Raw genomic sequence first — 116,435 nt, 5'->3', positions numbered from 1 at the left:
GAATATAAAGGGGATATAGCCCGAATAAAAATATTCTTGGAAATAGATGAGATAGATCCTGATAAGATTTCTCAAGAGAGCAAATATAAGGAAAATCGGATTTTTTCCACAACCCCATCCTCTCTTTCGCACCAGGCCACCTCTTTGGTGAGGGGCAGTCTCTTTGGCTATGGCGATTGGCAAGTGGGGCCGCCTCTCCGAAGGCGCCATGTTGGGGTCTTCGATAGCGAAGCCGAGTATCTCCATGACCTCATTATTTAATCAATAGTTTGAAGTGATATGAAATTATGTCCCTTATTCTTTAATTGCTTAAACATTTCCAACATTCGAAAAGTGTCTCGACATATTATAAAGAACTCGAAGTTGATCATCGATTTTCAAGAAAGCTCTCTTAGACAACATGCATGATGCATCTTAAACTTGTGAAAAGCAATTGAATAATTTCATTGTTTAGCACTTGTTTACTCACTCAACAAGACCACAAGAAAGGCCAGTTGGGTCATTCTCAAAGGATTCGACTCCAAATCAAGACCCCTGATTCTACTAGGTATGCACGATCGATGTTGTGTCCGAATTTAGATGGCGCAAATTCTGCTCAACAATAACTCACTTATCAAAATCATCACCGAATAATGTCTAAAGCATTCTGATATTTCAGCATAATAGAGTCGGTTTTAGCTGTGCCTTGCTTTGCTTATTTAACTTTAAATCCACAGTTCACCAAACAGTAGATCAAATATGACAAAATTCTTGAATTTCTAATTCTATCATATCCTGTTCGGACGACCAAACACAATCATATGCTATTCGTTTTAAATAATATGGGATATCCAAACCTTTGACTTGATTAATCCATGCCGGTAAAAACTACCCATCCATCCGCATTCATGATCTGCCGCATCTAAATCAAGCATTTTATCACGTATCAAGATCTTGGGGTTGACTCATTATTTCAACTTACTATTTAGAGACCATCGAACAAAACTACTTTATTGACAGAATACCCACTCTTTAACCACATTTGGTAGGTTGTTAATTCAATTTTTAAATGACCACTTACAATCTGTCGCATCAGCCTGCACCTCCATTTCTTGCATGATTAGCATCACACGAGAAGTAGTAGAGCTGCTTATGGTCCAAGCAAATTCGTACAAGGTTATGATGGGCTGTTGGAGTGCCCATCTGCCAGGGGACTAGAAGCCCATGGGCTTCATGAACCAACAAAGCCTAACCTCTAAAATATTGACAGACTTCAATGGTCGTTGAGACAAGTCCAGAGAGCTTCACATGGCCCATGGGATATTGCAATACACCAGGAGTTTGGTAATCCCATCACGAATCAATGTAGCTTTGGTAATCATCGGGAGACAAAGAGGCTGTCGTGACCGATTGCGATTAATCGGGCATTTCGAAAGGTACAAGTCAATAATGGTTGTCATAGATTGGGAAATTGCGATCTCACTCATTGTCGGACCAAAGGGGGTCTTGTCGCTTTAGACTGTCGCAGATCAATTGATTCAACGATCGATACCTAGTCCGCCTCTTTCGCTTTCCATTGAAATGGCAACCTTCTCTTCTATTTTTCTCGTCTTCTTGTCATCTTTCACGTGGTGTGACTGTGTCCACAAACATCGAAGCATATGGACGAAAGTTAGAAAGAGGACAGATAAGATAGAAAAGGGAACAACTTGGGATCACGGGCCAGTTCATAAGAAACCTTTTCTAATGACTCTTTGGCTACGTTTGATGGTCCAGATTTCTAGGACTGGATAGGATAGAATAAGAAATTCAAGGATTTTGTAAGATCCTATTTACTGTTTGGTAAATTACGGATTTAAAGTTGAGTAAGCAGAAGCAAGGTGCGACTAACATCGATTCTATTTCGCAAAAATATCAAGATGTTTTATAAATTATTTAGTGATGAGATATGATGAATGAGTTATTGTTGAGCAAAGATTTGTGTCATCTAATTTTGGGCACAACATCGACGAAGCACACCCTCCGGAATACGAGGTCTTGATTTGGAGTCGAATCATTTGAGAATAACCCGCTAGCCTTGCTTGTTATCTTGTCGAGTGAGTAAATAAGTGCCAAACAATCTAATTATTTTACATCTTTCCACAAGTTGAAGATGCACTAATGCAAGTCGTCAAAGAGAGTTACCTTAAAGGTCGATAATCAACCTCGAATTCTTCATAATATGTCGAGAATCCTTTCAAATCTTGAAAAGGTTCAAGCGATTAAAGTACGAGCGACGTGATATCATATCATGCAAAACACTCGATTAAAAAAATAAGGTTGTGCATATACCCGACTTTGCGGCCGAAGACCTTAGCCTAATGCCACCGGAGAGGTGGCCACACTTAATAGTCGACGGCGGCTCGGCGCGGCAGAGAGGTAGCCTAATGCAAAGGAGAGGCGATGGTTATGGGAAAAGCTTGGTTTTCCTTATGTTTGCTCTCTTCGGAAATCATATCCTAGTCTATGCCACCCATTCCCCTAGGATATTTTTATCTTGGCTATATCACCCTTATCCTATCATAGATAACAACCAAATACAGAATAGGATATCCTATCCCGACTTATATCCCGACATTCAAATACAGCTTTTTTGTTTCTTGACACTATTTATTCTGGGCAGGAAAGATCTAGCTCAGGTTGGACTTTTTTTTTTTAATAAGCTTAATGGGTTAAAACATGAAAGTAAGTGATTCTTGGTGCTTTGACGATTGACCAATATGAAGGTTCTTTACTTGGCCTAAATGATTGGAAGAAATTTCAGGAACTTGGGCTTGGCAATGTCGGGTCTCTTTTTAGGCCCGACCCAGATCAATAGGGCTCGATGGTTGACCATGATTAATTAGCAATTGCAATAAGCTAGTAGATAAATGTTATAGTATGCAAACCTATGATTGGAATCTCTATTGAAAGTAAAGATGAAAGCACATGCTAAAATTTGGATAAATCAAGCTCATTAATGCTTCTTGCCTCTCATGATGACCTACATAAATGCCTGATACAAAATTTATCACTTATTTGTTCAAATCTCAAAGCTAAAATGCTTTAATTAAGTATCCACAATCGGTTAAATTAGAAGTTTTAACTTGCTTATTGCAATTTCTAACTTCTAATTCGATATAAGTCATCCAACCGACCAATATCTTCATTCAAATTCAAATTTTCTATCATGACTACGTAACCTAATATGATAAAAACAAGTACGCTTACAAATAAAAATCAGTGGGCAATGATGCAGTTATGCATTATCTTACATTTGAATCAAACTTTTTTATGTTTACCAATATATGCAAGCGATTACATTGAAAATAAGCCCCGTTAGTGAGTAGCATAATCTAAAATACTTTTTTAAGTTTAAATTTGATGCGAGATAAAATCTTGATTTACTCGCTCTTTATCCATTTTTTAGCCTTTTTTTTTTTTTTCAAATTTACAAGTCAATAAGAGATAAAATCGTCATATAATTATTCTTTTATTATCTTCTGAAATTTAAGTCCAATAAAAATAGAATATAGCATATGACAAATTATTAAGGACAAAAAAATTTTGTCGAATGTACGCCACGTGGAGGTGTTGTGTCGCATGTTGCCGCATGGCAAACACAGAGATTAAGTGAAGTGCTACGTTTGGAAGCACCGGAGCGAGCATTTTCTCAACTTCGGCATTAACTATGTATAATAGATGTGAAGGAAAGATGTTGGCCCAAAAAGTCCTAAATCTATTGCGGTTTGGCCAATTCAACCATAAACCTTTTAATTTTAGCAATTGAGTCCTAAATGTTTTGACACTTTATCAATTGAGTCTATCCAATCAATTTTAATAAAAAATTATTGATTTAGACATTGGTGATGCCACATAGGACTGTCGATCTTGATGTAGACAATTTTTCATAATTATTCTTAAAAATAAGTCTTTTTAACTTTTTTTTTTTTTTTCTTTCTTTTTCTTTTTTTATCAAGTATATGCTGAGGGTCATCGGTCGACCCTTGCAAGGTCTAGGTGAGGGCTGCGACCCTCGCCCGCGGCCGATTAGGATCGGCTGGCCCTTGCCTGTGACTAGCAAGGGTCGACCGACCATGGCTTGTGATGGGCGAGGGCTGGCTATCAACCCTCGGGGCTTGCAAAAAAAGGAAAAAAATAAAGAAAAAGAAGAAATAAACACATAAATATTTTTAAAAAATGATAAAAACTGTCCATATCGGCGCCCACCATCCCATGTAGGTGGTTCGACGTCCACGTTAATGATTTTCGGCAAATTTTTAAATACTTAGGATTCAATAGGCATAATTTGAAATTTTAGTACTGAATTGGCCAAGTTATAGTATGTTTATGACTTTTTAAGCAATTTTCCTTAATGACCCACCTCTACCAACTATGGTTGAAAGCTCTAGAAAGATTTCAACCCACATATGCATTAGAAGCAGGCAGTAGTTGGTTATGAAACAAATTATAGTTATGGAAATGTAAATCACCTCAAAGGTTGATGACCAACAAGATTGCTATGTCCCCAAATTACAAAATTACTGCAAAGGTGACTGTTATGGTCAAATTGAACCGACTCGAGGAGGCATATTCTCTTCCTATAACTCTACTAAAAACTTTTATAGTTAAAGTTTGGTATCTGCATGAACCCAATTAAGTTGGATTTTTCGAGCTCAAGCTTGCTTCCCATAAAACGCCTGTAAAGTCAAGGACACCCTAACTTGATTAGGTTCCGCTCAAAGATAATACACACACATATTGTACTGTTGATTTTAACTTGAAGTCACGATTTTTTCCAAGAAATTAGCATGGCATATTAGAAGTCTTCCAATTTCACCATGGCATATCGACCACTCAATTAGGTTTGCAAGTACTCAAGGCTAACGTTCTGAGCCTATATATACAATTTCTTGAACTCAAAAAGAACCTGACCGAGTGCACTAATCTCTCTCTCTCTCTCGCTCATTGCCTCGTCACCGACCGCCAGTCGCCATTACTGCACCATGGCAGCGGAACCCCTCCGTTGGCTGAGGCGACTCCCCCCCAATTGAATAGTATCCATCGACTCTTCTAAGTTGAAAACATCTCGTGGTCACACACAGTATGTACTACAAAATTCTTTCACGAGTTTCATCAATGGCTATATCCGAGTGCACGGGGAAGTTGAGAAGAGCGTGAGTACGTAATGATTATTTTCCCCATGATTTAGTTTGACTGGCCTCTTCTAACCAACATGTGAAGGCACTGAGTCAAAATTGAGCCGCCATGGCTCGATAATCAATCCAAATTATACAAGACATGCCTAGCTGAGAAAGTTTTAGTAATCTAGTTGCTTCACAAAGCACTATTTCATGCTCATGTCAAGCCATAACTCAAGGGTACTATTCAAACACTCTCCTATGTCAAGCGCTATTTCATGCTCATGTCAAGCCCTAATCAAGTGTGGCGGTTGACAAGTCAAATTTGATCCGGCACAAAAAACGCCAAAAGCATATGTCATTTGTTGTTGAATCAAGGGAGTTGGACCCCCTGACTACCTATGCAATATTAATATGGCATGAGAGAATCACATGCTCGCTCTCTCTCTCTCTCTCTCTCTCTCTCTCTCTCTCTCTCTCTCTCTCTCTCTCTCTCTCTCTCTCTCTCTCTCTCTCTCTCTCTCTCTCTCTCTCTCTCTCTCTCTCTCTCTCTCTCTCTCATGTTTCACTAGAGATTCCTCAATTGTATGTGTTTGGCCTTTCTTGTTATGGTTTCTATGTTCTCATATTTCGATAGGAAGGCATGAGGTACCTCTTTTCAATGAGGAAGAGGGGCGAGAGGCAGCGGCCCCGGGACGTCAGTGGGCTCTATAGTATTTGAGAGTTGTAAAAAAGAGAAGTGAGTGGGCTTTATAGTAATTGAGAGTTGTAAAAAAGAGAAGTGGTATGTACTAATTATAGTTATCAGAAAATTTAACATAAAAGTTAAACTGATAAATGAAAGAAGATCACATAAGTATATGATATTATTGGACCACACACATTTGCGAAAGGGATGACACTGGCTCTGATGCCATGTTAAAAAGTCCAACCCCAAAAATTTAAGGCGATAAGTAGAGGTAGACCACATAAATATAAAGAGCATTTAAGACTCATTTTCAATCAATGTGGGATAAAACTTCAACAATAATGGAATCATCTGATATATGTAACTTTAATTTACTTCGTGTCTCGATTTTTCTTTGTCGCCTTTACTCTATATTTTCTTGTGTTTTTGCATCCCGACAGCACTCACCACCAAAACTCTCTCTCTTTCTCTCTCTACATTTTCTCCATTTGTTTATTTTTGACCTTTCTTGCTATGCTTTCTATGTTCTCAGGCAAATGCATGGCTGAAAACATCGGTCAAACATCACCATAGTTATATCACACACACCAGCAAAAGAAATGCGAAGAGCGGGCTAAAGGGAATACACGGGGTCGTCTCTTATAGCGCTGCAAGATTCATAATTCCTAGAAAACCCTAAGTCCTCTGATTGAAAATCTGTGGTAATACTAGACGATGGTTCCTTGCATTTTTTTTTTCTAAAGGAAATGTGGCTTTCACAAATACCTCTTACATGCAATAACCTCGAAATAAGGGAAAAGGGAATTTTTTTTAAAACAAAACAAGAAAACAAATCGATTGAACGGTGGACTTGGGTCTGACTTCTAAGTCTTTTATAAGATTGTTTTTCTAATATGATGTGACGACATAGTATGAGGTACTAGTATGAGTGAGCGAGGTTCGAGTGGGCAATTTCAATCCTAAAATCGGGAACCGCCCACTAAGAGCCTGTTCCAACAAAATTGAAATCGAAAATTGCCCATCGGTTCCATGAATCCACCCGGGAAACCGAACCTGTCCCACCAAGCAAACGAAGGCGATCAAGAGCAAGAGAGGGAGGCGATGAACAGTTGGAGGCGCAATTGTGAGTCAATGGGAGTTGAGGCCGTGAGTCGATGAGAGTCGAGGCTATAAGTCGAGAAACGGAGATGGAGAGATCAAGGTGAGATTGAGACATTAAGAATCAGAAACGAGAGAGAGTAGAGATCAAGTGAGAGTGAAAGTGAGAGTCCGAGATGAGATGAGGGAGTTTCAAATAAGGGATAAATTTTTTTTTTACTTTTTTTAACTTAAAACATATGTATTATATATTACTGGTCCGGTCCAGGTAGACAATTCCACACTTGGAACCAGTAACAATACCGATTCCGAGCCGGTTCGGTTCGATTTCAAGCGGTCCAGGTAGTTTTCGGTTCCTTTGCACACCGCTGCAAGGTAGAAGTGATTTTTGTTTATTATTATTATTATTATTATTATTATACAAGTGATGGTGTTGGGGAAGAAGGAAAGGGTATGCGCATTTGCCGGCATATACAATGGTATGGACGCCTGGTTTGTGGCAATTATTAAAAAGAGAATGCAAATGGGCTCTCGGGCTCTTGGTTTTTTAGTACACCAAGTGTGCATCGGGATCATTTGAGGACCGTTCCCTCCTTCCGGAACGGTGGGGTCTCGAATCTTTTTTGATCCGTTATCATTAGGATCGCCATCAATCAAACCCTCGACACCAAGAACCGTCGGCCCGACACCCAACTTTGGAGCGCAAAGGGCAGAGAAATTGCTCTTGGCAAATTCACTCCCCGCGCGCGCAGGATCAATCGTGGGAAAAAGCACGTCCTGTTCATGTTTTTTCAAGACATGTTTATCAAGGTGTGGGCCTCATATATAGTGCAAATTATTTTCTTGCCAAAAAAACAAAAGTGTGTGGTCGGCTGAATATGTTATCATGCGATAACCATTGTCAAAAGGCAATGTGATCACACTTTCCACCCCATACTTTTTCCCAACTTTCCACTTGGTGGAGATAGAAGTTGTTCCATGGTTCTTTTTTCGCTTGGTTGATTCATCTATGTTCTGGCTTAATAAAGGCTAAGTGCCTTCTGTGTAGTGATCTTTTCTGGATCATGTGCCCTGAGTCATGGCTTTATATATATTTATTGTCTTTCTAATTTGTGCATAAGAGAATGTGTTAAAGTATCTTATAGTATCGTCGTTGGAGTTTTTTCTTTTCTTTTTTATCAAATCGTCATTGGAGTTTCAATGACTCTTTTATATTTATGTGAGGTTTTTATTGGGATACGCATGTGAGTTATGTTGGACAAAGTCCCACATCAAGAAGTGGTGTGATATGAAGTAGTTAATATATCATAATTCGTCTATAATTCATTAGCTTAAGCTTCTAAGTGAAGATGAGTCTAACTAAATATGTTGACGAGCTCAAATTTGGGTTCTCTCTTGGCAATCTCTTTGGGTGAAGCTATATGGTATCAAAGCTGATGACTTAGGGAAAGTCTCACATCGGATAAATGGTATCTACTTGACCCATAACTCATTAGCTTAAAGAAAGTCTCTACTTGACCCATAGCTCATTAGCTTAAGTTTTTAAGATGGACACATATGTTGACGGGTTCGGACTTAAGCTCTCTAATGAACATATTGGATTTATTTCCCTTGAAAAAAATGTTTATATCTAGAAATTTCTCTTTCTCTTATTAATTAATTCAGAACATTACTAAAAGTCCGGAGAGAGGCTGACTATGAAAAAGCCTAAAGCTTTGGATTGTATAGTAAGAGGCATTTTGTGACAACACTCAGCATTGCTTTTTCTTTTATTTTTTTCATTAGAGGTATCTGAATCTTTCTATTTAATCCGCATTGATGTTCACAAAAAATGCCGTCCGCATACATCAGATATCTTGATCTAAAGCTCCGTTTATTTTGAAAAAAAATAAATAATTTAAAAAAATATTTTTCATAAAATAATCGTTTATATCATTTATAAACATAAATGAACGGAAAACATTTTTATCGTTCCCAAAAATTCTTAAGCACAAATTTTATTGATAATGAAAATATTTTTTATTGATTAATTATTTCAAGCCAAGTGATATTTAAAAAATATTTTTTAAAATTATTTATTTTTCTCGAAATAAAAGAAACTTACCGCACTACACAATCATCCTCTTGGGCTTTCTAGCACTGCTGGTTCTATCACATTGACTAAAACAATAACAAGTTCACTCGTCACTAAATCTCCACACGTGTAGGGTTGGCAAATGCAACACCGACTCGTTTAGGTAGCATCTACCTAAGGGAAAAATTACCTAATATGTCCTAAATATATTATATGGATGTCAATTCAGTCCTAAATTTTTTTTTTTCATTTTAGTCCTATATTTTTGCACTAAATTCTAATACAATCATCCCGGTCAATTTTCGCCAAAAATCGTTGATGTAGCGGTCGAGTCATCATCGGCTATCCTACATGGTACACCGTCACATCAATGATTTCCAACAAAAACTAATCGGAATGAGAATATTGGAATTTCGCACAAAGATTTAAGACTATGAAAAAATTAGTAGATATTATTCTCCAGCCAAATAAAACGATTACAGTGGATATTGTTCCCATAATTACGAAAGAAATTCTTAAGGACTTTGCTTGGGTGATAGTACAGTCACTCAAGGGTGCAACTTGAACTGTTCAAGCCGGACGTAGACTTTTAACTAACAAGCATATCGCACGAATATGTAATGCGTACTTATCATACGTGGACTTTTAACCGACAAACATATAACGCAATGTGTGGTGTGTACATGACGGACGTGGACTTTTGGCTGATGAGCATATCACTCGAATTTGTGGTAGGTATATGTCATACGTGGACTTTTGGCCGACAAGTATATCACGTGAATATATAATGCGCATGGGTGAGATACTCTCACAGACTATCATCTTAACTTTTCTCAATTCTTAATAACTAAAAAAAATAGAAACGTAATATTCTTGTATACTTTATCTTTTAATTTTAGCTTACAATAAAAAAAAGGAAAAAAAAAAGAAATCAAGAGTGAAAATGATGAAATTGGATCAGCCACAAGAGATTTGTGGTCATTAGTTGACCGTCTCACTGCCTGACTTTGGAGGATGGTTAGCTAAGCAATTTCCTTAGTTAAACAAGTTGAATCTGTGGGAAGTGCGACCCCCGTTCAAGTATGTATTTTTTGACATATTTTCACACGCTTATTTAAGATAGTTTACCTTTTAAAAGTGCTAAACACGCCGTACCATGTAATTTATTCAATAAAGCATAGTATCTGAGTTTTAAAAATACGACATGTACGAGAATTAATAGACGTTTCTTATTCGGATTACACTTAAATTCGACATAACAATATATTGTTGGTTTCATTAAAATTGTGGTTCCAAGTTGCTTTCAGGATAGGATTTTGAGTTATCTTTTGCCTGGCCAACATATAAATAAAGAATCGGCAAGTTGGGGGCAAAAGTCCTAAATTTGTCGATTCAGTTCTAAACCTTTTTATTTTTTATCGATTGAGTCATATTAACCAAAAATCGCCGACGTGGACGTCGGCCATCCTATGTGGCATCGCGGGAGCTAATGTGGACAAATTTTAATAATATTTTAATAATTTTATAAAAAAAAATCGATTTTCTTTTCTTTTCTTTTCGGGGTTAGAGGCCAACAACTCCCTCGGATCGGGCGAGACAGGGTCACCGGCCCTTGCCCGGGGATTGGCGGGTCGAACGACCCTCGTTCGACCTTGGGCGAGGGCCTAGAAGCCCTCGCGGCCACAACCCCTGCAGGCCCTAATCCGCCGGGGGCCAGCCTATAATCTAGAAAAGGAAAGAATAAAAAAAATTAAAATTTTTTAGTAAAATTATTTAAAATTGCCCACATCGGCACTCACAGTACCACGTAAGACGGCCGTTGTTCACATTAGCGATTTTCGGCCAATAAGACCGAATCGGTAAAAGGTGAAAAGGTTTATGGCTGAATCGATAAACTTAAGAGATTTAAAATTGGATTGATAAAAAGTGTGAAAGATTTACGACTTTTTTGACAATTTACCCGCAGGCTGTGGCATGCATTTGCACGGCTAATCCCAAGTGTCGGTGCATCTCATTCCTATTTGCTTTTCGTCATCTGTCAATCATCTATGATTTTCCTTTGTGAAGATCAATAATTACTGCATTAATTCAATGAAAAAGAAAATGGCACAAATCATTCTAACTTTTTTTTTTCCGAATTTTCTTCTACATTTCGAATTTGCATATTATTTGAAATATATTTTGAACCCGACTTTTTGAAAAACCTACCGCCTAGACAAGTTGGAGCACAAGAAATTACAGAAAATAAAGGATGCAATTTCTTGTTTAAAACTCTAGTCCATAAGTGTAGCATTTTCCCATTGACCGTCAAGTATTAGTTTAGTATTAAACGGCGCAATATGAGAAATTAGATAATTAAGATGTTATCATATGAAACCTAACTTTTTTTATCAACATCAATCAAAATTAAATACTCACCAAAGTAAATCTCGAGAACTTAGATCTCTCGTAATCTTAAGGGGTAGATGAGCCGATTCAAATCCCTATAAATGGAGACGACCCGTAGCCAACTTTACTCGTCTCCATATGAGAAAAATAATCAGTTTTGTGTGTGTGTGTGAGTGTTTCTTATGTGAGGATTGAAGCGAACAACCGACTGATTAAATAAACACACGAATATTTCGAGCGAATATGTTCCTAATCAAATTTCGTTGCGTTCAAAGACACGTCCCTAACGATAGCCATTACCATCAAAATCAAAGTCTGTGACCACGGACATAGCTATGCTCATGCTCGACCCATTTCCTATCGATCGCTCTCGCTCGTTGCACATCGGCCGTCGGTGCTCACAATCTCTGCCCATACCAAGCCTGACACGTCCCTAACGGGAGCCATCACCATCAAAGTCTGTGACCACGGACATAGTTGTGCTCGTGCTCAACCCATTTCCTATCGATCGCTCTCGCTCGTTGCACGTCGGCCGTCGGTGCTCACAATGTCCGCCCATACCAAGCCTTCGGCCTTGAGCTTGGGCCCTTCATTGAGCCTTTTTGGCTCACTACCCCACTTGTCAAGGCTGGCTTATTGAAAAACAAAAACAAAAACAAACAAAAAGGAAGAGAAAGAAGAAAAAAGTAATTTTCAGGATTTAATCCTCCCAGGGATTCTATCGATCTTCTATATCCGTATGAAATGACACACTTGAACGATGAGGAAGAAAGTTTTTGCATTTTATTAGGGGTGAGCACGGTCTGGTGAGAGCCTAGAGGTTCCTACCCTAAAATTAGGAACCACCCACTAAGGATCGATTTCAAAAAATTAGAAATGGGAACTACCCGTTGATTCCGATCCAATTCCCGGGCGGGTCCATGGAACCATTCCATTCAACTGTTATTTTTTCATGAAATATAACAAATTCTTAAAATTCTTATAGGATACCCGAAAGGAGAAGGAAGGCTGGAATGCCAACATTTCAATTATTTGACGTAATGAATTCGTTCGTGTACGAGCAAGAGCGAGAGAGGGGATGATGAACGGCCGAATGTGTGGCCGCGAGTTGATGGGAGTCAAGACTGTGAGTCGAGAGAAGAAGAAGGAGAAAACGACAGAGACAAGAGACCGATGTGAGAGTGAGACACTAAGAGTCCGAGACGAGAGAGAGAGTAGAGACCTAGACGAGAGTGAGAGTTTGAGATGAAATGAGCGAGTTTCAAATTAGGGATTTAGAATTATTCATTTTTCCTTAAAAAAATTATAAATTACGTAAATTATTGGTCTAGTCCGGGTGGATGGGTGGGAAAACTAAGAATCAAACCGACACCCACCGATTGTAATTATTGGAACCGGGAACCGGACCAATTCTTTTAGAAACCACAGTCCACTTCGGTTACGGGCGGTTCTCGATTCTTTTGCACACCTCTATACATTATGATATGTTGTCCTAACATCGGTTTGAGTGTATTGTTTTCATTAAGTTAGAGATTGGAGAGGCCCAAACCCCGAAGTATATGTAAGAGAAAGAACTAAAAGTACATGACCTATTAAAATATTTTATATATCACAAAAAATCTTAAACTGATATATCCATGATACATGTACCCAAAACTAATTTTCATGTCACGAAAAATTTTCAAATCGGTACACCGGTACTATATTTTTCCCAAACTACTTTGATTAATTTTCTCAACGCAAAATTTTTTCAAATGGTATATTCGTGTCACATTTATCACTAAGTTTCATGTCATAAAAAATCTCAAATTGATGTATTCGTAAGAAATCTACCAAAATATGAGGGTGAAATTGGGGCAAAAATAGAGATTTAATAGATTTTGGGAACGTGAAGGAGCTCTTAGGGCAACATTAGCTGATTTAGGCTCCTGCCAAGCCCTTTCTAAGGTGGATAGATTGTCAAATAGAAAAGATAACTCTTCACAAGGACCGGGCCGATATCTCTGGATTCTCTAAAGTTGCCAAGAGCCACCATGTCCCGATTCAAGAATTTTCCAAACTCAATTGACTTTCCCAAAACAACGTCGTTTAAGAGACACATTTACGTTGAATTTTCATGTCGGATCCACAACACATGCCAATCATCAGAGTTGCGTTCGCCACGCGTGTGTTCATGTCAGGAATTTGACGAGATATTGGATGAAAGCTCGCCAGTGTATCAATTTGGAATGTTCTGTAGACAATGAGTTAAATCAATTATAAACATTTAAGATTACACTAGGGTATTAAACCGTACATATGTATGTATGTATGTATGTTTAGGACTGAGATGCGACATAGCCTGGACTCTATTGGCCACATCTTCCAAAATGTGAATCCCGTTGGAAACCATGTTCTTTTTCTTTTTATCTTCTTTTGCCCTTTTAGCTGGCCAGAACATCCGTTTTGAAATTTGATTGGAAAAGTCAATTTTCAACGAAGCCGGACGAGGGTTTTGTCAAATCTGATAATTCCAAAGGAGTGATGGAAAGCTTCGTTCCGATCTCTGCTGTCGGGGGGACTGAACAAAAACAAAGTCCTGAAAGACACATATTGCCTATTTGGCATGTGATGGCCCCACCAATATGGGTGGGGGCCCACATCACGCAAGAACAGCTCGATGGATTTTCTTTAAAAAAAAAATAAAAAAGCCACAAAAAATTCTAAATTCACGTGCGTGCGACAACTTTATTTTAAATTATTTTTTGTGGCATCAAAAATCTTAAATTTATATTCACGGTGCTATAAAAAAAATTAGAGTAAATATGACATACGGATATAAGTTTGAAATTTTTGGTGCCATAAAGAGTGTTTAGAATAAATGTGTCCGACGAATATAGTTTAGGATTTTTTATATTTTTTCCCTCTTCTTAATAATGTGGAGAGATGCATTTATGCATAATTTCGTTTTTAGTTTGGAATATAAGAAACTACATTGAAAATCAGCCAGGATAGCGTAAAGTAGTAAAATTTAAGATATTACACGTAGTTTATCCTCTCTCTTTTTTTTTTTTCAGGTTAAACAAGCAAGAGAGAAAATCCGCATATAGACTCTCTTTGCATATTTTCTAAAGATTAAATCCAGCAAGAGATGGGAAATTGAAGGATGACAAGCCATTGAGATAAGAGCATATCGGTGCAAAACCGTGCCACGTGGCAGAAGCGCCGCGTGGTCAGCACCGGAGCGAACATTCTCTCGGCTCCAACTTTAACCATATGTGCAGCAAATGCGAAGGCGGAGTTCTTTGGAGGATGACCCGCCTCTACCAAGACTCGTTGCAACTCTAGTAAGATTTCAATTCATTTAGGCATTAAAAGAGGGGGGTATCATCAATTTTTCCGGGTGCACCCTCAAGTGCAAATGACGCCCCCGGTGCACACCAGGGTGCATAGCCGAGCGTAGAATCGGCGCGCACCTCATATCTCGTGTCATTTTCCTTCCAATTACTGCCTGATATCTCTCCCTCAACTTCGATCCTCAGCAGTGTCAGTCGCGTCGGCAGTCATGGGAGTCTACTGTGGCCTTACACAGCTCGGGGCCACCAAGTGCAACGGTTGACAAGTCAATTCAATCCTGCGCCAAAAAAGCCAAAAACAAATGTCCCCGTTGTGGAATGAGAGAACTTGGAGCCCGTGACTCTACATTTGCAGCTCTCTCTCTCTCTCTCTCTCTCTATTATATGTGTTTGAACTTTCTTGTTATGATTTCTATGTTTTTCAGGTAAAAACATCCATCAAAGCATAAGTCAAAGTTCGACAAAGTTGTATTGCACACACCAGCAAAAGTTGAGAAATTACCCAAAAAATAAAATTCTTAAATCTATTGTAATTGTATCAATTCTATTTTAAACTTTTTATAATTGTGTTAATTCAGTCATAAACTTTTTAGAATTATATCAATTCAATCCATCCGATTAACTTTGGCCGATTGGTGTTGACGTAGACGTCGGTTGGCGTTGAGGTGATTTATTTATTTATTTTATTTTTTTTTGTGCCTTTGTCCAGCTGATTGCCGGATTGGCGAGGTCAACCTAGCCAACCACTAACGAGGCCAAGCCTCACCGGTCCTCACCTCTGGCCAATTGCCGAGCTAACGATCGGCTTGAGGAAGAAAGAGAAGAAAAAAGAAAGAAAGAAAAGAACAAAGGAAAAAAAATAAAATTTTGAATAAATATTAAAATACTACTAAAAATTGTCATGTCGGCCCTGATAGGTTAAAGTGGGCTGGATGAACCGAATTAATACAATTGCAAAAGGTTTATGACTAAAATGACACAATTGCAATAGATTTATGATTTTTTTTTGTAATTTTCCCACAAAACTCTATGTGTGTGTGTGACAACTTTAATAGAGACCCCTCGATTGCAAGATTCATAAGTCTTAAAAAAACCCTAAATCCTCCGATTTGAAGGAATTTCGAGTTAATATTGACTATGTCTCTTTGTATAATTTTTACACAAAAGAAGGGGTGGTTGTGATTTCAGTATTTAACTAATTATTCAAGTTAATGGTGGCTGGGAAAAAGAAAGGTATGCGCATTTGCTAGTCCACACAAAGCCTGATTCTGGGCAAATTATTAGAAGAGAATGCAAGTGGCTTCTTACTCATCCATCCACCCACCAAAGAAAATGAAAATGGTCAGAGGGAATCCCGGTTGATTATTCAGACAAGGGCCGTCTGAAATACCGTAATTGGTACACCAATCACGGCCACATCCTCCATCCTTCCTAGACATTTTAAGCCAACCTCATGCACGCGAGCCTAGTACGTCCCAATCCTTAGATCATGTGGATAGCTCGTGAGACCGACTAACAACAAGGGTTCGGATGCATTGAGCACAGCTGGACCGGGACCATTTAATAATCTTTCCCCCCTTCCGAAGTGGCGGGGTCTCAAATCTTTTTCTCCATTATCATTGCGATATCCGTCAATCAAACCCTCGATGACCCAGAATCATCGTCCGACACACAACTTTGGAGCGCAAAAGGCAGAGAAATTGCTCTAGCCCATCTTTCGGCAAATTCACCACGTCCTGTTCATGCTTTTTACAGACAATTTATCAAGGTGTGGGCCTCAATATGTCATCAATTAGGCAATATATATGAATCAAACACATGCAATAAACATAGATAAAAGGCAATGTGAAGACACTTTTTTTCCGCTTTTGATGAAATGAGGATGGACCCCCCTGGCCTTCCACACCATACTTTCTCCAACTTCCCATTTGGCATTTGGTGGAGATGGAAGTTGTGCCGGAGTAACTTTTTTGATTGGCTGATTTCTCCGTGTTTTTTCGCTTAGAAAAGGCCAAGTGTCTTTTTGTGTAGTGATCTTTCCTTGATCTTATGTGCCATCGGTCATGGCTCTATATATGTGTTGAAAAGTACTCGCCTTGTTTTTGGGGCTTTGATGACTTTATACTTACGGTCTCCATTCAGTTATTAGTTTAAATATTCGATCTGGATATTCTTATATGGCATCAAAATCAAATTCTATCCCAAATTTATTTTGTGAGTGAGGCTCCTCATTCATCAATACCACGCAATGTTGTCAATATGATATGTACATAAGACATGTATTAAAGTAGTCATTGAAGTTTCAACGACTTTTATTTACACGTGGTCTCTCTTAATTTATCAATTTACATTCTCTAATTTCTTTGATTGCTATTTCTTGGGTGTGGTATATAAATTTTTCTCCATCACAAAAGGTGTCTATGTACAAAGTTCTCTTTCTCTTATTAATTAATAGGGAACATTGCAAGAAATCTAGAAAGAGAGGTTGACTATGAAAAGTGATAACTGTGGATTAAATAATAAGAGGCTATTTTGTGGCGACACCTAGCATAGCTTGTTATTTTTTGGGGATAAGTACATTAGAAATCCTAAACTTATCGTAAAAGTGCAAGTGAGTCATTAAACCTTCAAAAAACGCAATCAAGTCTTAAAACTTACCAAATTGAAGCAATGAAGGTCTTCTCTTAACTTTGTCAATTCGATTAACATAATCACCAAATCTTTCTTGAATTATATTTAAAACAAAGGGTAAATTTCTATTTTAGAAAAAATCAAACTAAATGAAAAGAGCAACATCGCACTCGCTAGTGGAGTGGTGCCGCCGCCTATTGTGTAAAAGGGCCTATGAGAGTCGCCTCGGCCTCGCCGGCCTTGGGCGAGGGTTGCCGGTCCTCATCCGTGTTCGCCGACAACCCTTCGCTAAATCTAGTAGACATGCCCGCGGGGCCGGCAAGCCTAGGGAGGCGTTGCGACCTTCGCTAGCCCTTTTTAGCGATGGGTAGCGACGACAGCCAACTAATGAGAGCCCTATGGCTCTTTTTTTAGCCTGGGCTCTTTTCAATATAAAATTTTAGCCTTTTTTATTTTTTAATCTAATTTAAGTTCTGACAAAAAAAAAATCTAATTTAAGTCAGATTTGGGTAAGAAAATTAGGATTCGGACAAAAACGACTTTATTTTGGCCCTATACTTCATGCTTCGAGTGATCGCCATGTAGAAAAGAAAATGTAATTAAAAATGCCTTATCAAGATTTTTCGTTAGCACGGAATTAACGGGATGACTCGGATGCACCAATTTGATAAGTTCTACTATTTGATTGCACTTTTTGAAGATTTTAAAGAATCAATCGCACTTTCGTAACAAGTTTTAGGATTTTTGATGCACTTATCCCTTCTTCTTTTTTAATATAATAACCGGGTGTCCGAATCGTTCCATTTAATCCTTACTCAGATTGACCCTTTTCAACCCATTATAGAAATTCTGAGACACATTTAATCAAACAAATCATATCCATTAGAAGTACTACACATTCAAATACATCTAGACTATTAGGATTAGGCTTATAAACACAATGAAATAGATAGTAAAAGCGAGAAAAAAAAATCACACAACATTTATCATTGTTCATCTTTAAACGAGATACACATTCAGCAGATAATTCCACTATAATTAACACTATCTACCTCCCCGTTACCACTATTGAGTATAATGACAAGAGATTATATAGAAAGAACTATTCATGGGTCCAATCCCAAACTACCAATAAAATACGCACTCAAATTATAAAACCCTTTAGAGTCTCGGGGCACTGCTCCTTGCAACCCCCATTGAGGCAGGACACCCCTTGCCTTCCTATCAATAGAAAGTATGAACCACACCCCAATATAGACACGTTAATAAACTTTTAAACATATTTTACACTCTTATTTAAGAAAGTTGACATTTTCAAAAGCGTTAAACAAATCGGGTCATGTAATTTAATAAAAATATAACGGGAGTTTTAAATATATGACAAGATAATTGGGAAAATTGTCAAAATAGTCTTAAACCTATTACACTTTTGTCAACTCAATCTTAAACATTTTAATTTTTCCAATCAGCCTAAAATCTTTTGCAATTGCACCAATTCAATCCCGAATCTTTTGCATTTATACCATCCAATCCTAAACCATTTGTATTTATATCAATTCAGTCCATGCAATCAATATTGGCCGGCCGACACCGACGTGGTTAAATTTTTTTTATAATATTTTAATATCTTATAAATTATTTTTTAATTTCTTTTTTCCTTTTTTTTTTCTTTACCTCTCTTCTTCCTCCAGTCAGTCACTGGCAAGGTCAACCTCACCATCCTCGGGCGAAACTTGTCCCCGCCACCCACTAGTGGGGGCAAGCCTCACCATCCCCGGGTGAGGTCGGGCCTCGCCATGGCTAGGCAAGCCTCTCCATCGCCGGGCGAGGTCGACCTCGCCCAAGCCGCTATCGCTAGTTGCCTCATGGGCGAGCTTCGTCCGAGGACAACGATGACGACCTCGCCGGTCCTAGCCAGGGACCGGGCCGGAGGAAGAAGAAAGAAAAAGAAAATAAAAAAATCGAAAAAATATTAAAATATTATTAAAAATTATTCACGTCGGCGTCAACCGACCAATGCAGATCGGATTGACTAGATTGACACAAATGCAAAAAGTTTTAGGGATAAATTGGCACAAATAAAAAAGTTTAAAATGTAGCAAAAGTACAATATGTTTATGACTTTTTTTGACGATTTTTCTCAAAATAATTACTAAGCATGTTGAATTCGGATTATACCTAAATTTTTTGTAATAATATTTATGTTTGTTTTTAATAAAAATGTGGTTCCAAGTCGCTATCAAAATAGCATGGGAATTATCATTTGCCTTGTCAATCCAAATAGAGTTTTTTGCCAGGTGTATCGTGGCTTCTCCCGAGTGTCGGTGCATGCCATCGTGGAACTACACAAGTGGACCTCATTCCTTTTTGTTCTTTATCATATGTCGATCATGGGGGATTTTCCGGTAAATATCAAATATTGGCGCATTACGATGATTAATACACAGGAAATTATATAAATCAGTCTAACTTTTTATTAAACGTATATTACATCCGGCATTATGCATGTATTTTTAAATATGGTTAATACCACGAAAAACTCCAAACCGGTACACCTATAACGAATTTATAATATTTTGACCACCAAAAATCCCAAACTCTCAAATTATGACCACCAAAAATCTAAACTGGTACATATGTGATAAATTTATCCTAAACTAATTTTTTTACCACAAAAAATCTCAAATTGGTGCACCTATGACGAATTTACCCTATGTTAGATTGGGTTAATACCACGAAAAATTTCAAATTAATACACGTGTGACAAACATAGGGTAAAGACCCCAAATTGGTACATCGTGAACTGCCACATATCATCCAACTCAGCATTTTGACGGTTAGATTTAACGAAAAATAACGGAGGATAAATTTGTTTTAGGTGTACCGGTTTATGGTAAATTTATCACAAGTATAATAGTCTAGGGTTTTTTAGTTCAAAAAAAATAATTTGGGGCAAATTTGTCACGAGCGTATCGGTTTAGGATTTTTCGTGGTATCAACCCTTTTAATTAATAAATTGCAAGCAAATTTTCCGAAAACTTACGTTCGCACGAGTTGGAGTCTAAGAAATTACAGAAATAAAGAATGCAAATGTGAGTTTTTTTATGTTTAAAACTCTAGTCCGAGGAATAGGACTTTGCAATGAAATGTCAAGTACAAGTTTTGAAATTAAACAGTGCCAAAAAAGAATTAACCGACTAATTAAATAATTGAAGACAATGTTTGTAAATCATGGATGCTCCACTTAAGCTAAAAGGCTTCGACTTATACCAAATACTTCGGCTGAGTCTAACGGAGCTCAGGTGCGGCGGTCTTCCATTGCGGATAGAGATGGAGTAAAGACGGAAATAGAAACTTGGCCAACTTTCTCATAAGACCTCGACGTCGCGATGCACGACGTGGACAGAGAACAGCGGAAATCAGCCCCATGTCCCGCTTCCTAAGTAAGTCGTATTCGCCCAAAAATGTGACTCGGAAAATTTCCAACGTGGTAGATTCATTTCTCAAGATTACCTATCAACGAACAGCGAGAGAAACGAAGGGCATGACCCAATTCTTCGTTTTATGCGAGGATAGAAACGGACAGATCATGTTAACGCATGAATATCTCAAGTGAATGAAAGTACATGACCCAGATAATTTTCTCCTCGTGCTCAGCCTATCCCTTTCGATTGCTCTCGCTTGTCGCATGTCGGTTGTCGGTACTCGTAGCATTGCCCCCCACCAAGCCTTTTGGCCATGAGCTCGGGGAATTAATTGGATATCCCCTACAAGAACATGTAGAACTGTCATGGCCCTTCTAATTGGCCAGACATGGGGTTTGAAATCGACTGGAAAAAGAGCATCTTTCGATCGTGGCAAGAATTAGGGTTTCGTCAAGTAGATGAGTCCAAAGGGAGCGATGGAAAGGTTCGTTCTGATCTCTCCCAGTCGGAGACTCTGAACAAGACGAAGTCCTGAAAGACATGGACTGTTTGGCATGTGAAAAGGAACAGTAAGCTGTGATGTCCCCACCAACGTGGACGCCCCAGCCCTATATCGCACGACAGCAGCTATACCACCCACGTACTTTTTGGACATAAGACAGACTCCTCAGATCAAGCCCCAGCTCGTGAAAGTTGGATTGTGATTCATATTCCTGCCGATCCAAAAGCACAAGAACTTTCTCGGCTCTTAAGATTTTCTTGTGTCGTTTGTATATAATCCTTTTCTCTTAAAATTGAGAATAAAATAGGGGCTAATTCTCTAAAAGAGTACTAACTTTAGGTCAAATGATGAGTCTGGCCCGAATTTTTTGTTCTCTCATAAAAAAATCACAAATATTGACTTGAGTCCCAAATCTGGCCCTTGATAATTTGGAACCATTACTTGTCCAACATGGCAATTCCGCGTCATCAATAAATCCACGTGACTTGTTGACATGGATCTAAGGCACTATTGATCGTCTTCTTAGCATGTAATCCAAAGTTGTTCATCTGCTTCACCTCGATTACAGCTTGATGAAATCCGAAGTTGTTCACCGACTCCTTCTTTTCACTCGCAAGCCTCCGCTGTCTCATTGGAATCTGAACCTGCGTATTACACCAATGGCGAGATCCACCTTTTTTAAAAAAAAAAATAAGCCCAAGCCCTCCCGAAAGCTTCGAAATAGTAAGTCAAGTTTTCTCCATTTATTTTGTCTTTTCACTTTTGTCACCGTTCATCATCGTTGAGGCCACGGCATCATCGGCCCTTAGCCATAGTTTCCTTAAATAAATATCTTCGAAAAAAACCTTGGCTTATTGTTTCGTGCTAAGAAGACATGAATAGTACCAAAAAATCCACGTCAGCAAGTTATGTGGATTTATTGACCACGTGAAATTGCCATGTTAGACAACTAATGACTTTAAATTAAGGGGGGCTAGATTTAGGACTCGATTTAAAGTTGATGATTTTTTAAGAGACAAAAAAAGTTTGGGCCAGAATCATCATTAGACCTAAAGTTAATACTTTTTAGGGAATTAGCCGAATAAAATAGAGGTAAGAAGTGTCAATTATAGTAGAATCATCTGCTTGGATGTGGCCCTAGTTTAAAGGTGGACCGTGATAAATCTTTGCGTCTCGATTTTTCTTTTGTCTTTACTCTCTTTATCAACATGTTTGTGCGCCTAACCCTAACAGTTCATGTTCTTGGCAGAACCTTCTTGCCAACAAGGGCCATTAGGATTTTTTTTCCTCGATAAGGTTGGTTAATTTGGAGATGGGCATAAGTGAAGTCGAGAACTAATCGACGGGAGATCACTCGACGAGGAGAGCTGCTCGCCGGAGAGTCTCTAGCAGAGCCCGGCACGCCTGTCTCGAAAAAGGGTCCGACCCTTGGGACCGCGGAGTTATAGCCGTGAGCAACCTCGGTCTCGTTCTTCTTCGATGTGAAATTACTTCTCCTTGACTCAAGCATCGATACGTGTACGTTCTCGGAGTAAATTTTAGACAGGGGCAAGGTATCGTCCTTCTCATAAGTAAAGCTAACCATGAAAAAGACAGGAGTCGAGGGAAGCTTATTGGATGGACAAGGGACGAGCTAGGATTTTTTTTTTTTTTAGTGCGAACAAGGAAAGTTTTGCTGTAAAAATAGAAGTTGCAAGCATTGCAAAGGCCAAAAAAAAAAAAAAATAGGGATCAATAGGACATCGGACGTTGAACGAGGCAATTCCCATCGGTCGAACGTCAACCATACATTCGCAATACCCGAACAGTGTCCCGAGCCCCAAAAACCATCTTCGGATATTTCAACAACTTTACTTCGCCAATCCGATGCCCCGGGTCACAGACCCGTGCCTTTAAGCCATGGCCCCTGGCCTAATGTCTCGAGTTCGCGATATTAACAAGAGTTGTACAATGTGCACGTGTTGCATTTTGCGAATGTCTCAATTTCAATTGTGTTAGGCGCTTATTCGCCTTCTTTAATTCGGGTTGAAAAGATACAAATGCCCGAGACCAAAACAATTCCCAAACGAAATAGAAGATGCTAAGGCGACAATCCGACAAGATTGTCGGTTATTTCTGACCATACGATCTTTCAATTAATGAGTATTTTTTATGCAAAATACGTGATAATGATGTGTGGGTCTACGTTTGAAATTGTACAGTTTCTGACGATATTATCAAGAAAGTATTTTTCATAATTACCCATGGTATAGATGTTGTGTCTATACGACGAAAATGGGGGGCATTCGTGTATTTTTCTTCTTCTTTTTTTGGGTCGAACGTTCGTGTGCTTTCAATTTCCGTCTCTCCTCGTCGGCTGTTAAAAAAAGAAGTACTGTTCGCGTTTTATTACCGGAAAAGAGCGAGAAAATGCGATCGATTTCTCGTGGACGATAATGACCTGCGGCCAGCTCTGAAATTACCGAATTCGCCCAAGGCATGGGAGGTGGGGGGGGGGCCCACCCCCGCTCGGTCAGATCAGATTCCCGACTCCCCCCACCCATGTGCCCGGTGTCAAAGATGGGACGGGATCGCGTGCGCTCGCCCACACGTCCCGTACGGTGCACACGAGGGTGAGAGAGAGAAAGAGAGAGAGAGAGATGACAGCTTTTCACCATTCCCATTGGATTCGACTCTCTCTCTCTCTCTCCTCCTGGTCAAATTTCTGTTCCATCACTGATGGGTACGGATAAAAATAGCTTTTATTTCACGAATTAATAATGTCACGACAAATCTAAATCAATATATTTATAATAAATTTAATTAAAATTAATTTTTTATCTATAAAAAAATCTCAAACTAATAGACATATAAATTTATCTTTTGTTAATTCCCGTTAAATTGAGTTTATACCAACAAAAATTTCAAATCGGTATCCTTATGACAAAGAAAGGATAAAGATCTCAAATTGATACGTATTTCAATTGCCTTGTGTCTTCTAACTCAACAATTTGAAGATAAAACTTAATGGAGAGTTAAATTTATCGTCAATATATCTAGTTGGGGATTTTCATAATATTAACCATTTCTTTTAAGTACTTATCGCATTCCTCGTGAGAATTTACGATAAACATGTTTTCGTTTGTAAAAATTATAAAACTAAACACATTAGTTAAATGCGAAGTTGTCTTTCACTTTTCTTTTCAAGTAAATGAAGTCATTTCTTATATGTGTTCGATATATTTAAAACGACGTGAAAGTCATATGAAAAGCTTTTCGGGGAGATTACCTCTCGTCATCCTCTCTCTCCATTACCCCACGACGGATCAACAAAAACAAAAAAATCAAATACAACGCATCCACGTGTAAAAATTAAGAGTACTTATATAACTCGTTATGTATTTGAAACGATATTGGTTATTAATTTATAGGATTTGAGGCTTTATTTGAAAATATTCAATGACTACAAAGCGCCGCGTTAACTGTTGACGTGGCGTGCGTTTTTTACTTATGTCAAAAAATAAAATGACATATGTTTGTTAAGTTAGAATTAAACGTTTATGAAAGAAACATTATTGACATTTCATGTTGATATGTTCGAATTTCCATCCACCAAATTCGCAGAAAAAGATGATATGATGCATGCTCACAAGGGGTTACTGTTTTCCTCTTTTTCCGTTTTTTGGGTTTAAATGAAAATGGCAGGGGGACTGTGGGGCCAGGCAAGGTTGTTGTACGGACGGTTGTGATGTAACGCCACGAGCAAAGACGCAAGCGTCGCCGTCGGTTTCATCATCGACGGTTGTTCACCTGAGCCGCGAAAGAATGACCGGCGGGTGAGGTTAGTGAGCTTCCCAACCGGCTAATTTGGTGGGCCCATCCCCTCCTCCCTTCTTCGGCCATTACGAGGTGGTCGTTTTAAACGCGCGCGTGAAAATCTCCATGTCTTGCCCTCTTTGACTCGCGGGCGTGACCAAATTTACGGCGTTGCCATTGCAATTAAAACACTTCCAGTTGCTTTAATTCCTTCTTTGGTGTGGTCCTTCCAGTTACATCTTGCCCTCGAATTTTTGGGATCGTGGCAATTTGCTTCTTGACGTTTCGATTTTTACAATTTGCCACCCAACGTTTTAAATCAGTTACAGCGTGCCCTCTTTCGTTATCTTCGGCCAACTTTGTCTCGTATATTTGACCGCATGACCGCCCGTGATTAGTTATGAAAGGCAGATCGATCATTTATCATCCATGTATGCGAGGAAAATTGATCAATGGTTGATTCATATTTACCGGACTTGAATCTCGTGGACTCGATGGATCACAATCGTCGACGTCATGCGATCCGCATGCAGGGCTCGAGTAGGATTCACAAGATCAACAGTCGTGATTCAATGGGCCTAGTGAATCCGGATCGAGGCAAAGAGAGATCCCCAAAAGTGAAACGTCCATCGAAGATGGATAAGCAGATTGCGATTTTTCGATCCGGAATGAATAAGACATTAAATAGAAAATGGACCATTTGGCTTTCTCTGTGGCCGGATCTAACCATTTCAAGTTGCTGAGGGACAATTATTAGGGAGACATGCAGTGGCGGCGCAATAAAGAGAGCTTTAAGGACCGATAATAGTTAATTGACCAATTAAACTCTATTTTAGAGACCTATATGCGGGCAATAAAAAGCAAGTATAATGCGAGCTATCATTTTTATGTAATTTTTTTTCAAATCATTTATTTTTTGTGCAACAAAAAGAATCTTGATAATATTTCTATTTCATCCTAAAAGATAGATGCTTCTCAGTCATACCTTAAAAATGACCGTATGAACCGCTGGGTTGATGCCCTAGCGGCCACCGTTCTGTTTCGGAATGGGAAGGTCGGGGCATCGATCCGCACCTCCGGGGACGTGGGAGGCTTTGGGGTGCATTTACAAATAGATGCTCGTTTACTGTACCAAAAGAATAAAAGTGACAAGAAAAAAAGACGTGTGTGACGTTGGATTCCCATCCTCGAATTTGTACCAAATATGATCGGTAATGTTGAGTTTGGCAATTGCGATCAAGTCGATGAGCTGCCTCGAATCGAGAAGATTTTTGTTATATAGAAGGAAAAGAAAGGTGCTTTTTCTCTATTTTTTGGGATACGATCATGGGTTCTCGGAAAAAGAATAAAAAAGATCATAAACCTATTATATTAGTATTATTGGTGCCAATTTAATCATAAATCTTTTGCATTTGTACCAATCGAGTCCCTCTAGCTAATTTTGACAGGAAATCACTAACGTGGACACCGGTTGTTCCACGTGGCATGACCGGTGCTGACGTAGATATTTTTCTTATATTTATATTTTTTCTATTTCTTTCATGTAATTTCTTTTTTTTTTGTTGAGGGTTAGCTACCCTAGTCAGCACTGTGCAAGGACTCGCGGACCCTCGCTGTGGCTGGCGAGATAGTGACTCCCCTCGCCAGCCCTCGATAAAAATAATGTACAGAAAAGAAAAAGAAGAAAAAAACAAAAAAAATCATTAAAAATCATAAAAAAAAATATTTTAAAAAATGTCAACGTCAAAGCTAGCCGTGCCACGTAGGACAATCGGCGTCCACATTAATGATTTTCGACTAAAATTGATGGGATGTATTTAATTGGCACAAATACAAAAGATTTATGACCGAATTGACACTAATAAAAGGTTTAAAACTGAATTGGTATCAATCTAATAGGTTTAAGACTTTTTTTGTTGATACTTTTGCCCGGGTTCTCGATTCGCATTGGCTTTTCGTGGTGGTCAAAAAATAGATCATTGAATCAAAGATAAGTAATCATTCCCACATATGTACATTTGAATTTTTTTTTTTTTTTTTTACATATTTACATGGCCACATATGAATGCTGTTCTCCTCCTGCTAAGGTCAGTGCCCCGTCGGAAGCAGCATGATGGGATCCACTGCCGGTAATAAGTAACTAAAAATTTAAATTTTTTTTTTTACCGGATGATGTAAGCAAATGCAATTATTTTACTGCCTTCGGAAATTGTGAGCTTCCAGGAGTTCGGACCGTAGGAAAGCGCGAATTTTGACCGTTGTCTTTTCGATTTTTTATAATGTTAATATAATAATGGTTTGATTCTGAAATTTGTCAGCCACTAACCCCTTTTTTTCAATAGACAAAATGTCAGAAAACCCAAGAATAAAAAAAAAGGAAATTAGAAAAAAAAAAATGAAGCTTAGAAAACTGCATAATGAGATCAAAACAGAAGAATCTTTGCCTTAGGATAACATGATAAAAAAGAACATTATCGTCGATGAGACTCCACTCTTGTCTGCGTGGTTTAAGAGATTCTCTCCCGATGGATTGATTCCCGACTTTTGCTCTACCTCTTTGCGGTGCGGCGAGAGTCGAATATTGCGCGCTCATGATACTAGCTAGCATTTCCATCGTCAATTCCTTTACTAGCAGCGTCACATGCCTAATTAGCCTCTCTGAATTGATTACCATGCTGAAAAAAAAAAATACGAAATCGGTTTTCATTTTTTGATTTTATTTGTTTTTTAATTTGTGATGTTGGTGGGGAATTTCCGTGGGGTTTCCTTCATTTGATGGGGAGAAGTAATTATACATAGAGAGAACAAGAAGCCCCCACCGAACTCTCCATGGAAATCAACTATTCAATGATGAGTTGCCCCTCAGGGTCAATCGATTTCAATTTTTCAACTGCCACAAAAAAAAAAAAATTGCAAAAAAAAAAAAAAGTTGGAATGGAAAGGACTTCCTTGTCGCTTGAACTTTCGATCTGATTTGATCTGCCGGTAATTTACTAGAAAAGCAAAACCATGTTGTATTGCATTTGTGTAAGAGCAAAGGATCTATTCTCTCTTCTTCTTCTTCTTTTTTTCTCGTTCTAAGATCCGCAAAGAAGAAATGTTTTCCGACCAAAAACAAAGAAGAAGAAGAAAGATCAGAGGCAAGATCGATTTCACTCTGTTAATTAAAAAGTTGCGCTTTAATTTGGCCTTTTTAAATCTCCAAAGATTTAAAATGTTTAGTCTCAAAAGAGTGGTCAAATGTCAAAATTTGTTCGGAGTGGTATTATTTTTCGTTCGTGTTGAAAAAAAGTATTGCAATCTATGCACTTTGTGTTTTCTAATATATATATATATATATATATGTATGGTTATGTTGATATGCGAATTCGCTTTTAATTATTCGGAACTTTCTTAAGTTTTGAATAATTTGTCAACTTCTACGAAAAAGTCTTTAAGCAATTAGACTCAAAGACAAAAAAGAAAGTCTTTAAGCAAAAATAGAACGCGCCCTTTAAAAGTATTGAAAGATGAAAAGTTAAAAAGTAAAGGGGGGTTTGAAAATTAGATTAATTTTTTTTTTGGAAGAAATTAGATTAAATTAGAGAGTAGTAAAACTTCGGGTCAATTTTGAACTGGGGGGGAGGGTAAAATGGGAAAAGAAGCGAAATGTCATCTGGGGTTTCTCAAAAGGCGGACACTAGGGAGGGCGACCTCCTAAACGACACGAACGACGACGCTGGGCTGGTCTGCTGACTCTCTCTCTCTCTCTCTCTCTCTCTGTGTACGGCGCAACGACGAGCGAGTCACTGAGTGAGGAGGGTGACTCGCTTCCCCCACCCACCCACGTCCATGTCCATATGCCCGTGCCCGTGGTACAAAAAGCGCACTCCATCCAAAGCGACGCTGGGCCGCCTGCTATATTTCCTCTTTCCTTTTCTACCCTTCTTGGCTTGGTCTCACAGAACAGTGCGAAAAGGAGGAAATTCCGACACCCCCGCGATGGTAGAGAGAGAGAGAGAGAGGTGGTGGGCAGATTTATTAATTAATGGAAAAGCAGGGAGAGAAAGAAGGATGAGAACATGACAAGAAAAAAGTGAGCTTTACCACATAGAAAGAGAGAGAAAGCTAGAATTTTTAGAGAGAGAGAGAGGGGTGGGGGAGGAAGTGGGCAAAAATATTTATTGGAAATTTGTGGAGGCAGGGCCTTACCCCACTGAGAGAAATCTGGCTCGAGGCCTGTGGTAAGGGGGGTGCGCAGGATAAGCAGAGAGAGAGAGAGAGAGAGAGAGTAGTCAAGTTCATTGTGTCTTGCCTTGTGATGTTGTGCGACATTGAGCTCCATGCTACACCGAGCTCTTTAGTGTAGTTTTTGTCTCTTGGTGATTCTAGGGTGCTTCTTTTTCTGCGGTTTTTTGTTTTCCGAGGAAAGGTTTGATTCAAGGAAAATGGGCAAGCGAAGAAGAGCTTTGGCAGTGATTGTGTGCTTGTGGAGCTTGATCTCTCTGTCCGGAGCTGCCCGGTTGAGTTCTGGTTCGAAGCAGGCTTTTGAGGTTCAGAAGCACTTGAAGCGCTTGAACAAACCTGCTGTGCAAAGCATTCAGGTTTCCACTTCTTGTTTCTCTGCTTCATCTTTCCTTTTTTTCTTTTCCACTTCTAAAGTCTTCTTTCAAGTTCATGCTTTTAACTGCTTTTGAATGTTTGGTGGCTGAGGAAAAAAATGGTGGAAAGTGAGACAAAGTAAGGGAAATCGCAGCTCTTTGTTTTTTCGTTGCACAAGTTCAGTGGCTTCATGTTTTCTGAAAAATGAAATTCGAATGATTGGAAAAGAAATGCTTTTTCTTTGATTTTAAGGAGGTTTTGAGTGAGGATGAACACTTACCTCCTATTTCTTTGGTCTGACAAAAATCATGACATCCTTATTTAAAAGAGATTGTCCATTTCTTTGAGATTGCCTAGTTAAAGTTGATTGCAAACTAAGAATGAAGCAAATGGGTGCTTGCTTCATCTTATATCTAAAAAGCTTTTCTGGGTCAGTCGGGATCTTGGTGCTGGAGCTCCAAGAATATCCTGACTCCCGAGTCTTCTGAATGTGGAAGCACAAACTCGAAATGATGTCTGTCTGGCCTTCTTAGAAGCTTGAATGAGCTTGATGAAGTAATAATGTACTCGTATTCTCTAGATAGGACTGAACTGCAACAATTTAGCTCCCTGGTACCAGCTTTTAAAACTGTGATAAATGCTTCCGTTTCAAAACTGTCCTCCAATGGACGTGCTTTTCCGGAGGTTTCATGATTTTGATCTGATGTGTTCCGTAATGTGCTTCAGAGCCCAGATGGGGATGTTATAGACTGTGTCCGCATATCTGATCAACCAGCCTTTGATCACCCTTACCTCAAAGACCACAAAATCCAGGTGCATTTACATGTTCTTGCAGATTCTCTATTTTTTTTGTCTGTTCATATCTTCTTTATTTATCTGTTTCCTAATTTTACCATCACCCTCTTCTGATCTGTCTTTCTGGGTTCTGTTTGCCTCACCAGATGAGACCTAATTATCACCCAGAAGGCCTGTTTGATGAGAACAAAGTGGCCACAAGCACCAAAGAAAGAGCAAACCCCATTAATCAGCTGTGGCATGTGAATGGGAAATGCCCTGAAAACACAATACCCATAAGGAGGACCAAGGAAGATGATGTCCTGAGAGCAAGCTCTGTTAAGAGATATGGAAGGAAGAAGCACAGAAGCATCCCACAACCCAGGTCCGCTGACCCTAATCTCATCAATGAGAGTGGTCATCAGGTAAAGGATTTGTTCTCTCTCTCTCTCTCTCTCTCTCTGGAAATGAAAATGAAGCAGCTTTTCAACCTTTTTTCTTTTCTTGCCTTTTGACGTGGATTCTGTGTCATTGATCTTGTTATTTCATCTCGTTCTGTTTCTCTGCTTCTCTTTGGATCATTCAGCATGCAATAGCTTATGTTGAGGGAGACAAATACTATGGAGCCAAAGCAACCATAAATGTTTGGGAACCTAAAATTCAACTGTCCAATGAGTTCAGCTTATCTCAGCTCTGGCTATTGGGAGGTTCATTCGGTCAAGATCTGAATAGCATCGAGGCCGGTTGGCAGGTAATGTCAAAACCCATAGATTTTCCATTGATGCTTGTAGGAACTGCTATTTTTGGTTATGCAGTTGCTGAGATTCTTGACTAATGTGTACAGGTCAGTCCAGATCTGTATGGCGATAACAACACAAGATTATTCACCTACTGGACGGTAAACCTTTGCTGACGATTGTGCATTTGCTGTGTCTGATGGTTTTTTCGCTTTCAGCTTACTCAACTCGAATTGTTTTACAGAGCGATGCGTATCAAGCCACAGGTTGCTATAACCTCCTCTGCTCCGGTTTCATTCAAATCAACAATAATATAGCAATGGGAGCAAGCATCTCCCCTGTTTCTGCTTACCGAAATTCTCAATACGACATCAGTATACTCATCTGGAAGGTAAAGCCAAGAAAGCCAACTACTTGCGCCTTTTAATTTGCTGCAACTGACTGTAAATCAATTTCTCACAAAACGTCAGGAGGTAGTAACACCAAGAAATGTGGATGTGACCTCCTGTTGGAGTCGTCTTTTATGTAGACCTCATATATTGGATGGATTATTGAACTTTAACTACTTAAGAAGCCATGGTAGCACATGCTGATAGTGGTTTTTTATTACTGATTGGGCGTATTCTAAATCATGAGTCATGCCACATCAACATATTCTAGCTACTGTTCACTTTCGCCGTGTTTCCTGAGCCTCTGTTAGCAATTGAAGTTGCATGAAATTTTCCAATAGGACCCAAAAGAAGGCCACTGGTGGATGCAATTTGGGAACGACTTTGTCCTGGGTTACTGGCCTTCTTTCCTCTTCTCATACTTGGCGGACAGCGCTTCAATGATCGAGTGGGGAGGTGAGGTCGTGAACTCGGAACCTGACGGCGAGCACACATCAACTCAAATGGGAAGCGGCCATTTCCCTGAAGAAGGGTTCGGGAAGTCCAGCTATTTCAGGAACATTCAAGTTGTTGACAGCTCCAACAACCTCAAGGTTCCGAAGGGGATCGGCACCTTCACTGAGCAATCCAACTGCTACGACGTCCAAACCGGCAATAACGGCGATTGGGGCCACTACTTTTACTTCGGGGGTCCTGGCAAGAACCCTAATTGTCCATGACCCAATTAGTAGTCCCCAGAATCCTCCTTTTTCTGCTTCTCTATGTATCATTCAACCCTTAGCGTCTCAATGTCCCTTTCCTTTCTCTTCTGTATACCCCTTTCTTGGTCCTTTTTTAGGGTGGGTCTCCTAGGAAACTTGTTTTCATCTTTCTGTAGTGGGAAAGTTTTGACTCCTGTATTTTCACTTAGAATATCTCTCCATGTAAGTGGGTCTTTTAGGGGGTTTGGCCAAAAGTTTTCTCAAAGCCCTAAGAGAAACAGGCCCTTGAATACTCCTTGTATTCTATTTGTTTGTTTTGCTCCTTCCCTTTGGAGTGGTTTGTCAATGAATGAATGAATCAACCATCCTCTCTCTCCTTAGCTCCTTTTGATCCAAGAATGGGATCTCTATCCCATTTTGTGAATTTTCCAAGAATGCTATGTTCCTCTTGCAAATTTGCTAAATCTCCTAAAAAGATATCAAATCTATGATGTCTTCCTCTTTTTTTAAACCTTTTGAAGGTTCATATTCTTCATAAGAAAGTGTGTGGAGGAAAAGCTGGACTTGAGTGGATGACAGATCTTATCCCCATTGCATCTTCTTTTCAAAAGCACAGCACTGACGCGGTCACAAGCAACAAAAACAACCAACTTAGACCTCAACCCAACACCCAAAGATTTCCTTTTTGTCTTTCTTTATTGGTAAACGACACCCAAAGATTTCACATGTTTAAGCTAAAATGCCACTACGCTGGTTGATGTCTTGGGGGTGCCCAACCCCAAGATTCCTTGACCCCAAAGTGTCCCAAAGTTCAATGGATTTGCAGGAAGACTTTCTATAAATTTGTCCATTGCATGTCACTTTCAGCCACCTGCCTATACCATGGTGTGTGGGACATATGGGTGTGCGGGGATGATAGCAATTGACTTTTAGTTGGCTGGCCTCCATTTTGCCTTAATAATGTAGTCCCTTTGATTGAGCCTTCACTAATTTGGCTCCCAGAAAGGGATTTTACTAGAGCACGACTAGCCTTAACAATCCAAAGGATTGGTAAAGTCGTCGGGCGGGAGATCTTCGATTCGATTACTTATCCGACATATTTTCTCGGATCTGACCGCAAGAAAATGATCTCTGACCGCTTTGACAATGCTAGCACGTTGAACAAAATGAAGTTCGACTGGAAGTATTCACATAAAAAAAGTTCAAAAAAAAAAAGGGCTAGTGTGAATGTGATAGTCTCACGGATCGATCCATCTAACATCCCCTTACCCGTGCGGTCTTAGGATTCGAGATACTTTGAGATTGGAAACCTCCGGATTGTGACAATAGACTCTCAGCTTCTATGTCTAGAAAAGTTTCTGAGTGTGATGCATAGCAAGTTGAACCAAGATCTACACACGAGGGAATTCAGATGTGAATGCTGATGATGATGATGATGCAGAGGAGTATCAGAAGAGGGTGCTTTGAGGGAGGAAAAAGGTGCATCACGAATTTGTACCTGATTCCGAGATTTAGCGAGATAATCGGCTTGCTCTGCCGGTCGGCCAGAATAAACCGGACGGCAGACATATTAATCACTAAAGTTTGAACTTATTCTTAGATCGAGTGCTATGGGTTATCTTTCATTCAGTCGTGGTCGCTACTTAGAGAAAAGCAAATAATTTATTTGCTTCTGGTTTTGACTGTTTTCCCGACAGACCAAACTATTCTTGTTTTGGTGTTATATTTTGAATGTCGCATCATTGGATACTGCTGTCCTTTGACTGAAACTGACATGACATGTGAAAGATTAAACTATTCTTGGTATTTTTTGTTAGGGATGAATACACCGTAAGTCCTAAAACTTATAAAAGAGTGTAATCAAATCGTAAATTCTGTCAAATTAATTTAATCGAACCCTTCCGTTAAGTCTAACCAACTTGGTTAACGAAAAATACTGATATGAATTTTTTTTTAATATTTTTTCTTTTCTACGTGAAGATGAAATGGCTAAACCATGAACATAATGCCAAAACGTCATTGTTTTTGTTTAAATGTAATTTTTATTAATTAAAAATAATCTAAATTAAAATAATAAAAATAACAAGCCGGGGAGGGTGGGGGACGGCTAACGACCCTCTCTGGCCCTTCACGACGATGGTCAATCTCGCAGCCTAGTTTCTCTCTCTCTTTTTTTTTTTTTTTTAATTTAGCTTATTGTTTTAAATACAATTTGTACGAAAAATCAGATTTGGACAAAAAGCGACGTCCTATTAACCACGTTATTGCCACATGGGATAAAGAAAATAGTAAAAAAGTCACACCGATATTTTTTATTAGTCAAATTGGGTAGAGTTAACGTAAGGACTTGATTGAACCAATTTGATAAGTTTTAGAACTTGATTGCACTTTTTGCAAGTTTAAGAATTCAATTGTACTTTTGTAATCAATTTTAGGATTTTAAATGTACTTATCTCTATTTTTTAAAGAACAACTTATAGTGGGAGCCCTAAAACTTATTGCAAAAATATATTAAAATCCTAAAACTGTCATCTCACGAGTCATAAAATTTGTCGTAGTCCTTTCTTTAGTTCATCGGCTTTTCTTGGATGGATAATCAGCGTGACTTTTTTTTTTTTTTGGTTAATTCTCAGTTAAATTTTTTTGCACAGATGGCGGTGATGAAGCGACAAGTAAGGGGATTGTCTAGACACAAGTATATTTACATTTTTGTCCTAGTCGAGTTGAGAAATGGACGAGAGGGATTAATCTTAATTTGATTAAATTCAATTTCAGATTAGATTCATAGACAAGTCACTTTAGCCAATACAATTTTAGATTTAAATTGTGAGACTAGCGACGACCGTTTTAAAAGATTAAGCGGTTAGATGAAATTTCGATGTAATATTTAATTATTCTAGCAGGAAAAACATTTGCATTTTCTCATATTCTTATATACAAGGAAAATTACCAAATTAGTTCTAAACTTATTGCAATTATGTTAATTCAGTCTTAAATACTTTTTTTTTGCTAATTCCATCCTAAAATTTTGAAATTGTGTCAATTCAATCCATTTGGCCGGCTGGCGTTGAAGTGATAAATTTTTAGTAATATTTTAATATTTTTAAATATTTTTAAATTTGTCGGTCCAAAGCCAAAAAAGGCAAAAAAAAAAAATTATATAATTCAAAAATATAAAAATATTATTTTAAAATTTGCTCGATCAACAATAACCGTCCAATTGGACTAAATTGATATAATCGCAATAGATTTAAGACTTTTTTTTTTTATAATTCTCCTCTTATACACATTCATACAAGGTGGTTCATTCTAGTGAATAGGCCACGACAAAGGTACTCACGTGGCATCATTGACAAGCAAATCATCATAACTTAACAATTGACATGTACGATTATATAATAACATCACAAATAATATCACACTAATATCTTGCCATATGAACAATGGAAACCATCCATTTATCATCGTTTGTACACCCACAAACTCTTCTTCATAAAACAATCATTTGGTACCTAACATCATCTCGGGTAAATCATTACCACATGAAAATTGCCACATAATTAGAATGCAAATAGTATCACATTAATCTATTGGCATTTCTCATTTTAACAATGGAAACCAAATATTCATTTGTTGTCATTTCCAAACCCGCAAACCGTTATCCATAAAACAATGATCATTCGGTATATAAGATCATCACACGCAAATTGTTACTACACAAAACTTGCCACGTAATAGCGAAAATTTCAATTAAGGGCCCAAAATGTACTCATTTTCTCAAATAAGGGACTGAAGTGGATCTTGTGTTTAGAAAATGGCCCGAAGTGCACTCATTGTTTTAAAGCAAGGTCAGCCTGAACCATTTGGTCATGGCTTGGAGTGATAAGGTGCGTTGAGAATTGGGATAGTTAGTGGGATTAAAACATGTGTTTGTGATTGTTGAGTGGTCTTTGGGTCACTGTTCTTGAGTTCTCTTGGCGTGTCAACTTTAGTCGAGTAGGGTTCCGTTAGGTTCCCGCAAGTTGAGCAACCGTATTACAAAAGTGCCTAGAGGAAAGGCAACACAAGAGGATCCCAGAGTGGATGAGATTCCGTGGGCGTTGGAGGCCTTAGGAGGTATATATTAAGGCAGCAAGTGAGGAACCAAGTTGCATTTTGCCGAACCGTTGAAGTATGCGTCAAGGATTATTGAGGACCCCGTGGATAGGGCAAGGAGATTTCGAGATGGACTGAAACCCGGGATTAAGGATCGGGTAATGCCACCGAATCTCAAGGATTAAAGGTTTGAACTTATGTTATATTCTAATGGTTTTAGTATCGACTTTAATTGATGGCCCTGAGTGGTGATATGATTGAGATTTGCAAGGAAGTTAACGAAAATCGGGAAGTTTTAAACGTGAATTTGAACTAGTAAATGTGCTTGAGATTTAGTGAATTGCTTATGAACAAATGACAAGTTGAACTATATGATTGTGATCCTAGATTGTCAACGATCGGACATGAGGTTATAGATCGATCTTAGGCAATTGATCTTTAAGATGTGATGGTCACTTGTGGAATTAGAAAATTTCGATTGATAATAATTGATGTGAAAATGAGTATTGTGTGATGAGTAGCGATGACGATCATGCATTGCAAGTGTTTATTGCATTAAAACGAAAATTGAGAAATGTGCAAGCATGAACATATAATTATTTTGTTGGACTTGATAAACCGTCGCTTGGTATGGAACAAGCTGTACGAGATACCTACAAACCGTAATGAGATGTGGTATAAGACATGTCGAACGAGATCTTCTTAGTAGGTGCTCGACTTGGGGACGAGCCGGGCGAAAGCCGGTGGGCTTGTAAGGACCTGGTCCGATGAGAGTGGGAAGTAATGTCGAGGCATAATGGCCTGAGCAAGGAGCAACTTTTAGCAGGCTTCTAAGATGGCGATGGGGGACAGGAATGAACCAAGTTACTCATTGAAAAGTAGGTCTAGGCGTTGTGCTAAGTCCGACCTTTATTAAAAGATACATTGCATTAATGTTGGTTCTCAAAATGATTTTTTTTTTGAAAATGCATAACATTACATCTCTAAGATCGAAGTCGTGAATGACAGAACAATGAGTGGATTGAAGTACCATAGACATGGATGTGGAAATGCTCGGACCGCTTGGTGGGAAGTTGGGGAAAGTTTGTTGTGATGTCTCCGAGGTTGTTGCCAAAGAAGATCCCGTTTGTGTGAGGGATTTGTTGTTTGTATGTGCCTGCAGTGATATATTTTGCAGAGGTTTAGATTGTGTCACGAAATACCTAAAGGTTGATTCCCAAAGATCCGAAGATTACATCATACTTGTTTGAAATTGTGTTTTGTGCGAAAACCATAACCAACGTAACCACGGACAGGCATATTGATCAAAGAGTTGTAGAAACGAACGTGAAAGGTTCGTAATAGCAAGTTATGAGTGGATGACATATTGTGGTTTGCCGCTTAAATCTATGGGTTACTAAGGTCTATGATGATCCGGAATAACGTTGCGATTACGAGATATGGCAATTAAGGAAAATAAGTAATCAGAGTGTGCAGCAAAAGCGTGGTAAGGCCACGTAGTCGAGTGAGGTAATGACCACAAGGGTCTTGCATTTGATAAGGAGGGAATCTTGTCGAAAGCCCATCGCAGCAACTATAGTTAAAGGGGCAATGATTCAATTTTGGTTGTGGTGGATAGATTAGTCTGCTCATTTTAGCGCCGTATGGAAAGATTTCACTTTGGATAGATATGCTGATTTACATATACGACATATAGTGTGTCTTCATGGAGTGTCAAGGACGATAACTTCGGATCGTGATCCCAAGTTTACTGCCACATTTTGAAAAATTTTGTAGATTGCATTGAGAACGAAGCAGCAGTTTAGAACGGTCTATCATTCGCAGAGAGATGGCCGCTTTAAAAAAACAATTCGGACGCTTGAGGATATGTTGCGAGTGTGAGCCTATGTTTTAGAGTTTCAATAGGGTAATCTTGTTTTCCCGAAGATATCACCTATGCGAGGGACATCTCATTTTGGCAAGAAAAGAGAACTAAGCTCGAGATTTATGGGACCGTTTGAGGAGTTATAATGGTATAATTTCGAGGATAAAATTTCATAAGAATGGGAGAGTTGTGACATTTCGAAGTCTGTAAGAAAAATAAATGTGATGGATTTTACCATGAATTTTCGATCCGGTGAATAAAATGAGATTTTTGAGGTTTAAGAGACAATAATTGAATTGTCCCGAGACGTTGGTCAGAGAAAGTCAAGCCCGGATAATCGAGCCATCGGATCATAGTATTGAGACCCTTTACGCTCAAGCCTAGCTTTGATCGAACCCTAGTTGTGATATTTCTAATAATGCCTTCAGTTTTAGTACCGGTAGACTATTTTATCTTTGGTGAGCCAAATTACTATTTTGCCCTGGATACTATTCATATAAGACGAAAACATTAATGCGGATTTAACCCGTGGGCCCTACCTTTTCTTCTTTTTCTCCAAGCTTGGCCGTGACTCTCTTTCTCTCCTCTCTTCCCCTCCATTTTTGTGAGAAATCTTCCCTATCCCCGAGCTCCCTCTCTTTCTCGGATTTCTGCGCGCGCCCGAGAAGAAATCGCTCATTTGAGCTCGTCCGGAGGGCGAATCAAGCTCCGTTTTCTCCTATGTGACCGTAAAATCAAGGGCTATTTGGATATGAGAGCTGATTGTCCAAAAAGTTGATGAAATTTCGCGAATCTGTGCTGGACAGAGGCTGGTCGGTGGAGACCTAGTTTGTTCGGCGTCGATTCAAGTTCCGCCGTTCGTCGTTCATTGCCGCGCCGCTGCGGGTTGTGGTCGCCAAGCCATGCGCCACCCGCAAGCTCAAGCTTCCAACCTCCGTGCCGAGCCGAGAGCCGTTGAGGATCGCCGTTGTCGCGCTCAAGTTGCCGCCGCTAATCATTCGTCGTCGCGGTCATTATTTGCCCCGCCGCTGCGAGTTGTGGTCGCCAAGCCATGCGCCACCCGCAAGCTCAAGCTTCCAACCTCCATGCCGAGCCGAGAGCCGTCGAGAATCGCCGTTGTCGCACTCAAGTCGCTGCCACTAATCATTCGTCGTCGCGGTCATTATTTGTGAGTTAACCCCTAAACTTTGATTATGATGTTAATTACATTTAGGGATGATTATTTTATGTTAATTGTGTGTTAATTTAGTTAATGATGGTTGGGTTAAGTTAATTGAGCACGGTTGAGTTAGTTGGCTGCGGTCGGGTTAGTTAACCCTGCTTAGTTAAAGTAACCGTAGTTACTTTTAGTTAATTATAGTTACTTTTCGTTAACCGTGGTTACTTTTAGTTAACTATAGTTACTTTTCGTTAACTGTAGTTACTTTATATTAACCATGGTTGTGTTAGTTAACCTTGGACGATAAGCTATCGGTTTGGACAATAAGCTATCGAGGTTTTGGCGATAAGTTATCAAGGTTTGGACGATAAGCTAACGAGGTTTTGGCGATAAGCTATTGATGTTTGGACGATAAGCTATCGAGGTTTTGGACGATAAGCTATCGAGATTTTTACGATGAGCTGTCGAGTATTTTTATGATAAGCTATCGGTATTTTTATGATAAGCTATCGAATTATTTAAGAATTATTATTCTCTAATTAAGTAAATTAATTTTCGGTAGTTAGACATTGCATTTATTAATGTGCTCATATTAAACTATGATGTCGATATTGAGAATAGCCATATAAATTGGCTTATGTAATAAATTGATTGACAACTTTCAAGGTTGGTGATTGAATTGTGTGTATGTGATCACGTGCAATTTATTTAGTGCATATTTAGCATGAGAGTTGCATTAATATGAGAATACCCGAATGAGTCGGAAGACCCCTATAGAAAGACGAGCATGTTCTCGATCTACCGTAATTGATCCAATGGATAAATATCCGAATGAGTCAGAAGACCCTCGTATGAAGATGGACGTGCTCTCGATCGACCGTAATTAATCGAATGGATAAATGCCCGATAGAGCCGGAAGACCCCCGTGTGAGGACGGGCATGCCATGAGTGGCCGTAATAATGAAAGTATGCTTGAGCGCACTGTGCACAAAAAGGTTGACATGTATTCTGATTACGTTATTTATTTAATTGCATTGTAATGCGTACAATGATTTGTAACGTACAAGACGCGTACCAAGACAAAGTAAGGTTGTTTATGATTGTGTGTTGGCATACTCGTGCATATCATGATGTATTGTGCATGAAAGTTATGATTAGTGCTCTAGTTGTGAGCCTTGATTTGTGTGTGGTTGAATGCCATATTGAATACCGTATAACATGTGAGCTAACGCGGGGTAAGCTGACATGTGATTGATGGTTAGCCGTTGAGTTGTACCCGATTATGTGGTAGCTAGAGTGTTGCGAGAATCGCACGCTATTGATCCGTTATCGACATTGACCTGTATGTTTAGGCTGCCCCGAGCGAATTAACATTCTTCTCGGACTTAGGCATTGACTCATGGAGATTTTATATCTCACTCGTTATTGTTAACTATTTTTCGTGCTCTTAGCTGCGGAAAGTGGGAAGTGAACGTGGATTCCTTTTTGAGTTAGCATGGAGCAGTGTTAACCCCAAACTAAACTTGGTATTTTTTATGGTTGTAGGAAGTGGCCCTAAGGTAAGACTTGTATATACGTATTTCCAAGGGTTAACGAGATATATAAATGAAATTATCTTTTGTCTTTGTCGTTTGATTTGATTGCCTGTTGTGATAGCCCTACTATTATTTAAATGTTGTCCCGGGAAGTAGCACATTCCGCATGCACTTAATTAAAAGATAAAATTTTAAATGGGTCGGTAATGCGTCCCGGACCAACTGGACAACCTAGAAGGGATATTGACGTACCCGATGGGTGTGAGGTGTAACATTCTTTACTTCCTCTGCCGGCGACCGGCCAATGCGGCTAATCCCTAGCCGCCGCTGTGCCTGAAAGCCGGCTGATAAAGAAATTAAAAAAGAAAGAAGAAAAAAAATAAGATTAATTAAATCATAACTAAAAAATTATTTAAAATTTTGATTTGATTTTTATAAATAGAAAAATTGTCCACAGTAGCAATGGCCGTATTACGTAGGATAACCAGGTCCACGTCAACAATCTTCAATGAAAGAGCTACGCAGAAAATCAAGTTAGATTTTCCTTACTAAACGACGAAAAATATTTCCAATTCATTTTTAGGTCTCAACCAATTACAAAAAAATATAGTCATTTTTCTAGAAATTGATTTCCCGAGATACATTTTTCAGAAATGACTCATTTATCGCGAAACAAACAGAGCCTTCACAACAAGAGTACAAGTATCGACAAGCATCATTTTAATCTTAAATCAACGACATAGCAACACCCATGATACAGAGTCATCTAAAGTCACTTATGAGTATAGTCTTGCTTCCTAGCTTAGTATATAATCACTAATAATATCCATACTTAGGTTTAAATCAAACAAGGACCAAGAGTAGTAAGTGAATCGATCCACTTTAGTTCCTAGAGGTTCACTTACCATGGATGGAAAGATTTGAGAAAACATGGGAGCTTCATCCACCCTAAAAGCAGATGGTACATTCTTCAGTAATTCATACACCTAATCTAATATTAAGATGACTGAAATTTTCTTATGGAAACTCTTAACTAGTTTCACTTGCGATACTATTGTGAGAATATATGAATGAAGACTTTTTGAATTTGGGCTCTTTGGGTACCTGCAATTTGATTGTGGAATTGGTTAGAATAATGGATGATGATTGCAGAGAGGATTTTTATGATGAAACTCAAGGCCACAACAAGAGAAAGAGAAAGAAATCTCACAGTTTAGATATTTGAGACATTAATGAATCAATTTTGATTTTGTTGGGGTATGGTTCATACTCCCCTAACGATAGGAGAGCACATGGGTCCCGCTCCACGCCGAGAGGGTGAGGGTCCGGGGGAATTTTTATGGTTTAAGCCCTATGTTTTCATTGGTAGTTTGAGTTTGGATTCATGACTAGTTATGGTTATATATACTTTTTCTTTTTTGTAATTAAGTGATGTAATGAGAAGTGTTGGTTGTAATGAGAAGTGTTGGTCGTGTCACTATGCAACCAAAAATAAACTGTAATTACCACTCAGAAGATAGAGGTAAGCAGAGGTCGAATTCACAGTGAAACTAAAATGAATTCCAAGATTAGGTTGAAAAAAATGATAAATTTCTATTTTCTAAGGACTAAATATTATGAATTGAATTCCTAATTAAAAGCAACATAAAATTAATTTAACAAGAAAATTTATGGAGAAAACTATTGCATTTAAGTCTCGAATCCACGATACCTTCTTATTTGACTAACCTCTTTGCTCGTACTATTAAACCTAACAAGCTACAAGCTTGCTATAGTTGTGAAGATAATCTACAACCTATCCTAGTTATAACCTATATTGTCGATCACTATCATCTTTCGCTTTCCAAGCTTAGCACGCTTAATTTGATTAGATATAGATTATCATTGGCTTTAATCATAAACTGCAATTAAAACTATTGCTTGGGTAAGAAATTAGAGTTACAAAAACTAAAATCATAAACGTGATTTAACAATAAGATTCTTGAATAGAATAGATGAAAACGCAGTCTCTCTCAAACAATCAAGTCCAATACCAAAAACTAAATAGAAAGTTTAGAATTCAAACAAGAAGTATCGTTTCATCTAAACCCAAAGGCGATAGAATAAATTTAGCTACTCATGGAGGTGAATGATGGAGAAGAAATCGGAGAAGAGGCCATGGCCAAAGTGAATTTTTTGTACATTACTTCCTTTGCTTCCTGCCTCCTTTTCTCTCGTTCATCCCTTCCCAAAATCTGCAATAGTCTCCTCTTTTATAGTAAGGGATCTCTCCGTGATTGTGTTTGACTTTGACATATGCTATCAATCAAGAGCTCATGAAAATGTAAACCTGCTAAAGATAAGATTTTGCAAAATTAATTTAGGATATGTAGATTTTAGGGGATATCAAGTTTAACCAAATGTATGCAGTTAAAGAATTTTCCAAATTAGGTCTCTCATTAAGCTCCTCCGATGATAAAAATATTAGCTAAACGTACTAATTTAATTATTAATATCTATTTAAAACTAATAAATTAGATACACTTTTTAGGCATGGATATGGATCGATTAGGGGTGAGGTGCTAATTATAGTGGAATCATCTACTTAACATAACTTTAATTTAAGGGAGAACCAGAATAAAATCCCGTGCCTCGATTTTTCTTTCTCACCTTACGTTTCACTTCGATTTGATTGTTCGCTGAATCCTAATAGATTTTATGCCATGCGTGATGTCATTTCATAGTTAATACGTATGGTTGAAGATGAAGGAGATGTAGCACAATCAAAGAGCTCCCACTTGTCTAAGGGATAAGGGCGTTGGAAGTCCTAAAATTTATCACGAAAATGCAATTGAGTCATAAAACTTTCAAATAATCTAATTAAGTCATAAAACTTGTCTAAAAGTATAATTGAGTCCTAAAAACTTTTAAAAAGTGCAACAAAGTCCTAAAATTTGTCAAATTATTGAAATCAAGTCCTTCCGTTGATTGCACTTTTTTAAAGTTTTAGGATTCTACCTTTTGAAATTTTTAGGCCTCGGTTACATTTTTGTAACAAGTTTTAGCATTTGATTGCACTTTTTGAAAGTTTTAGGACTCATTGTGACAAGTTTTAGGACTTTCGGTGCACTTATTCCAAAGAAAAAAGAAACTCTAGATAGTTTAAGGAAAAAAAATTCAACTTTATATGCTGTGGAGGAGAGGATCTTTTATTGAATTTGAGTGATTCATTGAATCTCTTTTATATAGTCAATTTAAATCCTCGCTTTTATCTTTTCCATTTATCAGCCTCTCTCTTTCTTTTAACTTTAAAGGCTTAGTTCGTTTTGCGAAAAGTAACTTCTCAAAAAACGTTTTTCGAATTTTTCCTCCTATGAAAAAAACTCCTTCAAAAGTGAGGAAAATATTTTCCTCTTTTTGAGAAGATAAAAATATTTTCCTCATCTTTCTTTCCTCCTCTCTTTCACGTTTTTAAAATTATTTTTTACTTTATTTTCATTTTTTAATTATTTTTAAATTTAAAATTTTACTTTTTCTAATAAACATTACTTTTTAGTTTTTAATATTTTTTAATTACTTTCTTTAATTATTTTCTCTTTTTTTTTTCATTAATTTCTCCTTCAACCTATCGCTGACCATGAAGAAGGTCGGCAACCAGCTAAACAAGAAATTGAAGAAGAAAAAAAATTAAAGAAAGTAACTAAAAATAATTAAAAACTAAAAATTAATTTTCATTCAAAAATTTAAAAATAATTAAAATTTCAAATTATTTAATAAATTTTTTAGGAAATCAATTCCTTACCAAATGATGGAAATTTTTTTCCAGTTCATTTTTAAGTCTCAGCCAAATATCGAAAAATATGGTCATTTTCCTGGAAAATGACTCTCCGAAAAACATTTTCCGATATCATAATATTGTTTGCAAAACAAACGGAGCCTAAATGTTTTCTTTTCTTTTTTCTCTATATGTGCAATTTTCACCAATTGATGCAATTAGGTGTAATTCACGGAGTATTTTCACAGTGAAAGAGTCATTAGTCTTTAAAAAGCATCGTAAAATACTATACTTTCAATATAAAAATAACGATGAAGCCTGAAAGTGCATTTCGACGAGAAGTCATCAGCTCTAGAAAAACACATAATTCAACGGAATATTCAAGTATTCGGCACTAGATAATAAGCTTTTATAAAATGTGGTCTCTCAACATTTTTGTTAGTAAAAATGTTCGTTTCTACGGCTAGCTGAGGCTCATATATTCCGCGATATATTTCGTAAAAGTTAGGAGAGAAATTTTCTTAGAAATTTTTGTTGTTGTCGAGGTACTACAACCTATAATTATGAGTCGCTTGCCAAACACTTCACAAAAGTTGCGGCAACCTTCGCAGCCGAAACTACCGAGATAAAACTGTGCCATTAATATCTCGAAGTTCATGAAATCGATTGAGGGGCCATTGAGATGGAGTTCTCATGTCTGTGGATTGCCTTTTCACTCCGTGTAGCAAAATCAGCCATGAAAACTATAGTGAACTTGGATTTGACCATAACCGGTGGAAGAATCGGATTATTAGATCATAAAGGTTGTTTATTTAAGGAGGATCTCTCCTCCTTCTTTTGAATCTGTATATAACATCTTAGATTTGTAACAACACAGATTGAAGTCGTCTCACGACATTAATCGAATGAAAATGTTATATGTAAAATCGTCTAGCTTTTAAAAGTGAATCGACATACTATAATTACTGAGTGTAGGGATAAAATTAGAAAATGAAATTCATAACAAAGTCACACTGCCAAAAAATCACAATACTTTCATTTGAGCATGCTTACTATTGGAGTTACTCCAATGCTAGGAGATATCATCACGTCAGGAGACACAACTCGTGAATTAATTGTAATTTCACATCTATAACCCGAGAACTCTCTTCCCTTACTCGGTGTACAGTTTGATATAATCATGTTTTCTTCCATCTCCTCGAAACTAAGAGCTACACCTTTTTGGAGTCCTCTTGCCTTGAAGATCATTCCTTGCTCTCGCCGGAGTGGGTTATAGGCCCACAAGCTTCCATGTGGTTGGTCCTTGAAGCATCCATCTACTCTAAGGGGGTCTAGCTCTTATATATGTAAGTTTTCTTTTTTTGGAGCTTATATATGTGGATTAATTTACTCGAGATGTAGTCTTTCATAATACTACATCTCGAGTAAATTAATCCACATATATATAAATATAAATATAATGTTGTATACCATTTTAAAGCATGAATAGATATGGGGTGATTACCATACCTTCTCTCCATAACTATTGAGAAGAAACCTATTTGATTGAAATCTACCAAAGTTTTAAATCTAAGTCTTCTTGACAGATCAAAGCATGAATAGATATGGGGTGATTACCATACCTTCTCTCCAAAACTATTGAGAAGAAACCTATTTGATTGAGTGCATAATAATCTACCAAAGTTTTAAATCTAAGTCTTCTTGACAGATCTGTTCATAAATCATGATGTCAATTAGGCCTCTCTTGAGAGCGCCTTGGCCTTATGGACTTGATGCTGAATTTTTTCCAAGTCCACCCAAGATTTATAGCTTGGCCCTTGTGCGTGCAATATCGCAGTTTATTGTTTCCTTAGAACTAAACATAAAATGAAATTAATCTCTCTTAGGGTGTGCAAAAGAATCGGGAATCGCCTGAATTGGCTTGTTCTGGGTGGTTGCCGATTTCATGTGTGGAACCGTCCACCATTCGAACTGGACCAATGCTTAAGTACCCGATTTTGAGCCTTTCGTAATACCCATCTCTCGATCTCCCTCTCTGCCCTCACCCTCCACCACCATGCCTCCACTCTTGCTCCACCTCGTCATCGCCATACTCATCCTTGCCTGTCGTCTCGCCCTCCACCCCACCCGATGACCCATGCCTGCCCTTCCCCTCCTCCTCCGCCCCTCCCTACCCCTTCCCCGCCTCACCCCACCATTTCCAAGGACCCAATCGGGAATCGGATCAAACTAGTGGTCCGGAAATCAGTGGGCGGTTCCTGGTTCTCATTCTGTGAAACTTGCCTCTAATGAGCAATTTCTGGTTCCCATTCTGTAAAACTTACCTTTAGCCGATGGTTCTCGATTTTAGGGTAGGAATCGTCCACTTTGGAACGGATCACCCCTGCTCCCTCCAACTCACCATCAGAATTATTTCCCCACAAATCTAACCAATTTCAAAAAGCAAAAACAAAAACACAGTCCCAGTACCAGTAAAGTAATACGTTGATCCCCATACTGCAACATCACATCTTCCTCGGTTTTGCCATGAGTGGCAGTGGACTATATAACCTCTGCAACCCATTTTCTTTTGGCCCCATGCATTTGGTGGTCAGTCCCCGGCTGATTAGTCAAGTTTGCACAATACGACACCATTTTTTCTGCAGTCTGCCGTCCTGCCATGCTCCACATCTTAACCCCACCCCCCACCTCCTAAAAAAAAAAAAAAAAAAACTTACTCGTCTTGTGACATATTCTTCCTATTACAAGTCCTTTTCTAACCAGCAAATACAGAGAGAGACAGAGAGGGATTAAATTGGAAAAGAAAAAGGAAAGAGAGGGACTAGATTGTAAAAGAACAAAGAAATCGACCCATTTACCAAGATTCTATTGCCTCACTTCTCGCCACAGGTGACACTGTGTCAAGTTTGAAGAACGACAAAAAAAAAAAAAACAAAATCTCTTAAAGCCAAAAAGTCAAGAAACTGCCCTGCCCCACCCTTCCAAAGGCAGAAGACAATTTGACCCCATGAAACATTTGAAAAAAAAAAAAACAAAGGAGAAAGAGAAAAGAAAACTTGACCCATAATTGAATTCGAATTTAAATGAAAAGGGGAAATGCCTTGGGCAATTAATTCGGGCGATGTTCTTCCCTCCATCCGGGTCCGGGTCAGGATCCGGATCAGGATCATTATTTTAACCCCATGTCAATTATTGAGTTTAAATGCGCTGCAATTATTACGTTGTGCATCGAATGTTTTGTTCTCTAGGTCTAATGGTTTAAATGCACATAATAAGCAAGCAAAAATTATTTGGGATTGGTCTTCTTCGTGGTGGTCAGATCAATTGGGGATGGAGATAGGCATCGGTTTCTCTTATTTGACTTGGCTTCCATACTTTTTTGAGGTAAAGATCATTAAAAATATCAAGTAGGTATCCGGTAACAAAATTCCATATCGATACCTCACAGCACAATTACTTCAAATCAATTTTCGTCTCACAAGAAGTTCATATACTAGCACATCCGACCTAAGTCCGCCGTCCGGTTAAAATGCATAGGTGGATTTTCCATGTCGGATTGTTATTGCCCACTTCGGATAGTCTTGCAATTGTCTTTTACTTGCGTTGACACATTTGTATTTTAACCGTATATTAGCTGGATATGTCCATGGATAATAGATTTGGGCCGGGGCATCAATTTGGATTTTCTCATGTAATAAAAATTAATTCGGGGTAAATGTGTCATTAACTTGACATTTTCTCACATTTCACCTTTTATTTTCGCTTTTTCAAACCTTGCGGTTCTGATCATCACTTTTTCTCTCTTCTTTTAGGGTTATTTCCTCTCCTCCTCATCTTCACATAGCCGTCTTCTTCAACTCGAGAGGGTTTGAGCTAGATCTTTCCATCCCCTCTCTTTCTCTTTGGTTGATTTGGTTATCCGTTTTCATTTTCTTACTTCCCTCTCGTTTTGTGGAGCTTTTCTCTTATGATCTAGTCTAGATCTGAAATCTTCTTTATCCCATTTTGGGGTTTCGCTTCTATTGGATTTCATTGTTATACAAGTTCAATTTTGAAGGAGGTCGAAGGGTTTTCGTGAAAATTTCACTCTCACATATGTTAGATTTGTGTTCATTCAATTAGTGATGGTGCTGGGGACACTGAATCTAGGCGCGCATCGCCGAAAGGTAAAGCCATAGCAATAGTTAGAGATCTTATGTGCGCTCATTAATGAAGACAGATTCGACAATTAGCCGACGATTTTGATTGGAAGAAGTCTCAGATTTGCTCTTTGAGCGTGTGAGCCCTAACCATGTTATGACGTTCATCTTGGTATACGGAGCTTATTTTATGTTGCAGTTGTTCAAGATTTGTCTCGTTATTTGTATCTTGCATTTAGGTGGAAATGAACCAAACGTTTACTTTGACGAAAAAAAAAAAAAACACTCACGGTTCTTATTATTTGACATTTTATACTGAAAAGAAAAAACGAAACCCTTTCGCGGTAATATTCGAAAAGTTGAATTATGAAAACAAAAGTGACCTTTTTCTGAATTATAATGAAACTTTTTATTGGGAGAGAAAATAAAAATAAATAAATAACTTTTTGCTTGGAAAAGGCCAATCCCTTCCCATAATTATGCAAATGAATGTCAGTCTTAACTTTATTGTGAAGGATAAGAAATAATCATACTATGTTTAACTCTAATTTCATGGATTAGTAAGTAGAAAAAAAAAGACTCATTCAATTTTCAGGTAAAAATACTTGATTTAACTCAAAACTCCAGAACATGCATATAATATCATTTTCACCGACGCTCCCACTGGGGAGGCTACTGATTGATCCCGGGGAAACGCTGATTGGGCCGTGAGATTCACGCGCGCCAGCAGAGAATGGGGGTTGATTTCCTTACGGGACATCCAGAAATGGCTTTTTATTTTTTTAATTATTTTTTTATGGTTCTTTTTTATTTTTTAAAATAGTATCATTATCATTTTGTTTTTTTTTTTCCTCCTCCTCTCTCGCAAAAGACATTCTCTCTCTCTCTCTCTCTCTAAAAAAAAAAAAAGTTGTCTTTTTTACTTTGCACAGTGTCACACAGAGACAGAGTAGGGTTTTGATCTTCACTGTCTCCTCCTCTCCCTTAGCTGAAACGCACAATCGGAGAAGCCCATTGTGGACGAAGACCTCTACGCAATCCTAAACCCTAATTCGCCGCTCCTCGGTATCGTCCTTGGTCTCTCTTCCAGCTCCGAGAACCTTGCCGTGGGGCTCCATCTCCATGTCTGAATTTGGGTCGGCTTAGCCCGTTTTGCTCCAATTCCGGTGCACGGACCGGCTCATTTGCGGTGAATGTCGCCGTCATGGTACTCGCATTCCTCTCCGCTTCGCTTGAGCAGGTAAAGAGCAAACAAAGAAAGTCAGCTAGTTTCGGTGTGGTGCCCTGCGTTGGGGTTGTTTTGCTAGGGTTTGGATTTTTTTTTTTTTCGATTGTTATGTTGCTTCCGTGTTCTGATGGAGGTGGGTTTTAAAAAAAAAAAAATCCTTTTTTTGAGCAGTTAAGGTAGTGACGCCATGGAGGGGGACGAGCGGGAGCAACTAATGGCCTGCGTGATTTGCGGAACCCTCTTCGCAGTTTTGGGTTCGGGTTCTTTTTCTATACTGTGGTCTGTCAATTGGCGGCCATGGCGGATATACAGGTGAGCTCAATCATTTTGATGGCCTTTTCCTTTGGTAGATTGATGATTTTGGAAATCTTTAAGGATACCAATGAAGCCTGCTTTTCTTGGAAATGAGCCTAGTCCTTCATCGTTGTTCTTCTTATGCTTGTTAATGAGCCTACTTTTCTTGGAAATGAGCCTGGTTCTGCATCATCGTTCTTCTTGTGTTAGTCTAATGTTATAATCATGTTCCATAACATAATTAATTGGAAATATTGAACCTTGAATTGCTGCCTTGAATTCTGATTTGGTTAGCAACCAGCTAATTTGAGTACCAAATCTGATATGTATTGACTTTTGACGGCTAAGTGAACCTGAGAAAGGCAGGTTCTTCCTTTTCACGTTGAATGTGCAGATATATACTCTCTCTTGTGCACTTGTGTACTCGTGTTTGTGTCTGTGAGTTACCACGGAGGTTTGCGTATACATTCACAAGATAGGCGGATCTAAAGACTTGGTAACATCTTAAACTCTGTTATCCAAACCCAGATCACACAAAAAATCTGCTGGCCATTTGAAAATGACTCTTGTGAAAGAATTGAGACTCAAGGAGAAAAACTATCAGCAATGTGCTGAATGTTTATAGGAGATTTAAACCGTTTTGATTATGCGTACTCCTATTCCATATGGAATGAGATGAAGGCGACTTGCCCTGGGCTTTGGTTTCTGTTAGATTACAGCGTGATTCGAGGAGAAGTTTTACCAAATTTTTCTGAAGATTCGATATTATTGTCCCAGTTCCTAAGAGACTTTTTTTTTTCTCTCATTTGCTAACTTATTGGCCGGACAGTGCATGCCATGTTTCCTGCATCTCCTTGGCAGATCTTTATCTCTTCCCACATGGATTGGAATTGGAAAGACTCTGAGCAAGAAAGTTGGGGGCCGGGCGGGCCGGGGCGGGGTGTGTGTGTTATTTCCAGTAAAATTTGGAGATAAATTGTTGGTCAGGTTTTGCACTAGCCATTCTCCCAATATAGTATTGCATTTGATGTTATTTATATTAAACGAGCAAATGACTGAATGTACGCAGTCGAACAAGAGGCAGCCTGATACTCTGTACTGTATCTTTTTGGATGCTGCTCCCTGTTTTGGACCAGCAAGTACTTTACTGGAAAATATCAGCAAATGAGTGCACTGGGAGGATTATAAAGCTGGTCATGTCATATAGGATAGGTTGGGAAACTTGATCTTCTGACCGAGTGCACTAGGAGTACCAAAAAAATTGGTACTTCGTGCATTAGGGTAGAAAGGATGAGGCTTCTCTGTGCGGTAATCTTCTGTTTTCCCATGAGATATTCCACGAGATACTGAGAATAGTAGATTTTCAATCTTTAATGAACTTGAAGTCTTTCGTACATGTTCTAACAAATAGAATACCACTCAGTCTGGGATATTGTCTAGGAGAGGCGCATTGAAGAGATGAAGTTAATGCTCAAACCATTTAAGATGCATCAAATGCAGAAGCAACTGAAGAACTCAATTTGTTCCCCTCTACTTGTTACAGTGCATAGTAGTCCTATTTATTTGCTTCTGGAGAAATGTTTGCAAACTTTGATAGGCTGCACCCCTCATACGTGAATGTTATGTTGTTCACTGTCTTAGGAGCACGAAATATACTCTGGGTAGGAACTTTTTTGCATGTTCCTCTGGACATTGGTTGTCAAAAACTCTTTCAGAGAAATGGTGAATATTGGTATCTTATTGTACTTATTGGTCTTCTATTAGTAAAAGAGTTACTATTGCAAAATGGCACTGACAGGGGCAAACCCATCTAACAAACCAATGGGTAAAACTTGTATTGTCAATATGGTCCATCAGATACTGTCCCCTAGCAATGATATTTCTGCGCCACCAAGTTTGGAGTGGAAAGCCATCTTTTTTTAAATATTGAAATGTGTTTTTCTGTTTTCAAAGGCTCTCCTATATTATCTTTGTGGTTGCACTTACATCAATCGGTTCCCCCCTTTTCAGTTGGATCTTTGCCAGGAAATGGCCTGCTGTTCTACAAGGACCTCAGCTGGGTAGGCTCTGCGATTTTCTTTCGATCTGTGCTTGGATGATTGTCATTTCTCCGGTGGCTGTGCTTATCATTTGGGGATACTGGTTGATTTGGATACTGGGGCGAGATTTGATTGGTCTTGCCATAATTATGGCTGGCACTGCCCTCTTGTTGGCATTTTATTCGATCATGCTTTGGTGGAGAACGCAGTGGCAAAGTTCGAGTATGTTCCTTCTCTTTGTATTGCTTTCTCAAATTATACCACTGATAAAGCTAGGTCTTCTAGTTGGATTGGTGTTACAAAATTTCAACTGACTGTCTACTGCTTTTGTATCACATATTTGGTTCTCTGGTGGGTTGGTTCCCTAAGATTTTGTAAGGATCTTGATGCTCTTTTTGTGCCAAGAGAAGACCTCATTATGTGAGATTATTTGATAAGTTGTAGATATGTGGTGAGTCCAATTCAAGAATCTCTACTATATTGGAAACTGCTATCTCTTTTGGCATCTATAATTCTTCGCTGAATGTTTGAAGCATAGTTCCGGACTTCAATGCTATGATGGAGGGGAAAAAAAAAGGGGAAGGGGGGGGTTGGTTACAAAATTTTAATATTTTCCTCCATTTCTTCTCACGAATTTTGAAAATTTCCCCAATTTCTCCCAAATTTTCTTTTCCCCCCATCTTCATCCTCCTTTTCCCAAAGATAGTGCAAGTCCAAAAATTACCTCAACAATGTAGGGATTTATGGTGAAGCTGTAAAATGCTTGTTAGTCTTGTTTAGTTTATAGTCTATGATGACACGATTGTTTTAGACTTTGGAACAGGTATACCTTGGTCTACCTGAACTTGACAATGGGCAGAGAGAGAGAATCGACTGATTTCAATCAACAGAATGTTGCAAACATAGTTGAAAATGGTGTTTGATGCTGCTATGGTAAAGGAGGATTTAGTAAGGGGAATAAGTGTGGAGTGAGGAAGTGGTAAGATGGTACCTTGGTTTTTCAAAGCTGTCTAAAAGAGGGATGTAGAGTTTCATTCTTTTTCAAGTTCTAGGGGAGTCATCTGATTGGTGAAAGAGAGGATGTTTTCTTGTGAAAGGAGGAGGACACCTCTTTTTCTGGATAATTTGTGAAGATACATCTTTATAGGGGATCTTTCTGTCAAGCTTTCACAAATATTGTTGATTTGTGTTGGAAGTAAGACTTTCTTGAGTTTCCTTGCTAAGTTAAAAAAAATATGAAGACCTAAAACTTCCTACAACAACTACAATCTGACAAGAAGTAGACATTTTATTCTGCAATAACACATCTGTAACAATCACAATGGTATTTAACGTTTTGGAGAGCAGTCAATAGAGTAGGAACTGTTAATTCTTAATATTTGAAGATGCTCTATTTCCTCTACCCATAAACTCTACAGATCACTTGGAGGAACAGTACCCATAACTCTCCTAATGTCGATTTTTCTGTTGCCACTCCATCTATAAAGTAGGGTTCTTTGCAATTTGTTGGTATAGCTCTGTATAGACCAGCTTTTAAGGGAAAAAGTGTACCTACTTCTCTAAAAAGCAGCTCCAGGATCCCATGGTGAATTTCCGAGAGTCAGGTATTCTTTCACGGGATTCTTGCCTTAGCATGTTGTCTAGGCTAAGAAGGAAACGTTAATTGCAGGCTTACCCTTTTTATTATGAAGCAAAGATGTCTCCACTTTGCAATCTGTATTGTAGAAATAATTGCGCATTGAAGTTTATAGACACTGGTTGTCCCTAACATGGTATCTCGTTCTTTTCACTTCTGTTGACCATAGATCTCCCAATTGTTCAGATCTGAAATAATGACGGGCCCCCGAGTGTGTTGATACCCATTTCTAAAGTCTTTGAAAAACTACCTTTTCTTATCTTCAGCTATTTGCATACAGATCATGGATAGGTTTAGGATACATATCTTTCTTTTTCTTTTTGCATGAAGAAATAGGATACACTGCTCGTCTCCTGCTAAGTCACTCCTGGATGTCACAGATTCTACTACTCTGTATGTTTCTATAGTGCTGAATTGAGCTAGGAGATTTGGGCCTGTCATGAATTAAGATTCCTCTTAGCAAGGGCGGATTTGCTTTTGCTGTTTTCCTTTTTTCCCTCGTCTTGAAGCAGCAGAGTACAAAGGGGTTTTAATGAGATACTCCTTTATTAATACGGATACAGATGGATGGTTTGGTTTAAACTCCATGCTTCAGCATAGTAGTTTTTGGCCAGCCATGTAACACAGAGCAGGACTTTGTGAACTGCCATTAAATCGGCTATGCTTTGCTGAGTTAAATGTTCACAGGCTTGGGATACCATTCATATATAGTTCCAAGATGTGGTAATTGTATGGAAGCAGCCTAAATTAACAATATGATGGAAGTAAAACTTGGATTGTTGGGGACATTTGCAAAGCGATCAAATTGATTTGCTGCTTAGATTTTTTTTTTTAATGAAGTTTATGAAATATCAAGGCTAGGGAGTTATACAGGGATATAAAGAAATAAAGGATATAAAGAAATACTGTTGCAATTGCTAGGAGATATTGGAATGTAGACATATAATCGATGATGCAAAGGATTCATTTTTTCCTCTTCCAAGTACACAACTGATTAGTTCGTTGAGTATTTCTTAATTGTTTATAGTCTGATCATCTAGATTTGAGAGAACGGGGGATTTGGTTTGGGATTGTGAGAAGGTAGTCTGTTGAGGCTGTAAATAGCTGAATGAAGTGTCCATGAAGTTTGCGTCCATCACATTCAAGAGAAAGCGCTTGGATTTTCTGGTAGAAATACGACCGTAAAAGATTGGAATTGGGAGGTGCCCTACTTATCGATTGGAGATGATTGAAGCTTGTACTGCGTGTTTTTGATTGCATGCTCTGTGGAAGTATGTTTTCTGTGTATTATTTTTAGTCCTAAGGTATATGCTGCATCATTGGAAAATGAAGTGAGAAAGCAGTAGAAATGATTAATGACGAGTTTTGATGCCGTATTGACTTTTTTTTTTTTTCTAATTACAGGGGCTGTTGCTATTCTTCTCCTTTTGGCGGTTTCCCTACTTTGCGCATATGAGCTTTGTGCTGTCTATGTCACAGCTAGTTTAAGGGCATCTGAGCAGTATTCACCATCGGGTTTGTTTTTTGGTGTATCAGCAGTTGCCTTGGCAATCAACATGCTTTTTGTATGCCGAATAGTGTTTAATGGTGAGCTTTGCTAATTCTTTCTGGCTAAAATAGTAAGAACCTGGAGTTTTTAACTCACTTGATACTGTAATGTCATCAAATGAGGCGGTTATTTGCAGTATATGATTTAAATTGTAATATTCTGGCAATCATTACCTGCAGGAAATGGCTTAAATGTGGATGAGTATGTACGTAAAGCTTATAGATTTGCGTATTCAGATTGCATTGAAGTGGGCCCCGTTACATGTTTACCAGACCCACCTGATCCTAATGAGTTGTACTTTCGGCAGTCTAGGAGGCAAGTTAATGATATCTTACGCTGTTATTTGTGTTTCATTTCACGCCTTAATAGTTTTTTGCAAGATTCAACTAAAGACTAGATAGCATTTTTCCTGCATAGAGAAAAACTAAGCTCACTCTCTCCTTGGCATCCTTTGTGGGAATATCTGCTCACTTCAATCGTGAGCACAAGGCACATTTCTCATGAACTTGGATTTTGATATGATGATTTGGATAATTCTTTTGGAGCGGTTGTCAATATTATTGTTTTTCAAGAGCTTGTTGAATTTGCTCTCCCTCTTTTGTAGAGTATTCAGTTGCTTTTGGGGTTCCTTTTGTTCCTAAATCAGATGTGCTTTTTATCAACTGGTGAAACGATTAACACTAACCAGATCTTTTTACCTTTTTCTAACTTGTTTCCAATTGTTTTGTTATGTTGCTGCATTCTTGTAGGGCTTCTCATCTTGGGATTCTTTATGTTGGCTCTATAATTGTATTGATTGTGTACTCCATCCTGTATGGTTTGACTGCAAAAGAAGCGCCTTGGCTTGGAGTAATTACATCGGCAGCTGTGATAATCCTTGGTATTCTGTCTGAGACTCTGCCTTTTTGTAGCTGAGTGCAGTCCAGTTGTTCTCACTTACTTCATTGTCTATTTATGCAAATTGAGTCTTATGCACCTCTTTATTTTTTCAGATTGGAACATTGGGGCTTGCTTGTATGTGTTTCAGCTTCTGAACAGCCGTGTTTTAGCTCTTCTAATTGCCGGCGCATCTCGAGTTTTCCTTATTTGTTTTGGAGTGCATTTCTGGTTAGTTTGAGTTATGGGATTAAGCATTTCTTACGAGTTCTCTAGTTTTTGGGTGATATTTTTCTTATAGCTGTCAATAATTTCTCATTTCAGGTACTTAGGACACTGTATCAGTTATGCTGTCGTAGCATCAATGCTGTTGGGTGCTTTTGTTTCTCGACATCTATCAGTAACAAATCCATCAGCAGCACGCAGAGATGCTTTGCAGAGCACTGTAATTCGCTTGAGGGAGGGCTTTCGGAGGAAAGAGCAGAACAGTTCGTCCAGTTCGTCGGAAGGATGTGGTTCTAGCATTAAACGCAGTAGTAGCGTTGAAGCAGGACATCTTGAACCCAATTCCAGGGTTTTAGGGCAAAGTACTGTTGATGCAAGCAGCTGGAATAACCCTTTTTTGTGTCACACTACTAGCTCTCGGGAGGGTATTGTTAGTGACAAGAGCATGGATAGTGGAAGACCTAGTGTAGCGTTGAGGAGTAGCTCTTGCCGCTCCGTCGTTCAAGAGCCAGAGGCAGTAACTTGTTTTGCCGATAAGCATCTTGACCATAACGGCTCCCTGATGGTTTGTTCAAGTGGTGGTCTTGACAGCCAAGGCTGTGAATCCAGCACGTCTTCTGCAAATCAGCAAACTTTGGATATGAATTTAGCTTTGGCACTCCAGGAACGATTAAATGACCCTAGGATCACCTCAATGTTAAAAAGGTGTGGACGACAAGGTGATATAGAATTAACTAGCTTATTGCAGGATAAAGGATTGGATCCTAATTTTGCTGTTATGTTGAAAGAAAAGTTGGATCCAACTATCTTGGCATTATTACAGAGAAGTAGTCTGGATGCAGATAGAGATCACCGTGATAATACAGACGTTGCGATCGTTGATTCAAATAGTCTTGACAATGTTTTGCCGAATCCCATTTCTTTGTCAGAAGAACTAAGGCTTCGTGGGCTTGAAAAATGGCTTCAGCTCTCTCGCTTTCTTTTGCATCATGTAGCTGGCACTCCTCAGAGGGCATGGCTCGTATTTAGTTTTATCTTCATCCTTGAGACTATCGTGGTTGCAGTTTTTCGTCCGAAGACTATTGAGATGATAGATACCTCGCATCAGCAGGTAGGAAGGGGAAGTACTCATTCCGTATATATGCTATCTATATGCAGATGTATATGCACATATATGTGTCTCTAACTGAAAATACTTATATATTGCGATTCTCGATGGTAACTTAAAAAGCCTAACGTTCTGGCTCTGCGTTACTCTGGATCATGATTATCTAATCTTGCTTCTGCTTTGCAGTTCGAGTTTGGGATTGCTGTTTTGCTGTTGTCTCTTGTTGTCTGTTCAATAATGGCTTTCCTTCGCTCCCTTAAAGCAGAAGATATGGCTATGACATCTAAACCTCGGAAGGTACATGTCCAAGAAGTTGGATTATTACCGAATCATGTTTGGTCGAATTTGGGCATGTGGACAATTGTGAATGACTTTTGCTTTATCTCCAACTGGTTTTGGCTTGATTATTGCCATAGTGTTTTTTATTTACTACATGGTGCCTCTAGAATTTTCTGTATCCATGTATTTCAGCTTGTTATTGAGTGCTGAACTAGAGATTGATTCTGTCAACTGGCATGCTTACAGTGTGTTGGGGCTATTTTAATAGTAATGTTGGTTGTTGGTCTATGAATTTTCTGCATGTATCTCTTTAATATTATGCACTAGCTGCTGGTTTTTTCTCATGGACATTGGTTTTTTCCCAGTACGGTTTTATTGCCTGGCTCCTCAGTACTTGTGTTGGCTTGCTGCTTTCATTTCTGAGGTATGCACCTAGTCCTACAACAGTCATCTTCGTGTTTGGCATTTACACACTGTCAATATCTGTGAGCTAGAAATGATATTTTGCCTCTCTTTCATGGAAATGAATGTATAGTTCAAGGTATTACAGGGGACTTCATCCTGGGAGAAGTGATGTATCAGTCTGTTTTTTTGTCATGTATGCATCGTGGTTATGGACAGGGTGCTATTATTCTTAATTTGTAGACTAGATTCGACCGCAGTTATCTGATTCAAGCGTCTTAATGGGGAAGAATCTAAACATATTTTAGGAAGTATGAAATGACCTGTTTGTGTAGGATTTTTTACTTACTAGTACGTGTGGTACATCAATGCTAAAAGTGAGATATTTGGAAAGGCCACTCGCGTTATATAGTGCTTCCAAATATCCAGACATGAGTCAGATGACTATCCACCATGCTTCCTTATCCACATGTTTCTATGTCCTAATGTTGATGTTTTGACTTCTTGCTAGTTTTCAGTAACAGATTGATCTTGGTGGTTGCTAATGTATTTTAGATGTTTTGCATGGTTGCAGCAAGTCGTCAGTTCTTCTTGGATTGTCCTTGACCCTACCTCTTATGGTAGCGTGCCTTTCTGTTGGAATTCCCTTATGGATCCTTAACGGCTACCAATTTTGGGTACCACGAGTCCACTCTGGAGATCACCTTGGAAGCAACATTACTCGTGGGAAAAAGGAGGTGTGTACGTGGGCTTGGTTTCTATATCTCTACTTATAGTTGAATTATCTGTTTAGAAGTTGTTATTTTTACCGTGTTATGATGTCCTTTTAGCTCTTTCCTAATACATGTCCAATCAATCTCATGCCTGTCAGTGCTTGTATTACTTCGCTTGAAGTGGTTAAAGTATGGCAAGATTAGCATATCCATATTATGTTGGGGGTTGCTATTGCTTTGTTCACTTACTTTATATTCTCGGAATATCTAGTTTCTACTCTTTGGTATCGACTATGTGAAGTTGCTATTCTGAATCTCTGCTCTCTGTTTGCTGCTATATTGAGTTGCTAGCTACCTTTCAAGGACAAGCAATTCACTTCTGTCTTAATTTTATAGCTGGAGACCAGATGCTAATTGGTTTTGGATTAAATGTATATATACTTACTTGTACATATGCATATTGGACTAAATCTAAGTTCCTAAGTTGTTGCCATTCACAGGGAGTGGTTCTTGTTATTTGTGCTTCATTGTTTTCGCTGGCTGTGGTGGCGCTTGGTGCAATTGTGTCTGCGAAGCCATTGGAGGATTTAGGATACAAGGGATTGACTCGTGATGAGAAAAGCTTCAGTTCTCCTTATGCCTCATCTTATTACCTTGGATGGGCCATGGCATCTGCAATTGCTTTAGTTGTTACTGGTGTGCTGCCCATTGTTTCATGGTTCGCTACGTATCGTTTCACCCTTTTCTCTGCTATATGCGTTGGGATATTCAAAGGTATTTCCCCCCTTCCTTTTAACTTTGTGCTTAGCATGCAGCCACAGGTGCGTTTATGGTGGCTTACTAGTCAGGGATGCTCCAAAGCTAATTATTGCTTTTGTCCTCTCAAACTTGCAGCTGTCCTGGTGGCCTTTTGTGGTGTCTCCTACTTTGAGGTACTGAAGTCCAGAGGTGACCAAGTTCCAAGGAAGGGGGATTTTCTTGCTGCTTTGCTTCCTTTGCTGTGCATTCCTGCTCTGCTATCGGTTTCCTCAGGGTTGTACAAATGGTGAGTTAGCTTTGTGATCTTTCATCTGGTGGCTAACTCAATCTAAAATTCCAAATCGCTTGTAACCACTTGCAATACTGGATTTCATAATGGGTTGATCTGGTATACTCAACTAGATTTGTGCATTTTCCAGGAAAGATGATGATTGGAAGCTTTCTCGAGGTGTATATGTGTTTGTTAGTATTGGACTCCTCCTCCTGCTTGGTGCAATATCAGCTGTAATAGTTCTAATCAGACCTTGGATGGTAAGTGCATCTCCTTTTGCTTTTACTGTTTTGGATGTAAGATTGATTTATCATCCTGTATTTGTATGCAATTGGACAGATTGGGGTGGCATTTCTGTTAGTTCTCCTCCTTGTTGTACTGGCTATTGGTGTTATCCATCACTGGGCTTCGAACAACTTCTACTTGACTAGGATGCAGATGTTAATTGTGTGTTTCCTAGCTTTCCTTTTGGCTTTGGCTGCTTTCCTTGTTGGCTGGTTTAATGGTGAGCACAGAACTGATTTATCTTGTTCCCATAATTCTTGGTTTTGGTTAAGCAGTTTCCCCTTATTGTCAAATCTGGACGTTTATAGTGCTGCTAGTGACATTTCTATGTTTTGTCAGATAAAGCATTTGTTGGGGCATCTGTGGGTTACTTCTCGTTTCTCTTTCTTCTTGGTGGAAGAGCACTCACAGTGAGTTGGTCTTGCAATCTTGTGCTCATTTATTCCCCACCATATCCCATTTTCAGACCTCTAGTTTCTTGTATTCCCATTCTCCTTTAATACAAAATGAGCTTTTTGGCAGGTGCTTCTTTCACCACCCATTGTAGTGTACTCTCCTAGAGTGCTGCCAGTGTATGTTTATGACGCTCATGCAGACTGTGGAAAGAATGTCAGGTTCGTCTGTCATTTAATGGTTCATGATTCACTTATGTATCCCATGTTCCTATCATGTAATTACAATCAACTGGTTTCTTAATGTTGTTTTGATGTATGAAATATCGCAGTGCTGCATTTCTTGTGCTTTATGGGGTTGCATTGGCAATTGAAGGTTGGGGTGTCGTTGCTAGTTTGAAAATTTATCCTCCATTTGCTGGTGCTGCCGTTTCAGCAATTACACTGGTGGTCGCCTTTGGGTTTGCTGTTTCTCGTCCATGCTTAACTCTCGAGGTTTGTCCATTGGTTTTATCTGGTAATAGCTGTACTACTATTATTTCTGACTATGACTTGCATATTAAGAGTTAATTGCTTTTCCTTATCGTTGTTTTGCATTATGACTTTAAATGTCGTTGGTACTGAAGAAGTTCATTCATTTGTCAATAATTCGTGTATTATTGTCTCCACTGCCTTCTACAGTTCTTTAATTCGTTATCCTTTTGTTTAATTGCATATTCAGATGATGGAAGATGCAGTGCACTTCCTGAGTAAGGAAACAATTGTTCAAGCAATTGCTAGATCTGCTACTAAGGTATGTGAGGATGGGATCTATGATTCTCAGGTTTTCGGATACTTCCTCTGGTTAAACTTTGAGTTCTTTTGCTTGTCACATGTTTGCCATGTTCGCAGACAAAAATTTACCAATTTGCTTGTTTTTGTTTTTCACTCGTAAGAGTTAATCTTTTATTTATGTTTGTTGAATGCGTAATTTTTCTATGTATCAACGAGTTCTTTCTCAGTAACTCTGCAGTTAACTAGTGGGCAGTGTGCCCACTGCAGTTATGGACTGCAGTTTGTGTATTTAGGACGATGCATGATTATAATTGTTTATAAAATGTATTAGTCAATTTTCTAGTCCCAGTCGACCGCGAGTTCTAATGACTTTTGTTTCTTTGCTGGGGGGTTGGAATGACCTTGTGATTCTGGGTAATAGATAAATTATCGCTGTCTCATAGTTGCAGTGTCTGCGTGCATGTATACTGTTCAGGCACCTGCATAACATGGGTAGGCAATGGGATGTGTACTTGTGCCTGTGTAAGTGGTGATATGCATGTATGTGAATATGTTTGCCTGGTTGCCATTGTCTAGTGTGTGGACCGACTGGTGTTTTGTTACTCACATGCGACGAGTTAGGAATGGATTGTTGGTGTGATGGCCAGGCAGTTGTAAGTCCCTTATTCATACTCTTTGCTGCATGCTGTTTTTTTCCTAATCGGCGTAATTGCTGGTTGTCTGATTTCGAAGACACTGGTTTTGCACGTCTGTCTCGCTGGTGTTATTATTATTATTATTATTATTTTTTTTTTTTTGGGGGCGGGGTGTGTGTATCTTTTTCAACTGGTGGGTTACTTGGTTCCTCATTTTCACCTTGTAATTCTATTGTAGTTTTGTGAACTTTTGTGTAGTGGTGCTGTGTCTTAAGCATTGCTTTGTCTGAGTATCTTATTTACTTAAAGTATTTTGCAGACTCGAAATGCTCTATCTGGAACATACTCAGCTCCACAAAGATCTGCCAGTTCTGCCGCACTTTTAGTTGGTGATCCAACAGTTATGCGTGATAGGGCTGGAAATTTTGTGCTTCCCAGAGCTGATGTTATGAAGTTGCGCGATCGTCTAAGAAATGAGGAGCAAGTTGTCGGGTCGTTCTTCTATAGAATTAGATGTAGGTCTTGTTGCCATGACAGGGCTAGTGATGTTGATCACAGAAGAGAAATGTGTGCTCATGCACGAATTTTGGCTTTGGAAGAGGCTATTGATACTGAATGGGTGTATATGTGGGACAAATTTGGTGGTTATTTACTTCTTTTGCTTGGTTTGACTGCAAAGGCTGAACGAGTGCAGGTAATTGAACATTTAATTTACTTTCTAGGCTCCTTATGTGTATTTTCTTTCTCTTAAGGAACGGCCAAAGTAATTTCCTTCTATGTGTTGTAGGATGAGGTTCGTTTAAGGCTCTTCCTGGACAGCATCGGGTGTTCTGATCTCAGTGCGAAGAAAATTAAGAAATGGATGCCAGAAGACCGTCGGCAGTTTGAAATTATTCAAGAGAGGTAGCTTAGTCCTTGTTTTTGGTTTTCTTCTACTTTGATTTGGTCCATGTACCAGATTTGCTTACCATATTTTTGTGGATTTAGTTATATTCGGGAAAAGGAAATGGAAGAGGAAATCTTGATGCAGAGACGTGAAGAGGAGGGGAGGGGTAAGGAAAGAAGAAAGGCTCTCTTGGAAAAGGAAGAGCGCAAGTGGAAGGAGATAGAAGCTTCTCTTATATCTTCTATTCCTAATGCTGGGAGTAGGGAGGCAGCAGCAATGGCTGCTGCCGTGCGTGCTGTTGGTGGTGATTCTGTTCTTGATGATTCTTTTGCACGAGAAAGGGTTGCAAGCATTGCACGTAGGATACACAATGCTCAGTTGGCTAAACGAGCACTCCAGGTTGTATTGATTTATTTTATTTACCTTTTCTGACATGCTGTCGTTTCTGTATTGTCTTCTATTTTACAGTAGAGATGCTCAAAATTGAATCTTTTACGGTAGACTATCGTTAAATAGTTGGCATTTAGGGACAAAATGATCAAACAAAGACATTTCGGCATATAATATATTCATAGTTAACAGTTAGTAACACTGGAAAACGATCATCAAATTGAAGGTGTCTCATGCATATAATGATTATCAGTTAGTTGTTTTTCTTGATTTGTTTGTTTTCCTATTGTTACTCAGACATTTCACTTAGTGATGGGACTGTTCCGGCTGTTTGCAAAGTAATATGAGGGAATTTTATGTACCCGTTTTTAGTTTAGGGACCTGCCATATTCCCTTGGTGGAGTCTCATTTTCAATTCGATTAAAACTGTTGAGTAATTCCTAGATATAATTAGCACAGTTTTCCTTAAACTTAGGTAGTTGCCCATCTTTATGAGGTTGCTGTGTTGATACTTATGTAGAAATCGCCCAATCTAGTCTTTTCGTTTGCTGTGGCTCATCAGCTTCGTGATTCATATTGCCACCTTTCTAGCCTATTATATTCATTCCATGCGGTGATTACTATGATGTAGTAATTTCTTGAATAGCCTGTAGACTATGGTTCATAATACGTAGAGACTAAAGATAAGGTGTAATATTATTCTATGCCGGCTAATGGAATTTAGGTCATTTAGTCCAGGTCCAAATCTATCTATTTCATTTGCCATCAGTCATCTATTTAGTTGATAGCTTAGAACATCAGCACACTTTGAAGATCTTGTGGACTATTCAATTCCATGGATAAGCAGCATTACTTATTCATGTTCTGTGATTATTTGTCCCCCTACAAATATTTCTCTTCAATTTTTTATGGTTACTGTGGGTGCTGGCCTCTTCTTTTATCTCAGTCACTTCTAGCGGCTTTCCTTCTTCTCAAGGAAGCAATTATCATACATTTCATTTGAATTGTGATCGAGGTTTACGGAAGGAATGGGCAGCCTATCAATTAATAAATATGGTTTTCTATATGTTTCCGGTCTAACAGAAATCGATTGACACTTGGAAAGAAATTTTCACTGTGCAGAGATGTTAATTGTCACACATTGTTGAGGCCATCTTCATATTGACATTTAATTTATATCTGAGCTAAGTGTTCACTTTTTCTGACACGATCAGGTTTCATCACCTCTCTCATGCCCATTTATCTAAAAATGCATTTTGCTGCGCCTCTCTATTGATAAATTTAGGTTACTGCCTTATTTCTCTGACTAGACGTATGCTCTGTCGAAAATAATCAACTGGATCATAATAAAGACGGCTACAGAAAGTGAAACAGATGCTCTGCATTGTGTCCTTTCCATGATTGTTGTCTTATGTTAATATTTAAATTCTGGGCAGTATTATGTGTTAGCACGATTAGTCTCACTCATATTCCACTCTTGGCGCTGACAGACTGGGATCACTGGTGCCATATGTGTACTTGATGATGAACCGACTTCCAGTGGAAGACACTGTGGTCCTATTGATGGTAGTGTTTGTCTAAGTCGTAAAGTTAGCTTTTCTGTTGCTGCCATGGTTCAACCTGAGTCTGGCCCAGTTTGTCTTATGGGAACTGAGTTTCAAAAGACAGTTTGTTGGGAAATTCTAGTGGCTGGATCTGAGCAAGGTATTGAAGCTGGACAAGTTGGACTAAGGTTGATAACCAAAGGTGATAGACATACAACGGTGAAGGAATGGAGTATCGGTGCAACGAGTATTACTGATGGAAGGTTGTGTGTCATTAAATACTGAAATTTCTTTTACTTGTTTCCACCCTTCTGGATTTAAGACTTGAATTATTTAGATCTCATGTTTGGACTAGTTTGGCATTTCCTGCTTCCTGAGCTGCTTCTTGCAACTGCTTTACAGGTGGCACATTGTAACCATGACAATTGATGCTGATATTGGTGAGGCGACTTGCTATTTGGATGGTGGCTTTGATGGTTACCTGACTGGTTTGCCATTGTCTGTGGGAAACAGTATATGGGAACAAGGGACTGAGGTTTGGATTGGGGTTAGACCACCCATAGCTCTGGATGCATTTGGGAGGTCAGACAGTGAGGGAGCTGAATCTAAGATGCATATCATGGATGTTTTTCTTTGGGGAAGGTGCTTAACTGAAGATGAGGTGGCATCTCTTCATACTGCCGTTAGCTCAACTGAACTGAGCACAATTGATTTTATTGAAGATAATTGGCATTGGGCAGATTCACCCTCCAGAGTAAGTTCTTCTACTTGCTTTGATATGTTACCTTACTTTAGTAAAGAAGTGGTTCTTAACTTCTTCTTATGATCCACTTAGGTTGATGGATGGGAAAGCGACCCCGCCGATGTTGACTTGTATGATAGGGATGATGTGGACTGGGATGGACAGTATTCAAGCGGGAGGAGAAGACGGCCAGAACGTGATGGGGTGGTGGTTGATGTTGATTCTTTTACTAGGAGGTTCAGGAAACCTAGGATGGAAACTCAAGAAGAAATTAATCAACGGATGTTGTCAGTTGAGTTGGCTGTCAAAGAAGCCCTTGCTGCAAGAAGTGAAACTCATTTTACTGACCAGGAGTTCCCTCCAAATGATAATTCTCTATTTGTTGATACAGGAAATCCCCCTCCAAAGTTGCAGGTATCTTTTCCATTTGACACGTTCCTTTGGCATTGCATCATTAGCTACTGTTGATTTTATGGTTCTGTTTCTGTTAAATAGTACACTGATTTTAACTTCTAAATAGGTCGTTGCTGAGTGGATGAGACCCACTGAAATGTTGAAAGAGACCCACTTGGATTCTTATCCATGCTTGTTTTCTGGGACTGCTAATCCATCTGATGTTTGTCAGGTATTTTGTTTTTGCAGTTTAACACGCGAGCTTAGAATGCTCAGTTCCTACAAATTTTTGTCCTGTTTACTTTCTTGAAAGTTGTTTCTCTTCATTGAACTGTGAATATATTATTTCCCTCCTTAGTCGTGTTGGTTGGTATTCAACAGGGTCGACTGGGAGACTGTTGGTTCTTGAGTGCTGTTGCGGTCCTAACTGAAGTTTCACGAATATCAGAGGTTATTATTACTCCAGAATATAATGAAGAAGGAATCTATACTGTTCGCTTCTGTATCCAGGTACCGAGTTCTTTATTATCATGACGAATTTGCTTTTGCTGCTGGTTGTACTGAAACATTCTATTGGTCAATATCTTTGTGGGCCCTACAGTGCTACCAGTTTTATGGTTGATGCTTGCTTGTCATGTGTATGGGTCTATTTTGAGGTAAAAGAAGTATATATGCTCATGTTTTTGTTTACTATAACACTCTGTGTAGCTAGAGGGAAGTAGGCCTTGACCTAGTTATGTAGGGCTGCGTCTTGTTTTGATACTAGAAGGCGCCCTTTAACCTGGTAAAGAAGCCTTAGTTAAACGTTTGCACCTTTGAGACAGTGCTATGCTGGAGTAATCATTCCTCATTCTGTTTCTCTGATATATAATACTTTGGTCTGGTGTTATTCTTTTTTACAATGTTTATATCTGTTAATGTTGGATTTACCCTGATTAAATGCTCCCAGGGCTGTTTCACCATTTTTTTGTTGCTGAATGAAGTTATAGTGGGGCATAACTTGTTCTTGTCTTAATCTCTTTTAGGGTGAGTGGGTCCCAGTTGTTGTTGATGATTGGATTCCTTGTGAATCTCCGGGTAAACCTGCATTTGCCACCAGTAAGAAGGGCAATGAGCTATGGGTATCTCTACTAGAAAAGGCATATGCGAAATTACATGGTTCTTATGAGGCACTTGAAGGTGGGCTTGTTCAAGATGCTCTGGTAGACCTTACAGGTGGAGCTGGCGAGGAGATCGACATGAGAAGTGCTCAGGCTCAGATTGATCTTGCAAGTGGTAGGCTGTGGTCTCAGCTGTTGCGGTTTAAGCAAGAAGGATTTTTGCTTGGTGCTGGTAGTCCTTCCGGTTCGGATGTTCATGTTTCTTCCAGTGGCATTGTGCAAGGGCATGCTTACTCATTGTTGCAGGTATCTCCTGTTACTTGGTGTTGCTGTGATTTCTATGTGTTGCTTTTTAAGTTAATAGCCTGCTTGTACTGCTGTCCAGGTAAGAGAGGTGGATGGTCATAAGCTTGTTCAAATTCGAAATCCATGGGCCAATGAAGTTGAGTGGAATGGACCTTGGTCTGACTCGTCACTTGAGTGGACTGATAGGATGAGACACAAGCTGAAACATATTCCACAGGTTAAACTTTCACCGTAGTCCTTCTTACCTTTGTATCTATCTGCTTATCAACAAAACTGCATGACATGATCGATTGATGAGTGCTTTTCTTTGTTTGGCATCTCATAGCTGTTTCTTTTCCGTAACTCATACTGTGTCTCTGATTATGTATTTGAGCAGTCAAAAGAAGGAATTTTCTGGATGTCTTGGCAAGATTTCCAAATACACTTCCGATCCATCTATGTCTGTCGTGTGTACCCTCCAGAGATGCGCTACTCAGTCCATGGCCAGTGGCGTGGTTACAGTGCTGGTGGATGCCAGGATTATGATACTTGGCATCAAAATCCTCAGTTCCGCTTGAGGGCAAATGGTCCAGATGCATCATCGCCAATGCATGTGTTCATTACCTTGACTCAGGTACCTCTGCTGATTATTACGGGACTAGCTTCCATCTCTTAATAATTTGTCTTTCACCTGACTTTTTGTACGTTATGGACTTGTAGGGTGTCAGTTTCTCAAGGACTACAGCTGGTTTCAGAAATTATCAATCTAGTCATGATTCATTGATGTTTTACATTGGGATGAGGATACTCAAAACTCGTGGTCGTCGTGCTGCTTATAACATATACCTACACGAATCAGTTGGGGGGACAGATTATGTAAATTCACGAGAGATTTCATGTGAGATGGTACTGGATCCTGATCCCAAGGGTTACACAATTGTGCCTACAACTATACATCCTGGTGAAGAAGCGCCATTTGTTCTATCTGTTTTCACCAAAGCATCGGTAACTCTGGAGGCTTTGTAATTTGCACCAGTGGCTTTTCTGTAGCTGCTTCGTCCTTGAGCTGAGGACAAGCCCTTGCAAGAGCATGCATGATTGGCTTGAGCGCCTGCGCCTGCAAGTAGATCTCGGGACCACGAGCTATGCTTGAGATATGAGGTTATCTTATCTTTTTGACTACCTTGTTCATTCTCTCAGTTCTTTTAGACTAAGTCTCTTTGCTTCTTAATATATTGATTTCAACTTCACCATTTAGAAAATCCAAAGCTTGGCTACCAAAAGAATCTGCGTGACATTTGTTGTAGGCCACTTTAACATGATCTCAATTTTGACAGGCCACCTCTGAAATTATGGTATCTAGTGCCAGCAGGCTTTGAAGATCACGTACGGGCTTCTCGAATCTCAGATTATGCCATTTTGGAGGAATGCAGCCATGGAAGATGTCATTCGTGTAGAGCTCGAGTTCCATTATGAAGACATGTTGAGTTGATCTTGTACCGATGGAATTCAGAGGCCATCTCAGCCCGATCTCGCTTGAGTTTTTCAGCTCCGAGCCAGCATCGACGAGGGTTCTCGGAGTCACCCTGCAAATGAGTGTGTCTCAAGATGAGAATAGGATTATTTTTTTTGTAAAGGGCGGAAATATCGAAAAGTATATGACAAATAGTTCACACAAATTCCTTCCCTCACAAGGGGAAAGATTGAGAAAATGCTGTAGCTAGAAAAAATGTAGAGATGCGCTGCAGTTTGTTTTGTATTTGTAGGAGAGAAAGGTGGATATTGTACAGTTTTCAGTTTGCAATATAATCCACGAATTCTATTGTTTCTTAGTTTGCACCATTCTTGTTCAATTACCAACCCGTCTATAGTTAATTGTTTCTTCCTTCCACGGTTGATACGTAGAATTTTGAATCAATTTGAAGAGTCCTGAGATTCTTAATAATTCTTCCCCATCTGGAGTTCTTCAAATTAGCAAGGTGGTAACCCTATTTTGGGAAAGTGGTTCTAACCGTATAGTTCGACGATGATAACAGTAAAGTGGATAATCCTAACTCGGGGAAAGTAATCGGATCGATGCTGCCCCATGATTTCGGGTTTCACAATCTCTTTGTTTGCCGTCTCGTTTCCTGGACTACGGGATGAAGAGAATGTGTTCGTTATGCAATGACTGTCACTCGGGTCTTCTCTAGTCTCTTTGGTGCTAAAAATTGCTAAGAGAGAGCAAGGTTTGACATTCACAAGCACAAAGATTCATCCACTGCAATGCCTTCTTGATTTGCCCTTTTTCTCAGTCCCTCGTCACTTCAGAATGCTGCTGCGCTGGGAGTTGACAACGCTGTCACGTGACCTCGGTCTCCATCACGTGACCTTGGGTCCGCTCTGCTTCCTGCCCAACTTCCAAGAAAGAACCCCAGAGAGAGAGAGGGGAGGGGCCTCCAACCTTCGACCAATTGGAGGGAAACAAATCGGACCGTTCATTGCTCATCAGACGGCCCAGATTGGTTTCAGTTAAAGTATCTACTCGCGTATGCAAAGCAATGTTCATAAGTATAACAATGAACAGTCACAAGGGAAAAGTGCAATAGGGTGAAACAAAAACACACATAGAGAGAGAGAGAGAACCGAGAAACAGAGGAAAGAGTGTGAAAGATAGATAACACAAGGAGACCGCCGAAACATCGATCTCTTAACCCTTTCCCACAAAAACCATTGCACACCCAGTAACCTCCTCGCATTGATCTACTCTCTCTCTTCTCTTCCACCTCTTTTTTTCCTGGGAAAATCTTGTTTTTTCCCATTGGAACCGGAAAAAGCTCTGAGCAATTTCGCAACTTTGACTCCCGCACCAGTTGAAACTCTTTGAGTGACATTTCTTGCCACTGCATTCCTGATCATCTCGTGGTCTGTTAAAACTTTTGGTGAATGCTTGGAGGATCTCATTAATGGGTCCTGGACTGTAGATCTTGAGGTTGATGGTTTTTGCTGCAATTTTCTCTCTTTTTTTCGCTCTTGACGGAGATATTCAGAGGCCGAGTGTATTGGGTGTTTATTCTCTTTCCTTTCTTCTTTCTGTTCTGCAGATGATGGAGAAGGAAGCGAAGAATCAGAGAGCCAAGGAGCCAGATTTTGTATTGCAGTGGGGGAATAGGAAGAGACACAGATGTGTGAAGGTCAAGAACAAAGACCACAATTTTTCCTCCACCAACACCACCCCCAACAATAACAGCAGCACCAGCAAATTGTCTTCTGATTCTTTTGGGAAGAGGAAAATCATGAACGGCGTCGTCAATACCAAGAGGGATTCATCCCATCACTCACCTCACCGAGGTCTCAACAGGTAAGACCAAAATAACTCCTGGGAAATTGGATAACATAAAAGAGAAAATAATGACAGAATAAGAAGAAATCCAAATCTAGTTGTGTTGGTGCTTTATTGGAATTTGTTAAAGTTTTTCCCTTTGCACTGTTTCTCCTTGCCCTTGTATTGTTTTTCTCCTTGAAAAATTATGAGGGATATTTCCTTTTCCTTGTTCTCCTTTTTATTTGGTTGTTGATATGAGTATTTAAGGAGGGCACTATTAGGGGTGGTGTTAGGTTATTGAATAATGGTGAGAAGATGCAGAAGCTTATGAATCGCTTGGCAGATGCCTTTGATTTACCACTGTTTATCATACATTGGCAGTTACACTACTGTTTGACCCTTAATTTACTCCATCAGTCCATATCTCTACCTTTCAAGTGAGATTTGATTAAAAAATAAGAGAGCAAAATTCAACACTGGTGATTTTTATGGTACACTGTGATTGATTAGTCGGAATTCGGAGGCGCACATGAATAAACGGAAGGCCTCGCCAGAGAAGGAAGACCGGTTCTACACGACCAGGGGATCGTTGGGGGCAGATGAGAATGGAAAGGTGTTGTTGGATCACAATATGAAGAACGATAAAGGCCCGGTTGTTTGGCCCAAATTGTTTCTTTCCTTGTCCAACAAGGAGAAGGAAGAGGATTTCATGGCGATGAAAGGGTGTAAGCTCCCTCAGAGGCCTAAGAAAAGGGCTAAATTGATCCAAAGAAGTGTGCTCGTAAGTTGTTTTCTCATAGGAATGTGGAAGATCCAATTTTTCTCATATGAGTTACTGTCGATTGAATTTGTATTGGACTCTCTGTTGTGTATGCAGTTGGTAAGTCCTGGTGCTTGGCTCTCTGACTTGTCCCAGGAGAGATACGAGGTTCGAGAGAAGAAGGCCTCGAAGAAGGTACACCAGTGTTCGTGTCTTCTGTTTTTCATTTTCGTGAATGTTGGATGATATTGTCTCACCAGCTTAAAATCCCTTTCTTTTTTCTGTTTGTGTTGCTGATAATATCCATCATCCAAGGAAGTGAGTGAAAATCAAATAATGACCAGGAATTCTCTAAAGAGCAGTGGAAAGATTCTGCAAATGGAAAATATGTAATCAAAATGGGCACTCTTGAGAGATCTGATCAATTTCATCTTTTTTCATTACCCACTGTTGCCAAATAAAATGAAATTTCTCTCTTTGGTTGGAGGAGAGGAGGGAAGGCGGGTGTTGTTCATGGTGAGATGGTAGAATTAGATTGGATCTTGATATGTTGAATGTGAAAATGTATGGTGTTGTTTGTGGATGCAGAAGCCCAGAGGGTTGAAGGCAATGGGAAGCATGGAGAGTGATTCAGAATGAGAGATGGAGAAGAAGAAGAAGAATGCACAGAAAGGTCGAGTATGACAATGAATGTATGATTTTGTTTCTTCATTAGTATGATAGCTTCAAGAGATAGAAACAAGAGAGAGAGAGAGAGAGAGCGGGGAAGAGGGGTATCTTTTTGGTATGCTTGTTTCTCTTGTAGAGGATTCATTGGAAATTTTAGTTGATTTTGACATTTCTCTTGGCATGGTAGTTTTGTGTTCTAAGGTCTTTGTGGCACTTTATTCTCATTGTTACTCATGATTTTTCACCCAAAAATTCTGATTTTTTTCACCCCCAAAAAACTGGTGAAAAATTCATGTGTATCATTGTGTGTTATTGTTTACATATCTTGATTTGTTTTTGGTGTTTTGTATTAAAGAGTGAAGTCAAAATTACCAAAACCAGAAGATTTGACCAAAAAAAGGTATATTTCAAAAGCAAAACTCAAAGGAGCCTCATCTCTTTGCTTGCTTTTCAATTCAATTTTCTGGATCCGCATGCCCTGAGTGGCCGTATCATCTTAATCATTGTGAGGAATCCGGATGCATCTAAAATTAGCACGAATTAGAGTTTGAAAAAATGGAAATTTTATTTTCTACTTTCTCCTTTAACGAGGCACAATAATTTTCACATGGTTCATTTTTTTTTTCCCTCTTCTGCCCTTTGCTAGTCAAAATGGCCGTTCAACTTTTATCCTTCCTCCTGTCCTTCCAAAAACAGGAAATAGCAGAGGAGGAAAGATCACTGAGTGGTCACAATCTAACTAACGTTCGTTCCACTGTAAACATGTCTGCCTTGTCTCAAGAGCTTGGTACCAAAAAACAGGAATAAGAATTTTCCCAGAAAAGGAGATGGGGTTGGTTATATGGTGCACATTACTCAGTCCATCTTTTCTAATTTGTCCTGTCCATTTGAAACTTTAGCTGAAATCCAGTAAATATGTAGGTATCAAAAGGGGAAAAAGTACTCAAAAAAGTCCTAAAACCTATTTTCATCGGTACCGATTTAGTCCCAAATTTTTTAACTGGACCAATTTAGTTATAAATCTTTTTACACCGGTATCAATTCAGTTCATCTATCCAATTTTGATTGGAAATTGCTAACGTGGACGTCGGCTATCCTACGTGGCGTGGCTCAAAGGTGTCCGACCTTTTTTGGTACCAATGCAAAAGGGGTATGGCTTTCATCTCTTTTCCCGACTTTCCACCTTTGTTAATTAGGGGAGCTGAAGTCACGCAAGGCCTGTTATGGTTCCAAAGGAGCTGCATAACTTGTTATGCAATTTGGCGTGGTTTTCATTTCTTTTTTGTCTTTTAAGTAAAAAGAGTGGGGTTTCCTTTTTTCCTTTTAGCTTGAAGTTTAGTGTGGATTATTTCATTCTTCAATTAGCCAGAATAGCCATCCATGTAGATGGTCAAGAACAACTCTTCCCTGAGGTGTCGTCACGATTTTGAATCATGAGGCGTGCTCTGAGTTTATGGGGGGTTATAGAAATCTACGACTTTGAGACGATAACACTAGAGAAATTCCCAAAGTTTCGTGTAATCTAAAGAATGTAGATAGTCAAGAACCACACTAACCTAGCCCCGCGCACGCGAGTGGACACACATAGAGTCTTAAGCTTGTTGATTTTATCGGGTGATCGATGGTGTTTGTGTCTATTGATGAAATTCGGTGAAAGAAACCTTTGCCTCTGTCGAAAACTCGTGGTCAGCGATTTGGATAGACATTCCATGGGTGAGGTTAGTGTTGCGGCCTCTCGAGATGAAACTTGGGGTGGTTTAATGAATTGCTAGGCGAGCGAATCCTATCGATCACAACTTGATTTCTCAGTTATTATTAATTGGTTGAGACTAGAGTCACCATTATTTTATTCTAGGCTGATTAGGAAACTAGTAAGGTGCGAGAGGTGGTTTTACTTCTGCGAATTGGAGATTTTGGATTCGATGACTTGGTTACGCCAGCTTTGCCTGACGTCTTGCAATCTTTTCTACAACTTTTTACTCCTAAACAAGCAAATCTCTATGGCCATGCATCAGGATGCACGCCATAAAAATCACTCGTCAATAACAAACATAAAATTGAAGCAAATATCAAAATAACACGAGCTCTATGAAAATCACCTAAATGAATTTAAAATACATTATGACAAAACTAGCGAAAGTGAAGACAAATTTCTAACACTAAATGTGGGAAACTTCTAAATGAATGAATTTGTTTATTTATTTATTTTATGTAATGACACTGTTCAAATATGAAAATGTTGAATCTAAGTAATGGAAAAGTAAAAACTGCAATGAGACATTCGAATCACCTAGCGCGGGAAAACTCAATCTGGACTCTTTTTCATAACCCCGCAAAATAAAAGTTAGGACGTGTCCAAGTACGTATGAACATAGCTAAGGATGTGATGTGACGAACGGTGGCGAGATGAACGACTGTCGAATAGCCGATGGCAAGTACTCGAATCAGCTCGAACCCGGACTGCTTCAGGTCTTGAGTCGGCATCGTCTCGTGGCTAGTTGAGTCTTACCTTCATTGGCATATTTGCTCCGCCGACTTAATTCATCTTATGACTTACATTTGCTCTTGTTGAAATCCCCGGACAAAGTTAAGAGGTTGGTATTACGCTCTGAGCTCAGCTTATATTATGGAGAGGCATATAGTATATATGCTAGGAATCAACAGGGGTATTCGATTTATACGGCAATGGAGTTTGCCCCGCCCTTTGTACTATGAATTCAAGCCTTGTCAGGAGCACTCCAGCGGCGAAATCCCGAAGGCGCCAGGTCCGACATGGGGAGGGTTGCGCTCCTAAGATCACGCTCGGAGAGGTGGACCGATCGAGATTGTGCGAAAACCGACCCGCTATACCAAAACAAATGAAAGAACATGGTGCATATTAAGATGTTAGAGGAGGATGGCACGTTTGACACGAAGCCAAAGTTGAAATTTAATGATATCTCTGAGGAGCAAAGATAAAGGAAACCTTCTACGAGGAACCTACAGGGTGACTTGCAACGCTCGAAAAGATTCAAGTTTCTGTCATGCCGTAGTGTCCAGCAAAACATCAAATCAATTTGTCCGGACGTTGAGGCCACGATGACCATTCATGAGGGTTTGGTTTGAAATGGTGAGAATTTTTGAATTGGGGGAGAGAGTCATTGATCGTGGCAGATGAGCAACCGCTGTTGATACTTTTGATTCATTGATTGAGCGTCTCTCTACTCATCAACCATCTTTCTTCACGTTAAGGAGAAACATAGACCATGTTCAAATTGAATGATTAAGCTGTACCAGCGGTTCATCACTCCGGAGGGAGAAGTTATCAAAAAAATTTATTATAAGTGTGCCCATCCAATCCTAAATCGTTTTTTTTTTTATCAATTCAGCCCTAAATCTTTTACATTTCTGTCAATTCAGTCATTTTGGCTAACTTTGCCCGAGCAATGATGACGTGGTAAGTTCTAATTATGTTTGTGCAATTTTTTTTTAAATTTTGTTTATACTTTGTAAATTTTTTATTTTCTTTTATTTACTTTTTCTATTTTCCGGCTTAGGCCGGCCGACCCTCACCGGCCATAGGTGAGGGCTAGGATGCCCTCGCCGGCCCTAAGCTAGAAAAAAAAGAAAAAGAAAAGAAAAGAAAGTATGAAAAAATTGAAATTTCGTGAAACATGCCACATCAGCGCTGGCCATCATTGACCAGCGTTCACATCGATGCTGGTCGGCCAAAGTTGATTGAAAAGACCGAATTGACATAAGTGTAAAAGGTTTCGGACTAAATTAATAAAAAAAAAAAGTTTACGATTGTATTGACATAATTATAATAATTTTTTTTTTTGATAATTTTTCCGCGCTCTGGGCGAGGAGGGAAAGCAATGATTTTTTGCTGTTCGAATTTCGCAACGGTCCACAGGGTGGTCCGGAAAGTTCCTGGCCACCTTTCACGTGAAAAAGCTCAATGCAGGGGGCTGTCCCACACGCAGGTTCTTGAGGAGGTCGAGAATGCTCGTGGGGTCACAACCTTCTTTCGCTGTTGGAAAGTTTGAAGAATTTGAGTACCCATTTGAAATTTTTCGGAACCTCTGATCTCCGCTTTTCGGAAATGTTTACCGGTCATTCGGATTGCCCCTCCTTCATAAGTTACATAAGCTTACCGGGACCGGAATTCGCAATTACAACGAGCGATCTTTCTTGTAAAATGCTGGGATGATTCTAATTTAGAGTAGGCTCTTCAAATCAAATCGAGCATTTCTTTTCCGTATCTGTCATGCATGACTCTCGTCTAGACTCTCCTCGAGATGAGCAGCGGAATATAGAGACCCTACAACAAACTCACCAAGTCCCTTGCAAACTCGGGTTACTTTGCTCTACATAAATCCATTCACAAGCACCTACCAATCTGTTGCAATTTCCCTTTCATGTAGACTTTAGGTTTCCAGGCTGTTCACGTCATATGTCTCCAATCTTAACATTGGTTCTACAATAATCTCCCATTTAAACATATGGCTTTGCAAATTATGTCATAAGGTAGATTCTAACAAGATTATTAAATTTAATTACACGAGTTGTTCCCTAGATGATTGATAGCAGCTATAACATCAAAGTGCAAGTCTGCAGGTTCTGGCGATGGGTCATTTTCATAGGCTAATGAAATTGTTTTAGGAAAAGATTATACCCCATTAAAGCAGTGACTAATTGCAAAGACTTGTAACTTTGATATTAAGTTTATGAGATTATTCCATGATTTTATTTCTAGGTTTCACCACCAAGAAAAGTTCAAAGATTTATTCCATAGGCTGTAACATCCTTATTTAATGCATCAATTGTACTTTTCTATCTACATTCTTCCAGTGACCGATTCTGAAAAAATCCTCCTTTATTTTATTAAAATTTACTTTTTTCTCCTCTGGCTTCACCAAAATATGAGATTAAGCAATGTCTCTCGATGGAAACTTCTACCACATATCAGTGTATCGTATTTCTATTTTCTCTTCGATTGTCTGATACTTAGATTGTAGATATACGACGTAATACTGTATGATATGTATGAAATATCAGATCAATGTCCGTGCCTAATGGTAGATGCACAGCATATGATACCGCAATATGGAAAGGGAACACAAGCTGTCCATTCCTTCAAAAAACAAACTCCCAATGGAATTTCCTTCATTCAAGCCTCATTCATTTCACACCCACAAGGGCAACAGAAAAGAAGAAAAAGAGAGACAACCTAAAAAAAAAAAACACTAACTGAAAATAACCATAATCTTCCAAAACAGTAGTTAAGAATACAGCAAAAGGTGGGTACCCTCACATTTGCAGAGAGCCAGCTGTCTGGCAACACCACCAAGATCCACCCTGTCAATCTCTCTCTCCTCTTTTGCAGACTATATATAGTGATCATGTCGCCCAGTATCAATGCCATTACATTACCTTTGCCCCCCCTCTCTCTCTCTCTCTGACTTCATAAGTAGAGAGACTCTCAAATTCTTGTTCAACAATCAATAATCAAGAGGAGAAATGGAGGCAATGAAGATGAAGCTCTTTGTGGCCATGATGGTGGTGCTGATGGCCGCAGCCACTGTGCAGAAGACGGCTGCTGCCGAGGCCCCAGCGCCTAGCCCCGCCTCCGATGCGACCGTCTTCGTCCCCACCCTCTTCGCGTCCGTTGTTGCTCTTGCTTTCGGGTTGCTTCTTTGAAGTGTCTCCAATTCATGCGCTCATCCCACCAAACAGGAAAAAAAAAAAAAAAAAAGCAATGACCACTTAGTTCATAGAAGTGTTGCACATTTCCACTCTGCACCCCTTATTTTTATTTATTTTTTAAATTTCTGATATGTATGCTCCCTAAGATCACATCTCTCTCTCTCTGTCTCATTTATTCTTTTGTACACACATGAGATTCTTGGGGGTTGTTACAGAGTTTCTGGTGATTTTGGTGTTCATGATGTGATTGCTGAGATCTGCTTTTTAGTTTGGTGCGCTTGGTGGGGGACTTTGTATTATACTAAGCATTGATTGAGTATGAAAAAATTATGTTGTTTTTATAGGGAATGTGGGTATATTTTGTCTTAGATTAATATGGATAGACATGAGATGTGAGGGTGTTTGTAGACACACTCCCATTTTCTGTCTTTCTTCTTGTAATATGTTCCTCATGCCCTTCTCATTTTTGTGTCTTGGAGGATTCATTTGTCTTTGTAATAATTTCTTGACCTAATATTTATTATTTTTTTTTCTAGCAATTTCGATCTCTTCCCTATATAATTTCATCAGCACAAAATGTAATTGCTGTGCGCGTGTTTTCTCTTTTCGTTTCAAATTGCTATCTCATTTCGTTTCATTATATTTGAGGGTAGCCTTTGATATAAGATAAATTGAATCGATTTATTCTTAAAATCGCAATGTTGCGAATGAGCTAGCAATCAAGCCGATTTGAACATTGCATAAAATTTGCTAAAAGTTGCCAAAATGCAGGGAACCAGTTACTGTGCGAACTTCACTATGTGAATATTGCCAAATTGTAGTGAACTTTGGAGAATTGATGGTGCCTCTGATGATGGAATGTGAAACTAGGAAATGTTTTTTCCTAAATGGAATCATCCAAAAAGAAAAAGATATGTTTAGGTGGATTGTGCGGAAGGCAGTGAGTGGTTGGAGAAGAAGGCTCAGTCCAGACACCATGATTGACCGACCATTCTTTCTGGCACAATTTCCATCATGAACACATGCAATTTGGCCAAACCTATCATCAGGCACATGAATGAAAACTTTGGCAGTAATCTTTGTTCTTGTCGGTGACTCTTTTTCTGTTAATGTTAAAAAGTTGACGCATGTTGCTCTTGCTGTCAAAAAGATTCAATTATGTTTGCAAAGAAGTCTTCCGAAGGAAGGTCATGTGTCATGGTCCATGATTGTGGACATTTCATCCAAAAATGAGGGAAGGAAAGATTAAATATGGAGCTTTATTGAATCAATCACGTCTCGTCTACGAGTTGGCCTAATGATAAGAGAGTCGGGTTGAGACACTCCGTATTAGAATTCGGGTTTAAAGAATGATAAGAAAGACGGAAAGAGAAAATTCAATCCCCATCTTCACTTGTTTTGTGTGATCCGATTCCCATTTTTTCACGAACAAGGCAGCTCCATTTCATTGATCTTCATGAAATCAGTCCGGGAGTTTAAGCAAGATCGAGATATACGGTTTTCCTTAATTTAAAATCTAAACAGGCTTTGCTTAATGATTTAAAAAAAATGGTCTGAAGTTCATCTTTATGATTTTTGGTACAAATTTAAGGAAAACATTTTTGCTAAGCGGATAAAAGGGATTTTTGGTAGGGGAATTAAAAAAATAAAAAAAGAAAAAGGAAAATTGACGTGTGGCATGCCCTATCATTTTGGGAAGCACATGGGAGTCTGCAAAAAGGAACAAGACAGGAGCCACAATTGGTCTTTCGGTTGGTGCAAGCAAGCTTTGGATGTAAGCTAAGATTAGTGGGGCCCCCAAAAAATGAGTGTCACCCATGTTAGTCTGCCTTCTTACTCTTTCTCCCATTAATTTGTTCTTAATGAACAAGATCTCTTTTTGAAATTTCACAATGAAGCGTGCAATGATTCTTGGTTTGTGTGATTCCAAGTCAAGCTCTAGCAGGGCACTGCATAGTTAAGGCAGTAAAAAATGTAAGTCCAATTGGCTAAAATTTGAAAGGATCAATTGTGTTTCGATATCGCGAACCATATTTTACTTATATCTCGAATTTGAAGAAGAAAGGTAACCTTTCAATGATGTCGTTAGATTTTAGTCTTTCTTTACCAAACGCAATGTGCCAAGAAATGGTTCAATGTGCCATTGAGATAGGTCCACCTTAGAAGGCATGAGTCTATTAAGGTGCACAAGCAACTAAAACAAAAAGGACCTCTTCCAAGAACTTGTCACAATAAGTTGTCACCTCCTGACGTTTGTAGCATGGATTTACTCTACTAAGCATGATGGCTAATGTCTAGGTCAGTAATTTTCAGCCAAAATTGATCGGAAAGACTACATTGACAAATCATCCAAAGATTTAAGACTAAAATGATCAAATAAAAAAGTTTAGAACTGAATTAACCACTGTACAATAAATTTGAGACTTTCTGGATAATTTTCTAGTAAGCTCTAGCTTGCTCATGCTTAATCTACTTTGCAGTTGTGCGATATTATCATCTTTTGGTTGGTTCTGTTTCGAAGGTACTTCTATAAGCAACCATCATCAATGTCTGTGAGATTGTTTTCCGATGCATTCTCCCTTCGGACAGACGGAACCGAATCCTTTGGACTAACGCATAAAATGTACATAAAATGATTAAACGGGTCATGGTGCTCTCTCTAAGTAGACTTAAAGAGAGACAAGCTCATACCATGTTGGTAGCCCCAGCAGCAATCTGGAATAGCTCAAATCAATCTCAACATGATTTCCTGCAAGCAAGTCCAGAAACTCGCTCAAGCCTTCGGAAGTTCGACAGTATTCTTCTTGATACAACTTGCCGTCACTATGAGATGAGTTGATCTATTACAGCCACAATGCAAGTGTAGATCAGAAGAAATGATGACGGCGAAAGAAAATTTTTCTGAAACTGTGGAATATCCAACAGAGAGAAGTAATATTTCAACATGCCGATGGCAGTTTTTCTTGAGCTCGAAAAAGAAAACCCAGGAATCAGAGTAAGGGATCAACAATGGACAGACTGTCCAGGCTACATTATCAAACAAATCTGTCAATTATACAGGCTTGCGTTAGATGACCTGTCCTAAAAGATACAAATTCTGCAACTTCAGTCAAAACTACACCCGTCAGTCTCACCTTGCGCTTACAAGATAAATTTACTGGGGGAAGGTAAAACGGACGGACTAAGATGTCTACAGAAGAGCTGCGATGCTACATGTACAATTTGATTTCCACTATCTGCTCTACACTATACACTGACCCATTAGAGATCCTGCCGGTGTGCCAATCCTCCAAATATGTTAGTAAGAAAGTGAAATGAATCATCTTCTTTCTCCAACTGCACCCTATAATTTTTCTGGTTGCCGAGATAGCTCCTTTTCAGCAAAATGAAGAAGCCTTCTCAATCTTAAAACCATGTCACAGTGAAAAGGCAATGCAGTTCTTCGTTCTATGTATGCAGGACTCACTGTCATCCACGACAGGGCCTGAAGCTCTGCTACAACAGACTCGAGAACTAAATGCATCTCGACCTCAAGATCCTTACCTTCTGAGTTCAACGTTCTTCCTCCCTGCTTTGTGATGCTTCGGCTGACTTTGTCTTGGTTAACATTATTGCCTCCGTAATAATCAATCAGCCCAACCGACAGAACGCTAGGCCATTCTTCCTTTAGGTTACCCCTGAAATCTTTCCTCATGGTAGGAACAGCTTTTGAGGCCACAAAGGCAGTAGAAAGAGGGAGAGCTGCGCCCTTGCTGTGAAGGAGGTGGGCCAGTGGCGGGGACTCAGCAGTGAGGCATGTAGGAAGCTGAAGAGGTGTCGGAGGGAGGAAGCGCATGCTGGGTGATGGGATTAGCAGGAAAGATGCGGATGTAGAACCGAGAGACTTCACAGGTGTAAAACCTTCCAGATAACTGGATGGACCCATAGCGCTCCCACTTTGAGCTCCTCCTGCGCAATATATCTTCTTTTTAGGGTAGCCAAATACAAGAGCATATAACATTGGTATACAGATGTCATCGCATCCATCAATAAACAAAATGAAAAAAAGCACGCATGAAAAGAATATTTAGCAAGTGTCCCCCAAACACAGGGCAACAAATAGTACTTCAGTATTGTCAATCTTCTATCACTCAGTTTAACTTCTCTTTGGTTTTCCTTCTTAGTCCAGTCATTTTCTTATCCTGGGAAACATAATTTTTTTCCTAGTAGTTGGTGCAAACAACTGCCTTGCCGTACATAGAGGGTGTCCTTATGAAACACAGCCTTTATAAACCAAATGTGTTCCATTTGACTTGACCGAGATGGACGCATTCACAATAAAGATGCTGGATAACACATGGACTCCGAATATTCTCTACTTTTAGGGAACGGTATCTAGATAAATAGGAGAACACAAACTTCAAGGGAGAAAAGTTGAAAAGGAGGTTGGATGCTCACAAGACTCCCGAATTCACCCCAGTTTTGTCAAATGCGTTGAGAAAGGACAGATATATAGAACCTTTCAACGAGAAAGTGCTTTTTCAATTATCTCAAAATGGAATCTATTCCAAACAAATGCCATGGTTCCTCACCTTGACAGGGTACAAAAATGCCCAACTTGAAGTTCACTCTAGCTTACGGCTATGAAAAAATAGGGAAACCAATATGAAAGATCAATAATCAAATAGGCTTTGAAAACACCAAACAACGGATCAGATCACAACCCAAAAATTATCTGAAATGTACTCACAGCCACCAGCAATAGAATTAGACTAGATGCAACACTAGACAAGAATTTGTACATGGTTTGACCACTCGCACAATCCAGATTTAAGTGGAGACAAATAGATAAGCACATTCCACAACAAACATGTCTGTCAAGGAGTCAGCCAGCAATGTTCTTGGAGTATTTAATAGGGGCTCCAACAAGGGTTTTCTTCTTTTATAATTGTTTGTCAACCATAAAGAAAGGAGGGGAAAAATGATAAGTAGACACGAGGCTTACCAGGAGATGGTACATCCGCAGGAAAAACCAGATTCAAGGAATGGTCGACAGAAACAGTAACAAAGCTGATGGTCTGCACCCACTGAAGCAGACCCCTTGGGCTTTCAACCCCTGCATGTCCACCCATGACCTGCTTTCTAGCAGTTGAAGGTCCTAAACCACCTTTCATATAGCCTGAGGATTTTGAGTGAGGACTGTACAACGGACTGGGTGAGGAAGGCAAGTTTCTCTCTTGAATCAAATTCATCTCCTGTTGTTGCAAGGAAGCCCCATTCGCTCCCACAGACATCCCCTCAGTCATTGATCGTCGTAGTTGCAGGGTCCAACTCTTCATCTCAGCTCCTCCAACTGAATAAATGGCTTTTTGCCACTCTAACCACCACGAACGGACAAAATTCATCAGGGATAGCGGAGTTCCAAAGTCAACAAAGGAAAACATGGAGGAGCTAAAAGACTGAGTAGAGTATTTCATCTAGATATATTCCTGTCATTTCTTCCCATTGTCCTTTACAATTAAGAGTTAAGAGCAAAACAGATGACCTTAGATATTTATCATTGAGAAAGTACTCCCCAGTATTGATTATTCCATATATCTAAGCTGCTGTGTGACCAAAAATTCCAAGGCAATGGCTTTCGACTCAAAATCAACAAATGAGGGGAAGAAACTTGAGTGACGATGACATGATAAACTTAAAGACAATTGAATTATGAAACGAGGAAAGAGCTCACATACCCAGGTATTCAAGTTCATAGAAACTTCCAATGCGGGTAATCACAAAATCTCTGGGCTTGACGGCAGCATTATCTGAACAGATCTGAAGAATTTGACATCCTTGGTGTAGAACTTGTGCAAATAGACACTGCAACCCCTTTGTGTCCTGCCGACTGCTAATTCCACCAAAGGGAAATATATGGCTGTCAAGTAATTCCCCCCGAGCATCTGTCCATATGCATACCAACCAACGCCAATCCTCTGTCCATCCATAGCAACAATGTATGGTTGGTAACTTTTTATGGCCAGAACCATAGCTGTCTGACTCAGATCCATCGACTTGTGAGCTAGATGCAGAATCTGCACTTCCCACTGAGTTCGCACTTTGCATGAAGCCTCCACCACTATCATCTGATTGTCCTTTTGATGATTCATTAACTAAACTAGCAGAAAATGTGGGCGAAACACCATGTTCTAGAGAACCAGGTTCGGCCAATATAAAAAGAGGTTCAAACATACAACGTGCTTCCTCTTGTGAGAGAAAATCCCCAGCTCTACTAGTATCGCCACTTAGTCCTCCAGTTCTCGTTTGCCACGAATTATCCCATGCAGCAGTCCTCAGGCTGGCATCCATTTCACCATCTCTAGTAAGGGATGGCCCTGAAATTCGAGGACCAACACACTCTTTCCACATAGAAGAAATGGGAGAGGTCATTTGGGTCATGACCAACTGGGATCTACCTGATAGTGATGAGGACTGAACATCACAGGACCCTCGTGAAATCCGTCGAGCCTTGTTATAGACAGTAAAAGCAGTCTCCTTAAGGATGGTAAGCTCACTGAGAGTTGGACTCGTTACCCTAAATACGGCATCAACTGTCACAATGTGCAGCACTATTTTTGAAATACTAAATCCTGAAAGCACCAAGATATTTGTTGTCGATGCTTCATCCACAGCTGCCGAGCAGCTCATTGCTTTTCCAACCTGATTGTTCAATGTCACTCGTCGATCTAGTGGGAGAATGACTGATCCCATTGCAACAGAAGACTCAATCACCGTTTTCAGAACAGCATTTGGCTCAGGGAAGGGGCAAACCACATAGATCACCTACAGAATGACCATTGAAAGGTAAAGAAACTCGCAGAAATAGCCAACAAAGCAAGAAATAACAGACAATAGAAAAAGATACAGGAGAATATTATTCTATAGTTATTTTTCAAGTTCAAATATGAAATGAAAAAATTTAAGCTGCTCCAATCAATGCATCTCTTGCATTGAAGGATGTTCATGCTTACCAAACAAGAACCGCTATTTCCTTCTTTAGGGTTTGCAGTTGAACATGGTGCATATTTCAAGCCTTTGAGAGCCTTTGACAGAGACTTGAGATAGCTTGTCAAGTCCCAGCCATTGGATAGGGATAAAAAGAAATCGCTCATTGATCCCACAAGAGATGCATTACTGCTGACCATCTTCATTGACTGAGGGCAATCCAGAAGGACAAAACCAGAAGTCGATGCTTTTCCAGAATCAATCTCCATTTGGTTTCCCACAGTCTGGGGTAGATGAGTCCCCAGTTTGCAAGTCTCATAAACTGAGGAAGAAAACAAGGAAAAATGAAGGACAATTCCTCTTAATGGCAAATAAACAAAAGATTATCTTCAAGTAAACCAGCCTATCATGTGTATAGCTGGCTTTTACGTGGGTGGTTGGAACAAAGACAAATTTGATTCCAAAAGATCAAACTTATGTCGATAATCAGAAAGGCATGAATACCCTTTGATCATGAAGATCCAGGACTCAATGTCCTCTCACAAAATGCATCTATGTGAATGGACAGGCCACAAGAGTTCCAATCACCAACAAATTATGTCGCCATAATGAGAAAATAGCCCCTAAGTTTCCTCAAACAATGACACAGGAATGTTACGACGTGGCAATTCTTTGTCCAGAGGAAGACTATTTCCCCTTTCAGCTAATAATTAAGAGCGGAACCCTCACTTTTCGATAGTCACCGCCTTGGTCAAGGCTTGAGTTTAGAGACTTAGTATTTAGATAGTTTTTCTCACTGAAAAGTAGAGAACTATGGTCAAGGATTTTGCAAGGGAGTTAAACTACTCAACAGTGGATACAAACAGCCAAAAAGGGGATCTTTCCATGAGAAGAAACCACCATGTTCATGCATTCTGGAAAAACGTGGCCGTCAATACCCCGAAATGCCTATCCCTTCCAATTCTTATAAAGACACTCTAAAGGAGTGAGATCTTGACAAATAGGTTATCTTTACCAGCAGTTGCAGACTATGCACAAAAAAAGGAAAATGTTGATCGGAAGCCAAACTTATATCCACAACAGCCTGTGTACAAGAAATACGACCCATAAAGTACAAACTCACCAGTACCAAGTTGTTGGAAAAAATCAGCAGCAGCAGAAGTTAAGGGATCAATGTTTGGGCATAGAACATAATAGCTGACCTGCATTAGTCGTGACAATAAAATGAGACTAAAGAGATGGCACTAGTAATGTTTCCATTAGGGCCTGTTTGTTTCAGTTGAGCAAAAGTATTACTTTGCTTTCCTGCCAAAATTTTGAAATATTTTTTGAATTCGAAAGATATCAAAAAGTTATATGTGAACCTAGGGGTCAATTTTTGCGTTTTGTGAAAGTTCCAAGTGTTTCGGATTTTAAAACAATAACAAGTCAGTGCGTGGGCCACAAGAGTTTGATTAAGAAAAAAGGTAAAATGTAGAAGTCAATCCACAAGAGTTTGATTAAGCAAAAAAGTAAAATGTAATAGTCAGTCCGGACAGAGCCTATGTCAGAAAAGGGCGTAGATTAGACGATGCTCACAGGTTTTGGGAGTGCGTAAGGTTCAAAAGGAGCCTTCTCCCATAGTTGTAGAGAGCCAGCTGATGTCTTAAGCCAATCATCCTGATACCTGCAAAGATCATTTCCTATTTTAACTTTTAAACCAATCCCTAGTGAAACATTCCACTACTTATGGGAATTTTAATGTTTAATCAAAGAGCCATAGCGAATACCCTAGGATCCTAAGCATGATGGCCAGAGCTAAGCCAGCATATGCTGGCTGGCTATGCTACAAGTATTAGAGATGATTAGCACACATTAACTCCGAATCAGTTCTCTATGTCAGTATATGCATATTTCAAGTGATTATGGATCGCCTCACCGAAAACCGGTAAAACATAAACATGGTCAATGGTAAACTGCTACATACCTAAACAAATGACAAGCACAATATATAGACGATATGCCTCTCCACAATCCTTACAAGAATCAGTCAATTTGTTATATGTTAAACTTTTTATCTTTTCATTCCGTAACCATCAAGACAACTATTGATGAGGAAGACAAATAAGTGCAGGACACTGAACCTCTGATAAGTACATGGATGAGTTATCACATGAGGATGCAAATACTCAAGAGCTATGCATTTGAGAATGCTAATTTACAGTTGGAACCCCAACTAAGACTATCAACTTGCCTTGCTTGTTACAAGCTGTTGAGCAAATACTACATTAACAGACTAGACTAGAGGTGCTTCACCTCATAAGGAGATTCAAAGCAAAATACATGAATTTTTTTTCTTCTCTTTCTTCCTTTTTTGGTTTTCCTATTAGGCAACCTGATGCTATTCGGCCCTAAAATACACCACAAAACCAAAGAAAACGAGAAACTGAATAGAGAAGCACCCAGCAAGTATTGCCACTTATTAGACTAGAGGCACTTCACCTCACAAGGAGATTCAAAGCAAAATACATGGATTTTTTTCTTCTCTTTCTTCTTTGTTTGGTTTTCCTATTAGGCAATTTGATGCTATTCGGCCCTAAAATACACCACACAACCAAAGAAAATGAGAAAATGAATAGAGAAGTACCCAACAAGTATTGCAGGTAAAGGAAGGACATAAAATGTGGGCCTTAGCCGGGAGGAGAACTGCTGTCCAGACTCTGAATTGTTATCTTGGTTTAATCTCCTTTGGCACGACTCATCCAGTTTAGATCCATCCAGGCCACTAGTCACTGTCCATAAACCATGTAATATTTAAATACCAACAACTTTTAGTATAACTCGACAACAACATGAGCTTCGAGCACCTCTTTGGGGATATTACAAAGTTTGAACAATAAGTCCTGTTATGATACTGGCAGAAAAGGAATAACCTTTTGCTATATCCCCACAATCATACCTAATCAAATTTCAACTTATGTCTTGTCTAGCTTTCCATTACCTCTTATATTGGATGAACCAACTGCAGTGGATTGGGATGGGCTTGAAATTTCTCCACCTGAAAATGTCGTAGTGCTTGAAGGATCTCTACACTCACCTACGCTGGACTCCGCAGAAAATCCATCTGCCATGTTTCCAACGTCACCTAGCTGGTTGCGTCCCTTGCACCACTCAGTGACGGATAAAGGACCATCCAAATTGCCAAATGCAGCTTTTAAGGCTGACTTTATGTCCGACTGTAGCAAGCTAATCACAGATGCCACTTGGACCTAGGACACAATTCCCCACATAAGGATCTAGGAACTCACAATGCATAAAATGTCAAATATCTAAGATTATGACGCTTCCAAAGTATGTCTCCAACAGAGAGAACCACAAAGAACATGCAATTTAAGAACAAAAAGTCTGGATGAATACTTCATAAGGGGAAAGCCATTTGATTTGGTGGCAAATATTTAGGTTATTTTTCCTACCAAAAGGTTTTCTCGCATATTAGTTGGAAGATACTTTAAGCTACTCCAAGAAATTAGTTCAACTTTGCATCTTAGGCGTTTGTGGCAGCAGATACAATCCACTGGCATACAATCAAAGTCAGGGCTCTCATTGTATGGACAATATTGACTCAATGGTCTCATTCTGTTGCCAACATATTGACGACAAGATTATGCCATTACTATTAAGCGGTGATAGTTTACAACGTTCCAAAAACCATTAACAGATTGCATCCAGACGAGTCATAATGAAAACAGCAGGATTCTCAGATTGAATAGGTGTATAGACCAGAAGGAAACATGTTTCACAGCCCCATAAAGAATTTCATGTTGAAGGAATATCGTTACTGCATAAAATAATCTCAATCAAATCTCATCTCAACCCTGTCACCACCCCAGCTTTAAAGGCCATCTATCTATCCACAAGACTCGGAGTAAGATTATAGACATCAGCAACTTAATAATCTGATACAGCTACTAAAGCATTTATGGTCAAAAACCAAATTCTTGTGTTTTCTATCTTACAGTATCGTATTTGTATGAAGACACAATTCTTATTGTTTATTTATGAAAAGAAACACATGACATAATTGCATAACAAATTCAGGTGCCAAAATGGTGCCATTAAAACATCAGAAGCTGCACATACTTAACTACAACCACCAGGAGCAAGAAGTTGGAGTAAAAATAATTACTAGTCAGCTCAAGATAAACAAATTTATTGTAGGAAAGATATCTATGTCTTGAGATGTAGCCTGCAATTCTCACCTAAAGAAGAAAAAATAAAAGGAGCAGCAACCAGTATTAGATAAAGAAAGAAAATCCTTACATCTGCAGAAAGTGGATCTACTAACTCCAAACCAGCAATGTCCAGGGAATGACAGGAGGCTAAAGTCCCTCCACAACCTGCATGAACCATAGAAGGGCCACAAGAAAATCCACGCCGCCATTGCTCTTCCAATGCAAGCCAACCATAAGGCCCATCGCCGCAGTCTGCATCCAAAGTCACATCAACAAAGGAAGTAGCTTGCTGGACCAGAAATTGCATTCCATCTAGAAGCTCCTGAAGTGGTTGCCTTTGCCCATAGGAGAGCCCACCTTCCTCACTAAATGAGTTAAGTGGGGATGGACATACTTCAATACCGGGAGAACTAGTAGGTTTTGGAACTTTAGGAACTCCAACAGGGCGCCAAACACGTATAGGAGCATTAAGGTGTCCATCTAATAGTCCTCCATCAACATCACCAGCTATTCTGACCGGTATAGATTCTTTCTTCTTCACCTCAAACATGCTAGATATGTTATCTGTCATTGAGCTTTGCTCACCAGGCAGATGATTTATAATAGCACTCCCACTTAACCTGCTTGAAGTTACTGGCGCTTGGGCACTAGAAGATAGCAATGTATGACGTATCTTGCACATGGATGCTTGGAATGCAAGGCACTCCACTTCTGTTGCAAGCACAGTCTTCATAGAAAGAACTAAATGCTCCGCGGTACCTTCAATCACTTTCTTCTGGACAGGCTTCACGGCATTTGCAGGACCGACATTAGAGAATGAAACTGAAGATGGAGTAGCCTCCATAGAAATAGCACTACTGTCGTTACATTTAGACAACATCCCATCTTTGACTTTACCAGCCTCCACATGGGTGTAATAATTCTTTAACCGAGCATCATTCCCCTGACACGTTTTTGAGGTCAAAGACACACCATTCTTCTCATCTGATCCATCCAGACAAGGAGAAGATGGAGGTGTAGCACCATACTTATAATTATTAGTGCTAGAATTTGCACTCTCCACATTACAAGATTTTGGCAGATATGGGTTTTTGAAAATTGACGAAGAGAAGTCGCTCGTAGGTGCCTCAACTGCTCCATATTCTTGGGCAAATGTCATCAAGGCTTCCGCTTTGATAATATGATCAAACTCACCAATATTAGATGCCGGAGTGTCAACAATTGGCCCAGATGGCAGGGTAATCTCTTGACTTTTGCTGACATGTTCTTCTGACACTGCTGGAGGGTTAAAGCCCTCTAGAGATGGAAAACCAACAGGCAAAAGCATATGTTCTGAAACATCCATCATGCCAACGGGACTGCTGCTGACTACCAAATCTGAACCAGAAAACATAAGAGTCTGCGACTCTGCAGTTCCTGGGGGCTTCACAACGACATTCAAAGATAATCACATTGATGTGATGATTCAGCGATTATCCAAAGTCAAATGGCGATGCACCTAGCAACTGCTGCCTAGAAACTGACACTCAAATGGCATTGAAAAGTAATACTCTCTTCTCCTATCAGAGTTGAAAAATGATACTCCTAATACTTGTAAAACTATAAAAATATTCATACAAAAAAGCACAAAATCTACCTTCATTTCCACAATATTGATTAAAAATAGACTGCATGTCAAGTAGAGGCAAAAAAGATTACTCAATTGTAAAGGAAACGGGACAGCAACCATAACAGTGAAAAAAATTGTCTGAAAATGCAGAAAATTTACGTTCTCACAAAAAGAAATAAATGAATTCCAGAGAATGAGACCTACTAGTCTACTCAAGAATATGAGAATAAGCAACTCTAACTACCCCATGCATATGACAAAGTTGAAAAGAAATTTCCAGAAATTAATATGTACCTCTCCAAAAGGCAAAGCATCAGTTTCGAAGAAGTCCCCAAAGTCACCAAACTCAGATAACAGAGCTTGAATATCCATGTCCACACCTCTATCGTCGTCATCCCAATCCCAGTGAGATCCTATCTGCTCATTTGCAACTCTAGTAATTGCCGAAGTGTTAACCTCTGAAGATCCAAAATCAGACTTGTATGCTTCTTGCATAGGAACAGCAGCGTCCACTTGACCATACATTTCTGTTATTACCGATCGAGAACGTTTTGCGCCCTAGTTTAAAATAAATGATAATTACTTGGCTGTCATCCCAAATATCAGTGACAGAATAGACGAGCATTAATTCAAGGATCATTGGCATCCTATCATTTCCCTCACTTGGACAACAGAAATATACCTCCTCTCAAATTGAGATTCACAAAAATAAGAGAAATAAATATGCACCAAAATCTTAGCAAAAGTTTACAATCTATTTCATCCTTTAATATTCTAAAAGTCGGTACAGACAATAGTTTTCTTCATCTGTTCTACCTGAATAGAAATAATTTACACACCATAACCCCCGGTGCAAGTCTTTTTCAAGATCTCATATCATCAAATTTTTGATAACTCAAGATTGAAGCAGTGCATGAGAAGTATAAAGAAAAGGCGTCAGGAAGTATGATGGCTTTCCTACAGCTTAGAAAGATCTCAAACTTCAAAGACCTAGGTGTGACAAAAGATCAATGTAATAACCTACTTATCCTCTGGAAGTGCACATAACTCCGATAACAAGATAAACTGGGTCTTGCTATTATTTTACGTCTTTTGACAGATTAGGCAGTTGGACAGATAAGCAGCAAATAAGTTAGATGCAAAATTCTCAAAGTTCTCTCAATAAGTATAACACCACACACACAGCAAGCAATACCAACCCCTCTCCACACCTCAAATTAAAAAAGATGAGCGCGTGCACACGCACATGAACACCCATACATGTGCACGTATTCATCCATACATACACACTCTAACTAAGCAAAAATAAATATGGCCAAAAAGAAGGACGTGAAATAAACACATGCAAAATACATATGGTCCACAAACCCCACAAATATGAATGTAGAGAAAATGCTAGATGGCTCAAGATATTAGGATAAGCAGTCATGAGTCCATGCCAAGACAATTTGAGATGGCAGGATTCAGGTCTCAGGCCATAAATGACAATCTGAAAAGTAAGGACATAGAACTCATACCATTTTCAGGCGGTCATTCTGCAAGTCAGCAGAAGATATCAATGAGTCTGCATCTGCTTCAAGATCTCCTGCTGCAGAAGTCATATTGTAGTCGCTTTCACTTGAGCTACTGCTAACGCTGCTTAAGCTGCTAGAATTGCTATTGCTACTACTATAATGACTTTTCTGAGTGCGTAATCCATTGCTATCCTCGAGAGTGTCCATTTGTGGTCCACTGCAAAAGATATGACAGTGATGAGAGAGGTCAAACATATTTGTTTTCTGCATCTAAGGTTCTTTTTATAAGATGAACCCGATTGTGACTAAGATATTAATGCAGGATAAAGATGCCGAAAGAAACAAAATCTATGTTTTACTGATGGTTTGGCACCCCTTAGGTGCCTGAATTCATAAACTGTCCTTTCTAATATGATAGATCGAATAGATCACAGTCCAAAGCAATATATTTATATACAAGGATTGCAATAAGTTGTGTCATTATCTTAACTAGAAAAATGTAGGAGAGCTAATAGCAAACAAGTTCGAGTTTGTGTTTGGTGATGTATTGAAACTCAACACACGAATCATAGACTCACCAATGCATAAAGTAAGATGAACCCATCAGTGATGGCCCTAACCAATTCTGCAGCCAAAATCTGCAACATCAAGTACATAGAGTGACTCAACTGATGTAAAGACAATGACCAATATGGGTTCAAGTAGCAGATATCTCCATCAATCTCATAGACCATTCTAATAGGAGGTCATCTAACACATGCAAGGAAAGCTGGGCACTAAGCAATTGGTGCAGGAGAGCAAACTCCACACATGGTCAAAATTACAGGTTGTCAGAAGGAGATACAAAATGGATATGCAGCCGTATACATATCTAGACAAGTCCAACTGAAAGTGATTGCTAGATAAGATATATTTGGCCAATTGAAATTAGAAACATAAAAAGAAGAAAAAATAAACCTAGGAGGCCAGGAACTTTTAGGCAAACTAGTGTGTACCTTCTCAATGAAGATCTGGTAAGAGATGCGTTCAAGACTGGGACAAGCACTGCCTCAGATGGGTATAAAAATGTCTTCTCGTAAGTTGATGAATGATCCTGAGAGACCTTCTGATCGCATCTTCCTGCAGGAAGGCATTCACTTCTAAGAGTATTTGAGCCTTGAGCTAATGCCTTGTCAGTTTCAGGAATTGGGCAGCCAACAGTCACTTCAGCGTAACAAGTTTGTCCCCTCAGTTGGCAGCCAAAACCTTGGGGAACATGAGACGGTAAACCTACTAACCCACTCGAGGCCTTTGACTTTCCAGAGCTGTCCAAAAGTAACAGAAGATGTTGAGGACTAGCACCAAGGATTATTGTCATCAAAACAAAGAAACAAAAATGTAAACTAGATGTAAATCCAATTAGTCTACCCGAGGTATACTTCCTTGACAAGATCACTTGGACATCCACCAATTAGCCTCCCACGCATGCCATTAGGAGATACAATCACTGCAACGATGATCATACAGATGAAAATGCATTTCAACAGTTATTGCAGAAGCCTACTTGGATATTTCCCAACTATCACTCAACCAAAATTCTATAGTGATAATTTCCCTTTTTGTTATTTTGATGAATTAGTAAGTAGTTTAGCTTTTCAATGACTGTCCATCCTCCAACACATCACCAATAAACATCACAGTAACACAATTATTGCTTGATGTCTCACTAATTAAACAATGGGCTTTGAGATGCGAAGGGAGATGCAACACGATTATACTTGCAGTTAATATATGTCATCACAGAAACCGTCGAATCATCGTGCCTACTTATGAAGTGAAGAACAAACATCGTCAAACTTAAAAATCATGTGAACAGCACAATTACGGATAATTGCTAGAAATCCAACCAAAAAAAAAAAAAACTTAAGCCGATAAGTGGAAGGAGACTTAGGGTCCATTGAAGACACATAGAAAAACAATGTGGGGTATTTAGCAGCCCTCCTCTGTACAAACCATCCTGTGAACTGCATGTGGAATTGACCAACAAGAAGTCTTGTATGCGAAATAAATTTGGGGCAAAACCTGACTTTCAGACCATATAAGAACATCCAACCCAAAAGTATAAGGTAATAGGTGGAGATAGGTGGAGGGAGATACGTAAATCCAAGGCCCATTGAAATCCCATAGACAAGCAATCAAGAAAACATAGTTTCCACGCCTTCACAGGAACTTCGAATGATCATGCTAATGTAGCTTTCGAACAGAAGGAAAAGAAGGAAATTCCCACTTTGCAAATAATTGAAGCTTACATGGAAGATTGATTAACAGGGTAAATATGAGGTGGAGATTTTAAAAATGCTGCCAGTCAAGCAAGAAGATCGCAAATACATGTACATTGTTAACCAGCCAAGCATGTTCTTTTATGTCTCATCTAACATGTGCTAGAGGCATTACATGATCTTGCCTTATCACAAGGCAACTAATGCTGATTTAATTCACCATATCACCGTTTATGACCAATGAAAGAGATGGATGGCAATTCAACCGGTCCAACCATCAATTCAACTTGTTTACGTCAGTAATGAAAGTATGAATGAAAGGGATTTTGATAATAGTGCCTTTAAAACATTGCTTAAGCTGTACTGGTAACAGGATGTGTACATCCATTTACTTTACTCTTCTCCAATGACTTCTCTATTATTGATATCATGTTCCCTTAGGAAACTTATTAACAATGTCCTAATGCAGAATTTCCAACTAAAAAGCAAATGCTTTTAACTATGCATGGGAATTCATACATTAATACTTTATTCCATCAAAAGAAGAGTATATTTATCATGTTGTTACATAAAAAGATTTAAACACCGGTGCTTGGAGGGAAGGCCTTGAATCCCCTTTCAACAATTGCTAATTCTTTCTACTGCGGGTGTGCAAACGAATGTTACCTGGACCTAAGTAGTACCATATTCATGTATTAAGTATGAACAGGCTGAACTAAATTTTTATGTAGACTCGACTTTTCGACAATGGACAAGCCCGCGTCTTTCTATTTGATTTTACTTCAAATGCTTTGGGCTCAAGGACTTTTTGTATTATTAAAGAACTTACAATAAAGAGAAATGAGGAGCCCACGAGCACTACTTTTGTTTAGATTGCCTCATCAATAGAAAAGGCTGAAACGCCTAATCTAAAAGTTCTGCACATGGCTCGAGGCCAGGAAAAGCAGAGCTCTCTCTCTCTCTCCTTCCCACCAGCCCCCCCGGGCACGACTTACCCTCCCCTTCTTCTTCTTCTTCTTTCTCACCACCTCAAGACTGGTTGGCTTGCTCCATTTGGCATTGGGTGTATGGGGATTTAGAAATATTTTGCAATGAGCGCAGGGGAAGAAGACTGAAAAATGCTATTGAAAGACTCTACTAAGACAAAGATTGGCTGTAAAGAATATAGAGGAGGTAGGACAGGTAGATGGTTAGATCTGGCATGGATCATGCATGGACGGTAGTCGGAGCCAGCAGCTCTCTTAGGGTCCCTCATCTAGGATCCCTAGGGAAGAAGATCTACCGTTGAGCTAATAGCCTGTCGTGAGGGCCTCTCACTGGGGCCTCCTATGTCAAAAGCGAGAAAAAACCCCTTCTGCTCTTTCCCTTTTCCCCCCATGTCACCATGAGGGAGGAGCATGGGGACGTAACGATTTTGTTTCCAGAGTCCAAAGTTTTCTAGCTTGCAATATAATTTCCAGAAGTAGAGACTAAGACGCGAATGCACCATGTTTGGGGCCCATACCAGATTGTTATTTGGTGGGGGGGAGCAGTGATCGGAGTAACACTGGTGCAAACCGAAAAAAACTGGGTTGACTATTACTAGTTTGACAAGGTCAAACTTTATTAGGTCCGGTTTTCTACCAAGATGATCCTATGAGCAGAACAAGACATAGGTGCAGACAATTTCTTGTACAGCCAGCTCACCCAGTTGGTTCTGTCTAACTCTAAAAGCAAAGCTTTTTATATCACCATTGATTTATCTGTTAAATCCTTGGATCCTAGTGGTTGATCACTGAGCTTAATAAATTCCATCTGTTAACACTTGTGCTCATCAGTAAGTAGTGAGGAGGAGAATATCAAGACAGCAGACTCATAAAACCAGACAGTGTGTTAAATATCTGGTGCAAGCATCACTTCGTAAGTGGGCACTTGATTAATTTCAAATAAATAAATAAACAAAACTCTTGATGCAAACATTTGTCATTCTTATGAGTACCATAACACATTTTTTATGTAATTAAGGCCGTGCAGATGCAAGGAATTGCAATTATATGCCAGAGAAAGATCCAAAATCATCAGAGACATCCAAGTCCATATGTTCCAACCTGGATGTCTATGGCTAGAATTGCGAGAAGCGTGCCGTAAGGCTCTCTCCAAGTCATCACTTGAAAGGGCACGTATATGCCTGTTACAGATTAAAACAATCACACATACATGTTTATTCAAAGAGCAATGAGAAATGAAAGTCAATGCATGAGTGTACATACTTTGCTGAAACTATTGCATGTACAAAGATCGCCTCTTCTGTGGCAGCAAAGACAAATTCTACTGTTGGTTGACCTCTCCTGCAATTACCAACCGACAGTTTGATGATAGATCAAGTTTCAGTGGTCCTACCAAGTACTAAAGACTTAGCAGAGAAGGAGCAAGAAGAACAAGATGGAACAGGAGTACAACGAAAAGGGGAAGCAAAAGCTCACTGGGGAAGAAAGTAGAATACCTGAAAATTCCTTCACTCTGAAATGGATTGTACTTTGAGAATACATCTCCATATCTCATGTAAGAAAGTCCACTTAGTGACCTGCCAAATTCAACTAGACAAGTGTCAAGTACTAATCCTCACAAGCGAATGTAGGTGCACGCGTCTACACGCACGTACATGTACATACATAGGTACACATTTATATTGTTACAGTCAACAGGAAAGAGAGCAACCTCTCTATACAATTCCGTAGAGCTTGAGACAGAGCTGCTGCAACCTCTTCCGAGTCCCCAGGAGCCAACCATAGTCCAGATGCAACAACTTCCATCAACAAAGAAAAGAAACTATAAAATCCTTCACAAAAAAACCCAAGAAATACTACATCCACCAACAACCTCCTTCCTAGAAACAAATATATAAACAGAGAGAACAGGCAAGTACATTAGTAAAGTTAAAGTGCAAACATAAACATCACAAAATGAATCTGAAGTTATACAGGTCAATGAAAAGAAAGGTATACAACTGAAACCAATATAACAGTGTTTATGGAGAACTCAAGTTACCTCTTAGTCCAGATACTGCTGCTTGTGCAGTCTCGACAACAGATAAGTGGCGCCCAGGAAGGAAAAGCCAGAGCTTGATTTTTTCATCTATGCAAAAAAAATTTAAGCTGTTAGAGCAATTACATTACCGTCGAAACAAAGGAGGAATGGAGGGTGGAAGATTTTCTGGCAAAAACCTTTTAGTATTTAATTTGCAATTTTTTTCAATCCTCAAGCAAAATATCTATAGTGGCACAGTAACCTATACCAAGTGATCAAACAGTAGGACAAAATCAATCCATCCTGGAAGAAGAGAAGGTGCCACAACAAGGCAACTACCTCCTACACTAAAAGCATATTGGGAAGGTTGCACCTCAAGAACTTTAAACTAAAACCAGTTCAACTTGAAAACTGCCTCAAATCACAAGCAGAGTAATCCAGGATTATTTTTCCAAATTTCTCAAGTTGGGCAGGGCATTATTTTTTAAGGCTCAAGATACTTCGTAGAGAACAATCTAGATGTAATAAGCACAAGAACTGAACATAAGAATTGCCCAAAGAGAGAGTTTTCCATTGTTGTTGCAAACAGTCTGGCTGGAGAAAAGAAATTGCATAAGCAAGACGACAGCTGTCTCTGTCCTCCTTGAGAAGCAACAGAGCGAAACATGCATCTCACCATCTTCTTTATATAACCAGGAATAACCTGAAAAACCACCATCTCAAAGCATCTACACTCACCTGGATTGTGCAAACCCTGAGATGGGTCCCAGGGTCCCACAAACGAATTAGTCCATGTGCTAAGAAAGCCTTTCTTCTGCAACTGAAGATGAGATGAAAGCACCAAGAAAGTAGCAGAATCCTTTGTCTCTGACCTGACGCTATCCAATATAAAGAAAATCGTATATTAGACATATCATAAAAGCCTTTAGGAAAGCACTTGCACATCTAGATTAACATTAGTATATTGGCATTTTGACAGTGTGTGTGAGGCAGCCTGACTCTAACCTTCTGTCCGGTAAAGGGTTTAAATCTGATTCAAGAGGCAGAAACTGGAACCAGGATATTTGATGGAGACCAAACTGTATTAATCATTCGACCAAAAAAAAAACTGTATTAATCAACGTGAAAATGAAATCTATGTAAGGAAGGGACACATAATGAAGAAATAACACAAAGGCAGGCAGAAACAAAGACGCGTGCATTAGAAGCATATATTGAGACTAAATGAACTACTCATGGAGCAGCTAATAGATTCCAAGTGTTTTGACTCCTGGTATCTGTTAGTAGGCTATGCTGTAAAAAGGGGAAAAAAAAAAAAATTAGACTCCTAGAAAACGTGATAGATCCCTTGCTACCCTCTTCATGGGGAAGGAAAGTGACTTATCTTCTACATAAAAAAAATTACAAGTCAAGTCAGGAAGATACTGATTCAACTAATTAAGTTTAAAATGATAAAGTCCTTCCAAAAAGTAAATTATTTCACTGTATCATGTCTCACATTCCTAGTTCTTTCTCTTAAACACTTTATCTATCATGTGAGAAATTACCAGGTGGAAAGTAGAGAGACAAATGGAGGAATCATGAGGTAATACCTATAGAAAAAGGTTCTGAAATAACTACTCAGATAATAGCACCATTCAGTACCACTAGCACTATTGGTTCATCTCGTCTAAACAAGACAAGACCTATTTGAGAATCAACAATAACTCATCATAAAAATGCATTGGATCATACAACTATATTTTTTAGATATCCTCCCAAGCAAACCGATTGAGATAAAGGCATAAGAGACGGGCAACAAAACAAGACAGCCAGGATGGCAGGAAGAGCACCAGCAGCACTGGTCACTTCCCGAACAGGATTTCTATTCTAGCCAGGGGATCAAATATGAGAAAGTATTCTCAGGTAGCGGCAAACTTGCTCAAGGTATGTAACTGGAGAAAGATGAATAAAAGAAGCTTGCTAATTTTCATACTTATTTCTAATTGCATAGGCAAGTGGATGGGTTGCTGGTGGAAAGCATGACAATGAGCTTTAGGCTGCAAGTGTTGACAATTTTGACAAATCAGCAAGTGTTACCAGAGAGAAGTAAGAGGGAGCTAGCAATTAAAATCTCTGAATGAATCTGCGAAATTACCATATGTTCTACACATCTAGGACCTAAATTGTTGGAATCTTCTTTCCTCATAATCCTTCATGTGTTCCCGTTCATCCGCACCAGTTTAAAGGCAAATTTACTGAGAAACCTCTCAATGTCTCCCAATCTTTTAACTTCCCCCTCTTTTTGACTTAGTATATACATCACAGACCTCAAATAGATCAAAACAAAAGGGGTTATGAGGGTATACACATCAGAGGCATGGCATGGGTGATTAAATTTCTCGAATTCCTTCAAGTAAAGAGGCTGTGAACCCTGTCTAGATTCAACTATTAACTGGAATTAAATACGTGGACATTAAATATAGAAAGTAATTACCAAATTCTTAGCTTTTGCCATTTCAGAACCCGGCAATCAAGTTTTACATTGTTCACATATTAATCAGCATGGTGCAGAACAAGTTCCGAAGGTTTCGCTAAACGGCCAACAAGTGAACATCAACCCCCCACCCCCACAACAAAAGAAAATGAAACAGAATAAGGTCCAACCCAACAAAACCAAAAAGGAAAGCTTCTTGCACTATTGTACGTAGACAGGGCATTGTTGAATTCGGTCAGTAATCATGCAGAGTTAATTATATCTATACCAGAAGTAGTAAACTAAGCTTTGAAGCTTCTTAACTACATAGAGATTCCCACTGCACTGACCGTAAGACATGACTTTTTTTTTTTTTTTGGCGCCGAGTAACACATGACTTTAAAAGTAGACATATATAACAACACAAGCTATCCGCCTTAAGGCACACGACATTCTGTTCAGTAACTCGGTAAAAATCGAATCACCCACAAAATTCTAAACAACATAACCAACGTTGCCTGTAACCAAATCCCAATCCAACATCACTGAAACCATAAGAAGGAACGTGAAGAATCAATCTCGTGAAGACTCCGGCATTGAAACAACGACCAAAAAAAAAAAAACAACAACAACAACCGGAGCATCAGAGGCACGTACCAGTTTAAAGACATTTGTCCACATCACTTCACTCCAGCACGATGAAGCTCCTCCGGCGATGCTAGGCCCCAAGCTCCACGACACCAAAAGGCTACGAAAGCACACACATCGCGGAAGCTCCGAGCAATGCTCCGCAACGGGCAGCTCGAAGAATTCAGGCTGGAAACGAGTGCAAATCAGCTCTTGACGAAAGTTGAAGAAACGAGCATCGGAGAGCTCGAGCTAAGACGAGGAACTCGCGGCTGAACCCTAGCCGTTGGTCCCGTCGCAGGTAAGAAGGAGGAGGAGGACCAGAATTCGAGTGGAATCGTGCGAGCGAACTCGATTCCGTGCGATTCTCCTCCGCTCGGTTGATGCGAATTTGCAGGCGTGCAAGCACGAGAAATGATCGGAGGAAAAAGAATAAGAGCGCTGTAGTTCAGGCCCAAATAAGGAGATTCGAGATGGACTGGGTCCGGTTCGTGCCGATCAAATACGGGTCGGATCTTCTAACGGATTTCGGCCGTTCGCAACCGGGGCGAGCATGGTTCGAGAGTAGAACCGGTTCGATTCCAAGTTCCAAAATTGGAAAATCGGTTTCGATGGGCAAGTTCTAGTACCTGCAATATTGCGTTTTTCTTATCTATGTTTTCGAGCGATCAATGACGTATTCCATGACGTTAACAACTACTAGCCCGAGTTTTTGTTTCGGCGATATTATGATTGAGAATTTTACTTTATAAATGCTTTATATTATGCACGCGTCTAAATATGAATTGTGATTAATTGATTTTAGCAGTAAACAGTGGTTATTAGAGGTGATGAATTTATGCATTTGTTTAGTTTAAAAAAACATGTTGAACGTGGGTAGACCATAAAACGTGTAATAGGGTAGACACGGGTTTCGGGTTCCTGGAAATGTAAGATAGGTTTCAAGTTTTAAAATTAGAGCGGTTTCGACGAGTAGCTTCCAAGTTGCGGGTGGAATCTAAATCAACCATGGGACCGTTCATCCCTAAAAATTATTTGCCACGTCCGCGTTGACCGACGTCCACATCGGTGTCAAGCTACCAAAGTTAGCCTAATGGATTGAATTAGCACTATACAAAATATTTAAGACTAAATTAGCAAAAAAAAAATTATGACTAAATTGATAAAATTGTAATAAGTTTATGACTTTTTTTGGTAATTTTCCTCTAAATAAACTAAACTTAGCAATTTTCATATGAGAGTTGGTAAATTTAAAGAATTGAAAAGGGTAAATAAAAGTTGCTAAAAGGATAACTGGTTATAAGCACAGAGAATATTCAATACAGCTAAATAAAACATTGGATCTTCTAATTGAAGTCTAGCAAGATGACTACTCTTTAGCATTCAAAATATGTTCATATGTATTACTTTGCTTCTTTTTTATTTATTATTTTAATCAATTTTCTCTTTATGTGAATATATCACAAAAACGTTAATTACAGTGAAAAATGAAAGAACATATCATATTTCACATAGCAAATTCCTTTAAATTCAAGAACACAATCAATCCAAAATAAGCAAAACTCGAAATAAAAATCATAATTTACCCCAAAAAAGAAAAATCGAAATTGCGTAGCGCATGGGCAAATAATCATCCATGATATATATTGATTGCAACGAAGGAAGCTATGCAAAGCATGTATAATATTACTAGTTAAATAATAAAGCATGCTTGAAATTTTCTAAGCACGCAACAATGAAAGTTGGATATTCTTTTGAATTCGACGCACTTCAAGCATTCTTTTGCTCATCGACTCCTTATTTGTCTTTGCTAGAGGGGAGTGTTTACCTATAAAAATATCGTGGGAAGCTAAGGGCGTGCATGGTAATATTTTTGAAGCAGAATTTCTGCTTCAGAAATGCTTTTGCAATAGAAATCCGTTTAGTAATATAATTTCTGAAGCATGAATGTGTTTGGTTCGTAATTTTATATTTTTATTTCTGAAATAACTTTTTTAGTACAGAAGCTGTTTTTTTGGAAACTTTTGAGAACTAAAAAAAAAAAAGTTACTTCTCATCGTCGGAAAGTCGTTTCTTCTCCTCCTTCGCTCTGCACTCACTCCCCACTGCGAAGCTAGACCTGAACCTCCCAACAGCGATGCTCTCTGCGAAGCTCGACCTCCAGGTGTCTCCCTCCGTTTCGCCATCACCAAATGGCTGCCGGCAGCGACGGTGGCGGCGAAAAATCGGCCGCGGCTTCCTCCACCGCCACCACCCGGCCCAAGACCAAGAAACGCCTGAACGACCACCTGAGGCCGCTCATCTCTCTCCACACCGCCGCCACCTCCGCCCGCCCACACCTTCCTCCTCCACAACGACCTCAACCTCCTCCCTTCCCAAGCTCTAGCTCTCAAATCCCACCTCCACTCCGCCTCCTCTTCCCTCGACTCTCTCGTCTCTCTCCTCTCCCTCCCACCACCATCGAAACCCCTCCCTCCTCCGCGGCAGGACTGCTGGTTCCGCCGCTTTCTCTCCGCCACCCACGCTGCCGACTACGACCCCCGGTGGACCCACTTCTTCCGCATGTCTAAACCCTCCTTCTCTCTCCTCCTCCGCCTCGTCTCGCCTTCTCTGCAACCAGCATTGCCTTCGATGCCTCCCGATCACGCCCTTGATGCTGCCCTCTACCGCTTGGCACACGCCACCCCGTACAAGGCGGTCAAGAGGCAGTTCGGCTTGGATTCGGCGGACGCCCAGTCGTTCTTTGTTGTCTGTAGGGCTAACAATGACAATTTGGGGGATTTGCTTGAGCTGTACTCAGAGGATCGTAGTGGGATTTGGGTGGATTATGCTGCCTAATTGTTGCGGGATTTTAGGGTTTGGGAGTTTCGCGTCAAGGGTGATTGGTTGTGGGGAAACGGATGCTTGTTAGTTCAGGCATTGGTGGATTCTGAGGGGAGGTTCTTGGATGTCTCGGCTGGTGGCCTAGTAGCTTAAGGCCAGATATGATTTTGTGCCGGACACCGCTGGGAACTTCTGACTGGGCCAAATTTCGTACTAAGTAATGGGAGTTTGATCCCGCAGTACATTATGGGTAATGCCTGTTTCCCTCTATTACCAGGGCTGTTGACTCCTTACAATGAGGAGAACAATTTCAGCTCGACTGAGATGGAGTTCAATTCCACGCATAGTCGCGCCATGGGGTTGGTTCGCAGGGCTTTTGTGGGTCCGGGCACGGTGGGAGCTCCTCTCGAAGCCATGGAAGGAGGAGCATGCCGAGTTTTTCCCAGTCGTCATATAAGCGGGATGCTTATTCCATAACATTCTAATGCAGTGCAGCGAGCCAGTTTTTGAGGAAAATGGAGTTGGAGAGTGGGAGGAGGAGGAGGAGGATCAGAAGGTTCCGGCTTATGAAGGCGAGTTGAACAAGTTTGGGCAGGTGGTTCGAGATGCGCTTGCTCGGCATCTGAGTTGGGTAAGCCTTAGAGAATAGATAGTTCAATGTAGTGTGGGAATTTTTGGTATCGGAATATGTATATATGTCCCTGTTTTGTGAGTGCGGCAAGCATCTTCCTCGTAAAGTAGGCCTTGATTGTAAAGATGTCTTCTTGAACATGGTTTGCGTAGTTATTTGCTGCGATTGCAGCTTTTCTCCATAGTCCATATCACTATCAGATTGCCATTTCAGTCAAATTTGTCGACAAGATTAACCATTATGTAGGAACTAAGATGTCCTTCTCGGCGGGGTTCACTAGAGATTTCTCTGTTTTCTGAATTGCAATAGACTCAATTTACTGGAATTGAAAGGATCGTAATAGATCATTTCTCACTGTCCAAGTTGCTGGCTTTTTTCACGGGATGAAGTGTCATTTTGGTGGTTTTAGGACCTGTTCTTGGTCATAAGCTTCTTTGAAATCAGATGACCCAATGGAAGGGTCATTTTCCAAGTATACTTTTGCATCTCCAAATGCAGTCTCAATGTACGTTGCAGCTGACAGGTGAGTTGCGGCCAAATAGCTTCGTCAGTTGTGTTTGCAGATGACAAGGATTTACTCATAGTCGTGCATGCGTACGCTATGAGTGCTTCAAAAGTGTTTTTGGAGTAGAAATCTTTATGTGTAGGTAATCAGCTAAAGTGGCTAATATGTAGGTGATCTCACGACCACTGGATTTCAAACAAAATCAGCTAAAGTCGATCGATTTTATGTCGCAAGTTTTCATTAATTGCATTGTTGCATGTGCCGTTCCATTGTTGGGTGAGAATGTGAATGGAGATTGCACATTGATCCCTTTAATCTGTTGTTCTCTGAGAGGAACCGAGAGAACCATGTTGTAGCAAAAGACAAAATGGTGCTACTGCTGCTTCTCTCTTTTTCTATCGTCTGGTTTAGTCCAACAATGGGTGCTGCTGCTCGAAGATACCCTTCTCTGATCCGATGGAACCTGTGATCTTGTGCCCTCCAATTTTTTCACAAAATAAAAAAATAAAGAAAAAGGAAAACCAAAGTGGGTTTGAAAAGATAAAGATGTTGACACCTCAGTTTTTGCCTTTTGTCTTTCTGCCTAGAGATGCCTTCATGCCAAAACAAGCTCATCATTATTATAATTTTCTGTCTCAAGTTCTCATTAATATCTATGTGATCTGAGGGCACGTACAACTACTGTAGATTTGTGCTTTTAGAGACGGTTTAGGCATGAAAAAAGTTCATATATTATGCCCATTGCGATATAAATCACGCCAGAGGCATACGAGAGGAAGCATCGGAACTACCTGTGCTTTTACCGTGGGTATATAAGCTTGGCCATCGTATTTATTAATGCAATTTTCTCATAATTTGGTCCGCATTTACCTAAATAATTAAATGTTGAATTATACGTAAATCCGTCGGTATTTGCATTTAACTTTTCTTAAATAACATGCATTTTAGGTTAGGATCAATAATTTTTTTGTAGAATATTTTGTGTTAATAATGTTCCAGAAGTAGAAATTTTCAATTGTTATCAAATTAATTTCTATTTCAGAAGCGAAAATTTTATCCTGTTATCAAATGACTTTTTCTGATCAGAAATCAACTTCTGAAGTATAAGTAGAAAAGTCAACTTCCGCTTCCGAAGCGAAAGTCAAAAAATATTTGGCTAGAAGTTGATTTCTAAAGTAGAAGTGTTACCATGCGCGCCCTAATCTTCCTCCCAACACTACAACCTTAGGTTCAAAATGGGTGACAAAGAAAAACTCCAAACCATGTGGTACACATAGAAGAATACAAGGCAATATTTGCCTAAATGGTATAGCAAAAAAGGATTTTCTTGATGTTTCGATAACGACGGCCTTACTATATATGTCTAATTTCGTAATTTAACCTAGCCAATGCTCTATGAAATGTCAATAGGCATGCAACCCTATAGGTAAAGATAGTTGGTGGTGAGGATGCTAGTGTCATAGGTGCGGGAGTAAGGATGCTAGTATCATAGTTATAGGGTTCAATTATCGCGCTTTATAAACAATCAAAGCAAAAGTTAGAGAAAAGAGAGTTAGAGACAGGATAGATAAAAAAAAAAAAAATGCTATAGGAAATCAAAGCAATAAGAATCGAGAGAAAAGAAAGTTTGACTTTCGGACGGATGGAATTGAGAATTCTATCCTTCTTAAAGTGGCAAAAACATGATTGTCTTGCCGTTGACGTTTTGGTTGATGATTGAACCATTTTGAGAGAACGTAAGAATTTTTGCTAAGAAATATCAAATGGGCCCGTTGATGATCAATTGCATAGTGATTTTTGCTCTTTTTTCTTTATTATGTATTCACGAAACTTAATAAATTATTTGTCAAAAGTAGAGAATAGATTAGATTAGATGCGCCATCGAGTGCACGGGCCAGTGATTAGGCCTGTGCACGAGGCAGAACTACTTGAGCTCGAAAACGGTCGTGGGTTTGGCTCTTGCCGGGGCAAATCCGAATAACAAATTAAGCTCGATACGACGACAAACGCAATCGGCCTAGTGACAAGGGAATTACCTTATCTTTCACGAGATCACGAGATCATTGCACATAGTGAACTAATGGCGATGCCTATCTCCTAGGTGGCCATCGCTAGACTTAGGCAACGTTAGCGACGCTTCCCGTTTGACAAATCATCCCAATCGTGCAAACATAACATGGCAAAACACTGAAAATTAGGGGTGCGCGGTTCCAGATTCTTTACTGAGTTCCACTTGGAATCGAAACTCGCCCGTCCAAATAGGTTCCTTATTTTTTGGAACCCGGAACCTACCCTGTCACAAGTTCTAGGGTCGGTTACACGTTATCCGAGAACCTATCAATTTCTTTTATTTTTTCATTTTTAGTTAAGCAAAATGAGAGTGAATACTATGACATCTAAGAGAAAGTAGATGTGAGTGATTTTAGGCTCTGTACTGATTACATTTAGAACCCGAAACCAATCCCTTGGAACACATTTATCATTTTTTGGAACCCGAAACATAAAAAATTGTTTGATTCCAAATTATACACTCATCATCGGATGCCATATAACGTTGTATGATTGTGCAAAAATATATACCGAGAAAAATATAAAAATTTATTTTAGAATTCGGGGTCTAGGTTCAAGGTTCCGGGTTCCAAGTTCTAGGTAGTGGAACCTGGAACTTATCCGTTGGAACCTGCTCCTCAATTTTTGGAACCCGGAACCTACCCCGCATACCTTGGAATCTGGAACCGGAGCGGATCCTACGGGTTCTGGTTCGAGGTTCTCGGTTCTCGGTTTTACCCTGGAATCATGCTTACCCCTACTAAAAATACATTAAGAAAGAGGGTGGGAAAAAAAACAGCCACGTCAGCATTTCTTTAACATTTTTAAAGTCGTGTAACGCGTTGCTCGAATAATTTCGGTGAAAAAACAACGGCTCCCACGAGAAGCAGGCACCGAGAGAGTGCGTCTCGCTGCTTGGAGCGCTCCATGAACGCATCGTTCGCGAGCAAGAGGCTCTCTCGAGCTCTGCTCGTCGCTGCTGCCCCCGCTCGCCGCTCGGCGGCGGCTACCGCACCGTCGCTCTCGCGCCCGCCGTCTTCGTCCGCTCCCGAGAGCGATGGCACGACCAGTTCTCTCTTTCACTCCCCATGGTCCGTCCTCCAGCAACGCGGCGTCAAAGTCCGCGGATCCGACGTAAGTTCCTTTTTTTTTTGCGTGCATTGCGCAGGCTAGCAGCAGCTCGTTTTGCAGATAACTTGACAAGCTTGGCTTGCGTGGTTCCTATCTTGCTGGGTAGGCGCCGGAATTCGCGATTCGATGGGCGAACAGCTTGGCGCAATGTTGTTTTTGTTTTTTTTTTTGGGTTACGTGAAAGCCTAGTTGAGGTCTTGTAATGCTCAGGGCGCCTTGATTTCGACTTTTCATTCTTTGGAATATGCAGTCGTAAGTTGTTGAGATAAGCGGTTAAGAAGCGCATGATGTGTTTGATTTTATGCTCCATTCAATGAAGATGCGAATAGGGATTCCTGGCTAGTTACGTATACGGCCTTGCTGTCACGTGATTATTGGATAATTCCTCTGTGGATAGAATGTTCTTATTCTCAAGGATTTCTCAGTGCCGGCTGCACTGGGGTCATTGGTCAAACTTCGTACTCAGAACATGCTCAGTTAGCTAGATTAGTGAGTCCACCGTCTCTTTAAATGGGTTCATAGGTTTTGCGTGAGAGGGTGAGTCCCCAGTTGATGAACTTGACATGTCAGGTTGTGGTTTTTGAGATAGCTAGATTCGAGATGCAGCAGGATAAGTTTGGTGCAACTGTGAGAGATTCTGCCAAACTATTGAATAGGGATATCCAACAAACATCAAACAGCATACAGGGCAGCCCGTTTGATGAGTATCAGCTTAGGACTTGATTATTCAGTAGTAAACCAGGATTTGCGCATTGAGTGTGTGTGTCGTGTTGTTCAGTTTGGTATTTTTCATGCAGTCGTATATTTATCCATTTCTGAACGCATCTTAAATATTGCAGGTAAGGCCTGGCAATGTTGTTGAAAGAAAAGGTTGCTTCGTGATTGTACGGACTATTCTAACTTCGCTTTTTGTTGAACTTTTACTTACTGATGGACTTCACTCATCTCTGTACATTGATGTGTATTTCAGGTCGTCTCTACGAGGTTGGTTCAGGTTATTCATATTATTTTGCCTGCTAAACATGTCTAAACGTGATAACATTCTCTAATATTGTTACATGCAATTATTTAGGTTGTGAAAGCTGATCATAACCAACAGGGCCGAGGATCTGCCATGATACAGGTTTTATAACAAATGTCTATGTTTCTGCAACATACTTTCACAGTTTGACTTGGAATATTGTGATTTTTTTCTGGCATCAATTGTTTTACAGTTGGGGTGTGTTTGTTTCACGTAGGACAATTTGGAAAATACTTTTCTAATATTGATCACTTGTCTTACTAAAATAAAGAATGGTATTTTCATCATCAGCAAAATTGTTTAGACATAAATTTGTTGTTTATAATGAACTTTTTTTCGTTTCACTAATATTTCCAAATGATATAGAAAGTAGTTTCTAGGAAAATATATTAACAAGTCATTACTTTTTTACGAAAGAAAAGCACAGTTTATATTTTGCCTCTGTTCTTCCTTGGCTATCTCAACCCCTTATGGTTTAGTTTGTCTTGGTCAACATTTTATTTTACTTCGTCTAAGTTTGGTCCAAAATACTCTGGCTTGTAATCTGACATTCTGAGGCATGTGGGCATACAACATCTTTTCTCTACAACCCATGTTCCTAAGTGAAGTACATGTCTCCTCTTCGTCTTATTTGAAGTGATTAAAAAAAAGCATCTGATTTTTGAATGCCATAAGCTAGATAAAAGGAGTATGAAAAGTGTTCTAGCCTTACCCATGGGTCGAATTTGCTCATCTTATGCCACAGGCTTCAAGTGGGATCGGAACTACGACTCTGACCCAATTGAGGAAAAAATACTACTTCAGGAGGTTGACTGTGACCTTTTAAATTGTAGAGATTGACTGAAGCACTCATAAAAGTATAAAGGGCAATACTTGATTTTCTCAGTTGCTTATTGAGGCTGGTCTATAACAGGCAAAAATTACTTTTAGTGAACTGTTTGATAGTTTGTTCTAAGAGACTTTATCCCGAATTAGTCCAAAATGTATTGACATTAATTACGTGGGTACGTGGAACGTTTGATCAAGTGGCATAGAACCTTATAGGTCAGACTGATGCTATTTGGTGCTTGTTAGTGATGCGGGACCATTGGGTTCTTGAGTTTGCAATCCTAAAACCCTGAAGTTCATTTTAAGTTGCTTGCGCGAATGAACAAACACGTGTGTATCTTGAGTGGATTTTGGCGGGGAAGGCGAAATTAGCGTGGATGCATCTTTAACCATTGAGCTAGGACAGATCTAGGTTGCAATGAAGAACTTTGTCGCCACATGGCCACTGAGAATCACCTGGAAGAGGACTTGTACTGGATTATTTTGTTTTGCAACAGAAAGTTGACATCATTTGACAGTATGTCTGTGCCAAAAATGCTTCTGTCGCTTGGTGTAAGATGATTACCCAAGGGAGAATGAGACATGGATTATTATAGCTAGCTTCAACTTGGAGAACTTTTAGGTGGGTATATGGTCATGGATTTAACTTTTAAGGAGACTCTGACTTTTCCCCTTGTGTTTAGTTTAAAACCTTATTTCCCTTTTGTCTAGTGCCCAAGGCTTTCTACTTTTCAATCTTAAGCTCTTTATGGTAGATATTAAACTGATCAACCAATGTTGCAATAATCATTGTTGTTTCCGCAATATCTTTAACTGCTTGAATGGAAGTTGTGTACTCTTTTCTGTTTCTATTTTGAAGATTCTGAATGCCTGGTCGCAGTATAATGTCCTTATGTTCATTCTCTATTGGTCAGTTTATGTTATTTTCTTCTTTGTTGCTTTTTTTGAGTTTGCACTAAATTGATTGCTTGTCATAGGTGGAGCTCCGTGATGTTGAGAGTGGAAATAAAGTGAATGCACGGTTTAATACAGATGAATCTGTGGAAAGTACGCATCCATCTTCCCCTTCCTTTCATGCATATATATGCCTAACTTAGAGAGATTGGGGAAGTTTATAACATTTGTATGTTTGGGTTTGGATGTGGGACTATGTCCTCCTCTGACATAGTCACATCCAGGTTGACCATTGCCACATTAAAAGTTAGAGCAGGCACTTATTTCTACCTTTTGTGAATCATAATTTTTTTTGGTCAATTCTGAATCATAATTTGGTCAATAGCGGAGAGCCTTTTTAATTTTTTTCCTATTTATTAGTTTAGAAAGGTCGAATTAACATTGAAAATTAGTTTAGTCACATCGATTTGTTTTTTAGCTTCAGGTTTGTGGTTCTATGGGGTCTTGAGTGAATTTGGTAGTGCTTTTATAGGGGTGTTCTACTTTAGAAGTTGTGAATAAGAAGCAACCTGTGGGTGCTTTTGCAGCTTATATTACTTCTCTTCTTCATATTTTCTTCAGACCTCAGTGGCCTTTTAATCTTGAAAGCCTATTGATAAATTTTTTGCTTTTAGTAGTGGAGAAACAAATTTATTCCTGAGAATCTTATATTGTGTGTTCTATTGAACTCCCAATAGATAAGCACCTCACAGCATTACTTGTCAAACACTTTATTAAGCACCTTCAGTGCAACATTTTAAAGATTTTTCTAACAAAACGCCCTTTACACTATAGCTAACTTACGAGTATCCAACCTTGTAAAGCACAATAACTCTGACACTAAATGTTACAGCAGACCCAAGCGAGCTTTAAATCTACTCAATCACCTAACTTAATCATCAGCACTAACTCTGATCTTGCATTTGAAGATGTATTTGATCCCCTGGAGTTGTTCCATTGTTGAACAGATTGAGCTATAGGAGGATTCTTTTTCATAGTTAAATGTGAAACTAAATCTATTAGAGTATGTTGCCATCACATTTGTCCTAGTTGAGCTGATCGCAAATCATTTAAGCCTTGCCTTGTCAGATCACTCCAAATAGAGAGACTAATCAATTATTTATAAACTGAGTCATTCGTCAGCCTTAACTCTGATCTTACATTTGAAGATGCATTTGGAACCCTGAAGTTGTTTAATTGTTGAACAGGTTGATCTATATGAGGATTCTTTTCCATAGTTAATCATGAGAGAATAATCAATTATTTATAAACTTAGTCATTCGTCAGCCTTAACTCTGATCTCACATTTGAAGATGCATTTGGAACCCTGAAGTTGTTTAATTGTTGAACAGGTTGACCTATATGAGGATTCTTTTCCATAGTTAATCATGTGTCTGAATCTCTTTAGAGTACTTTGCCATCAAAGATTAGACAAGATCACCAAGATGAGTCCTAATTGGGCTGATTGCAAGCCATTTTAGTCTTTCCTTCTCATAAAACTCCAAATACACAAAAAGAGAAGAATGAACTCTTGTTGTTGAATGCGCATATGAGAAATTGAAGTAATTGTGTCTCTATCTTTCATCCAATCCAGAGATATTTGTCGAGGAGAAGTCCTTCACATGCATGTGCACGATGGGGGATGAAGTTGCCTTGATAGAGTAAGCGACACCATCCTCCTCCTTTCTTTCTAGCAAAAGGCTAGGTTTTCACCTTGCATATGCCACATGTAATTTCATTTACTATCAGCCCTCAGACATTTGAGCAAGTGGACGTGAAAAGGGATTTGTTTGGAAAATCTGGTGTTTACCTGAAAGGTACGTAGAATATTACCTTCTGCGGCTGCTTTGAGAATATTGAAAATAAATTAAAGGAAAATGGTAACATGGGGAACTTTTTCCCTTGCTTTCTTAATCAAGTTGGTGGGAAAGAGGAAAAATGGGAGGTAACCAATTCCCTTGGGCCCTCGGTCTCCCAAAAATAGGAGGAAATGGAAAGAAAATTCTGCCAACTACCTTTTATGTTGTCTACACGTGAATTAGTAGAGCCTCGTTTAGTCCATTTTTTTTTCTTTATTTCTCTCCATGTCTTTTCTATTTCAAATACACTCAAACAACAAGTGGAAATTACAGTTTCTATTCACTTCTTTTTATTCCACGCTACTTAATCTTTAACTAAAGTTGGCATGATATGTTTCACTGACAGAGGAAATGAAGGTCATGTTGCGGTTCTTTGACGATAGACCGTTGTCAGGATCAGTTCCCAAGCGTGTGATATGCACTGTTGTGGATACTCCACCTCCTTTGAAAGGGGTTTCAGCTGCACCTGCGTATGTCAGTTTAATAGAGGTTTCATTTGCTTTTATTCCCTGTTGTCTTGTATATGCGATATGAACTATGTAACTTGTTTCAGTCTTGGACAAGATTTTTTTCATGCATTTCCTGGAAACACTACTATATGCATGTATATGCTGCTAGTGGCTTTGAGATTGAAATCTCTTTATGTTAATTACAAAAAAAAAAAAAAACCCTGACTATGTTATATTTAAGAAAGATGACCAGTGGAAAAGAACAGTGCAATGAGTGTGTCAAGTGCCGAGGGAAATCGGATGATTAAATAATTGTTACATCCAGATATGAAATCTGAGGAAAATTAACCATCTTACTTTTCAACAACAATGTCTTCCAAGGTTCTCCTTTTCAAATACGCAGATGGCAAGTTTAGGCCAGTATTGTTTTGATTGGGTGGTGCGGCCTGTGCCATGCATCTCACTGCAAGTTACAATCTTCTCTTCAGGCACGTTCCGTAAAATTACATTCATGCTGTTGACTATTTTTTTCTTCATTTTGTAATGGTGACTCTTGCTAGCTTTGCTTATGACACGTGGTAGTGCTGAATCGTTAATCTTTCCTTCTTGAGAGCAATGAAATGATATTTCCAAGTGCCAACATGACCAGCATGCTTCAAGTTTCTTTAATTCCAACACTCATTAGGTGGTTGGTGACTTGGATTTTGCATGCTTTATGTTGATCTTTTACTTTTTGGCGACATATGTTCATTCCATTATTGATTTTTTGCCCTGTTAGTGATGGAGCTGGCTGAGAATAAAAATGCTTTCACATGCAGGGAGAAAAGGGCTTTACTGGACAATGGTCTGACGGTGAAAGTGAGTGGGGATGACCTTCATCTTGTATTATTTTCAACACTGAGCTACACAAGATGGTTCTTATTTCCTGTAGTTCGTTCATGATGTAAAGTTTTGTGTTTCCATGCTTTTAAATTGCTAAAAATCCTATCCAATGTGGTAATTATTGCTTGCATTGTGACAAGTTTGTGTGAGCCGTAAATAGTGCTCAATACACATGCACCTGGAAATTTTGACGAACTCCAGATAAGCAATTACCTAAACCGAACTATTACAAGGCAGTGCCAAAAATAAAATACAGATTCTACGAAAGGAAGTTGATGCAAGCAGTCATTGGGGGGCTTCATATTTTCATCAAAGTAGGAAGTACATGTCTAATCTTCAAAACAGATTCTACTCGCATTCGAAGGAACAGGGAGCAACCAAAGCAGGGAGATGCCTGGCATGCTGCTGGTAAAAGGCGTCATTTGTTGCAATTATCCTGTGATGCACATTGATGAAACCGAACATAATCCTTTTATTGGCTCCCTAAACATTTCCAAAGCCCTCATTTTCTGTAAAACTGAGTTCTTCTGAGCTTTCCAGCATCAATTCTTGAGTTAGCCATCATCTGTTCAAGCTGTTGTCTGTTATCTTCCTGGGAATTTGTTTACGAATGCTGCCGAGATACTTTGAGAATGCAGAGGCTGAGTACCGTGTACTGATACAATTTCGTGCACATTTACAGGTACCAGCTTTCATTGAAGGTGGTGAAGCTATACTTGTCAATACAGAGGAGGACTCTTATATGAGCAGGTAAGTTGAGATATTGGTTGTTGTAATCTGAAATTTGAAATCAACTTTCTCCACTTATGTTTTGCTTGTCTGTTTACAGGGCAAAGGAATGATTGCAAGATATTGGAGGTTACAGTTCTTGGCTGTCTCCAAATAAGATTGAAGCAAACTCTTTTTGAGATAGTGAAAGAAGGCCAACGAAGATGTTTTGGGAATTAACTTCTCTATTGACACAGATCCGGTTCAGAGTTGATGACGCAGTCTTGTGGATTTAATTGTTTGTTCAATTGACCTGTCCGTCTTTTTAGGTATCCAGTGTTATTCAAGTTCAGGAATGGTGCTTTTCTTGATGATAACTTATGCTTGAAACATTTGCCTGAAGAGCATGAAACATGATCTCTATGAGATCTAACTGGAGAACAGGTGTGCTACTGCATAACATGAAGTGATCCTTACTGTTGATTATAACTAGGATTTGACACTCAGTGCTTTGCGCGGTAAAACTGATTTGTTATAAACATGAATAACCAATACAAAACACCATTGTTGCAGAGTCCTAGTCAGGAATTAAGGAGATATTCTTTCTTTTCCAGTGAATTTCAATCTTCATAGTCACCTTCACAAATATAGTTTTGATTGCCCATTGTTAATACACGAAGTTTAAGATCATTAGTAATGTTAATTATGTGATGTGTGAATAAACAAAAAACAGAAGGTAATATCTATTGGATGATAATATTTACAATTCAGTGAAAAGTTTGTAATCTTAGGGGACGTATGGATAACAAGGGCAGGAAAGAAGCCATATTAGTAAGTTCTATATGCGGGTTGTTAGAGTATTAGCAAGTTGGGGTATAAGTGTAATTGTACTAGGCTTAATCTTAAGCCTATAAGTACTTCTCTTATTCTCAGAAATAAAATAATCACTCTTTAATCGTTAACATGGTATCAGAGCCCAAAATCAAAACATAAACCCTAGAAGCAACAATACGTAAACCCTAGAAGCGGAACATCCTCCGGTGACTCAAGATCGGCGTCGCCTAGGCTCCGGCGACCTCGCCAAGAGTCGCCCGAGTCCCGGCGGCCTCCCGGCGACCTCGCCCGGAGTCGCCCGGGTCCCGGCGACCTCACCCGGCGTCCCGGCGACCTCCCGCGACCTCGCCCGGCGTTCCGGCGGCCTCCGGCGACCTCGCCCAGCATCGCCTAGGCTCCGGCGACCTCTCCCGGCGTCGACCAAGGTCGGGCGATTTGATTTCGGGGTCGCCCACTACTAGCTAGTGTTGCTGGAAGTCATCTAGGTCAGAAAACCTAGAAATCAGTGTTGTCGAACTTGATTTTTCTTGCCTCAGACCTCTCCATGTGTTGATTCCTCACGAACGATTGTACTTCGGGGAGTTTCGAGGCTTACTTTTTACGTAGATTGAATGAATGGTGTTTGTTGATTTGGTTGAATGATTTGTGGAAGAAATCATTGAAGTGAGTTTGTGTTCTTGTTTTTGGCTAAATCTACTGATGCGTGGAAGTGAATCTTTGTGTTAGAAGTGGGAGTGAGTTGAAGTTGATAATGTTTTTGGCTGACTTGATGATTAGTGTGAGTGAAGTTGGAGTGGCTGCTGGGATCGTTGAATATGGTACTTGGATTTGACCGAATTTGGAGTTCAGCGGTGTCAAAAGTGTGAATATTGTGTCCGAATTTGAAGTAATATTTGTGGATACTCGAAGAAGTAGTATAGTAAGTGGCGTGTTTTACTTGATTGCATACGGGTCAAGTTTCCAGTGATCGGTGATTAATAGTTTGTGAGGATGTCTACTAGTTCATCTAGTTCTCCATCAATTGTTTCGGGGTTGGGCCCCTCTAGTGCTTCTTCGAGTTCGGTATCTTTTGGTCCATATTATAGTATGACAAATTTACACAATACCT

At 39.3% G+C, this 116,435-nt stretch overlaps 6 protein-coding genes and 1 pseudogene across 11 annotated transcripts; 6 read left to right on the top strand and 1 right to left on the bottom strand.

The window, feature by feature from the left end:
• Positions 1–29,163: 29,163 nt before the first annotated feature.
• LOC115736533 lies at positions 29,164–32,634 on the top strand. Its single transcript, XM_030668275.2, has 7 exons — positions 29,164–29,657; positions 30,382–30,468; positions 30,597–30,854; positions 31,016–31,180; positions 31,274–31,327; positions 31,411–31,557; positions 31,897–32,634. Exons 1-7 carry the CDS (start codon positions 29,502–29,504, stop codon positions 32,272–32,274), a joined length of 1,245 nt encoding a protein of 414 aa, XP_030524135.1. The 5' UTR covers positions 29,164–29,501; the 3' UTR covers positions 32,275–32,634.
• A 17,110-nt stretch (positions 32,635–49,744) lies between these two features.
• On the top strand, positions 49,745–68,938 carry LOC115736531 (calpain-type cysteine protease DEK1). 3 transcript variants are annotated; one of them, XM_048284432.1, is made up of 31 exons: positions 49,745–50,042; positions 50,202–50,342; positions 52,335–52,585; positions 55,404–55,586; positions 55,728–55,863; positions 56,298–56,428; positions 56,541–56,655; positions 56,749–57,760; positions 57,944–58,054; positions 58,402–58,460; positions 59,013–59,175; positions 59,652–59,925; positions 60,046–60,196; positions 60,330–60,441; positions 60,521–60,686; positions 60,806–60,876; positions 60,989–61,080; positions 61,191–61,353; positions 61,580–61,651; positions 62,587–62,961; positions 63,055–63,170; positions 63,255–63,552; positions 65,034–65,350; positions 65,490–65,841; positions 65,923–66,243; positions 66,350–66,454; positions 66,604–66,732; positions 67,248–67,628; positions 67,708–67,845; positions 68,005–68,241; positions 68,328–68,938. In XM_048284432.1, exons 2-31 carry the CDS (start codon positions 50,218–50,220, stop codon positions 68,631–68,633), a joined length of 6,462 nt encoding a protein of 2,153 aa, XP_048140389.1. In that variant the 5' UTR covers positions 49,745–50,042; positions 50,202–50,217; the 3' UTR covers positions 68,634–68,938. The 3 variants fall into 3 exon arrangements, with proteins under 3 accessions (XP_048140389.1, XP_030524133.1, XP_048140388.1); XM_030668273.2 differs by having other exon boundaries at positions 49,745–50,046; positions 50,197–50,342; XM_048284431.1 differs by having other exon boundaries at positions 49,745–50,049; positions 50,200–50,342.
• Positions 68,939–70,427: 1,489 nt separating this feature from the next.
• Positions 70,428–72,526, top strand: LOC115736534. The gene is made up of 5 exons (XM_030668277.2): positions 70,428–70,578; positions 70,691–70,947; positions 71,422–71,692; positions 71,789–71,866; positions 72,260–72,526. The coding sequence occupies exons 2-5, from the start codon at positions 70,691–70,693 to the stop codon at positions 72,308–72,310; spliced, it is 657 nt and encodes a 218-aa protein (XP_030524137.1). The 5' UTR covers positions 70,428–70,578; the 3' UTR covers positions 72,311–72,526.
• A 5,207-nt stretch (positions 72,527–77,733) lies between these two features.
• Positions 77,734–78,567, top strand: LOC115736535 (arabinogalactan protein 13-like). The gene has a single exon (XM_030668279.2). The coding sequence runs from the start codon at positions 77,843–77,845 to the stop codon at positions 78,020–78,022; it is 180 nt and encodes a 59-aa protein (XP_030524139.1). The 5' UTR covers positions 77,734–77,842; the 3' UTR covers positions 78,023–78,567.
• A 2,457-nt stretch (positions 78,568–81,024) lies between these two features.
• Positions 81,025–101,206, bottom strand: LOC115736532 (mediator of RNA polymerase II transcription subunit 13). Of its 2 annotated transcripts, XM_030668274.2 has the most exons (23): positions 100,959–101,186; positions 100,705–100,863; positions 98,598–98,671; positions 98,331–98,470; positions 97,614–97,700; positions 97,284–97,371; positions 97,069–97,149; positions 96,836–96,913; positions 96,674–96,753; positions 93,736–93,814; positions 93,324–93,632; positions 92,907–92,966; positions 92,332–92,545; positions 91,109–91,372; positions 89,294–90,628; positions 87,975–88,242; positions 87,621–87,765; positions 86,573–86,660; positions 86,118–86,196; positions 85,021–85,316; positions 83,746–84,832; positions 83,013–83,384; positions 81,025–81,976 (listed from the first exon to the last, which is right to left on the bottom strand). In XM_030668274.2, the coding sequence occupies exons 2-23, from the start codon at positions 100,726–100,728 to the stop codon at positions 81,372–81,374; spliced, it is 5,853 nt and encodes a 1,950-aa protein (XP_030524134.1). In that variant the 5' UTR covers positions 100,729–100,863; positions 100,959–101,186; the 3' UTR covers positions 81,025–81,371. The 2 variants fall into 2 exon arrangements, with proteins under 2 accessions (XP_030524134.1, XP_048139264.1); XM_048283307.1 differs by having other exon boundaries at positions 98,331–98,464; positions 100,705–101,206.
• Positions 101,207–102,866: 1,660 nt separating this feature from the next.
• LOC115736725 lies at positions 102,867–104,463 on the top strand (annotated as a pseudogene).
• A 3,084-nt stretch (positions 104,464–107,547) lies between these two features.
• On the top strand, positions 107,548–114,974 carry LOC115736758 (elongation factor P). Of its 3 annotated transcripts, XM_048283987.1 has the most exons (12): positions 107,548–107,816; positions 108,653–108,683; positions 108,784–108,797; positions 108,886–108,936; positions 110,640–110,709; positions 112,190–112,256; positions 112,345–112,412; positions 112,801–112,924; positions 113,722–113,761; positions 114,468–114,535; positions 114,615–114,647; positions 114,754–114,974. In XM_048283987.1, the coding sequence occupies exons 1-11, from the start codon at positions 107,610–107,612 to the stop codon at positions 114,625–114,627; spliced, it is 753 nt and encodes a 250-aa protein (XP_048139944.1). In that variant the 5' UTR covers positions 107,548–107,609; the 3' UTR covers positions 114,628–114,647; positions 114,754–114,974. The 3 variants fall into 3 exon arrangements, with proteins under 3 accessions (XP_048139944.1, XP_048139945.1, XP_030524449.1); XM_030668589.2 differs by having other exon boundaries at positions 107,549–107,816; positions 114,615–114,974; XM_048283988.1 differs by lacking the exons at positions 114,615–114,647; positions 114,754–114,974 and having other exon boundaries at positions 114,468–114,539.
• Positions 114,975–116,435: the final 1,461 nt, after the last annotated feature.

This window comes from Rhodamnia argentea, chromosome 8 (genome assembly GCF_020921035.1).
Source record: "Rhodamnia argentea isolate NSW1041297 chromosome 8, ASM2092103v1, whole genome shotgun sequence".
In the NCBI taxonomy this organism is placed as follows: domain Eukaryota; kingdom Viridiplantae; phylum Streptophyta; class Magnoliopsida; order Myrtales; family Myrtaceae; genus Rhodamnia; species Rhodamnia argentea.
This window is presented reverse-complemented; position numbering and strand designations above follow the sequence as displayed.

What these genes read in the sequence shown, in the direction of transcription:
- LOC115736533 (XM_030668275.2), top strand. Translation starts at nt 29,502, where the DNA reads ATGGGCAAGCGAAGAAGAGCTTTGGCAGTGATTGTGTGCTTGTGGAGC. An exon ending in CTGCTGTGCAAAGCATTCAG is followed by an intron (nt 29,658 to 30,381) that starts GTTTCCACTTCT and finishes AATGTGCTTCAG; the next exon opens with AGCCCAGATGGGGATGTTAT. An exon ending in GATTATTCACCTACTGGACG is followed by an intron (nt 31,328 to 31,410) that starts GTAAACCTTTGC and finishes ATTGTTTTACAG; the next exon opens with AGCGATGCGTATCAAGCCAC.
- LOC115736531 (XM_048284432.1), top strand. Translation starts at nt 50,218, where the DNA reads ATGGAGGGGGACGAGCGGGAGCAACTAATGGCCTGCGTGATTTGCGGA. An exon ending in ATGCCGAATAGTGTTTAATG is followed by an intron (nt 55,587 to 55,727) that starts GTGAGCTTTGCT and finishes CATTACCTGCAG; the next exon opens with GAAATGGCTTAAATGTGGAT. An exon ending in TACTTTCGGCAGTCTAGGAG is followed by an intron (nt 55,864 to 56,297) that starts GCAAGTTAATGA and finishes GCATTCTTGTAG; the next exon opens with GGCTTCTCATCTTGGGATTC.
- LOC115736534 (XM_030668277.2), top strand. Translation starts at nt 70,691, where the DNA reads ATGATGGAGAAGGAAGCGAAGAATCAGAGAGCCAAGGAGCCAGATTTT. An exon ending in CCTCACCGAGGTCTCAACAG is followed by an intron (nt 70,948 to 71,421) that starts GTAAGACCAAAA and finishes GTGATTGATTAG; the next exon opens with TCGGAATTCGGAGGCGCACA. An exon ending in TGATCCAAAGAAGTGTGCTC is followed by an intron (nt 71,693 to 71,788) that starts GTAAGTTGTTTT and finishes TTGTGTATGCAG; the next exon opens with TTGGTAAGTCCTGGTGCTTG.
- LOC115736535 (XM_030668279.2), top strand. Translation starts at nt 77,843, where the DNA reads ATGGAGGCAATGAAGATGAAGCTCTTTGTGGCCATGATGGTGGTGCTG.
- LOC115736532 (XM_030668274.2), bottom strand. Translation starts at nt 100,728, where the DNA reads ATGTGGACAAATGTCTTTAAACTG. An exon ending in ATGCTTTGCCTTTTGGAGAG is followed by an intron (nt 90,629 to 91,108) that starts GTACATATTAAT and finishes GTCGTTGTGAAG; the next exon opens with CCCCCAGGAACTGCAGAGTC. An exon ending in TTACCTGCAATACTTGTTGG is followed by an intron (nt 86,661 to 87,620) that starts GTACTTCTCTAT and finishes TGATCTTTGCAG; the next exon opens with GTATCAGGATGATTGGCTTA.
- LOC115736758 (XM_048283987.1), top strand. Translation starts at nt 107,610, where the DNA reads ATGAACGCATCGTTCGCGAGCAAGAGGCTCTCTCGAGCTCTGCTCGTC. An exon ending in GGGGTTTCAGCTGCACCTGC is followed by an intron (nt 112,925 to 113,721) that starts GTATGTCAGTTT and finishes TTTCACATGCAG; the next exon opens with GGAGAAAAGGGCTTTACTGG. An exon ending in ACAATGGTCTGACGGTGAAA is followed by an intron (nt 113,762 to 114,467) that starts GTGAGTGGGGAT and finishes GCACATTTACAG; the next exon opens with GTACCAGCTTTCATTGAAGG.